The sequence below is a fragment of the Leucopleurus acutus genome (assembly GCF_964270905.1).
Source record: "Leucopleurus acutus genome assembly, chromosome: 1".
In the NCBI taxonomy this organism is placed as follows: domain Eukaryota; kingdom Metazoa; phylum Chordata; class Mammalia; order Artiodactyla; family Delphinidae; genus Leucopleurus; species Leucopleurus acutus.
Genome location: NC_139142.1, coordinates 202,762,299 through 202,906,477, shown reverse-complemented (window position 1 = coordinate 202,906,477; position 144,179 = coordinate 202,762,299). Strand labels below are relative to the sequence as shown.

The window sequence follows — 144,179 nt, the reverse complement described above, 5'->3', positions numbered from 1 at the left end:
AGATTTTTAACCGCTGCGCCACCAGGGAAGTCCCACCCCAGAAGCATTTTAATGGTTACATAGCATCCCAGCCCCATGGATAAAGCCAAATGTTCGTAACTAATTTCCAACTGGCAAACAGGTGATTTCCAATTGTTTATCATTATAAAAATGTAGCAAAAATGATGTGCGTAATATGTGCACACATCTCTGGTGATTTCTTTAGTGAGTGATCAATCACATTTTCAATAATGGTAAGTTCAACTGTACTTTGCCCCTTCTTGGCGTTGTCTTAGTTCTGCAGTTTAGTGGTTCTAAATAAAACCATCATAAAAATCCTTTGCCATATTGTGGAACAGTCTCGGCACCTTCTCTTTCCGCCAGACCATATGTTGACCCAGATACACTAATCCCTCCATGGAGCGACATGATTGGTCCACCAGGGATGTGCATTATCCTCGTTTCCTCTCTTCCTTTATACCCCCTCATGGTCCATGCATCCTCCACAGCTTCTCACAATGCACTTTCTACTTATTCTCTTTCATTTTGGGCTGTTTTTTTTTCCACACACTTCTGAAGTTTGGGGATCCATTTCTACCAAGGCTTTTGTCTCGTAGAGATCAAAGATAAGTAATAGCCACCTGCTTCCTAGTGTTCTAATCCTCAGAATCTCTGTCTGTCTCTCTCTCTCATGCCTGCTGAAACCCTGATGTATCAATGTCAGAAGGCAGAAACCAATCATCTTGTATTCATCAAACTATGAAGACCACCTGCAGAAAAACACTCAGGGGTGCTTTTGTTAAAATCCAAATTCCTGGACTGCACCTCAGGTTTGCTGGATCACAAATCTCTAGGGATAGGGACGAAGAATCTCTGTTTTATTGAGCTGTCTAATGATTCTGGTACTTGTTAAAATGTATATCATTTTAAATGCTATATCAAAGCTCAACTCCGTGTAAACTAACACAGTAACTCCCTTCCTATCATGCCTTTTAAATAAAGATTGTATTAATCGTGTTTCCAGATTGCTGGTAACACGGACACACTCTGCACAGATCCGAAAACCACAGCATGGTAGAGATGACAAGAGCACCGCTTCTGGCCCTCCTCTCCTTCCTAGTTGCTTACTGTTAGGTTGGGGCCACGTGACCAGTTCTGGGCTGTGAGTAGGGTTTAGCTGAGTCCTCCACGGCGTGCCTTTGCTGTGGTGCCCTTGAAGCCACGTGCAGTGTGATGAGCATGGAGCCAATGTCAGCTTGAGTCTCTGATGGTCTGTGGAGCGAAACTCCTGTCACCCTTCACTGGAGGTGCCATGTAGGCTAGGACTATAAGTCATGGAGATTTTAAGGTTACTTGTCACTGCAGCAAGACCTAGTGTTGTTCTGAATAATAAAACTAAAACCTCGATTTCTTGTTCATGCACCAATGTATCTGAGTGTCTTCTGTTCATTTTAAGTTATAAAAAGAATTCTCCAGTTCTACAAATCTGAGCTTTAGTAGAATATTGACTTCCTAAAATTGACTCCTGTCTTCGTAACTAATTTTACCACATTTTAATCTGTGCAAATGGGAGGAAAAAAATTCTGTGGGTGAAAAAAGGAAACTAAATGCCCTGGGAAAAGTAAATGAGGTAAAATGAGTCAGTCAGTGGTTGACCTAGAGAAAGAACCCAGAACTTGCTCTGCTACCTGGTTGACAAATCTCTACCACTAAACCATGACGGGAAACCAAATTTCTCTTAAATCCAAAATGCACAAGTACTATAAACAATATCTACAGCTGGCCCTCCATATCAATCAGTTCAGTATCAATTCTATTCAAACAGGATCCGAGGTTGGTTGAAGCCGCTGACGTGGACCCGCGGATACAGAGGACAGACCGTGTACCACGCCATCTATACAAAGCACTTGAGCGTCCAGAGGACTGTGGTTTCCACAGGAGTCACAGATACCGAGGGAGGACTGTATTTAACCTGCCACATCATTTTTTGTTGAGTCCGAATGTCTTTTTAACTTCTGATTATTTTACTCAACTCTAGTTGTGGTTCAGTTCAGTCATATCTGCCATTTAAACTTAGGCCCAGCCTTAAAAGCAGTGCCAACCCTTCCTAACCTCCTACCCCTACCCCCAGCTGTAGAGGACAGAGGAATGCGGACTGTGTACACATAAAGCTGTATTTGATTCTAGCCAGACTAAAATGGCAGGAGTATATTATTATTCAGTACCCCAAACCCAGAATTTCAAATAACATATAAAGTAAAATGCTATTCTGTAAATATCAACACGTCACAGAACCTCTAATGTATTCTGATATACGTCTTTACCAAGCTCAACTCCAAAGGAAAACTTTGAAGGGAAATGGGAATGCACGCTCTTTCTGTAAAAGAGTGATTTCTCATGGTTTTGAAGAGGTTCTGCCTTGTTCTTCCACTTATGTGTGTGAGTTTAACACAAGCGACTCCAGAGGGTCAGAGAGCGGTGGGTACTTTCCGTCACCCCTCCCCCATGACAGCACCGGGGGCGTCCGCAAGGGCCCTGCTGGGCGGGGACCAGAAGCCTGAGCGCCCCAGCCCGCGGGGAGGGCGTCCAGCACGGGGCTAACTGCACACAGCAGAGAAGGGAAGAGCACAGCAGGGGACGTGTCGTTCCAGAAAGAGCACCCCTTCCTCACCCTGTGCCATGTTTTCAGGTTTTCACAAAAGGACAGCAGATGGGACTTCGGTCCAGGAAAGGCGAAGGATTTGTGTGGCTGGAACTTCGGCGGGTGTGAGGATCCAGGCACAAGGCCGGGTGTGCCCTAGTCCAGCTGGAAAGCCAGTCCTGCCCTGCCGTGGGCGGGCGGCAGCCGAGGGTCACCGAGTCGCCATGGGAGACACCGGAAGGATGGAGAAGACGCGGGGGAGGGGGAGGGGAGCGCGGCTTCCTTCGCTGCCCTTCTCTCCCTGCCGCCCGTGCCACAGCTCGCCTGGCAGCGGGGGACCAGCCCCGCGGCACGGCGGCCCCTGCGTGCAGCACAGAGAGCACCCCAGGACGGGGCCAGGTGAACCCACCTTCAGGCTCGTGGTGTGGCGCGCGCTTCTAGCCCCTGCGGGAGTGAAGACCTCTGTTCCCCGGCGGCCGGTGGGAAGCAGCCTCGCCCAAGGTGACACACCGTTCCCTGCGTGGCCCACATCCAGCGACAGGCTGACCAAGCCTCCCTGTGAGACGGGGCAGCTCCGAGGGCACCCTGGCCTCAGGGCCCGACTTCCACCCAGTCCTATTTCCTTCCCCGGGTGCGGTGCTGGGAGCACCCCGCACGAATGCACGCTCGTCTCCAGCTCGGAGTTGGCTTCCTGGGGACCCAAGTCTCAGCACTGGCGTTTGTTTCACCGTCCAGAAAACAATAGCACACACTTTCAGAATTTTGTACAAAACTCTCTCTTAGGCATGGTACAGCTTCTGATTGTTGACGGTTCATATTGAGCTCATGTTAGAAGACAAACGATGAAACTGGAAATTATTGTTTAGTTTTGTTTCGAAAATGACAGCTTTTAAGAATTGAAGGCTTCGTAATCTGGGGACACGACCTTGGAGTCTGAGGGGTTCAGCTGACTAGGACAAGACGCTCACATGCAGAGCAAGATGTGATGTCGGGGAACAAACAACCCTGGTCAAATGAGCCCCAGTTCATGGCCAGTAACTTTTAAAATTTTCAGTTGCTTAGTTGAACCCCTGTCTTCTCCTCCACTAGCTAGGGGGTGCAGAATACGCGTCAGCAAATCTCCCCCAAATGAAGCCCCCCAGCAAAGACAGAAGGAAGAGGCCTCCTGACCCAAGGCGCCTGCGCTTGTATAGAAATTGGGTAGTTACTGAGCAGCGGGGGTGGCCTTTAGGGGCAGACTGGGTGAGCGCCAGAAATGGAAATAGTAGGATGGACCCCTTTACCTCCAGGAGAGAAAGGGAGGGAGAGAGAGGGAGGGGGGAGAAATGGGGAGAAAGGGAGGGGAGGGATTCGGAGAAAAAAAAAAGGATCTGGGGAAAGGCCATAGCAGGAAGCCCCTGGCACATCAAAATCCCCGTTTTGGTTAAAAATGGCCATAATGTATGTGTAACTCTTTTGATGAAGATCTGTGGTCTCCTGAAGGAGCTGTAACCACAGGCATGTCAAGTGACAAATAAAATAATAAGCGAGAGAGAGGGGCTGATTTTTTTTTTAAGTTTATTCTCTTCCTGATTTTTTTCCCCAGAAAGCAACTGTTTAAAATTAAGAAATAGCTGCAACCCTTCTGTAATACGCTCTGGGGAAAGAAAAGAGAAGAGGAAGGAAGGCAGCTACAATATCGCAAAAGCGCCTGTGCGGTGTCAGCTTAAGTTGGAAACGGTTTGGAAGCTCATCAGAAGGGAGAAAGAAACGTAGGAAGAAAAAGATGAATAATCAGAAACAAAAACAATAAAATTCTCATTATATACAGAAAAAATTAAGCTACTTGACAGGACTTATTAAAAGCACATTTGTTAGCATATTCCTTTGGGAAGAAGTGGGAAATGCTGCCTTGTGAGTGTTCTCCATCTGATTTCTACCATGAGAAGAATTTTAAAGGCCTTAATACAGGAATCAGCAGAGGCATGTGTTTCTCTCCAGCCACGCCCCATCCTGTGACCACCCCCACCTTGACCTATGATCACCCCCATTCCATTCTATGACTGAGAGGCCCAGGGTGATCATGGGGGAATCTATTAAGAAGCCTCTAGAATATGTTTTTATATACTCCTAACAATTCAACAAAATCGCAGATTGCAAATTTTGAATGTTGTCCTTGCAAATATTGTACCACTTCAAATGCAGTCCTTTAGGTAATTACATTTGATTTGAAATCATAAAAGGTAGAATTTTCTTTCTTTTTATTTTTAAAAGGTTGCTTTTTAAAAAAAATTTAATTGAAATATAGTTGATTTACAATGTTGTGTTAGTTTCAGGTGTACAGCAAAGGGATTCAGTTATATATATAAAGTTTTTATATACTGAATGAAGTCAAACAGAAAGAAATATTGTATGATATCATTTATATGCGGAATCTAAAAACATGATACAAATGAACTCATTTACAAAACAGAAACAGACTCACAGACTTAAGAGAACAAACTTATGGTTACCAGGGTGGGGAGGGAGAGTTTGGAACTAACATGTACACACTACTATATATAAAATAGATAACCAACAAGGACCCACTGTATAGCACAGGGAACTCTACTCAATATTGTGTAACAACCTAATTGGAAAAAGAATTTGAAAAAGAATAGATACATGTTTATGTATAACTGAATCACTTTGTTGTACACCTGAAACTAACACAACATTGTTAATCAACTATACTCCAGTATAAAATAAAAAGTTTAAAAAAAGTTCCTATGTATATAAATCTTTATGTAAAACTTTATATATATATAGTTTATATAAATCTAAAATATATATATAGATTCTCTTCCATTATAGATAATTACAAGATACTGAGTATAGTTCCCTGTGTTAAAGGTTTCTTTTCTTAGTGTTAACATTACATCAGCCAGAATAGGCCTTTAGCCTGTTTGCCTGACAGTCTCGGGAGGTAGGGGTGGCACGTAATAGAGAAGAAAATGATTTCTAGAGTTTTCTTTCTAAAAGAATCTTAACGCACTGAGTTTGGATACTAATCTACTAATCAGTATTTTCTTCTCAGTTTAGATGTCAAGTCCCACACGTGTGAAGAGATAATCTTAAGTACGAGCCAAGGATGAACACTTATCCTTGACTTCCAGACCAGTCTGTGCATGAAGCCCACCCCCTGAAGTAGTTTGTGAGGCAGGCTTTACGGAGCTGGTGTGTCTTTCTGCTTTCCTACCAGTTACGCCTGTTTGGGAATGGAAGCTTTTCCTAAGTGTGGGCTTTTAAATATACACCCACAAATCCTTTCTTTTTCGCTTCTCCCTCAGGAGGTGACACTTAATTCCTCTCTCCTTGAGTGTCGGCCAGATCTAGTCTTTCACTTCTAGCCAGTAGAATTTGGGAGAAATGATGAGATGTCACTCCTTTCTTCTTATTTATTTATTTAAATGGTGGTAAAATATACGTAAAATTGACCATTTTAACCATTTTCATACAGCTCAGTGTACAGTCCAGCCTGTGAGAGGCCCTGACCAGGAACTGCCTAGCTAAGCTGTTCCCAGATTCCTGACCCGAAGGAGCTGTGAGTGGTTGTCTTCAGTGCAAGGTTCGGTCCAGTGATATTCACATTGTTGTACAACCATCATCTCCCTCCAGAACAGTTTCTTCATCCCATACTGACACTCAGCACCCATTAAACAGCTCCCTGTTCCCCCGCCCCACCCTCTGGCAGCCACCATTCTTCTTTCTCTATTGAGTTTGGTTATCCTAGGTACTTCCTGTAAGAGGAACCGTACGGTATCTGTCTTTTGTGACTGACTCGTTTCACTTAGCATAATATCCTCAAGGTTCGTCCATGTTGTAGTGTGTGTCCGAATTTCCTTCCTTTTTAAGGCTGAATAATATTCCATTGTGTGTATATACCATATCTTGTTTATCCACTCATCTGTGGATGAACACTTGGGCTGCTTCCACTTTAGGCTATTATGAATAATGCAGCTATGAGCATGGGTGTACAAGTCCCACTTTCAGTTCTTTGGGGTTTATATACTTGTGAGTGGAATCGCTCAATCATATGGTAATGCAAAGCTTAATTTTTTGGATGAATTGTCAAACAGTCTTATGTGGCAGCTGAACCATTTTACATTCCCACCAGCAGTGCACGAGGGTTCCAATTTCTCTACATCCTCGCCCATGCCTGTTGCTTACTGTTTGTTATATAGTCACCTTAATAGGTGTGAGATGAGATGTCATCTCTAAGACTAGGTTCTTCAAAGATTGTGGCTTTGGTCTCTGATGTGTGTCGTTCTCCTTCTCTGTCTCTCCCCCCCTTCAATCACTCACACTGGGGAAAACCAGCTGCCCTCTTGCAGGGAAGATATGGGGGAGAATCAGGCTGCCTGGCTGTGAGTACACTGTGGCAGCTGGAGCCACCTGCCCAGTGAAGAATGAGGACTCCTGCCAACAGCCTGGGGGGCGGGGGGCTTGCAGGAGACCCTCCTCCAGGCCTTGAGATGGCCGCAGCCTGTGGGAGACCCCAGCCCAGAAGCATCCAGCCACACCGATCCCAGAGTCCTGACCCATAGAAACTGCGAGGCAACAAACGTTTGTTGTTTTCTGCCATTAAATGTGGGGTAGGGCTTCCCTGGTGGCGCAGTGGTTGAGAGTCCGCCTGCCGATGCAGGGGACATGGGTTCGTGCCCCGGTCCAGGAAGATCCCACATGCCGCGGAGCGGCTGGGCCCGTGAGCCATGGCCGCTGAGCCTGCGCGTCCAGAGCCTGTGCTCCGCAGCGGGAGAGGCCACAACAGTGAGAGGCCCGTGTATCGCAAAAAAAATAAATAAATAAAAGAGACTGAAAGAGACATGACAACTAAATTAAATTGTGTACTGGAGGGAAAAAAATTTCTATAAGGGACATTGATTTAAATGACAAAACTGGAATACTGTTACCGATGATAGATTAGATTAGGTAAAAGCATTGCATGGTGTTAAATTTACTGAAGTTAGTAACTGTGCAATTGTTAGGAAATAAACAGTGAAGTATATGGAGATAAAGAGCCTTAATGTATGTAACTTACTCTCATCTCATTCAGGAAAAAATATTTGGAAGAGATAGAGCAAATGATGAAGTGAATGAGGTAGTGTTAATAATAGGGGAACAATGTGGATGTTCTTAGTACTATATATACTTTTCCTTTTTTAATAGATCTTTATTGGAGTATAATTGCTTCACAATACTGTGTTACTTTCTGTTGTACAACAACGTGCATCAGCCATATGCATACACATGTCCCCATATCCCCTCCCTCTTTAGCCTCCCTCCCACCCTCCCTATCCCACCCCTCTAGGTGGTCGAAAAGCACCGAGCCGATCTCCCTGTGCTATGCGGCTGCTTCCCACTAGCTATCTATTTTACATTTGGTAGTATATATATGTCCATGCCACTCTCTCACTTCGTCCCAGCTTACCCTTCCCCCTCCCTGTGTCCTCAAGTCCATTCTCTACATCTGCATCTTTATTCCTGTCCTGCCCCTAGGTTCATCAGAACCATTTTTATTTTTAGATTCCATATATATGTGTTAGCATACAGTATTTGTTTTTCTCTTTCTGACTTACTTCACTCTGTATGACAGACTCTAGGTCCATCCACCTCACTACAAATAACTCAAATTCGCTTCTTTTTATGGCTGAGTAATATTCCATTGTATATATGTGCCACATCTTCTTTATCCATTCATCTGTCGACGGACACTTAGGTTGTTTCCACGTCCTGGCTATTCTAAATAGAGCTGCAATGAACATTGTGGTACACGACTTTTTGAATTATGGTTTTCTCAGGGTATATGCCTAGGAGTGGGATTGCTGGGTCATATGGTAGTTCTAGTTTTAGTTTTTTAAGGAACCACCATACTGTTCTCAATTGTGGCTGTATCAATTTACATTCCTACCAACAGTGCAAGAAGGTTCCCTTTTCTCCACATCCTCTCCAGAATTTATTGTTTCTAGATTTTTTGATAATGGCCATTCTGACCAGCGTGAGGTGATACCTCATTGTAGTTTTGATGTGCATTTCTCTAATAATTAGTGATGTTGAGCATCTTTTCATGTGCCTCTTGGCCATCTGTATGTCTTCCTTGGTGAAATGTCTATTTAGGTCTTCTGCTCATTTTTTAACTGGATTGTTTGTGTTTTTGATATTGAGCTCCATGAGCTTTTGTATATTTTGGAGATTAATCCTTTGTCTTTTGTTTCATTTGCAAATATTTTCTCCCATTCTGAGGGTTGTCTTTTTGTCTTGTTTATGGTTTTCTTTGCTGTGCAAAAGCTTTTAAGTTTAATTAAGTCCCATTTGTTTATTTTTGTTTTTATTTCCATTGCTCTAGGAGGTGGGTCAAAAAGATCTTGCTGTGGTGTATGTCATAGAATGTTCTGCCTATGTTTTTCTCTAAGAGTTTTATAGTGTCTGGCCTTACATTTAGGTCTTTAATCCATTTTGAGTTTATTTTTGTGTATGGTGTTAGGGAGTGCTCTAATTTCATTCTTTTACATGTAGCTGTCCAGTTTTCCCAGCACCACTTATTGAAGAGGCTGTCTTTTCTCCATTGTACTTTCTTGCCTCCTTTATCAAAGATAAGGTGACCATATGTGTGTGGGTTTATCTCTGGGCTTTCTATCCTGTACCATTGATCAATATTTCTGTTTTTGTGCGAGTACCATACCATCTTGATTACTGTAGCTTTGTGGTATAGTTTGGAGTTGGGGAACCTGATTCCTCCAACTCCATTTTTCTTTCTCAAGATTGCTTTGGCTGTGCCACTAAGATCAGGAACAAGACAAGGATGTCCACTCTCACCACTCTTATTCAACACAGTTTTGGAAGTCCTAGCCATGGCAATCAGAGAAGAGAAAGAAATAAAAGGAATACAAATTTTAAAAGAAGAAGTAAAACTGTCACTGTTTGAAGATGACATGATACTATACATAGAAAATCCTAAAGATGCCACCAGGAAACTACTAGACCTAATCAAAAAATCTGGTAAAGTAGCAGGATACAAAATTAATGCACAGAAATCTCTTGCATTCCTATACACTAACAACAAAAGATCAGAAAGTATTATTCTTTCAACTTTTCTGTAAGTGTGAAATTATTTCCACATTAAAAAAGGGAAAACATTTTTTCAGTCTATGAGATCACTTTTCACTTTTACCTAATTTTAATATGACAAATTTCAAACAAACAGAAAAATATAAAGCAAACTATAACTGAATCCCATATACTTACTTTTTACAAAGAAACTTTAACAACAGATAAAGGTCAAGTAGATTCCTGGATACTGTCTGAAAACCCAGGCATTCAGAAGGTAGACACATGGATGGACACCTGTGTTCCTAGTATTGACCACATATTTCTCCCGCAAAGATGGGTTTATTTGAGATCAGCAGAGAATTGCAATTCGAGATCTGTAACCATGGGGAACCACATGCAAGGCCCTGCACAGCAAGGGGAGGAGACCACTTTTATAGAGGGGAAGGGAAGATTTACTAGGGCCGAAGTAAACAGAGTCCAGGGCTTGTTGTTGGCTGAGTCCTCGCCAGGAAAGAGGGGGAGTTTGTCTTCTTCCTGCTGGCTTCTGCTGCCATCACAGTGCGTGAGAGTGCCCCCTGCTGGTCTCCTAACTCTGTTTAATTGAGGTTTCTGATTATTGATTTTTTTTACACCAGCAAAAGGGAAATGGCAAAGTGATGAGTTGGAAAGGCCTGGCTCTATCATCCTTGAAGGCAAGCTCGTTGTGGAGCGGGTGCTGAGTGGACTTTGTCGTGTGGATGAGTGACTAGGTGATGAGGGACAGTGTGTCCCTCAGAGCCCAAGCCCAAGCCTTGAGGCAGTCTGTGCTTTCTCAGTTGTTACAGCATCTCCTCTACAAGTTCATTCCAGTGCACGTAGGACGGGGAGACTGCCTGGCCTCACCTCTTTCCTTGCGGCTCCTATGATAGCTCTTCAAGTCTAGAGCGCCTTGCTCTAGACATTTTAAGTTACTCAGAACTGAAATGCTTTCTACGTGTTTAGGTCAACAGAGTTAATTGGTCAATATATGTAATTCACATTCTTTCATTACTAAGAATTCAGAAAGTATGTTTGGTTCCAAATTGCACATGCAAAACAAAATAGCTAAGTAGTGATTTAGCTGTTTAGGTCCTCTGAGAAGCAGAGCCAAGAAGGGATTAGATGTATTCGTAAGAGGTGCACTGGCGCACACACCTGTGAGGGAGGGTGGGGAGGCAGCAAGGGGGTGGGAGGAGCCAGCAGACTTGATGCAGGTCTGACACCCCTGAAGGGGGGCGGGGAGGAGGGATGGAGGGGAAGCGGACGGCGTGGGAGGAAAGGACAGGGAGTAAAGGTGTGGAGAAGAGCTGTAGACTGCTGTGTGGTTCGAAGAAAATCCCGCAAGGTTGAAAGGGTCTTTGAGCCGGAGTCACCCATGGGAGGAGGCCCTGCCTCCCAATTGTGGGCCCCCTTGGCATCCCTGCCGTGCCCGGGCACCGCCCAGAGCAGCCCTTGGGAAGCTTGGCCTGGCTGCCAGCATGCCAGGGGCCGGGGCTGGAGGCCGGTTATACCTCCTGCACTAGGCGGTCTGAGAGGCTCATCCTAATGGCCGCCACACACAGCACTTTGCTTAATTTAGGCAGGGCAACCCCCGATTTTACCTGGAACAGCGGCTCGACCCAAGGCAAGTTGGGGGCTTAGTTTCTGCACCCTGGTCTCAGTTCCCCTTCACTGTGAACAGGACTTGCAGTCAGAGCATCGTTGAGTGGAGAGCAAATAAAGGATCCACGTCTTGCTGAAAACGTTAAGCTCTAGCCCGGCCGCAGAGTAACTTCTGCTTTCATTTCAAAATGCAGTAGATGCGTCACTTCCCTTCTGCCTCGGAGAGACACCGATTCAGGATGTTGGGTGTTGGACGCCTGTTTGGCTCTCCAGAGCTAATGGCTGTTGCTCTGAAGGCTTATTTAATTATTTTTATAGACTGGTTTATAGGCTGAGAGAGCTTCAAGTTGGCCTTTGCTGCTGCATGAGAAGGTCACCTTCTGATGGGCCATCCTTGCCCCCATGCCCCACGCGTCTCGGGACCTCTGCCACCACTGGACTAGGGAGCTGGCTTTTGCCCATATGGTGACGGTTCGGAAGCCTGTGTTCTTAGGAGGGCTTCTCTGCAGAGGCCCCGCTGCCAGATCTCTCATTTGGGGAACGCTGTAAAGATGTCAGGATAGATAGTGGTCGGATCCAGTGCAGACAAGCACAGTCCTTGGAGGTGATGAACCTTAGCTCTGCCAGGCTGCGGTCAGTGAGGCAGGTGGGTGTCCAAATCCCAAGCCGTTGGAAGAGCTCCAAAAGAAAGAGGAGGTCTAGGGATACTAGTCACTGAACAGTGATGTTCAGAGGCGCAAACCATTCACTCGGCTGGATGCGATGGGGATGGGGGAGTACCCAGTGTGCAGGGGGTGAGGCAGTGAAGCACAGGGAGAAAAGCAGCAATGAAGTTTCCCACCTTCAAAGAAGAGGGCGAGCTGTAAATGAGGAAGCGATCTCCTGGAAATACTGGGGTAAATGGTCAGACACTATCAGTAGTTAGAGTCTGATCCGATGTTGGGCTGGTGATGTGTGGACTTAGGGTCCTTTGTCTACCACTTACAGAGGATCTGAATTATTCCAGAGTCTGAGCTGGAACTTTCCTGCTTTGCAGAAAGGGGCTAAGCTGCCCTGGAAGCAAACCCCTAAGGTTCAGAAGACCATACCCTCAAGAAGCTAGAGGTACAATGTTACGTGTTCACACTCTCAGATGATAATTTCTTTAATAACACTACATCTAGAAATAGACATAGCACACATCGAATGTCAACTTACTCAAAAGTATGAGATTTTTAAAGGAAACAACACAGCGGGGACTCCATTATCAACAGGAGACTAAAATAGGATCATGGAATAACTGTAAATTGGCCTGTGCTCACGTGCCATGAAAACCACTGAGAAATTCTGTTTTCATTACCTTTCGACAATGTGATGAGAGTAAACAGTCCTTCCATATCGCTGACGTGTCAGTTGCCACCGCCGGCACAGTCCAAGCGCTAAGTGAATGCTCCATCAAGGCAGAACATTACATATTTAGAGGAAAGTACGTGTTAGAAGAAGAAGAAAGAATTAGAGAGTGGGCTTCTGCTCTCTTCCTCTTCCTTTACAGGAGCTGGCTTTTATCCGCCGTCTGATAAATTTCACAGTAGACGCACTTCTTTAAAGATTATTTCTTTAAAGGTACTTAATCCTCTAATTAGCAAGATTCATAGAAAGAGGTACTTCCAGTCTTATAAATGTATGGTAAGTTTAATAATCTTTATTTTTCTTCAAAATTCTTTCCCAAAATATGGATCACGCGGTGCATAATGCAGCAACCTTATAATTCTTTTAAAGGGAAAAAATACAGCTTTATTTTTAAAGCTTTAAACTTTACCCTTAAATTAAATCTATAGGGAAAATGACTAAATTGCATAGCTAAGATCAAGTTTAAGGAATTCAGGACTTGGGGGAAATTACGCTGCCTATGTGTTGTATGCTTTTTATCCTCTCCCCTGCCACGTAAAAAAAAGATACTGATGGAAATATAATCTAGTTAAAATTAGATTTTGAGGGACTTCCCTGGTGGCACAGTGGATAAGACTCCGTGCTCCTAATGCAGGAGGCCGGGTTCCATGCCCGGTCAGGGAACTAGATCCCACATGCATGCTGCAACTAAGAGCCTGCATGCCTCAGCAAAGGTCTTGCACGCGGCAACGAAGATCCCACCTGCTGCAACTAAGGCCCAGGTGCAGCCAAATAAATAAATAAATATTTTAAAAAATTAGATTTTGAGGGAGTGGTGATGGGGGAAAGGAGACAGAGAAGAGAAAGAGGCCTTGAGAGAGAAGTGAGTAAGAGAAAAGTAGGTGTGGGCTTGGCACGGAGATTGTAGGGCCACATTATAGATTGATTTTATTTACGTGTGTCTGAGAGTGCCTAGAGTCCGTTTTAGTAACAGCTCACTATGTTACATCCCTTTCTCTGATTTACTACCTTCACGAGTTTGGTGCCTGGCGTCTCTAATAGCCTGGGCTCTGCAGAGTTCCGATGATTATTTTGGTGTGGTTTACCCAGAAGCAGCTCTGTGCACAGCATTTTCTTTTCTGATAAGTCTGGCTTGTTCCCAAGGCACATCTCACTGTCACCAAGACCAGTCAGGCTGATGGTTAAGACAATGGATTGTTTATGAATGAGGTAGGAATCAAGAAACCGTGTTTCTCACTGTTATCTTAGACAAATCATTTAATCCTTGTGATTCAGATTCCTCACTGTTAAAACGAGAGGGGGCGTCCCTGGTGGCACAGTGGTTAAGAATCCACCTGCTAATCAAGGGGACACGGGTTCGAGCCCTGGTCTGGGAAGATCCCACATGCCTCGGAGCAACTAAGCCCGTGCACCACAGCTAGTGAGCCTGTGCTCTAGAGCCCGCGAGCCACAACTTCTGAGCCCGTGAGCCACAACTGCTGAAGCCCGTGCACCTAGAGCCCATGCTCCGCAACAAGGGAAGCCACCACAGTGAGAAGCCTGTGCACTGCAACGAAGAGTAGCCCCCGCTCACCGCATCTAGAGAAAGCCTGCGCACAGCAACGAAGACCCAACGCGGCCAAAAACAAAAATAAATAAAAAATTTAAAATATAAATAAATAAAAATATCCAAAAAAAATGAAGAGGTTGGACTAGGTATCTTTCAGTTTTAAGTGTCTGCCTATATATTTAAGTTACCCTTTATTAGTAAGACAGGTATTTGTTAAAAGTTGATATTTCCATTGGGAGCTGGGCTGATGAGAATAATGTATAAGTGTAATTAAAAGATTCATTAACTGCTACTATTGTAAAGGGACGTAAGACATATTTGTTAGAAGTGGATATTTTCACTTTGGAGTAGGCTGATACGACTACTTACCCACTGTGGACTCATTTAGACCCAATTCAGAGCCAATATATGTTAACCCTACTCTGCCACTGGTTACTTTTGTTATTTACTAGTCATTTATGAAATGAGTATCCATTATTAGCCAACCTCTTTAGATCATTGGGTTTTTTGATAAGTAAACTTTTTATAAAATTTAGGAAAATTATTAAACATTTATTAATGATTCTCTATTTCAGGTACTATATCTTAACTGTGACAAGAGAAATAGAAAACATTCAGTGAGAATTTAGATATATCTGAAGCTGATTTCTTTTTATTTAGATCATATTCATGAATTAAGAAGCCAAGTCAACATAAACTTCCAGACAGATAAAAAAGTGAAAGAAAATATGAATGACAGATTGAGAGAGATGTAGGATCCATCCATGAGGATGAATACAATTCCAGGAAGAGAACAGAGATAGTAATGAAAGCAATAACAGAGAAAATCTCCCCATCTAATATTGATACATTTTAACAGACTGATACTTAGCCATATCCTCCTGAAATTTTACAAGAATGACAAAGAACTCTTAGAAGCTTTCTGACATAAAGAAAAACAAAACCAAACGAACAATGGGTTATAAGGCACAGGACCCATGTTTCCATATTTTAACTTTTTCCAATTTTTATCATACTCCTCGTCACACATATTTTAGTTCTTGGGTCTATCTTCTCAAATCTTGTCACCCATAAAACCACCTGTATTTTCTCATATGTATATTCTCTCAACTGAAAAATTGGAATGACTTTTAAACTTATTAACTTTCTGGCCAAGAACATTCTTTAAACATAGAAACATACACATTAAAACAAGGAGCTTGGTATTGAATATTGTAAAATCATGCATTTTTCTTCATTTCCAAAAACTTTGATTGAATGGAATTTGGATATATTGCTTTAAAATTTATTCTTTATATTGGTATAAACCATTCCAAACTGGCAAGATAAAGAAGACCTACAGGCTCACTTTGTGATAATTATGGACTTTTCCCCTAGGCTTTACTGAACACACAAAGCTCAGGATACAACAGTGGCAAGCATATGATGTCTTAAGTAACTTTTCTCCTACTAATATTTAAAGCAAAGCTCAATAACAGTAAAGCAAAAGAAATCCTCAGGGAGAAAGAAGGAAGGAGGGGAGAGAAGGAAGGAAGAAAAATGGAAAACAAAAGAAAAAAAGGATAAGAAAGCATGAATCCAGAAAAGCATATACTATGGCAGAAGCTATCCTGAAGGCCTTTGCTGATTTCTCTAGACTGGAGGGGTACATCAGCTATAGTCTAAGGGCCCATGCAAGGTGGAAAGTCAGGGTAGAGACCACCACATAAAGTGAATACCCTGAAAGGAAGCACTATGCTGGATGAATTACAAAATGATCCATTTCTTGAAAAAGGATATACTTACACTAAAAAATTTGTTGTTTTTCTGAAATTCACTTTTAACCAGCATCCTGTATTTTTTTTTTTTTTTTTTTTTGCAGTACGCAGGCCTCTCACTGTTGTGGCCTCTCCCGTTGCGGAGCACAGGCTCCGGACGCACAGGCTTAGCGGCCATGGCTCACTGGCCCAGCTGCTCCGCAGCATGTGGGATCTTCCTGGACCGGGGCACGAACCCGCATCCCCTGCATCGGCAGGCGGACTCTCAACCACTGCGCCACCAGGGAAGCCCCGAAGCATCCTGTATTTTTATTGGCTAAATCTGGTAACCCAACCCCTCACGTAAGATACTAATGGAACTTACCTATCAGCCTTGGCTCTGGCTGGAAGCAGGTGGTTAGGTAAAGTTTTACTGAAAATTTCCAACAACAAGCAGGTCCTCTTACAGTTTTAAGGCACAAATTCATGCTACCTGTGTGTCCCTAGGTACCTGGAAGAAGCAAATATAAGTCCATTCTGAAGGAACCCAACTTAAAACACAGATTTCAAAGAATTACAGGAGATAAATTTACAACAAATATTAATGCACAATCAAAAGACACAAAACATATGAGGAAATAAGCCACCATGAGTGAGAGTCGGCAGAAATAATAAATAATAGAATCAGACTTGAAAGACTAACAGTGTTTAACTTTTTGGATTTGGAATGTAAACTAAGTAAGCTTAATTTGCAGAAATAAATCAAAAAGGTAATCAGATCAATGACTAAAAAATAACCTGGCATTAAAAACGTTATTATACACAGCTTCTAAAAATTAAAATTTTAATAAAATTAGAGATACAGTGGATTGGCTATTCAATAGACACTGTTCAAGAGAGAGAATGGGAATGGAAACTGTGAAAGGGAGTTAAAAGACATAGACATGGAGTATTGCACCTATAATCCCAGTCCCAGAAGGAAGTAAGAAAGAGAATGGGGCAAGGAAATCCTTAAGGATATAATGGTTAAGAATTTCTCAGAATTCAAGAAAGACTCAAATCATCATATCCAAGAAAGTCAAGAAGAAATTAAAATGAAAGGAGGCAAAAACAGACACCTTCCTTTCTTGGATTATCCTTTTTTTCTGAGGACCCCAGAATACTGTACTCCTCTGTAGAAATACAGATTTAAGCTTTTTAGTAACAGCTAATATGATTCCTAAACACCACTAACAATTAATTTCACATAATAAATCGAGCCTAATTTTTGTTTTTTGTCCATATTTTATTTTAAGCTGATTTTGGTTAATGGTTATCTAAAAAGATTTTTAAATGTATCATATCTTTGCAATTATGTAAAATTATACGTGTGAACTTGGATGGCAAATAAATGCATTCTAATACAAGGCAAGTGTCTCTGTTAGTATTGATACTTACTCAGATAAGGAGAAGAGTATATGTTTCTCTTCACCTGCCAATGACAGTGTTCATGTAAAGATTAGGAATAGTAATTTTATAGGTTTAGGTGTCTGCTCTTTTATCAAGGGAAAATTACTTTCCACTTGCATCCCGTTGGCGACAAGAATAGGGATGATGACAGTGTATGATAACAATGATGATGATAGCTAACATTTATTGAATTACAAGCACTAGGAGTCAGCAAGCTTTTTCTGTAAAGCGCCAGATAGTACATATTTTAGACTTTGTAAGCCACATGGTCTTTGTCTCAATCACTCAATTCTGCAGTCATAGTATTGAAGAAGCTATGGACAATACGTAATTGAATGAGCATAGCTGTGTGCCAATAAAACTTTATTTACAAAAGAGTTCAGGGTCCAGATTTGGCCTGAAGGCTGTAGTTTGCTAGCCCCTGGATTAAATGATTGCAGATATTTGAATTCCAGTGAATTACTTTATTGTAGCTGTGTTGTACTTCTTTAACTTCTGCTTTAAATTCTATTATTCTTTAAAATACATAATAAATTAGTATACAAATAAAGATATATTAGATTTATTTTAGTCTTAAAAAATTATCCCCATATCATGTATGTTTGCTGAAGCCTTGTAACAACATCTTCTGTTTGAAAAATAATAATTGGTATTGACTTATTAGTAATGGTGTTAACTTTTACTGTATAGCCAGCCATCCCCCAAATGTAGTAACTTAAAGCAGAGTCCCATTATTTGCTCACAGTTCTGTGGGTCAGCAATTGGGGCCTGTTTTTGCTCCATGCAGGGGCAGTTCCCTGTCTGTGTATAGGTCTCACCTGGAGAGGCTGAGTTGGCTGGCAAGGCCGGGTCCTCTCTCCACACACTCTTTCATCCTCTATGAGACTAGCCTGGACTTTTTCTGAAGAGGAGCAGGCAGGTAATAGGGAAGAACAAATCTGACTCCATATTGGATCTGTTTCTTGTCCTTTAACCTTTGTATTCTATTGCTTTTTTTTACAAGTTAATCATTAAAAGGATGTTGCCCATTTCCAGAAACCCTGCCTCCCCTGCCTGAGTGTTAAGTTAAAAATACCTTTGTTCGGCTCCCAGGAAACATCCTGACAAGGTCCACCTATGAATGGCTGCAGGAAAGAAGAAATTAACATCTCCCTCTGGAGGCTGGCTGGAACCAGGAAATATTTGCAACAACCTACTGCCTTTTTTTACTTTACCTCCTCACCTTCCCCTCTTTGTTCCATAAAAGAAACTAGCATCCAAACCTGGGCAAGATGGGTCTTTGGGACATGAGTCCACCATCTTTTCAGTCGGCTGGCTTCCGGAATAAAATCTCTAACCTTGCCCCAACAACTTGTCTCTTGACTGATTGGCCTGTCGTGCGTCGAACAGTATAAGCATAGACTCGGTAACAGGCAGAGTCCCCAACAGCAAGAGAGGGCAAGGCCTTGCACACAGGAGTCCCATGGTCAAGGCCAGATTTAAGGACTGTCTCCTGATGGGAGGTACAGCAAAGTCACGTTGCAAAGAGACATACAGTTACGCCAGATAGAAGTGAGAGTCCACGAGATGGTCTGGGATGTCCTTGGGGTCGTGTTGCATGTGCTCTCGCTCCAGACCCACTTCGCCATCAGCCATTTAGGGTGTATAAACTAGTTTACTCTAGTCCGGGCACATCGTTAGTCACAAATTACGTACAAAAGAGGTGAATAAGCATAGGTGTTGCTTAAAGCCATTTAACTCATGTTCCCATGCAGAGTTGCCACTTAAACTGTTTCCAGTTTTCATTCTAGTCCACGTCTTTCCATGACCAGGCCAAGACCAGAGCCATTTATTTAGTTAGTTAGTTGAGATACATACCCTGACTGCTGCTAAGAGGATTTAAAGCAGCTGCTCAGTTTCTTTTTTCTCAGTTCCCCTGGGTATTAGGGAAGCACACTCCTTTTCATCTGAGCCTGAGGCCTGGCCTCCAGCCCAAGTAAAAAAAATGCACTCTTGATAGCCAAATTCACCCCTACCCCGTTTAACACTGAATCGTACAAAATGTTCTTAACTCCAGTTCCATTTTTCTGGGAATACAGAGCCAGGTTTACCTCTCCTAAATGATTCTTCTCTATGTTCACCAGCCCATCTCAGTGACACAAGGCTAATATTCTGGTTTTCTTAGAAACCGTTGTCTTCTGCATTCAATATTGTCATGTGCCTACCACCCAATTATCAGGATATATTGCCAAATCTATATTCATTTTCCAATAGAATTTGCAGTCTACAGCTCTCCTTTTTAAGATTTTGACTCTTCCTAATAAATGCCAAAATGTTTATCAAACAATTTTCCAAATATAGAACCTCCTCTACATTTTTGCTGTTCTGTAACAAAAATATATGCTAAATTTAAGAAACATACATATTATAAAAAGCATATACAGTAAAGTGAAGCCTAAGTTGACCTATTTTTATTCTTCCTCAAGTCTTAGTCCTGATACAGTCATTCCTCTTTAAAAGTTTCTGTGCTTGCTATTTTTGATAGGCAAAAAAAAGTTGATTTACAAAATATAGCAAAACTTGGCTGCAGTTGAGACACACTGTTAATATGGAAAGGGAGTTTATAGGGTAACTCCCAAAGAGAGGAACAAGAAAAATCCTCTTTTGAGAAAACAGAGTGGAAAGATTTTATCACAATCTATTTTTTTCTCTCTACCTCTTCCTACTTTGGACAAACATCTAGGAGTATCCCACTCTTAGACTTTTTGTATTTGTCTAATACAGCTATTCATTTTCAAAGTAGATTATAATTTAGGGGCTGTGAGGACTTTCCAGGACTTCTGTAACCAGTGATCATGTCGCTGAAAGTTTCTGGTCAAGAGCAGTCCTGGAACCCCACCCCACCCCATGTCCTCCGCCTGCCTCTTGTTTATGAAAAGCGTTAGCCTCCTAGGCCTTCCCCGAGTTCCAAAGAAGACATTTAATCAGAGAAGTGAGAAAATGCAGAAACAAGGAAAACAGTCAAGCAAGACAAGATAATAATAGTTTAGCCATTAAACAAAGTCAAGGACCTTTAGTTCCTCCTCAAGGGCTGTAGATACTATTCTGAGCCATGGCCTTGAGCCACTGTGTGTTACCTGCATGCTGCCCACCCGCACGGAGACCCCAGACCGGTTGGAACCAGAAGGCTGATGATGTTGACTCCCAATTACCTCACCACCAACCAATCAGAAGAGTGTCCGTGAGATGGCCACACACCCCAAAGCCCTCTCCTTCACTCTGTCCTTAAAAACCTTTCCCTGAAAGCCATTGGGGAGTTTGGGCCCTTTGAGCATGAGCTTCCCGGGCTCCTTGCTTGGCCCAACACTGGGCGCCTTGCGAAAAGTGCCGCGCTCTCCTTTCCCACGACCTGGCGTCAGTAGATTGCTGCGCTTTCCTTCACCACGACCCGGCGTCAGTAGATTGTCTTTACTGCCTGTGGGTGAGTGGGCCCAAGTTGGGTTCTGTAACAGTCCCTTTTACTTAAGCTCGTGGAAGAAAAACTTGAAAACCAAAGAGGTAAACCTAAGATTCTTTTTTAGCTGACTTTGAGGGAGAATGTGAAGGCTAGCGCTTGGGTGAATTTCCTTTTGGGTGAAGGCCAGAGGGGTGGGTTAGCCCTGGTTTGCATCACTGGGCTCCCCAATGAACGGTTCTCCCTTCTTTTGGAAGAGCTTTGTTCGGAAGGGCTCTAAAGAAGAAAAAGGAGGAACGGGTTCTGATGGCTGTTGTCATCTCTGTCTGCCAGGCTTCTGCCAGAGACCCCAGGGCTGCTGTGGCCAGCACTGCGGCTTTCTGAGCTCCTGTTCTGATAGTGCAAGGAAGCTGCTCTTGGTAGGAATCTGAATGAGCTCTAAATCTCTGTAGGGCGTATGTTTGTCTCTAGGTGCAGGGAACTCACCGGGACTGATGCAAGTAATGGTGACAGGAAGGGAAGGGTGATGAGGAATACACGTTAGCGGAAGGAGCGAGCTGCAGGAAGAGGTTGCTAAAGACTTACACCCATGTTTCTCTCTACAGCCTCCCTCTCTTTTCCTCTGCAGGGTCTGTCTCTTCATCCCTTATTTCTTTTTTCCATCTACCTCTTACTTTTGTTATTAACTATTCACAAGTTCTTTTCCTTATTGTACTCCCTTTGGTATAATCAATCCTATTCTTTTTTTTTTGGCCATGCTGCATGGCTTGCAGGGTCTTAATCCCCAGACCAGGGCCACAGCAGTGGAAGCACCGAGTCCTAACCACTGGACCACCAGGGAATTCCTATACTATTCTTTTAAAAGACCTATCTGTACTCAGCTTTTGTTCCTCTGATAAGTATTGGGAAAGAAACAGCAGTGATTAAGAGATGAGTGGTATTTCCAAATTAATATATTATTTTATAGAATACATTTATTATGTTTTCATTTAGCATAGGTAACTAAGAAATTTGACTATGACATTTCACTTTTTAATTTCCTTTTCTAAAATTTGTACACAAAGAGCCTTGTGTCAGTGAGCTGGGGATGGCTGGCTGTAGTGGGGGCAGTTAGTTACTGTCTGGCTGTCCTATTTGGCACCCCAATCTCTTTTTTGAGAATCCTTTATCGTGTGTCATTTTTGGAGGAAGTGGCTTCTTTCCCCTATAGGAACAAAAGGCTGCAGGGGTGGGGAAATAGCACGGAGAGGGGTATTGAGCCTGTGATGGAGGATTGGATATTTAGACCTCTTTGAGACTTTGAATCAGTGAAGCATGGGTATGAGAACAGTTACAAGTTGACAAAATGTTACTGCTGCAAGACCTTCGCAGCAGTAACAACGTGCTTCCCGACCATGGAGAGCAACTTGCTTCCTGACCCTGGAGATCAACTTGGTTCCTATTCTTTGTCCAAGTTGGGGGACCCAGCTTTCCAGGAATTCTCTAAGCTCTTCCAATAAATTCCATTTTGCCAGAGTTGGTTTTTGTTGTTTGCAAGAAAAAAAAAATCCAGATTCTATTGCCCAAAATGCTCCAGGGTACCAACTCCATAGTGCTCTCTGAAGTGGCTCAGTGGATCATGAGTCACTCTGGACACTTCAGGGACATGTTTACTATTTCTAAATGACTTTCTATATTTAAAGTGAAAATTTAGAAAATTCAGAAAAAAATTTAGAAAGAATAAAAAAAGTTCTCACCAGCTAAATGAAACTACTGAAAATTATATGCAAAGTTATCTCAAAATCAGGGACTTCCTTGGTGGTCCAGTGGCTAAGACTCTGCGCTCCCAGTGCAGGGGGCCAGGGTTTGATCCCTGGTCAGGAAACTAGATTCCACATGCCGCAACTAAGGGTTTGAATGCCACAACTAAAAGATTCCGCGTGCTGCCACTAAGACCCAACACAGCTAAATAAATAAATAAATTTTAAAAAATAATAAAAGTTATCTAAAAATCAGAAAAGCATTAAGCACATACTTCTATTTATCTATCCATCTATTTAAATATGAATCAGGCAGAAATTCTTTCACTTTTCTTCTTTGCTATTTGGCCTTTCTCTATCTGTAGTCAGTTGTGTACACAACAGATCTTCATCAATGTTGGAGTCTTGTCATTCAACCACAGAAATTTCTATGACATTTCTGCTAAAGACTGGTATTTTGTCTGGTTTGTTCAGTTTGCAGGAAAATAAAGTTATGAATATGTTCAGGCCATATTGTCTTTTACGTCTCATTCACAATGGATAATAAACACCTAAATGGCCCAGTGTGATATGAGGACTTTGAAGCTAAACAGTCCTGGGTTCACACACATGCCTTGCATTTACTAGCTGTGTGATCTGAGGCATATTATGTGATCTTTATGCTTCTTAGTTTTGCTACTGAAAGCTCAGCCTCTCTGCGCACGGGTGCAGAATCAAATCTCGGAGACAGGGTTTGGGGTGAAGCAGAAAAGGGCAGCTTTATTACTTTGCCAGGATTTGATGAGGGTCTTTGTAACCATGACTCAGGGTGGGAGGTGTGCAGGGCGTGCACTCCCTTGACCTCATCTCAGGTGGACGAGCTTCTCTGGCCCCTTCAGTCTTGCCTCAGGTGGTTTCCTGGCTGCTCCCCCCTGATTAGCAACTGTTCCATAATCTGCCCTTTGGAACTCAGGGGAGGTCATGGAGGCTGGAGTCTTGCCTACAAGAAACGGGGGGCATAGGGTCTCGGTGTCTGGGAACCTCACAGGGCCCCGCTCAGCTTCAGTTTCCCTATTTGCACAAAGGGGATGAGAATATCTGCCTTCGAGGTGAATGTGAAGATTAAAGGTAGCATATGAAAAATGCCTGGTGTAACAACTAGCCATCCACTGTGCGTGGAACCTCTACTGTCCATGCGTCTTCTACACTAAGTAGGCAGTAAACTGTAGGCAGTATTAAATTTAAAAGAAAGGATAGCAGCCAATTCCACAGTTTTCTCCCCTTACCTATTGCCTTAAATCAGTAATTCTTTACTTTTTTTTGAGCACCCCTTTGAGACCAAAGAAAGTGATGGATCCTCTTCCTAGGAAAATAAACATCACAACACAAGTCCAGATTTTTGTGTAAAATCTAATGGGACTCTCAGACCCCTTAAAGCCATTCCACGGACTTGATATTAAGAATCCTGGCTTTAAATCAAGTAGCTTCCTTGTAAGTTGCTTGTTGTGAGAGAGAGTTGTAAGTACCTGTGCTCCCCTGCAGCTGGGATGGGGCTACAGAAACAGTTCTGGCCGAGGACTCTGGGGGGAAGACACATGACTCTTTCAGTCCAGAACCATTATGGGCAGGTGTGAGTTCTCCATCTTCTCTTTCCCATCAGTAGAGCTGGAAGTAAAGGACTTTAAGACGGCAGAGTTGTGAAATGTAAGCACCCCACGTCCCAGAATTGTAGGAGAGCCGCCAAAGAGGCCCTCCTGACTCACACTGGATTAGGATGATGGAGGAGTACATCTGTGTTGTGCTAATTCCCTGAGAGGTCACAGTGCCTGCAAAGGCAGCTAGTATGGCTTAACTCAACTGATACATCCCCTCTGCTGGCACATGAAGCCTCAGAGAACTTGGATCAATCTGGACCATAACCATGTTAAATCAAATCTGTATGTTAATAGTAACAGGCTTATAAAACGCTTGTTCAACAGTCTTTCACACATCTAGGAGGGCAGGGATTATCATATCTCTTTTATAGATAGAGCGAACTAAAACTCAAAAACTTAAGTGCCTTGTCCAAACACACTAGTGGAGACCAATGCTCTTTTACTCTGCTATCTATTTTTACAGAAATATGTCTTAGAATGCTCCTGGAACTTTAAAAAATCTAATCTAGCCATTCATTCATTCTAGGTTTGTTCTACTAAAGACGTGAGGTGGTTATCTTTCAACTACATCCTATTTATTAAAGGCTTTGGCTAAAGTGGATGTTATATAGGGAAAGTCTGATAATTTTCTGGAATTATCCTTAGTTAAACTAGTGGATGGTTTCAATGAAGATACCACACATATTTGATAATAATTGTTAATCAAAGCAATACATTTTTATTGGGAAATTTGCTGACAATAGTATGAATTTTATATTTTACATTTTTTCATCAAAAACAAAGTATTTGTGGGACTTCCCTGGTGGCCCAGTGGCTAAGACTCTGCACTTCCAATGCAGGGGCCCCAGGTTCAATCCCTGGTCAGGGAACTAGATCCCACATGCAGGCTGCAACCAAGAGTTCTTATGCGACAACTAAAAAGATCCCGTGTGCCACAACTAAGACCCGGTGTGGCCAAAACAAATATTAAACAAAACATTTGCTTCAAAACAAGTGAAAGGTGCATTTTTAAAAGGAATCACAAAATTCACGTCTTTAATCCTTTATTATTACGAAATATATAACACAGAACAGTACATAAACGTAGGTACAGTTTGATGGACAAATATAAAGCAGATATGTAAGCAGCCACCATCTAGGTCGAGAAGTAAATTAGCAGCACTCTAGAAGCAACCATCCTCAGTGCAAAATGCACTTACTATTAATTTAACATTAATCTTTTGAATTCATTGGAACATAAATTTTCCACAATTGCTTTAGACACAGGAACTGAAAACGAATACAGTTTGTTTTTTAGCAGATTTAAAGTAGCAAGGTATTTGCTTTAGATAACCAACTTCCACTTGTCAGAACATGTTATTCTTTCAAAGGAAGTGAACATCACAGTGAAGGTACTGACACCCTCAGAGAGAGAAATCAAAGTGAGCTTGTATTGTTATTAATTTTTTTACTACGGGGACATCATTCAGATTTGAATTCCTTCATCAAATGGAGACGCCACCATCAGCCTCAATTAAACAACTTAGAGCACATGATGCTATATTCTCAAAAGAAGATCATTTCTTTCCATATTCGAGAGTTGAGTTAGACGTAGCTATGAGCAACAAGGAACCCAAAATTACAGTGGCTTACCAAAATAGCAGAGTACGTTCTCTCACGTGTAAGAATCCGGCGGTAGTCTCTTCTGGGCTGACATGCCTGTCCACGGTGCCAGAAAACCAGGCTGCTGCTTTTTGCTCTGTCGTCCTTAGCACGTGGCTTCCACTTCGTAGTTCAGGAGGGCTATTCAAGCTCCGGCCACCACACTCATGTTGTGCCAGAGGAAGGAGAGAGGGAGAAGAGACCCCTCTGTTTAAGGACTTCCGGTAAGTTCCTTGCACGGCTTCTGCTTATTTCCTATTGGACAGACGTTGGTCACATGACCACATCAAGCTACAGGGAAGTGAGGAAATACAGTCTCCTGGACAGAGATGGGTCCCACTACAAACCAAGGGTTCTACTAAGAAAGAAAAGGAGAAAAGATACTGGCAGAAAGCCTCTTTGCCACAGAGGGCTATTCTATTTGTAGAGTTCCATAGGTAAGTCTATTCACTATAGAAACAGGTCAATATTCCTTCGAACAGGAAAGTAGCTTTATGTAAAAAACATCCAAAATCTGTTTTAGAATTTTGCAAACAAAATTTAATCTTTTTAGATGTTGATTTAAGGTGGCCTGTCTTTTTTGATATAGCTGATGAATATTCCTTTTTCTAGAAGTATACTTTTGTGATGCAAGAAAGGATGAAAGCCAGATGGGAAAACAACACTTTAAAAGGAGAGAATTTGGTGCCATACCACCTGGCAAGCAGTTAACACTGATACAAGTTTGGAGCCGTGCTGATGGAGTCATATGTCCCTCCTGGGCTGGGCTGCAAGGACAGAGACCCGCTCATGTGTGCCAAGGGTCCTCCCTGCTGCCGTGTGTTTACTGCGGTGGCCTAAATGCACATAACACAGGTCCACGGTGAGCTTAAAAGGATATTCCTACAGAAGTCATACAGCCTTGAAATGAAGCTTGATTCGTTAGGAAATACTGGACATTGACATGAGTGATATCATCATAACATTTCCTTAAACACTGCATGAAAAGCTGGGTACCATGTTAACTCTATCCTAAATTGGATTACACTGTATGCCTGTGACTCCCTTAATCTAGCAATATCCCAGGAATTCAAATTCTGAACAAAATACCTGTATATGCATATTTGGAAGGTTTTGCAGAAGTGATGTCCTGTCGCGAGAGTGTTGACGGGGTGGTGCTTGCTAGCTGCAGGATCTGGAGAAACCCTACTTTAACAAGAAATCATTGCAAAATCTATCAGAGGCCTCTAGAGTTCACCAGTCTTATAAGCAAATCTTGCTTTACTGAAGACCCCGAAATGGTGTAATCGCTCTAAAATTTAAGAGACTAAAAGGGCCCCAAGAAACCACTTTTAGACTTGCCCTCTGCTTTGTTTCAAAGGCAGATAATAACTGAAGGGCAAAACAGAAGCCTTAGGGGCAGTGATAAGCTCTCTTTTTTTGGAGAAATGTTGCTAGTTTATGTAGTTCCTAACATTTAAAAAAATTAAAAATAAATACCATTTGTTCATAAGAAAAGAGTAATTGGTAAAAAGTAGATAAAATGATGAACATTTTTCAAAATATGAATCAGCTCTCTCTTAAGGTTTTATACTGTTTTGCAAAAAGAAGCTGGCAAAGTTTGCACTGCAAGACGATCTGGATAAACCAGGGATCTGAACACGTAAGGCCTGAGCACTGTCACCACCGTACTTTCACTCCCTCACCAAGAGGTGTTGCCGCATATACTGGTTGGATAACTAACTGTTTGCTTCCGTGTTGGGGTAACTCCCCGGTAAGGAGTGCTTCCTTTTTGGACCCAGCCTGCTTTACTGTAATCTTACCAGGGCTGCGGAAGAAAAGTAAAGTCTAAAATGTGAACCCAGAAGCAATGTTCCGTCAGACTACAACTTTAGTCTGTGAGTAAATGGGCTTACATATGAGTAGACGATGCCATGCAAATTACATTGAATATTGTGGTTTTGTGAGCAGGGATTGGTTGGTATCTTGGGGGTCACCTGTGCCATATGTCTGATTATCCATTTCACGTGAGATGTATAGTATTATGATTCAGATTGTACTTTAAGTTCTGTGGGTAATAATTCCTCACATTGTGTTTTTTAAAGATTGTGGTGAAATAAGCATAGCATAAATTTTATCGTTCAAACCATTTTAAAGTGTACAATTCTGTGGCATTAAGTAAATTCACGTTGTTGCACAAGCAGCACCACCATCCACCTCCAGAAGTTTTTCATCGTCCCCTACTGAAAGTCGGTACCCATAAAAACACAGCTCTCCCTTACCCCCTCTCCTCAGCCACTGGTATCCTCTATTCTACTTTCTGTCACTATGAATTTGACTACAATAGCTGTCTCATCTAACTGGAATCATACAACATTTGTCCTTTTGTGACTGCCTTATTTCTCTTAGCATGATGTCTTCAAGGTCCATCCATGTTGTAGTGTGTGTCAGAAGTGCCTTCCTTTTTAAGTGCCTTCCTGTGTGTGTGTGTGTATAGTTTTTAAAAATCCATATATATGAATAGACACTGGGTTGCTTCCATCTTTTGCCTTTGCAGACATTGTTTCTGTGAATATTGGTGAACAAATATCTGTCTGAGTTCCTGCTTTCGTTGGGGCATAAACCCAGAAGTGGAACTGCTGGATCATATGGTAATTCTATTTTTAATTTTTTGCAGAATCTCCATAGTGGCTGTACGATTTTACATTCCCACAAGCAGGGCATAAGGGCTCCAGTTTCTCCATATCCTCATCAATGCTTTTTATTTTCTGCTTTTTTGTTTTTTTATAATTTTTTAATAATAGACATCCTGCAGGGTGTGAGATAGTATCTTGCTGTTGTTTTGACTTGCATTTCCTAATGCTTAGTCATGCTGCGTACCTTTTCATGTGCTTATTGGCAGAGTGTGTATTTCCTTCAAGTCCTTAATCCATTTTAAAATCAGATTTCTTTGCTGTTGAGTTGTAGAAAACTCCCTATATATTCTGGATATCAATCCTTATCAGATATGATATCACGTGGTGCCTTAAGGGGTAATTAAGTCTGCACCAGGGCTGAGTAGCGTAGACTCAGGGGAGGAACACAAGCTTTGTGTAAGTGAAAGAAACATACTGATAAGCAGGTGTCGTTGGGGGAAGGAATAACTAGAGGCTAGAAATCCCCCACAAACGCCAAAGTAAAGGGCTTTGATCTTTCATTCTTAGCGCAGAGCTCTCCTCCTTCTGTATCTCCCCTGGAGTGCAGGTGTGAAGGTACCTCAGGTCTTGCCCTATTTTTCTCAGATCCCAACAACCATCTAAAGACCCACTCCAGACAGATCAGTGATTCGTTTTAGAGCAGCGTTTCTCAAACTTCCCTCACTTAACAAATTTTGCCATATTCACAGAATATCTAATTTTTCTTTACTGTCATATTCACATAATATATAACATTTTTTCCTAACACTTTTCTTTAAATCAACTCAGTTTTTAAACTTAAATTGATCTCAAAAGGAAACTTTAAAAATCAGTATTGTAAATGGAAAACCAGAATCAGGTGCCCTTCTGGCCACAGCAGATTACAAACATCAGTTACTCCCTTGTCATCCTGGACTTGCCCTGATGGCGCACGGGCCCTAGAGAAGCATGCGCTCTGCCTACAGGGAGCCCCTTCACATCTGCTGGCACCCTGGGGGGCTATTTATTGAATAGAGGGGGCTGTACACAGATTCGTGCCCAGGGAGTAGAAATGGGCTGACGGTGGGATAGTAGCATCTCAAGTAACTTTCTATGCGTACATGTCGGAAAACACTGCTCTAGTCTAGAAAAGAGTTCTCAAGATTTTGGTCTTGAGGGAGAAGCCACAGATTCCCCCATGGAATCTCTTCTGTTTAAGTGAGGAACACAGAAACGGGGATGGAGGCCCAAGTGACATGACTGTCTCTTGTCTGAAAGTAATTCTTTTTAATTAATTAATTTTTATTTATCTATTTAATTTTTGGCTGTGTTGGGTCTTTGTTGCTGCACGTGGGCTTTCTCTAGTTGCGGCGAGCGGGGGCTACTCTTCGTTGCAGTGTGCAGGCTTCTCATTGTGGTGGCTTCTCTTGCTGTGGAGCACGAGCTCTAGGCATGCGGGTTTCAGTAGCTGTGGCAGGTGGGCTCAGTAGTTGTGGCTCGTGGGCTTAGTTGCTCTGTGGCATGTGGGATCTTCCCGGACCAGGGCTTGAACCTGTGTCCCCTGCATTGGCAGGCGGGTTCTTAACCACTGCGCCACCAGGGAAGTCCCTGAAAGTAATTCTTTAATTTGGTAGTTCTCAAACTTTGTGGTCTCAGGACTCCTTTACATCCTTAAAAATTATTGAGGACTCCAAAGAACTTTTGTTTATGTGGGTTTTATCTACTGATATTTACCAGGTTAGAAATTAAAACTAAGAACATTCTAAAATGTTTATTAATTCATTTAAAATAATAAACTACATGTTAACATAAATATTTTTAGGAAAATAACTGTATTTTTCAAAACACAGAGTGGCTTTGTCTACATCTTTGTGAGTCTCATTAATATCTGCCTTTGTGGAACTCAGCTGTACTCTCACATCTGCTTTGCACTCAGTCTTTTGCAATAACACTTGTCATGCAGCCTCAGGAAAACTGTACTGTACACTCAGAAAAGAGAGTGAAAAAGTCAAATAATGCTTTATTAGTATGAAAAGTTTTGACTTCAGAGATCTTTTGAAAGGGTCTTGACTACTCCCAGCTCACACTTGAAAATTCTGCTTTAATTCATTTAGAGGTGGCATGGTGTAGTGGATGAGAGGGTATTTTCTAGGGCCCAAATGCCACAGTCCTCCTGCTTTTATTATCTCTGTGACTTTAGCCAACTATTTGCCCTAGATTTCTTTCTTTCTTTTTTTTAAATAAATTTATTTATTTTATTTATTTTTGGTCGCGTTGGGTCTTCATTGCTGCACATGGGCTTTCTCTAGTTGCAGTGAATGGGGGCTACTCTTCGTTGCAGTGTGCAGGCTTCTCACTGTGGTGGCTTCTCTTGTTGTGGAGCACGGGCTCTAGGCATGCGGGCTTCAGTAGTTGTGGCTCACGGGCTCAGTAGTTGTGGCTCACGGGCTCTAGAGCGCAGGCTCAGTAGTTGTGGCGCACGGACTTAGTTGCTCCGAGGCATGTGGGATCTCCCTGGACCAGGGCTCGAACTCGTGTCCCCTGCATTGGCAGGCGGATTCTTAACCACTGTGCCACCAGGGAAGTCCCTGTACTTTAATTTTTAATATTTAGAGATGTAATACACTAAGAATTCATTTTGGAGCATGATACCAAGAGAGGAGCTAATTTTCTTTCTTTCAGAATGGGTAACTAATCGTCTCAACATTTCTTGAATATTCCATCACTTTACAACTGACTTCCAATTTCTCCTTTATAATACAGTGATTTGTTATAACCACATGGATCTGTTTTTGGCCATTTCATTCCGTTTGTATTTGTCTCTTCCAGTATCCATAACATGCAATCTAAATTACTTTAGCTTTATAGTCAATTTTAATGTATGGTATGAAAAGCTCCCCCTCGTCATTCTCCTTTCTCCTAATTTTGAATTTTTAATGAGTTCATTTCTCAAGATAAATTTTGGTATGAATTTGCCAAAACAACATTCACTTGCCCCAAGTTGTGATTGTGATTGGAGCTGCATTACATCTATGCATTTATTTGGAAGCACTGTCCACCTATGCAATACTAAGTTATCCCACCTAGGAAATTAAATGGCTTTCAATTTACTCAAATTGTTTTACATCCTTCTGTAAATCCTTAAGATGTTCTCAATATAGGTCTTGGTACTTCCTTTAAACTTATTCTTAGGTACTAAATAAACAGGATATTCTATGAGGATCTGACTGTGATTACCAACCTCAATCAGGATAATAACCTCTAAGACAGATGTAAGCCTATGATTGTGAATCTTCTTCTGTACAATATTTTTATCTTGCCTCATCTTAACAAACAGAAGGTACTCAAAGTTTACATGCATGAAGAATTGAAGATATTTTGTATTGGTTAACATAGATGATAAACTTAGCTGATCCATTAAATTTGTCTCCCTACGCAAGACAAAGTATTTGAGTCAAAAGTAGACTCTATTCCTCTTCCTGGATCTGGGAAGGAGAAAAGCCAGTACGAAATAAATTCCCTGATTCTAATATATTGAACCTCAGTCATGTGCATCAGAATCACCTGGAGGCTTATTAAAGCAGAATCTGCCTTCTAACAAGTTCCCAGTGGTGCTGATGCTTTAGCCCAATGATTGCGCTTTGAGAACCACTGTTCTAATGCAGTAACCTTGGGAGAGAAAGTCCAGTAGCTAGGCTGAGATGGATATAACAGGTGATGGTAGACAGCCCAAGTCGGATCTCTGATCACAGTAAGAATTTGTATGTTTGGCATTATATTCCTTTAAAGCTACGATTTTTTCCTCTGCGTTTAAGTTTTATTCATATCTCATGTATTTTCATATAAACCGTTCTAGTTTTTCCATTTGTATAAGATTTGTAATCGCAGCTATGATTTAATAATTGTGTAGTAGATTGTTTGGAAAGTTAGTAAGTTAAGTTTTTTTTTCTTTTCCCCTTTGCGGTACGCGGGCCTCTCACTGCTGTGGCCTCTCCCGTTGCAGAGCACAGGCTCTGGACGCGCAGGCTCAGCGGCCATGACTCACGGGCCCAGCCGCTCCGCAGCATGTGGGATCTTCCCAGACCGGGGCACGAACCCGTGTCCCCTGCATCAGCAGGCGGACTCTCAACCACTGCGCCACCAGGGAAGCCCAGTTAAGTTTTTTTAAAACTTTGTTTGTTCATTTATTCATCGAATGTTTATTGAGCATCAACTATGAGCTATGTGCTTGGGACACATCAGTGAGCAACAGAGACAAAGACTCCGGAGGTTACATTAGTGGGCGGGAGGTAGGCAATAAACAATAAACATAGTAAGTAAATTGTACAGCATGCTAGGGCATGGTAGACGCTACAGGTGAAAAAAACAGAGGAGAGCAAGGTGAATCATAAGGGCTGCAATTTCCAATATGTTGATCAAATTAGGCCTCTTTGAGAAGGCAAAATTAGAGCAAGAACTTAAAGGAGGCAAAGGAGTTACCCAAGCGCACATACCGCAGAAGAATGCAAGCAGCTTGTGCAAAAGCCCCTGCGCAGTAGGACTCCAGAGCACTTGAAGACTAAGGAGGCCACTGGAGCAGGTAAGGGCAGAGAACTGGGGATGAGGTCAGAGAGGCAAGAGGGGCCAGTTTACGTAGGGCCTTTGGAGGCCATTGTTACGACTTTAGGTTTCAGTATTCATGAAATGAGGAACTATGGAAGAATTCTGAGCAGATGAGTGACACAATGAGATTTATATTTTTAAAGCATCGCTGGCTGTTATATGGTGCATGAACTATGCGGAGCAAGGGTAGAAACAGAGAGACCATGGAGTAGGCAGCTGAACAGTGACCCAGCGAGGGACGACAGCAGCTTGGATCAGGGTGGTGGCAGTGGAGGAACAGAGAAGGAATTAGACTCTGGTTCTAGCCCAAAGGCAAAGCCAACAGAATTTCCTGATGGAATGGATGTGTGGTGTAAAACAGGGAAATCAAGAATGACTCTAAAGTTTTTAGCCTCAAAAACATGAAGGATAGAATTTAGCATCAGTGAAACGAGGATGACTACTAAATAGGTTTAGGGTTGAAGATCAGGCCATTGGTTCTGCATGTTAAGTTTTAGATGTTCATTTGACTTGCAAATGGAGATGTTGAGTAGGCAGTTAGATACAGGAAACTAGATTTCAGAAGTCAAGGCTAGTTTTAAATTTGGGAGTTGCCAGCAAATAGGTGGTTTTGAAAGCCATGAAACAAGATGTACAGATGGAGAATGGACTGAGCCCTCAGTCCCTCTAATGTGAGACCAGGGAGAAGCACCAGACCAGTAAAGGAGACACCAGTACTGTAGGGAGAAAGCAGAGCATGGTGTTCTGGGAATCAAGCAAAGAAAGTGTATCAAGCAGGAGGGAGTGAACCACTTAGTCAGATGTTGCTGTTAGGTCAACTAATATTAGGATTGAAGATTAACCATTGGAATTAGCATATGGCGGGTATTAGTGACCTTGACAGGAGCAGTTTTGGTGACAGTGAAAGCCTAGTTGGGAGTAGATCCGAGTAAGAATTAGAAGGGAGAAATGTGACAAGTTACAGACTGTTATTGCAAGAAGCTGTGTTGCAGAGGGGAGCAAGGAAATGGGACAGTAACAAGTGAGGGAAGGGAGATCAAGTTTTGTACTTTTTTTAAATGAGAGGAATAACAGAATGCTTGAACGATGGTGGAAATAATCCAGTATGGAGGCAAACACTTGTTAATGTAAGGGAGAAAAGGGAGAATTGTTGAATCAAGATCATTGGGTAGGTGAGTGAGGATGGGATTTAGTATAGGAACCAGAAAACTTTTTCTGTAAAGAGCTAGACAGTAAATAATTTAGGGCCACTCATGGTCTCTGTTGTATAGTCTTTTTTCCCCCCAACCATTAAAAAATGTAAAAACCATTCTTGCTTCATGGGCTGTATAAAACCAAAGACCAGTGTTTGGCCTACAGGCTGCAGTTTGCTGATCCCCGATCTGGTACCCAAGCAGAGATGCTGATTTTAGATAAGAACATGGAGAACATGGATGGTTTTCATACGGTAACGGGCCGGAACGCAGAGTCCATGAGTTCAAACGCTGATAGGCAGATAGATATAGTGGCAGGAGCCCTCTTCTGATTGTTTCATTTTTCTCCAGGAAGTATGAAAAGTTATCACTGAGGGTAAGACTGGGAGTAGAAAGTAGTAAATATTTGAAGAACTGTATCAAATAGTTGTGTAAGAAAAGGGGAGAGGGATTGCCTGGCAGCATTTTGAGATCAGTTGAGGTTTGTGTTCATAAATTTAAAGTGAGACCTCTTACCATCCTTTAATTTTTCTTCCAGTCATGTTCAGTTACCTGGGAGCCAGGTATGAGTTATGGTTTTGCCAGGAGAGTATGAGGAATCAAGAGAAGAAATCAAGGGCATATCTAAGGGAGTGATCAATGATTGACCATGGAATTTAAACAGGGTAAAGAGGGAACTGAGGGTAAGGGGCAGTGAAACACTGATAGGATCGATAACTGGAATTCTCAGTGACTTTGAAGAATTGTCGAGACCAGATACCTAGAGGGGTGAGCTGGAAAACAGGAGGCTGGTCAGAGAAGGGGATGCATGAAATGGAGAACATGGAGGGCTTGCAGTTACTGCTATAAGAAGCTCCAACTAGAGAGCGATCAAGGGAATGACTCAGGCAGAGTGAAAAGGAGAGCTGTTCAAGCAGATGGGAGCCAAGGTATCAGAGCATTGATATGCATACTAAAATCACCAACAAGGAAGGCGGGAGTGTTGGAGATACTGACGATGAACCAGAAGTTAAAATCAAGAAATAGGGGACTTCCCTTGCGGTCCAGTGGTTAAGACTTTGCCTTCCAGTGCAGGGGGTGAGGGTTCGATCCCTGGTCGGGGAACTAAGATCCCACATACCTTGTGGCCAAAAAACCAAAACCAAAACATAAAACAGAAGCAATGTTGTAACAAATTCAATAAAGGCTTAAAAAAAACGAAGGTCCATGTCAAAAAAAAAAAAAATCTAAAAAAAAAATCAAGAAATAAAGGTAAACTTTGTTGACTTCAAGTTTTACTGCACTGAGATCTTAAGAGTAGCTTTTAAGATTACTAGCTTTTGAAATTCAGTAAGGATTTCTATGTGGCCAAATTTGATTAATATTTGTAAATGCTCCATGGGCATAAGACAATATGAATTCCCTACTTGGAAGATACAAAATTGTAATTATTTTTCATTAGGTTGTTCTCACTAGACATGGAGTGGTCAGTTAGGAAGCCACTGTATAGACAAAAGATAGTGGTTTGGATGAGGCTGGTGGTAGTAGAGATAAAAGGAACTGGATAGAGTGAGAGATATTTAGGCAATCAAGTCAATAGGACCTAATGATGAATTGGCTATGGCGTGTAAAGGAGAGAAATGACAAGGATGACTTTTAGGTTTCTATAAAAAGGTAGATGATGGTCCAGCAATATTAAGAACATAGACTTTGAGAAGCCAGGATGGGACTTCCCTGGTGGAGCAGTGGTTAAGAATCCGCCTGCCAATGCAGGGGACACAGGTTCAATCCCTGGTCCTGGAAGATCCCACATGCCACAGAGCAACTAAGCTTGTGCGCCACAGCTACTGAGCCTATGCTCTAGAGCCTGCGAGCCACAACTACTGAGCCCGTGTGCCACAACTACTGAAGCCTGAGTGCCTAGAGCCCGAGCTCCATGACGAGAAGCCACCGCAATGAGAAGCCCGTGCACCACAACGAAAAATAGCCCCCGCTCGCCACAACTAGAGAAAGGCCGCATGCAGCAGTGAAGACCCAACACAGCAACAACAACAACAACAACAAAATCAGTTAATTAAAAAAAGAAAAAGAGAAGTCAGGATGCCTTTGCTCAAAGTTAGCTTTACTTGCATGGTGTGTTATATCCGCAAGTTATTTGACCTCTCAATTTTCTCTGTGCGAAAAGCAGATAATATATGAGGTTCTTATGAGGACTGAATGAACTGATGGATGTAAAGCACTTATTTCAGCCCTAACACGAGGTGAACCCTCAATGAGTGTGAGCTATTTTTAACCTTTACTGATAGGGAACATTCAAAGATGACCCAGTTTGAAAGGCCAGGGAATGATCTCGGTTTTCTACATTTCAAAGATGCATTTGAAGCTTTCATGTGGCGGTGTTAGGTAAGTAAGTAGTTGGATATTCAGGCCTGGAACTTAGAAAAAAGGTCTGAGCTAGAGATACAAATTAGTGAGCCATCTGTGTATAGGTGGTAACTATACACAGAGGCCATGGGAGTAGACAGAGTGCTTGGAAAGCAAATAGAGAGGGGAGGCACTGATTCTTTGCTTTTTTCTTGTAAATTTAGGTAAAATTTACAACACAAAATTCACCATTGTAACGTACAATTCAGTGACTTCCAGTACATTCACATCTGAAACCATCAGCACTAAATTTGGACATTTCATCACTCAACAAAGAAACTCCACATCAAGCAATCACTCCCCAATCCTATGTCTCCCTAGTCCCTGGTGACTACTCATCTATCTCCATGGATTTGCTTATTCTAGACATTTCACACCAATGGAATCAGAATCTTATGTGTTTTTTTGTGTGTGTCTGGCTTCTTTCACTTGGCAGGTTTTTCAGGGTTGATCCATGTTGTACCCTGTATCAGTACATCACTCCTACTTATGGCTGAATAATATTCCATTGTGTGTATATACCACAATGTATCCATTCATATGTTGTGGACACTTTGGATGTTTCCACTTTTGGTCATTATTTGGCTACATTCAGGTACAAGCTTTTGTTTGAATACCTGTTTTCATTTCTCTGGAGTATATATTTACGAGTAGAAACTGCTGAGTCATAAAGTAATCCTATGTTTAAACTTCTGAAGAACCACCAAACAGTTTTCCATAGTGGCTGCACCATTTTACTTTCCCACTAGCAATTTATGAGGGTTCCAATTTCTCCACATCCTTGTCAACACTGGTTTGATTTTTAATTACAGTCATTCTAGTGGGCATGATGTGGTATCTCATTGTGGTTTTTTTTAAAATTAATTATTTATTTAGGGCTGTGTTGGGTCTTCGTTTCTGTGCGAGGGCTTTCTCTAGTTGTGGCAAGTGGGGGCCACTCTTCATCGCGGTGCGCGGGCCTCTCACTATCGCGGCCTCTCTTGTTGCGGAGCACAGGCTCCAGACGTGCAGGCTCAGTAGTTGTGGCTCATGGGCCTAGTTGCTCCGTGGCATGTGGGATCTTCCCAGACCAGGGCTCGAACCCGTGTCCCCTGCATTAGCAGGCAGATTCTCAACCACTGCGCCACCAGGGAAGGCCTCATTGTGGTTTTGATTTGTATTAATATTTCCTTAATGGCATATTGAGCATCTTTTCATGTACTGTTGGCCATTAACATATCTTCCTTGGAGAAATATCTATTCAAGTGCTTTGACCACTTTAAAGTTGGGTTGTTTTTTATTGATGAATTTATGAGAGTTATTTATATATTTAGGATAATAGACTCTCATCACGTATATGACTTGCAAATATTTCTCCCACTCAGTGGGCTTTTTCTTGATAGTGTCATTTGATGCACAGAAGTTTTAAATTTTGATGAAATCCATTTATCTACTTTTCATTTTGTTATTCGTGCTTCTGATGTCATATCTAAGAATAACATTGCCAAATCCAAAGTCATGTAGATTTACCCCCAATATATTAAGACTTGTATAGTTGCCCTCTTACATTTTGAGTTAGTGTTTTTATATGGTGTGCGGTAAGGGTTCAAACGAATTAATTTGCATGTGGATATACAATTTTCTTCGCAGCATTTACTGAAAATACTAGTCTTCCACCAGTGATGTTTTGATATCTTTGTCAAATATCAATTTAACACACATGTATGGGTTTAGTTCTGGGCTCTCAATTCTATTATACTGACTTATCAATCTAACCTTCCGCCAATACCACACTGTGCTGATGACTGTAGCTTTGTAGTAAGCTTTGAAATCAGAAAGTATGAGTCCTCCAACTTTCTTCTTTTTGAAGATTGTTTTGGGGTCCCTTGTAACTCTATACAAATTTTAGGATCAACTTGTCAATTTCTGCAAAAAAACATAGTTGGAATTTTGATAGGGACTGCAATGAATCTATAGATCAGTTTGCCATCCAAACAATATTAAGTCTTCCAAAATATGAACAGGGAATGTCTTTCCATTAATTAGGTCTTTAGTATTTTGTAAATAGTTTTCAATGTTATGTAGCTTTCAATGTAGTTTATGTCTCATTTAAACTTATTTCATAGTATTTTATTTGATGCTATTGTAAATGGAATTGTGTTCTTATTTTTTGGAATCTTCATTGCAAGCGTATAGAAAGAAAACTGGTTTTTGTTGATCCTGTACCTTGTGACTTTGCTAAATTTATTAGCACTAATAATTTTGTGGATTCCAGTCGGTCATGGTATGTAATCATTTAAACATGCTGCTGGGTTACTTTTGTTGAGGATTTTTGTATTTATATTTATTAGGGACACTTTGTATCTATATTCATTAGGGACTATGTTGGTAGTTTTATTTTCTTGTGATGTCTTCGTCTGGCTTTGTTATCAGGGTAATGCTGGCCTAGAGGAAGAGGTTCTCTCTTCCTCTATTTTTTGTAAGAGTTTGAGGACTGGTGGTGTTTTTTCAAATGTTTGATAGAAGTCAGCAGTGAAGCCGTATGATTCTGGGCTTTTCTTTGTTGGAAGTTTTTTGATTACTCAATCAATATTCTTACTTGTAACGTTAAGTCTATTCTGTTTCTTCTTGAGTCAGTTTTGGTACTTTGTTTCTGGGAATCTGTACACTTCATCTAGGTCATCAAATTGGTTGGCATACAAATGTTAATAGTATTTTCTTGTAATTCTTTTTATTTCTATATGGTTGGTAATAATATCCCCATTTTTCCCTAATTTTAGTAATTTGGATCTTTTTTTCTTGGTCATTCTATTTAAAGGTTTGTTAACTTTATTGATCTTTTCAAAGAACCAACTTCTGGTTTCATTGATTATACTATTTTCTATTGTCTATATCATTTCTCTCTCCTCTAACCTTCATTGTTTCCTTCCTTCTGCTATCACTGGATTTACTTTTCTCTTCTTGTTCTAGTTCCTTAAAGTGGAAGGCTGGAAAGCATATGTGAAGGAAGTGGCCTTAGAGATGAGGCTTAACTCCTGTTTTGAAACAGTGTCATTTGGACAATGCAGTAGCATCCAAACTAGTTTCTCTGCATACTTCCTTGTCATAAAGACTATTCTCAACACAGTAGCCAGTGTCACTCCTCTGCTCAACTCCCCAATGGCTTCTCGTCTATCTCAGAATGAAAGCCAGCCTTCTTATAATGGCTTATTTGATCCTTCATCACCTACTCCCCCATCCCTTCCTTTAAACTATTTGACCTCATTTCCTCATACTTTCCCCCTCCGTCAATACGTTTTACCTACACAGCTTTCCTTATTGCTCTCGAACACGCCAGACACACTCCTGCCTCAGGACATTTGCTCTCACCGTTCCCTTTTCCAGGAACACTCCTCTCTCTCATCACCTTTAAGTCTTGCTTAAATGTCACCTCAATGACCACTCTGTTTAAAATATTATTCCTAATCTAGTTCTCCCTATCATTCTCCACTCTTCTCCATAGCACTTATGATTATCCAAATTACCGTATCAGTTATTTATGTTTGTTTTTTCCCACTCGACTATAAGCCCCAGGAGAGTAGAGATTTTTGTCTGTATTGTTCATCAATGTGTTCCCAGCACTAGTGGGTTCTCAGTAAATTGCTGAGTAAGTAGAAGGAAGGATCAGTTGCGTGTAGGTAAATCTGGCTATTTTGAGGCAGGAAGAAATTTCCATTTGGGGGCTTCGGTTTAGGAGGAAGGAGGTGCTATCTTCTGAAAGTGAAGGGGAGGCAGCACAGTGAGAGGAGAGTGGAAGTTAGAGAAACTTTTTGGAGTAGATGAGGGGGTTGAAGAGAGAAATGTCTAAGACTGCCTGGCTGTACTGAGGGTCCGTCTATTTGGTGATCGTGAGATTTTAGAGGAATCAGTCTATTCAGAAGTTCACTCAACAGCCTTCGGCAGCATGCAACTGCTTTCAGGTACTGAGAAAGGGAACAGTTGGGTTAATCGAGGCTGAAGTTTTCCCAGAGGCAAAGGGTGTAGGTATAGTTCTCAATCTTGGCTGCACTTTGTTATCTATCACTGGGAGAAACTTTAAAAAACCAAAAACGGGCCAGTTGTAAATCCAGAACTTAGCTCAACTGTGAATACATGAGTCAACAAGGATCCTGGGGGTGTGTGGGGAGGGTGGGAATCCCAGGACCTGCTGATTCCATTATTTACACTATTACCCCAGCTTAGAAGGATATACCATATACTGATATGATGCTGTCCTGGAAGTTTTTACTCCCCTTTTCTAAATCATAATTTTTGTTGCGTTTTTGCTAATTTTCAACATAGTTGAATGAAAGCCTCACATTACAAACCTGAGAACACAAAGGGCCTCCTTTTAGTTATGTACTGCACTTAGTTAAAACATAAACTCCATAGGAGCAGAGACCAAGTGAATTTGCTTAATACTATGTTCCCAAGACGTGATACACAGAAACTCAGTAACGCTTTTTTTTGAATGAATGAATGATATCCACCAGCAGTGGAGTTATGTATGTGCCACGTGCTGCTAAATTATTTACGGAAGTTCATTAACTTTTTACAAACAGCCCTATACCCTATCAAGTCAATTTTAGGGATAAGGAAGCATAACCTCTGGGACTCTGGCAATTTGCCCAAGGTTACACTGCTCGTCTGTCAATAATGTAGCCAGAGCTCCACATTATGTCACTCTGATTCCAAAACCCATGTTCTTAAACACTAAACTGTGCCAAGTTGAGAGAAGGGCAAGGACAGAGAAAAAAGATAGAAAGGAAAAGTGCTTGGTAAAAATTTCAGAGGATGTATTCTTATTTTGTGACCCTTTAAAAATTTGAGCAAACCTTTTCAAGTCTCTTTTACAACTAGAGGCCTGATGACGTGACTTTCTGATTCTTCCTCCACCAATAGGGCCACACTAACGTCAGGGTCACCTATGGCCTTTTGGCTGATAGATCTCCCCCATAATGGTTGATATGTGTTCATGTATTGGCTGAAATATGGATCTCTGCTCATTCACAAACTTGAGATCTCTCATTCACAAATTTGAGATCTCTCATTTAATAGAAATGCAAGTGGTCTGCATAAGATGTGCTACATATGCAAATTTATATAAATTTTCAAATGTTACCTTTTACAATATTTTATGAGTATTAGGAATAATCCAGCTTTACTCCCATTTAATTTGTGACAGCAGGACTCAATTTATAATTCTGTTCTTTAAGAAAGCAAGCAGAAATAAACCCATGTTATCTTTTTCTTCGTGAGAATTATAATATTTTGCTGTTTTCTTTGTATATATTTTTGTAGGTAAATATTCTTTCACTCACCAAATATTTATCTGATTATGTCACACAGAACCTTCATTCTAGTGGGAGACAACCAATAAACAAAATACACAACATATTATGTGGCAAGAGGTACAGGAAAAACAGAGCAAGGTAAGGGAGAGAGATGGTGGTGGGGTGCTGCTTACATAGTTCTCAGAGTTCAGCCCTTTCTGATGAGAGATTTGAGCAGAGACCTGAAGAAGTGACAGTGTGAGCAAGTGGGTACCAAGGAGAAGAGCATTCAGGCAGGAGGATACTAGTGCAGAGGCCCTGAGACAGAGACATGCTCGGTATAGGGGAGGAAAGCGGAGGATAGAGCGGTGGGAAAAGACTGAGCACGCAGAAATGTCATATTGGATGTGAAACCAGAGGTAATGTGGGCGGGAGCGGTTTACGCAGGGGCCTGCAGACCACGGTAAGAATGGAAGACCACGGCTTTTGTTCTGAGTGAGATGGGAAGCCATCAGTGGGCTTTAAGATAGGAATGATGTTGACTTTCAAAGGGATCACACTGACAGCTGCCGTGAGTGAGTAGATGACATGGAAGCAAGTGTAGAAGTGGGAGACCAGCCCGGTGGCCTTTGCTATTGTCCAGGTATAAGAAGACGGCGGCCTGGATCAGAGTGGCTGTGATGGAGGTGGTGAGCTGAGATCAGATTCTGGGTATATTTTTAAGATAGCGCTGGTGGGATTTGCTGATGGAGTGGATGTGAGGTGTGGAAGAATCAAGGATGACTCCGAAGTTTTTAGTCTGGAAGAATGGAGTTGCCATTTCATGAAATAGGGAACACTAAATCACAGTTCTTTGGTGGGGTGGGAGGGGGGTTAACAGTCTGGTTTAGACTATATTAAGTCTACCACGCCTATTAGACATTCAAGCAGTGCTGTAAAGTAGGCAGTTAAGTGCGAGTCTAGTGTTTAGGGGAAAGGCGTGGGCTGGAGATTCAAACGTGGGTTTCATTTGGCCAGAGATCTGGATGGGGCTGCTGAGGGAGAAAGAACAGAGAGGAGAAGCAGTCCAAGTTGTGAGATCTGAATCCTGGGCTACTCCAGCATTTAGAGGCTGGAAAAAGAGGGCAACCAGCAAGGGGACTAAGTAACAGTCATTTAGGAAGCAAGAGAGAAATACAGAATGGAATTCTGGCAGGCAAGCAAAGGGGCTTCAGGAGGAAGAGAGTAAGTCATCAGCTGTGTCAAATGCTGCTGACAGGTGGAGTGACATGAAGACTGAGAAACAAAAGTGGGATTTGAGAGCGTGGAGGCTCCCAGGATCCGGAGCCTTAGTTTCAGTGGAGTCTGGGGGTCAAGTCTGACTTGTGGGTTCGAGAGAGAGTAGCAGATGCGCAAATGAAGTCCTTCTGTATAGGAGACCAGGTCAGAGCAATGGGGTAGTATTTGGAGGAAGATATGATCAAGATTTTAGCTATTAAAATCTTTACAAGTTAACAAAAACAATCAAGTTGAGCGGGGAAAATCTGCTAAGGAAAGAGGACAATTCCAAGAGTAAAATGGAACTCAATGCAAAAGTGGCAGTTTGGGTCTTGGACAGGAATTTGGACCATCCATCCAGTTATGGAGGCTAGCAGTGTATTCAGATGGAGGAAGGCTGGTAGATGCAAGGTGGGCGTGGGCCAAAGCTGTTACAGATTTCTGATTCCATCTATCATCTCAAGAAGCAACACAGCAAGGACTGGGGATGTACCGTCAGGTTTAGAAGAGGTGAAACAGCTGTTGAAAAGGGCAGGGTAGACAGATCAGGGAAGTTAGTGGGAGGGGGGTGAGGAACCCAGGGAGCTCTTTTGAGTTAGTAAGGTGTTATGTTTTCCTCACGCATGCAGGGAATTGAGCAGGGCTGTGGGTTAGATATGTAAAGTGGAGGGAGAAGGCAAGGATGGAAGGTATTTCCAAAGGAGGACTCACAACAACAGATAATGGAATCTAAAGTAGGCGACGAGATGAGATTTTTAAAAATGCGGGTAACATTTGGACGTGTCCTTTAGTAACAGCCGATTCTCGTTATCTGAGAGAGCTGTGTTCTATAAAGTCACCGGGAACGCTAAACTTCTCCTGGAGGAGCAAAGGGTTAGGTTCCTAAGATCCTGCGGTCACATCTTCGTCAACTGACCGATACCTAACTTTGTTTATGTGAGTTCCTGTTTAGACATCTTATTTAATGTACTGTTGATTTACCAGCACTGACCTCATCACGGCCAAGAGCACTAATGGTAACCCTAAACGAACACGATGCAGGACACACGTTTTCTCCACAAAGAACACAGCCTTCTTCTGCTTAGGAATACTAGATAGCAGCTCAGCACTACGCCTGGGGTGGGGGTGTGGAGGCACTTAAAACACGAAAGCCACCAGTAAAAAGCACAAAAAATTTGCTAAAAACATGACACCGTATGTACTGTGAAAAGCACATCTGTTTACAGCACAAGAGCTGATGTAACAAGGCTGAGTGTCGTCTCCTTTAACCTCAGTAGTGCCTGTCAGGCAAGTCACATTTTTCACTGTGCACGTGCACGAACCCTTGGATACTGATTCGGGGATTACAAATACATTGCAGTGAGCAGGTGAATTCGCAGACATGGAATGTGCGAATAACGAGAACCGACTGTACACTGCCTAGAGCTGTTTGCTGCGTGTCTCAGCCCGGTTTGCTACTTTTGATCAAACGGTATATAACAAGTTCAGCAGACGTCTAATCATCAAACAAGAAATTAGTAATAAATTTTGCTGCCAGCTTTCAAAAAGTTTCTGCATGAGATTTATGTATTACTTTCTGTACTCTTCCAATCTGACGTCTTTCGTCTTCAGAGCAGTTGTCACAAAAGTGTTTAGAAACCACACTTAAAAAACTCCGTTTTTTCTTTTCTTTTTTTCCTCATTTCAGTCACTGGCAGTTTTGTTCTTAGTTACTGACACCTTCGGTGGGCCTTAAGTGGACTTTACTAGTCCTCCCAAACAGCAATAATCTTGGCTTTTGGCAGGTAGATGTGACAAATAAGGCTACGTAATTATTTTTTTTTTCTTTTTCCATCAGCTGTGATTTCTGGGCCTTCTTCCCCGCATCATTCCACCTCTTCATTAGGTCAGCCATAATTAACTGGTTGGATACCAATTAAATCAGTTCTTCGGAAAGACCTTTGTTTCTTCTGATTTGTTTCCTACCTCGCCTCTTTCTTCCATGTAATCTGTTGTATGTTTAGTGTATGTTTATTACACTTCATTCAGTGTTGCCTTACAAGATGTTTAGAACAGGAGAAATAAAACCACCTGGATACCACCGCCGTCCAGGAAAGCCTAGCTGGGGGGACAGAGTTGATCTTCTCTCTCCCAACGTGCCAACGCCGCTACTGTGCCTGGAGCGCGCTAACAAATTCCCTTGACAGCAATTTCCTTAGCACTCCCCAGGCCTCCATTCACATGCAGAACCTCCAAGCGACCGCACGTGAGCAAAGAGGAACCAGAAGAGAGAAAAATGGGAAACGAAAAAAGGAGACGGAGGGGAGGGCGCGGCTAGGGGTGGAAAACAGTAAACAACACTTTTTCCAAGGTCCCCCCCTCCCCCACGCGTGCAGGCGCATCGCGCGTTTCCAATCAGCGGCCCAGGCGGCGCTCGCTCTTCCTCCACGGACCCCCCCCCCACCCGGGGGGCGCAGGCCCACGCGCTCCGGGCGCTCCGCGCAGTGACCCGGAACGCTTGCCGCCCTCGCCCCGCGCTTCCGGCGGTGACTTACTTCTAAGACGCCGACGGCCCAGGGGCGCGCCCTGCCCACCCCAGGCCGCCGCGCGGGCCTCCGGGGCAGCTCGCGTCCCCGCGCGCGGAGCGGGCGCCTGGGCCAGCGTCCGCCCGCCGCCCAACCAGGGGCTTCCCGGCCGGAGCCCGCAGGGGCGGGGGCGGCGGCCCGCGCGCTCCTGCGGGACGCCTCCCCGCCCCGCGCCGCCGGGCGCACGCGCAGCAGCGCAGCCGCCCTTATTAAGTCCGCGATGGCTCGTCGCGCGCCCCACCGACCTCCTCCCGAAGGCGCCGCCCGCCCCGCGCGCCCCGGGGCCCCCGGGACCAGCCTCGGGCGGCTCCCCGAGCCGGACTACCCCTAAAGTGGAAGGGCGGCGGCCGGACGCGCGTGTGCGAGCCCGCAGCGGCGACCGGAAAGAGCGGACGGGTCGCGAGGAGGCGAGCCAGGCCGCGGAGGAAGAGGAGGGCCGCGGCGAGCCGAGGTTTGCCGAAGGCGGCGTTCCGGAGCGCGCGAGGGTGGGAGAGGAGGAGCGCGGCGGAAAGTGCCGAGGGTTTCCGAAGGCCGCAGCGGCCGAGTTGCCCGGATGTAGTTGGTGGAGCGGCAGCGGCGGCACCAGCGGCGGCGGCGGCAGGAGGAGGAGGCGGCGGCGGCGGAGGAGGACCCGGCGGCGGCGGCGGCGGCGGGGGGAGGAGGGGTAGCGGCGGCGGAGCGGGAGGAGGCAAAGGCGGAGGAGGCAGTCGCTGCGCGCGGGGCCGAGCCGGACGCATCTTGGTGCCCCCTCCCCCGGTTCGCCGCTGCCCGGCCTGAGCCGATCCGAGCTGAGCGTGAGCGTGGTGCGCACGGAGGGGATGGCCCGGGAGCGCCGGCGCCAGTGACGGGGAGGTGCTGAGCGTCGCCGAGGGCGCGCCGGGCCCTGCGCCGCCCGCCGCCTGCGCGCCCGCCCGCCGCCCGGTCCGCGGCCGCTCCCCGTCCCCGACACACGCTCACAGGCCGGGCATTGATGGTAATGTATGCGAGGAAACAGCAGAGACTCAGTGATGGGTAAATCGTCTTTTCGTTTCGGGGCAGCGGGGCGGGCGGCGGGGGGGCGGCTGCTCCTTATCTGGGCCGGCCTCGCCGCCATTTTTGTTGTTAACCCTGATCCGGAGCAGCCGGGAGGGGGAGCGGCCGCGCGGGCGGCGGGCGGCGGCGGGCGCGAGTGTGCGTGTGCGCGCGGGCGGGCTCCGGGGGCTCCGCGGGGGGGGCGCCGGGGCCCCCGGCCTCAGGCCGCTTCTCTTCCTGTTTTCCAGCTGTCACGACCGGCGGGGGGACGCGCAGCCTTACCAGGTACCCGCGGGCCGGGCGCGGGCCGGAGGGGCCGGCGGGGCCGGCGGGGCGGCGGGGCCGGCGGGGAGGGAGGAGCCGCTACTCGAGCGCAGGCTTCGCGAGCCGCTGCAGGCCCTTCGGGGCCACGGCTCCGCGGCGCCCGCAGCCTGCGCTCGGCCCCCGCGGCGCTCGCCGGCGAGGTGTGGGCGCTCATCTTGACAGGTGACTGGAGGAAGCGCAGCTCCGCGTGGCGAGCGGAGCCCTTCTCGGCCGGGCGGGGCCGGACTCGGGCCTCTGGGCGGGAGGGACTCGGTGGGGCGAGGCGCGGGGGCCTCTGGAGCCACGCTCCTTTGTAGCGGGGCGACGAGAAGTTGCCGGAAAGGTGTCCAGAGTAGACGCGAGACTGGGGCGAGGCTGCCGACGGGTTTGCGACTCCTGGGCGCGCGGTGGAGCGCTCTCCCTTCGCAGTTTGTTTTCGGGGCGGCTAAGTGCATTGCTAGTGGAAGATGGCGCTTTTGTTCCTGCCGGAGTTGAGGTCTTTGGGTGCTGGGGCAGCCGCTCTAAGTAAGGAAGGTGCTTCTACTGTGTGCCTGCGGCGGCTGCACGTAAACCTGTAATTTAAAAAAAAAAAAAAAAAGTCCTGGTAGAAGTGGCCCCTGGTTCCGGCGGTGGGGCGGGTCTCAGACATGGTTGGCAGCGCTCAGATGACACTAGAAGGAAATACTTTCTGCGTCTGATCCCTTACCGGGTAGGAGAGCAGGTTTCTAAGCTGACGGTAGTGTTACTGGCCAGCATGATTTGTTAAAAGCCCAAGTTAAAAACCCTAGGCCCCCTGATGTGCAAAACAGTGTTCATTAGTTTGCATAAGTCAGAGGTCAAACCCTGTTGAGCCGGGCCCTCCAAAGCATAATTGATGCGGTTTGAAAGACTGCCATGTCGTGGTTGTCTCAGATACGTTATTGCGAGGGAGTTCCATTAAGTTCCGCCGTGATAGGTCAGAAGTATCAGCCAGCGTTTCTTTCTGCCTCTTAAAGTTATTTCCCGCACCTGCAAGAGCAGTGAAGTCAGGTCCCAAATGCTTTACATGGGTGAGTCCAAGCATTGGAGAAAGTGACGCTTTTGTGTTGTTGGATTGCAGAAACCTGTGCATGCTTGCTTATATCTTGTGTCTAGCGTAGCAGTTGCAGAGCAAAAACGGGATGACGGTAGTACTCTCCTTTAGATTAAACTTTCTAATTCCCAGAAAAATTTATTGAGGAGTTAACTTACCAAAGTGTCTGATTTCTTGTATTTACAAGATAATTAGTGGAGTGGATCTTTTTTTTTTTTGAATGTGGTATTTTGATTTGTATGAGGAGCCTTTCCGTAACTCTTAGTCATTTAGGTCTTGTTTGAATAACTTAAGGACAGACTTGGAAAAGGAAATTTTAATTTTCTTGATACAAATTCATAAAACTGAATGAAGTTAATATGCCAAGTTTTACAGTAGAACTAACCCAGAAAGTTGAGTTCAATGTTTTAATTCTCTTATTTTTTGGGGGGTGATGTTTTACAGGCACTTAAGTATTCATCGAAGAGTCACCCCAGTAGCGGTGACCACAGACATGAAAAAATGCGAGACGCCGCAGATCCTTCACCACCAAATAAAATGTTGCGGAGATCTGATAGTCCTGAAAACAAATATAGTGACAGCACAGGTCACAGTAAGGCCAAAAATGTGCATATTCACAGAGTTAGAGAGAGGGATGGTGGTGAGTAGCTTTTTGGTTGAAACTTTCATATGTTGGTTTTTCATGATAATTCTGTATAAAACAAAAGGTGTCAGTCATGTTTCCAGCTTGCAGACGTTACTGTATGGTTATGTCATCAGAATATTTTATTTTTATTTATGTGATTCCCAAACAAGTGATGTAGAGATAACAGATGCTGACCTGAGGATGCAAAACTGGACTCCAGTAGCTGATAGAGAATGCATTTATGAATGTAGCCTACCAGTACTTTATTAATGGTGAGGGAAAAATGCAGGACGTTTTTCCAAGAAAGGAACTTTCACCTCTTCAAGTAAAGATTTCAGTTTATTTGGCTTGGTTTATTTTGAGATCCTTGTTTCTGCTTGAATTTTTTTTTTTTTAAGGAGTTCAGCCGTGTCTCCTAATGGTGAAGTGCGAATTTAAAAATTTAGTAGGTATTTTGAGACAGTTCACAGGTTAAAAAAATCATTTGTGATTCAGAAAATTTTTCTTAACTTGTGGCTGTGAACATTTAATTGAGATTTTTCCTGTTCCCTAGGATCTTGTTAATGTAACTTGTATATTTCTTCACATATTCACCTTGTTAAAAGCCTCAGTGGTATACGGGTAACTTCAGCTGTTCCTTTGCCTCAGGTTCTTTGTGGTAGGTGGAAGGCCAAGAAAAAAAGTTAAACTCTTAACTGTTTTCAGACTTAATGTGGCCAAAATTTACCAAAATAATCAGATTTCATGTCTAAAGAATGCATTGAGGGATAAACCAATTTCCCTGAGGCAATTAATCTCTATTTTTCCCTGTTATAAGATCTTAAATTGCTTAATAGCTAACGTGTTCGAAATAAATATACCCTATTGATTGTGCCTTTATAAACTTCTAAGGAAACTCGGTAGTCTCACATGGCTTTCTGTCTGATTTTCAACTAGCTTCTCAATATTTTGCTTTTACTTCAAAAAAAAAAAAAATCCTGCATCTTCTGGTTCTCTTTTTTGCCTCCTAGGGTAGAAGTCAGCTATATTCAGTATGATGAGATATTGAGAAACATCGGTCTCCTCTGTATATAATTACTGGGTTGAGGAAATTAATAATGATCAGAAGATTGCATTGAGATGGAACATTTGGATGGTTATTGAATGGGAGGGGAATATAGTTCTCCATTAAATATAGTATAGTTTTGTGCTACTTACACAGATAATCTGTATATTTGCTTGTAAGTAACAGCAGATGGGTTTGGTTATTTAGCGTTACAAGTTCTTGGACAGAATTACTTAAACTATTAACATTTTTAATTTTGTAGGTAAGTTTTCATAGTGTATGTGTAGTCAAGATGATTCTATTACCAACCACTCTTCTGTAGTGGATTTCATTTCAAATGTTAGCTCTTAGAAGGCAGTATTGTTTGCACTGTATTTTGCTTTATCTTTAAAATTTTGGTGACTGTGACTAAATAGGATGTAGCACCTCATCTCCTTATGGATAAGTATCCCAGGTTCTCTTTTAGTGATTCTGATCTGGTTAATCTATCATGTATCCCCAAATCCAGGAAGGAGGTCATTTTAAGTACTCTAGGAAACTTCTGTAAATGCTTTCATACATTTACAGTGAATCACGCCTGGTAAATTCTTTTACAGGTGAAATAATCCCAAGAACATTTTGTTGCTCATTCATTCAGCAAACATTGGGCATCTGCTGTGTGTCAGCAGTTGTGTGGTATTCCTGGAAGTAATGCTAAGATGTGATCCTGGCCTTGAAGCTATTCTTAAAGGCGCTGACTCTGGAGAGCTGGTGATGGTGGTCGAGCTGCTTGCTTTTTCTGTACTTTTTCTTTCTTCATTTTGATTTTAGTTTTCCTTCCTATGTGTAGTCCAGATATTTCTTGTTTGCTTTTAGTTTCCTTTTTATTTGCATCTGCTTGCTGATGGTTCTTTAGCTCCATTTGTAAAGAAACTTATTTTTCTGATCTAGTCCCTTGCTCAGTTAAAACCCCACTTTCTGATTTGCTTTTTTAGCTGTTTGCTTTTCTTTCTCTGGAGCCTTTTAACTAATACTAACTTCATCCCTGACTGTATCGTCTCTCATATACCTGGCTACCATATTACTTTACACTAGGTAGGAATAATAATGAATACCATAAAATCAAATCTACATTCTTGAGCTCAGAGTGCATCTTTGATGTTAATTCTGTGTTTTAAAGATGTGAAGTGGTGATTCTTCCCTCAGTTAATACTGATATATTTAGTCATTATACTTTGACTCCAGGTGTTTTTTTGTTTTTTCCTTGCTAATGAGAGTTTGAAACAGATTTAAAGGGAATATGTAATTTTATTACAGGCATTTTTATTCCCTGAGATTTTTATCTTTAAATAAATATGAATTCAGGGCTTCCCTGGTGGCGCAGTGGTTGAGAGTCCGCCTGCCGATGCAGGGGACGCGGGTTCGTGCCCCGGTCCAGGAGGATCTCACGTGCCGCGGAGCGGCTGGGCCGTGAGCCATGGCCACTGAGCCTGCGCGTCCGGAGCCTGTGCTCCGCAGCGGGAGAGGCCACAACAGTGAGAGGCCCCCGTACCGCAAAAAAAAAAAAAAGAAAAAATACATATATACATATTTTAGATAAATGTCCACATAACAGTCAAAACCATTATCCAAAGTGAAGTGCAAGTGAGTTGGATTATCTGTGCACTCAGCATTTGTAAGTAACAATTTAATGTAAGAACAGCTTACTATATTTATTGAACTAATTTCAAATTGATATTTATTTTAGGATTTAAAAAAAATCTCATAATTTTAATAAGTACCTAATTTAAGGATGTGTGTACCCCCCCCCCCCGCCCCCCGCCAAATGGGGCTTTACTGGCATCTGTCCACATCACAGCGTATTTTTTTTCAGTAATTCACTAGATTTCTTCCATGGCACCTTGGATTTCCTTGAAAAGTGCCAATTCAGAGTAATATATAAAATGACTTTAAGGTATATCGTAAGTCAGAAAGCAGGGATTGAGGAGGATCGTCACTCTCAGAAATCTGCAGCTAAAAAGGATTTATTCCAGCTTTGTATGTGCAGTTAAAAGAATTGGAGGTTTTTATCGTGTAGGATTTATGAAAGGGAATGTAGATTATCTGTCGTAATTAAGGGAAATTATGTGACATTACAGCTTACCTAGAAGGTTGTTTAACTTGGTGGAATAAGTTATTTTTATATATTCCCTGATCTATCTGCAAAATATCTTTTGTTTAAAAATAACCAAAAACAAGAATCTTAAGGTACACTGGATTTGGTTTTGTAGCTTAGACATGTTTTTAAAGGTGCAGCTTACATCCCCCCACTTCAGAAGTATGACAGTACAATACTGGTTGAACTTGTACTTCTGTGGAATTTTAAAACTCTTTCCATTTCGTTAAAGTATGTTTTTCTTTAACGAAACTAGTCCTGAGGATAATGTTACCAAGTAACTTTAAGAATGTTGATAGTACAAATGAGTTGAGGAACGAGGGATGTCTTTACAAGGGTTCTGTGAAGCTGTCCCACAGAACTTCAGCCTCTTGGGGGTTGTCCCATTTTTCTCATCATCCTTCTAAGAACTAACTGTCAGAAACATACTTGTTAGAAACATCTTTTTGGGGGAGATAGCTCCATTGGTTAATTGAAAAATATTCTGTATCGGCTCCCTGATTGGTGGGACTTAACAGTGATTTTGCATAGCTTTTGAGTTAGCATTCATATACCTTTGAGTACAAAGGAAAAATTGCCCTTAGTGGTTACATTTCTAAAGATGTTAAAGTTTTTAGCTGCATAATGAAAGCTTTTATTTTTTTTTTGTCATTTAGCTATATCTGGAGAAATTTGGAAATGTATTTAATAGAGTTGTCAAATGACAGTTACTGTAACATTTGAAGGAATTGTTCAGTAGGGAGTATTTGGGGATAATTGGTGTTTTTACAGTTTTTAAAGTATGATTTAGTAATGTTTTAGTATTTTCACATTAAATAATAGACTGATAATTGCACAGTATGGTCTTACGGTTATTCATATAACTTTACATTTGGAATAAAACGAAATATGCTGTGCATTTGTAATGTTAGAAAGTACTATAAAAATGAACAGTCTCATTTGATCCTCACTGACCTTGGAAGGTAGATAGTACGCATGGTATCCCTGTATTACAGTTTATAGATGAGGGAAGATTTACTTTTATGAAAGGAACCCATAGTGACAGATTAGTCTAGAAATTAGTCCTCTCTACTCTGGTAACTTGTGTACACTGTTGGAGATGAAACATTCAGGCATATTTGAACTTTATTTGGTGGGTGTTTACTATATTACAAATTAGTATAAAGATGACCTGACTTGTATCTTAATGCTCCGGATACATCTTAACGAATTATAGTAGGTGTGCGTGCGTGTGTGTGTGTGTGTGTGTGTGTGTGTGGGGGGTTGTGGTTGTGTGGTGTGTGTGTGTAGTTCTAGACCAGATGATCATGTTAGTGTACTTTTAAAAATAAGTTTTAATGGGAAAGCTTGCCAATTTTACTAGGAAGAAGCCATTTTTCTCAAGTTAAGCCCTCGTATACAGAGGCTTGTTTTCAAAGCAACTTGGAAATTTCATACAGAATCTAAAATTCACTGATACTTGAATTAAGTGTTTTCTTGTCTAGTGAAAATAGATAAGTATTACCTATTTTTATTGGTCCAGTGTATATATAGTAAGGTAATAAGCTAGGCAGATAGGTTTGCATTGGGTTTCCATAGGAAATAGGTATTCCATTTCAAGAGGAACAGAGTAAGGTTGGTGGATAAACAGTTTTAATATTTCAACTCTTCAGTATTCCTTAATTTTAGGAAATACTTGCTCTAAAGATTTGTGCGTGTGTTTGAACACATACCATGTCATTTGTCTTGTAGTCATCACATTTTAACCTATTTGTTATTCTTAAAAAGGTGGTTATTATGTATTTATGATACAATGGATTTCAATTTCACAATCAAAAATATTTTGGAATGGTTTACTTTGATCTTTTAAGGCAGTCTCAGTTGAACTGTTTTAGTTGTGCAAGATGTATTTAAAGTTCTTGGTGTAACATACTTAGGATTTCTGGTCCATAATTCACAGAAAATTTATATATTCTAGGTTGTCTTCCTGGTGAGGCTCTGTTTGTCTTATTTTGTTGTGCAGAATGGTTTTGATTTATGTAGGGAACCATTCTGTTGATGCTGGAAAGAGTGGAGCTAGCAGTGAGCTGGGGTATCTTGGTAGAGATTCTGTACCTGGGACCACACCTGTACCTGGACTCTGCTTCTGCGACCCTGTGCTAAGAACTGGAGATACTGTTCGTCAGTCATTTCAAAGCCAGTTATTTAGGGCTTGAAAATATATCCTATGAAGACTCTCCTTTTTATGATTTAGATGGTGCTTCATAATCTCGAAAGCCCTTTTACGTTGTTTTTCACCTGGTCCCATAACCCATTGAATTAGGCTGATCAGGATTATTCCTGTTTTACTGATGAACATATAATCTAATTATTTAGCCTACTATTGTTGAAAGTAGAAAGCAAGTCTTTTTGCTACACATAAAACCTTATCTCTACCTTAAAGTTGTATTCCAGCTGTAACCACTTAGTACACATCTTCCCGGACTTACAGTGGGGTTACTTCTCGATAAACCCATCAAAAGTTGAAAATATCGTAAGTTGGAAATGCATTTAATACATGTAACCTACCTTAAATGTGCTCAGAACACTTACACGAGCAAAAGCATTTTGGGTAAAATCGTCTAACACAAAGCCTGCTTTACAGTAAAGTGTTGAACGTCGCGTGTAACTTACTGACTGCTGTACTGAGGGTGAAAAGCAGAATGGCTGTAAGTGTAGGGGTGGTTTGCCTTCTGGTCACGTGGCTGACTGGGAGCTCCAATCCTGAGGGCGTATCCTACCGCATATCGCTCGCCTGGGAGAAGAGCAGAATTCAAAATTACAAGTATGGTTCCCACCGCCTGCCTGTTGGCTTCCACATCATTGTAAGGTCAACAAATCCTAAGTCGAACCGTGGTAAGTCTGGGACCGTGTGTACTTAAAGTAAAACTGTTGTCCCCTCCTCCTCTTGCCTGGACTCTGCAGGAGCCTCTTGAATGGTGTCCCACGTCTTTTATGCTTCACACAGCACGTAGCCAGAGTAGTCCAGTTAAAATGACAGCTTACATCGCTGTCATGCTTGAGACCCTCCCTTGACTGTGTTACTTACCGAGGCCTGTAATGAGCCCTGTGTAACCTGCTGTCTGGGTACTTCTGTGGCCTATTCCCCTTGTTGGTGCCGCTCTGTCCGCACTGGCCCCGCAGCAGGTTTGTTCATCTTTCTGTATGTCCCCCTGGTGCCGTCTCTCCAGTAGGGTGTCCGCTGAAGTACCACCCTCTCCCAGAGGCCTTACCTGCCGTTGCAGGCACTCAGCCATCCTGTCATCGCCTGTCCTTCCCACTGCTTTGTTCCTTCTTTGTACTTAGGTGACCTGATGTTACCGCTTTCTTGTCATTGTGTTACAGCACGTGTTCCTGGAAGTTGCCGTGCACAGTGCACCCCAGGGTTTATGGGGGGGACGTGGGTGGGGCACAGGACTCCAAGAACACTGTTGGCGGCATGTTAGGAAGGGGGCGGCCTTGCGAAGAGCTTGCACAACTTTGTTAAACGGTCAAGGAGTACACTAACGACGCAGTAGATGCGGCATTTTACCTTGACGAAGGCCTGAAGTTAGTAGCTTGTGGAAGGGCTGCAGTTTGTGAGTTACTGTCAAGTGATGGAAGGAGGGTTATCTGAAATAACCCTTTGAAAATTGTCACCGACTGTGGATGGATGTGACCCGTAACTCGGACGCTGAGCTGGGGTAGCTGGCAGGTGTTAGAGGCGTATGTCTCTGTGCCATGAATCCCCGTGTAGCTTGGTCCAGCTGGGTGCAGCTCGTGTTTCTCCCGGGTGAAATTGCTTGTAGGTAAGTGGGGAAATCTGTGTCATGCTCAGGTAGTTTCCTGGTAAATCAGTAGTGCTCAAACAAATTTGCATTTTTCGCAAAGTGTTATAGCGGGACTGACAGTTTTGCTTGTCCTCTGGAATATACTCCACCAGAACAGGGAGTAAATTTGTTGATGATTTTATCCCCTTGTATCCCTGTTGCCTAGAACAGTGCCTAACACCTTGGCAGATTTTAGTAAATGGGTAGATGAAAGACTATTGGGATTGTCAGGATTGAAAGGGAAATGAAACTGGTTTTCTGGAATAGTGTTTCTCAGACATGCGTGTGTATGCTGAACATCTGGGGATCTTGCTAAAATGCATTTTCTAGCTCAGCAGTTCTGGGGTAGGGCCCAAGGGTCTGCCTTTTTAACAAGATCCCAGGTGTTGCCATGTTGTTGGCTGCACGTGAGTGACAAGGTCTTAGAGCAGCACTGCCCAGCAGAAGCAAAGTGAGCCACAAAGGCGAGTTTTCTAGTGGCGCCGTTGAAGTAGAAGTGAGCTTTAGTGTATTTTATATAACCTGGCGTATCCAAAATATTCTCACTTCGGCATGCACTGAATGTTTTAAAACTGTTAAGATTTTTTTTGTAATCCTTTTTTTGTGCAAAGTCTTTGAAATCTGGTATTTTACGCTTACAGCATATTTCAGTTGGGACTGGCCACATTTCCTGTGCCTACTTGCCACATGTGGTTAGTGGCTACTGAATTGGACAGCACAGTTCTGGAGAATATGATCACCCTGTTGACCTATTTAGCTTAACACATTTTCCTATTTTTCTAAAGAAATTTTTTATCCGCTTGATTTCTGAAACAGCATCTTTATGCCAGGCAGGGTTGGAGTTAATGAGCCCTTGAACTGTATAGTGCTGCTTGTACTACAATTTCTGTTTGTTAGTATGAATTTATTATAGAAAAACTAGAAAATGCAGAGAAGGGGGAAAATGAAATCGCTTCAGATCCTGTCGGTAGTTTTCATAGGACTCATTCTTGTGCCATAACATGAGAAGGATCCTATACATAGCCTTTGCAGATTTTATTAAAAATGGTTTCATATTATGGGGTTATTTGGCTCGTCTTCAGTGTATTTTCACAGTGATTCAGTAGACATTTGGTGTCAGCAGTATCAGTGTGAGAGGACTGACCACACATACTTCTAGTTAGTGCTCAGAGAATGTGAGCGCTTCTCTCTTACCCTTAGCCAATGGGTGGAGCCATCTTTCAGTTAGATTTGTGTTTTAGTCCAGTCGCTGATAACGTGTAGCTGGGCGACTTCAGGCATGTCACTTGCTCTGTGTTTTTGTGTCCACTCCCTAGGATTGCGGTGGGGTTGAATGAAAATGACAAACCTTGGAACACTTGTGAAGCATCTAGCCAAGTGCTCAGACTGTGACATAGTACATTGTGATGTTTGTTCTTATTCCTGTGACTGAGGAGGAGTTGGTGTCAGACCAGCAGCCCCAGTCTCAAGCTACCGCTTCTTTCTTCCTTCTTCCTTAGGAAGGACCATCCTGGGTATTATTTTCACTTGCCAGGTGAGGGGTCTGATCGGTGAGAGTTACGTACGTGAAGGGGCTACAGGGCCATGCTAGCTTGTTACCTGCTCATCCAGAGCTCTGCAGTTGAGAGATGTTTAGGATTGTTGGAAGGGTAAACCAAAACACACATTTAGGGTAATTACCCCAAATTTGGCTGTCTATTCAAATCACCTAGGAAGCTTTTAGAGCTACAAGTTCCTGACTCCATCTGAATTATCATCAATCAGAGCATTGGGGGGCGGGTGGGGAGGGGAGACTAGAAAACTGAATTTTTAAATAAACACTGGTTTAATTTAGATACATGCAGACTGTAGACCTAGGCAGAGTGCGCACAAGAGGAGGAACGCTGAGATGGACATGAAGGAATGTGAATTTTCTCGTTAGGAGTCTAGAAGTCAGAGTGGTTGTTTGCCAGATCATACTGTGTGCTTTCTTGAGTTTCAGAGAACTTTGTTCTCTGTCACCTTCTTTTCTGATGCACAGATAATAGTATAATTTGTATACAGTTACGCATTAAATAGCTCAGTTAGCATCCTCTGGCATTTAATGTAATGGCCATTGCTCCGGAGTAGAACTAATGCTGGGAAGCAGAGGAGTTTTTAACCAGTATTAGCAGCTGGCCAGGCCTGCAGGATATGTTTGGGTTGTATCTGAAGCTGCCGCTCTGACTTAGATCAAGTGTTTCTGGCACACACACCCCCGTGCAGTCAGGCTTTCCTGAGACAGCCCAGTGCTAAGCTTCATCTGGTTTTTGTTTCTCTGGAACACAGAGCCTTGACCCGAGTTGGCGTGCTCAGGCCGACCTCAGGTGCTAGCAGACCGTCTTCCTGCAGTTGGTCCTGAGGAGTAGAGCGGGCCGTCGAACGATGTGGGGTTAGGGTGCCAGCCAGCCCCCTCCCCCGTAGCCGTTCTATGTATGACTTTACAGTCGAGCGTCCTTACCCGCCGTTCTGCGCTTCAGATTCAACTAACTGCAGCTCGTGTAGTGCTGTGAAATGTGTATATTGGGGAAGAAATCTGCCTGTAAGTGGACCAATGCAATTCAAACCTGTGTTGGTCAAGGGTCAACTGTAATTGCATTTTGAAGGAAACTTAGGATGAGCGTGTTTGATGTATTTAGATAGTGCTAGTCTTTTGGTTTAATCTCTGATTACTTCCGAATTGTATGACGGTGCGCCCGAAGAGCATGGCATCGTGTTGGCATCTTCTGAAGGGTTTTGACCTGTACTGTGCCCATAGACCTAGGCCTTTGTGGTAGCTAAAAAGCAATACGAGTAAAAGATGTTATTTTGGAATATTTTGGCTCAGATGAGAAGATCATGGTAAGTATTTCTGCATTTAATAATGCATTTGTGAAGAGTAAGTTTCCAGACTCTTCCAACTTCATAAAAGTATGTGCTGGTGGTTTATGAAAATTGAAGCCCTGGGGAAAACATGGGAGTTGGAACACAGTAAGATAGGCTGTTAGAAGGGGTGGTGTCTACTGTCCCACAGCCTTTTCTGTGACGATGTGTTCCTGCTGCCTGTTGGCTCCTTATCAGGGTTTTAAAGTATTCGTATTTAATACTCTATGCATAGAGATGAGTCTCGTTTATCATGGGACATTTAAGTTATAAAGAATATTCTTAAGGGTTAAGTCACAAGGCTGTACTGTCTAAAGCTGTAGACCATCCTCAGTTTTGTATTTTCGTGTAATTATGGTAGTTCCTTTGTAATGTAACTTATATGTCAGTGTTGATTATTTTGCAAAAGTCGACCCAAGGCACTTGGGCCCTCCAGATTTCCTTGTCAATTTGATTTGGGCTAGATTTATTTATTATTACCTTGACAAGGAGTTGGGTGAGTCCCTGATGCTGACTCTCATAATTTAGGGGTGTTCTTGATTCTTGGGAAGAACAGGTTTTAAAATGTAGCACTCATTTTAGTATTTAAATGTCAAACTTATTTTTAGTGCAGAGATAGGGAATTACCGTTTAGTGTAAGTGTCAGTTGATTTTCGCGTTCACTAAGTAAGGTCTCCTTAGAGCAGAACTACCGGTGGGCTTCCTGCTCGCTGTTGAGCCGGACTTTTGTCAGCACCATGTTGTGATTAGCCCAGGGGATGACACGCTCTTCAGGACTTCCCCTTGGGTCCTTGCACATGGGCACGCTGTACAGTTAGGCTTTCAGGTTGTCCTTTTGTGTGCTGATGCAGGGCACGTTAGCCAGCCTTTGATTATATAAAGCCGTGTATTGTTAGCGCTGCTTGTTGTGCTGTAGATTTGAGGTGGTGAGGGTTTGGATTCAGATGGTAGAAGTAGAATTTAAAGAGGATTGCAGTTGATATGCGTATTTTGAGGGAAAAACTGATTTCTGGTGTCAAGTCTAGATAGATAGGTTTGGACATGTATTTGTCATTAGGTGACCTCTTTGTTGCTCTTACAATCTTGTTTGGGAACCGTATCAAAATTTCACTAATAGAGAAACTTCTGGTTCCTACTTTGATAATGTAGAACGGGTTGACATGTAAATTTTCTGAACTTTGCTGCTTTGTTCATATTACATAGATTTTAATGTAGAGTTATAGAGTGATTTCATTTTGGTTCAGGCCTAAAGGTGATTTCAGTTTTGATTTTTCCTTTTTTTTTTTTGTAAGTCCAGGGGTATTTAGAAGTGTGCCTTCAAATTTCTAAATGAATGTTGTAAACTGGTATTTTAAAAATTATTATTTGGCTTTTAGTTATTCTCATTTTATTGGCCTTTTGGAGTTAAGATTTTTTTCTCGTTATCTCAGAATACTTTAATTACAGCAGATATTTTTGAGGTGTTTGAAAATAATGTATTTTTCTCTTTGATACAAAGAACTGTTTAGATCAAGTTCTTTAATTCTGTCGTACATTACTGTGTAATAGAAATCCTTTTATTCTTAATGTTTACTTGATCTGTTTTCTGACAGGTGAGAAAGTTTTCCAGTATGATAGTTGATTTCACTTCTTATTTTTTAAAAGCATTTTTTCCTTTATGTGTTCTACTTTTATGTTTACATAAAGATTCATAACTATTATTTTTTAATGGGTGGTAATCTGAGGCTTTGCTATGCCCAAACATGTCTTCATTTTGTTTCTGTACATGGAGAATGATCTTTTGGTTAGATTAAAATCATTTTTCCTTGAATCTTTTAAAATTTTATTTAATTTTTTTGAAGCTACTTCTAAATTGATTACTATTCGTAGTTGCAAATGAGAAGTCCACATCAAACCTAATTCTTTTTTATAGGTAGCTTAACCCACTACGATGCGTATGTCTCACTTTCCTCTACTCTCCCACCCCCAGCTTGAGAGTCTTTAGGATTTCTCCTTCACCAGTCTCTCCTTAAGCGTGGTCCTTTTTTTTTTTTGTACTTCTGCTTAGGGCTGTTTTAGCCGGAGGATAACCCTTAGAAAGGGTCATTCGCTCTCTCCTCCTCCTGCCACCCTCCCCCCCTCTTTTTTTTTTTTTTTTTTTTGGCGGTACGCGGGCCTCTCACTGTTGTGGCCTCTCCCATTGCGGCTCTGGATGCGCAGGCTCAGCGGCCATGGCTCACGGGCCCAGCCGCTCCGCGGCATGTGGGATCTTCCCGGACCGGGGCACGAACCCGTGTCCCCTGCATCGGCAGGCGGACTCTCAACCACTGCGCCACCAGGGAAGCCCTCCCCCTCTTTTTTAAAAATTGTTTCTGACTCTTCTCCTTTTGGGGTTTGTGTTAGATGTGTTTTGGTTCTGTTCTTATTTCTTGCTTAGTAAAAAGGTGTTTGGATACTTTTTGAATGTGTGTACATTGTACTCTGGGGAGAGGAATCCCATGGCAGGTTCTCCTGGTGCCAGAATTATAGTGAAAGCTGTGTTCATTTTGTCCACCTGTTGAAAGTTTTATTTTGGATGATTTAATTTTTAAATAACTTATTGTAATTTGATGACTGATTCAGTAGAAGTACACTTGAGATTTTATATTCTAGTTTTTCCCATGTCAAATATGTGTCCTCAGAAAGTTTTCTGTCTGGGTTTGGTTTATCTCTTCCATGTTACTGGTTTCCTCATACGTTTGCTGTTTGAAGTTGTCTGTTCATATTTGGGAAAGAGAGTAGGTTAGTTAGCCACTGTCCAAAAGAACGTTTGTGTAGTTGAAAATGTTCAGTATCTGAGCTCTCCAGTATGGTAGCCACTAGCCACATGTGCCTATTGAATACTTGAAATGTGGCTAATGCAACTAAGAAGTTTTAGTGTTTTAAAATTTAAATTTAGGGCTTCCCTGGTGGCTCAGTGGTTAAGAGTCTGCCTTCCGAGGCAGGGGACGTGGGTTCGTGCCCTGGTCCGGGAAGATCCCACATGCCGCGGAGCAGCTGGACCCGTGAGCCATGGCTGCTGAGCCTGCGCGTCCGGAGCCTGTGCTCCGCAACGGGAGAGGCCACAGCAGTGAGAGGCCCACGTACTGCAAAAAAAACCCAAAAAACTAAAAACTTAAATTTAGCCCATTGCTGTTATGGCGTCTTCTTTCTGTAATATTGAGATTTCTCTTTTCGCGGTTGCTAATAATCTCTTGGGTGCCAAGTCCACTGAAAACCTTCCAGTCATTCTTTTACTTGAGTCCTTTGAAGTGATTTCTCCTTCCTTATTGGTAGTTCTTTGATTTTTTCATTATGCTGTCTTTCCTTTCCATGCTGCTGTTACAAACTCTTCCTGAGCTCTGAGTCTCATTTATCTGTACTGACATGTTAGTGTTTTCTGCGTTGTTCTGTCCTTGCTGCGCACCCTCTCCTTGGATTTCTAGGTTTGCATACCTTTTTGCTCATTAGGCATGTTTCATGTGACGTTCCTAACTTGAGTATTCTCTGTCTTGGTTAATACTTGGGCAGTTATCCTTGATTCCTTTTCCTTTCCTTTCCTCCTGTGTTTAGGAGGAATCCTAGACCTTGTGGAGGCTCTAAATCTACGCACATCACATACAAGCAACATGACTGTGCAGATGTGGGAGTTTTCCTCCCTGCTTCCTCATATGCCTACCTGGGTGGTCTTCCTGCCTGGTATACGTAGGGGACACTGAGGTGAAAAGAAAGTGCTGTTATGTTCACGGTGGAAAGTTGGCATCTCAGAACATAGCTAGAAGGCTTCCCTGGTGGCACAGTGGTTGAGAGTCTGCCTGCTGATGCAGGGTACACGGGTTCGTGCCCCGGTCCGGGAGGATCCCACATGCCGCGGAGCGGCTGGGCCCGTGAGCCATGGCCGCTGAGCCTGCGCGTCCGGAGCCTGTGCTCCGCAACGGGAGAGGCCACAGCAGTGAGAGGCCCGCGTACCGCAAAAACAAACCAAAGAAAACACCAAAGCTAGAAAATTTGAAGAATTGAAAATCTTCTGAGTCACCGTGGCCAAGAGTCCAAGCTTTCCTCAGCCCCCCTCCTTTCTCTCTACACAGTCACGTGGAAACTACTTGCCCGGTCCTAGAACATCAGATACTTTTGTCCCCCTTGTATGTGTTTTTCACAACCAAAACTGTCTTCTCACTACCCCTACCCCACCTTGCTTTTCTTGGCAAACCTCTTAATCCTTCAGGATCCCAGTTCTTTTATTGTATGAAGCCTTCCTTGAACCTATTTCTCTTACAGTTCCTGTCCAGTGAATTGTAATTGTTCACATATGTGGTTTGCCTACTCTAAGCTCCTAGAAGGCAGAGGCTGTGTTTTAATTTTAATTGTATCAGGGCCTGGCATATAAATGTAGGTGCTCAATACTGTTAAACTTAATGCCATTTTACATATCTAGTACATGTGAGAAACGGGTGAGTGGTAGTAAACCTCAGAGAGTTTGTTTTCATGTGATTTACTATTCTAGAATTCTTAGGTTGGATTGAAGTTGCTTTTTTACTGTTTGTGAAGGAAGCAAGCAGTTATTCACATTTTCAGGAAACTATCTAAATAAACTTTTTAAAAAAATTGTGGGGGGCTTCCCTGGTGGCGCAGTGGTTGGGAGTCCGCCTGCTGATGCAGGGGACATGGGTTCGTGCCCCGCTCCGGGAAGATCCCACATGCCACGGAGCGGCTGGGCCCGTGAGCCATGGCCGCTGAGCCTGCGCGTCCGGAGCCTGTGCTCCGCAACGGGAGGGGCCATACAGTGAGAGGCCCCCGTACCGCAAAAAAAAAAAATTGTGTATAGTAATTGGTATGTTAATTCCAACACATTATTACCAGTTCTTTTTTTTTTGCGGTACGTGGGCCTCTCACTGTTGTGGCCTCTCCCGTTGCGGAGCACAGGCTCTGGATGCGCCGGCTTAGTGGCCATGGCTCACGGGCCCAGCCGCTCCGCGGCATGTGGGATCTTCCCGGACCGGGGCACGAACCCGCGTCCCCTGCATTGGCAGGCGGACTCTCAACCACTGCGCCACCAGGGAAGCCCTACCAGTTCTTTTAAGTCACCTTGATAGTTAGACTGCTATCAGTTGCCATATGATAAACTATAATATACTATATTTAATTTGAATAATGACATTTAAAACTTCAGACTCTTTACTAATTTTTTTACTGTTCCTTTTGTAAATTGTTTCTCAAATCCTTTTAAATTCATGCACCACCCACTATTTAAGGAGATCTTACAGTTGTACTTTCTATGATATATTTAGGCAGGACAATAAGGTGAGTTTTTGTTGTTTTGTAGGGCTTTTTTTTTTTTGGTTGTTGGTTTTTTTTCCCCCAAATTTCCTTATATTTGAATATTCAATAAGGTTTTTCAAGCTTACTGAAATTAAGAATTTCCCAGAAATTCTCACATGTGGTGCTCCATTTCTTTCACCCTTGAGAATTACTGCTCTAATTATTTTTAATTAGTGATTCATTGTGTTGTGATTTTATTCCTAAAAGTGACTAAAACGTTAACTGAAGATCATTTTTCATCAGCAAAAAAAAGAATACAACTATAACGTGGCATACTTTGGCTCTTGACAGTAAAATTTTGACAGTAAAATTATGACTTTTAAAAGTAAACTCATTTAAAAAAAAAAAAGAGCTACTTAGGGCTTCCCTGGTGGCGCAGTGGTTGAGAGTCCGCCTGCCGATGCAGGGGACACGGGTTCGTGCCCCGGTCTGGGAAGACCCCACATGCCGCGGAGCAGCTGGGCCCGTGAGTCATGGCCGCTGAGCCTGCATGTCCGGAGCCTGTGCTCCGCAACGGAAGAGGCCACAGCAGTGAGAGGCCCGCGTACCGCCAAAAAAAAAAAAAAGTAAACTCATTTAAAGAACATAGACTATTTCAGTCCAGCAGTGGCTCAGTTGAAATCTTTTGGGGTTGAATTCACATCTTGTTGAAAATCAAGAGCCATAGTAACAGATCGATCTTAATTTCTCTTAAGTCCCATTTTGTTTTTGATCTGAAACAATATTAACCAGACAATATTAGCCAACTTTTCTCCTACCTTAGTTACCAGTATTTTCACTGAATTATTAGTTATTTTTAATAGTCAAACACATCTTCAATGATTAAAGAATTGGCCTCAGATATTTGAGTGAATATACTCTAGGCTCTCAATGGAGGAGTACTTAAGTGTGTGTAAGAGTTTTCATCATTGGAGACTCCTTAAGGTGAATGCTTTAAAGGTTCCTATCTACTTTTCTGTATGTGTGTATTCTAATGTTATCTTTTTAAAGATCATCACGTAATTTATCACCTTTCCAATTTTTCTCTCAATGTTTATTCTTAAGGATATGTGTGGTTTTTAAAAAGCTGTCTTCTGGCTTAAAAGCACTAATTTATTTTTGTGATGTTGGAATAGTGTATCATCATGCTTTCTCCTCTGTCAGGTGGAGAAAATCAGGCTTGTTGGTCAGAGTGGTGCCTAAGTTGGGTTTGTTAGCCGTCTCTTCTTGGACATACTAGATATTCCCTCTCTGTAACCTTTCAGTATCACTAAGACTGCTGTCAGTGGAGGAAGGCCAGGAAGCATATGGGGACCTTCTGTGTTGTGTTCTGCAGTGTTATATCAGAAGACGCTTATTGGGTGGCATTTGGGTTTTTAATACACATGTCAAAGCATCGTGTTAAAGAACTACTACCAAGTAAAATTTGAAACCTAAAAAAAAGAAAATGTTGAATCATAGAAGCCAGAGCTCTCTGAATATTGACTGGATTCTAGTTGTAAGAAGTTCCTTTTTTGTGTTTGGATATACGTATCTTTTAGGATGGCACGCTGTTAAGAGAGAGAGAGCATTGCTAGCTTGGTGCTTTCAGATATTTCTGTGTGTCTGTCTACCATTGCATGGTAACCAAAACTCTGTCCCTGCCAGAAATGTAGTATGTATGGCTTCTTTTGTTTGTGTGGGGACCTTTGGAATATTTCTCTCCAGTGTTCATGTAGTATTTTCATCACTGTATATAGAGAAGGATAGAACAGCATGGTAGTTTCCTCTGCCTTCATTAAGTTTAAGTTGAGAAATAAGGCTGAGACTTTTCAAGACTATGATAAACAGAAGCCCTGAAGTTTTCACTGTATGGTATATACTTTGAAAATCATTTTTGTTTATGTAAAAAAGTGATTTAGTTTGTGACCGTGTCAATACAGCTTCCAATTTAAGTCGTAAGTTGCCAACTAAATATAGTATTCATTTTTTTTGCTTTGTCGGGAAGTAATCATTTTGACTCAAGATGCCGAGTGTTAAATATTTTAAACTTACTCTGTTGGTCAAATACCATTTTCTGGTGGATTTACTTTTAAAAAGGGAAGAAATCCTAATTTCATATTTCAGAAATTCTTGTGTATTCTTTATATTTTTTGTTCTGTGTATTCTAGTGTAGGTTCTTTTGAACATACAGCCTTTTCTGGTTTTTACTTAACAGATGAGATACTTACAAAATTATAAAACAAAGATGTCATGAAATTATATAGAGGGCCATTTAAGGTTAAGGGAAGAGTCATTACTGGTCTTTTAAGTTTAAAGTATGTAGGTAGAGTGTACACGTTAATACCTAAATTTGGCGATTTGTGTTTGGTGAAAATGAATTTTTCAAAATGAAAATAATCTAGCACGGGTAAGTATGTTTTTGTAATGCTGTGTTAGGTTAACTGTGTAATGCAATAAGCATTGGGGTGTGGGTGCAATATCCTGCTTGTCCATTTAACTGCATCTTGGTTTCCTTTCCTTTGCTTCGCTCTTGACTTTCTTACTGCTGTTATCCTCCCTTTCTTACTCATTTTTTTCTAGCTGGGGTCGTGATCCCCTCTTGCCTAAATCAGAGCAGTGGTCTACTGTCCCCTCCTCTCCCCAGTTCATTATCCACACTGCAGCCAGAATCGCCTTCTAAGAAAAGCACATTTGCTCATTCTTTATGAAAAAATCTTTTGTCTCCCCAGTGCCCTCCAGGTAAAGCACAAATGTTTCAGTGAACACCTTGCTGCATCTCTCTGTGTCTAGCCCTCCTGTAGTTCTCTGAAGCTAATTGAGCACTGTCACACATGGGTAACTTACACGTGCTGTTTCTTTCTAGAATACTGTCTCTCCTCCACTCCCCTTTGCCTCATTAATTCCTTCCTGTTTTTCAGGCTTCAATTTAGAGGTCGCTTCTCTAACCTCCCAATCTCCAGTCTAGGTTAGTTAGCACATCTGTTATCCCAGGAAGCACTTTATTTATGATGGTTATATTGTAGTGTCCAACACTGAGCTGCTCATTTTCCCCCCTCAAACCTGCTTTTCCCAGTCGTCCGCATTTTGATAAGCAGAAACTATAGCCTCTCAGTTGCTCAGACCAATAATCTTGAGCCTCCGAACCGGTTTTTCTGCTTTCCTACCTTCTGACTCCAGTTTATTCTCAGGGCAGCAGACCCTCTCGAATGTCCTTGACAATGGCCCGCAGGTCCCGTGTGTGATTTGTGACTGCAGCATTGTTACCTTTCTGACATTCTGTCTCTAGATCCTCCTCTCGACTTGCTGAGCTTACAGCACTGACTTCCTTGACTCTCCGCGAGCATGTTAGGTACCTTCCTGCCTCACGGTCTGTCTGCCTTCCTACTGGGTGTCTCGGATAGCTTCACTCAACCACTTAGCTAGTTTGAAAATGATATCTAAAAATGTGCCGTTCAGAATAATTGCTAAGGAGTAATAACATTGAGTGAATTGAAATGGGATAGTCGAAAGGATGACAGTGACATCTGTGGTTCTCACCCAGGGCAGCAACAGACTGTGCAAATGCTTGATTTCTCAGGAATCTTCTCCCCTCAGAGGACTAAATATCTAATCTTAGACTAAATCCAGTGCATTTGTTTAGGTCTACAGAGGGTTTTTTGGACAAAAAGTGAACATATACTATGAAATATACTGCCAGTAATTTTAAGTCTTGTCAGTTTTTCTGTGTTCTTCAGAATATACTTCAGTATGTTTCAGAGAAATTTATGTTTATCATATTTTAGAGAAGCGTTTTTGTTTTTTCTTTTTTTTCTTCCATGGTCAGAAACATGTACCATTGTTTTTCAGAGTGTGGTCCAGGGACCATTTGTCCCAGAATCACTTGGGGTGTTTAAAATGCCACTCAGTTCCACCTGAGTCAGAACCTCTGGGTGCTGAGACCTGAATGTCAGCAAATTTAACCTGCAGGTTGGTGCACATAGAAGTTGGACAGCCACTGCTCTGTGCTGTGTGAATGATGAAGCCCCATGGTCAATCCCACGGCATGCTAGTGGCAGAAGTCTGGGAGAAGCCTTAACGTGAAATCTTTGAATACTTAAAAATGTTTTAATTTAAATATATTTAAAACTTTAAAGAACTATAAGTTGAAACTCTGATACTAAGCGAACATGAGCACTTTAAGTCTGCGGAAGTATCTTTCATTTTCTCCTGGAAGCAAGTGTGACACACTTTGGGGCTGAATAGGATCCAGTTGGAGTCGTCAGCACTCACACGCCTTCTAATTCTTAATGACATTTTGTCTCTAGTGCTCACACTAGAGAACTTTGGAAAAACCTGTGATTCAAACAGTGTGTTTGAGTCATATGTACAGTGTGTAAAGATTTTTATAAACCTCTGCTTTTTAGGCAAATGTCTCTTCTATCTTAGTGCTTTCGTTGCATCAGAAAATTTCAGGTATTTGTTACAGTACTTGTGGGCTGTTTGACACTAGCACTCAGCTTCGGCCTGGATGTGAGTGGGTTATTTCGGGTTGTAGAAGACTGTGTTTCCTGCATGCCAGCAGTAGATTCCTTGAATGAAAACTTTGCATTTTTGTCATTAAATGTGTAACAGTTTTAAGATGGAGATTGTCCTAAACATATGAGACTGGTAATTGCATAAGTCAAGATTATTTAACTTGAAACAGTCTATTTCTAATAAAAACAGGTGGTTATCTATACCCTGAGGTGTTCAGAAATTAACTTGAGTATCTGTGTTATCAGTTAATAAACTGTTGGGTAGCGGTCCTCAACCTTTGTGGCACAGGGACTGGTTTCACGGAAGACAGGTTTTCCACGGGGCAGGGGAGTGGGGTGATGGGGGGGCAGATGAGGCTGCGCTCCCTCACCAGCCTCCCACCTCCTGCTGTGTGGCCTGGTTCCTAACAGCAGCCCACAGACCGGTACCGGTCCATGGCCTGGGGGTTGGGGACCCCGCTCTGAGGCATAATTTAATGCATTTTCAGTGCCAGTAAAAATCACATATTGAGGCAATGTAACAACAGTATTATAAAACTGTATTAATGTTATACATTATCATTACCTATATTAAGGATATGAGATTTAGCAAGCTCAGGTTTTTAGAGATGAAACTTTACTTCTGTGAAATTATTTTTCCTGCTGCCGCTTACTTTGTTCTCCAGTGTTATGCACAACAAACTACCTTGATAAATATTTATTTGGCTGTGTCGGATCTTAGTTGCGGCACGTGGGATCTTCATTGCTGCACATGGGGTCTTTAGTTGTGGCATGCAGACTCTTAGTTGCAGCATGCATGTGGGATCTAGTTCCCTGACGAGGGTTCAAACCCGGGCCCCCTGCATTGGGAGTGCAGAGCCTTAGCCACTGGACCACCAGGGAAGTCCCTATAAATATAAATTGTAAGAAGTTTTATGTAAGTGAACCAGCCTAGGTAAGTTCACAGTTTTTCATTTTTCTTGGCTCATGTTACTGCACTTTACTGTGTCAAGGACTGCAGTTGCTGATAATTAGTGAAGGCAAGTAAATGAGCTTGCTTCAGAATCAGTAAAGTCTGGTGCACTCAGGGAGTTCAGGGAATCCCACGGTGGGGCTGTCCTGGGGAATAAAGACACTCTTTAAAGAGTAGAACATAATTTTCATACACTGTAGGCTTTTTAGTTGATATAATAGGCAGGCACCTAGAAGTCAAAGGTTGATTACAAGTGAAAGGTGAGAAGATAACAGAAAACTGTAGAGTGAAGAATGTGTAGTAGTACAAATCCACCAAGGTGAATTTATTGATATAACAGGTGGAATGTGTAAGGTAGAAAACCGTTGGGGGAGCATGGTATTTCCCTGAGACACTGGTAGAGTACACGGAAATTATATGAGCGCCTCCTGTGTGCCAGGCACTGTGCATATTGCAGGTAGCTAAATCTGCCCTCATGAAGCTCACGCTCTCTTGGGAGAGAGAGATAATAAACTGATAGTATATGAGTTAGAGAAAAGCGCTGCCTTGCAGAAAAATAGAGCTGAATAAGAGGAAATAAGATAATCTTGGGAAGTTGGGGCTGCTCGATGGAAATGTTGGAAGTAGGGGAGGTGGGCATATGAATATAGGATGAAGGAAGTACATTCTAGAAGGGTAAGTGTCAAGGCCTTGTGGTGAGAGCATGTTTGATGTGTTGGAGAAACAAGAGAACTGCCAGCCGATGAGAGTGGGAGGTGGCAGGAGATGGGGATGGAGGGGGCATGTCGGCTTGTGCCCTGAATAAGGTGAAGAGCCATTGGAGGACATGGAGTCGCGTAGTCCGTGCGAATAAGAGAAGCAGGATTACTTGGAGTGCAAGGTAGAGGGTGGCCTTAGGTTGGGCATTAACAGTCCATTGGTAGTGAGTAGGGGTGTATGTATACATACTACTCTAATGTATACAGATTATTATTTACCATTTACTTAATTATAGCTGGAGAGAGCACTGCGGTACCATTTTTTAAGTTAAACATGGGAAGGATTAGTTTCATATAATTGTCCTCATTTTGATGTTTGTTAGTCCCATGAATTTGACTGTTTTGCTTTGATTTTAATTTAATTTTTATTTGAATAAATAAAATTTAATTTTTTTTGGATTTTTATTTATTTTTATACAGGTTCTTATTAGTGATCTATTTTATACATATTAGTGTCTACATGTCAATCCCAATTGCCCAATTCATCATCCCCCACCACACCCCCCTGCACCCTGCTTTCCCCCCGCTGGTGTCCATACGTTTGTTCTCTACATCTTTGTCTCTGTTTCTGCCTTGTAAACCAGTTCATCTGTACCATTTTTCTAGATTCCACATATATGCGTTAATATACGATATTTGCTTTTCTCTTTCTGACTGACTTCACTCTGTATGACAGTCTTTAGGTCCATCCATGTCTGTACAAATGACCCAATTTCGTTCCTTTTATGGCTGATATTCCATTGTAGATATGTGCCACATCTTCTGTATCCATTCCTCTGTGGATGGACATTTAGGTTGCTTCCATGTCCTGGCTGTTGTAAATAGAGCTGCAATGAACATTGGGGTGCATGTGTTTTTTTGAACTATGGTTTTCTCTGGGTATATGCCCAGGAGTGGGATTGCTGGGTCATATGGTAGTTCTTAAAGTCACCTTTGTAGATTTTCCTTTGACAGAAACTACCAGAGAAGTTCACTTTTAACTGGTGTTTTTAAAAAGAATAGTTTAAAACAGTTTACATTAGGGTATGTGGATGTGTGTGTGTTTTAATGGGCTTTGACCCTAAGGGGGGGAACAGGGATCACAGAACTTTTAAAGGTTTTTCATTAGGCGGGTTGGTGGGTGAGATATTATTGTTTCAGTGGAGTAAGGGTGGGCGTTAAGGGTGAGAGGGTAGGAGGGCAGAAAACCGGGAGCTGGGAACTGACTGCGATGCATGATACGCTGCAGACATTTCAGATGAATTGTTTTCTCATAGGTTTTCTAAATGTTTTTTCCCCCAGTTCCTTAAGGGCAGTGACATTAATTGAAAATCTGATGCAAATAGAGTGATCTGACCATTTCCAGCGTGCTTTTTGGTCTGTTACATGTTCTCCTTGAACACAGTAGTTGCTGAATGATATTGGTGATTTAATGAGCAGATAGTTATGGTTAATAGTTGTTTCTGAATTTGAATATAATTTAAGAATATACTTTTAGGAGATCAGAAAGGTGAGAAAAATTAATAAAATTAACAGCATTTGGACATTTCATTCTATCCCTTATTTGAAGTGGTTAAACTAATTCAGTATCGGCTCTCCTGTACCAGCTGTCACTTCTGTAGATAGTGGAGCATGGGCAGCACTGCGAAGAAAATACTGTAAAAGGAGCACCAGGGCCAGGGGTCCGTTTGTCTTCCATGCAGTAACTCTGTAGCCTGGGGCTCATTGTTTAAAACTTCTCTCTTTTTTGAATTGTAACACAGGCATTTTTACTATCCTCTCAAAGATTTGCTTGAGGATTAAATAGAATAATATGCTTGAAATCTGTAACAATTCCTACAAAAAATGGTAATCAAAAAATGTTACTTTGTTTTTTGTTTTTCTGTTTTATGATACTGTCTAGGCACAAAGAACCATATTCTTTCAGCATTACTCTTTTCAAGTAATCCGATTCTTCTGCCCTATATAGGATGTTTAGTAATGCCTAATATTTCTGACGTTCCTTCATTTTGGCTTATAGCCAAACCATAGTGATTGTGCTCTAGGAGATAGGACAAGTGAGATTTTGGAGTTGAAGGAAGGGCGAAGGGTGACACTTCTTCTTTTATTGAAAGTGTTTCTTAAAGTGCTGTATTTTATAGCACTAAACAGGTTTGGGAATTTTTCAGACCTATGGCAATTTAATGATAGCAACACAAGACTTGTTTTGTTTTGTTTTGCGGTATGTGGGCCTCTCGCTGTTGTGGCCTCTCCTGCTGCAGAGCACAGGCTCCGGATGCGCAGGCTCAGTGACCATGGCTCACGGGCCCAGCCGCTCCGCGGCATGTGGGATCTTCCCGGACCGGGGCACGAACCCGCGTCCTCTGCATCAGCAGGCAGATTCTCAATCACTGCGCCACCAGGGAAGCCCAAGACTTGTATTTTTAAGGAAAATTATAGTAAAACATTATTTGAATAGAGATTTTCTTTCTGAAATGGCATCAAATCTAGAAGTGTTTAAAAAGAAAAAACTTGACAGAAAAATTAAGGAACAAGAACAGTGGGAAAGTGTTGTGTGGAGTTCATTGACATGATTGGCTGAAACTGGGGCTTCTCTAGAAGGCGAGTGATGTATCCGGAGGATGTTTTAATGCGCATGGATTCCATGGCAGTGAAATGAGAGAAAAGCCATGGAGGTTAGATGAGCGAACGGGAGTGATTAAACACGCGTCGGTGGAGGTTAGGGAGTCCAGTGGGGAGAGTGCAGAGCAGTGATGGAAGAGCACCTCCAGCAAGAATGACTCTTGGGCTTCCCTGGTGGTGCAGTGGTTGAGAGTCCGCCTGCCGATGCAGGGGACACGGGTTCGTGCCCCGGTCCGGGAAGATCCCACATGCCGCGGAGCGGCTGGGCCTGTGAGCCGTGGCCGCTAGGCCTGCGCGTCCGGAGCCTGTGCTCCGCAATGGGAGAGGCCGCAACAGTGAGAGGCCTGCGTACTGCAAAAACAAAAAATAAATAAAATAAAAAAAAAAAACAAGAATGACTCTTATTCCGGGCAGTGAGAGCAGAACCACAGCACCTGTACTTGTTAGCAGGCAGGAGAATAGGAGCCTTCACACTTGGGTTCGCACCCCAGCTGTTTGGCTTTGGCTACTAAAAAAAAACAAAACTTTGCATAACTATAGTATACTGTCATAGCCAGGAAACTGATATTGACACCATCACTAACTGTTCAGATTTTACCAGTTTCACATGCGCTGTTTGTGTGTGTGCGCGTGCGCGCATGCATGTGTGTGCATATTCCATGCAGTTGGATCACATGAGTAGATTAACGTGACTCCCGCCCAGGTCTGGATATAGAACAGTTCAGCACCGTTTCTTGTGCTATTCTTTTTGTAGCCACAGTTACCTCCTTCCTTCCATGCTTCCCTAAGCCCCAGCAACCACTAATCTGTTCTCAATCTGTATAGTTTTGTCATTTTAAGAATGTTATATAAATGGAATCACAGTAGGTAACTCTTTGGGATTGAGTTCTTTTTCACTCGGCATGATTCCCTTTGAGAACCAAGGGACTGTGTGTCAATGGCGTGTTTCTCTTTTATTACTGAGTAGTGTTTCGTGGTATAATGTACTTCAGTTTGTTTAACCACTCACTGTTGAAGGACATTTAGGTTGTTGCCAGTTTTTGGCTATTACCGATATAGCTGTGCATTCATGTACAGATTTTTGTGTGAAATAACTTTTCATCTCTCTGTTACGAATGCCGGAGTATAATTGCTGCTTAACTCTTTAGTCACAGTTGCAAGTAGGAAAATCTTCATTCATTGTCATCAATTAGCAAACTGTTACTGTTGCCAGAATTTAATTTTCATCTGTTGTCGTCTCTAATCACATTCTTCTGTAAGTCATTACACAAATAGCCGATTTTTTTTAAAGCAAAGGTGCTAATTAATGTTTAATATTTGTATCTAACACGGAGTGATAGTATATGTACCAGATTTGCTTTTCATTTTGCTCAGGTCATACTATAGGCGACTCTTCTGGATAACCTGTACTTTGATATTTGGTCAGTGTATTCTGTGAAACAAATATACTTTGTTCACATTTAATTTGTTTATATTGTGTTTATACTTAAGTATGTATTTAAGGTAATTTATTTTTAACTTATCAAATTCTTGAGCTGTTACATATTTTCACAGAATTCAGTTTTGCTGTCACTGTTTTTAAGACATTTAAAAACTGTTCAAGAAGCAGTGACACAATCTAGACTCTGACATTTATAGCAAAGTATATCACGACTGTACTGCTGTTGTCAAAAAACTTAGAATAAAATACTGTCAACAGTAAGATTACCCGATGTTATTTAATCTGCCTTTGAAGATTCAGGAGACCTGGAGAGATCGCAGTACATTTGATCCTTGAACAGCACAGGGGTTAAGTGTGACTTAGAGGTGTCCCTCCGTAGCCTCGGTTCCTCCAAGTCCTTGGACTCAACCGACCACAGACCCTGTAGGACCGTAGTATTGACTACTGAAAAATACCTGAGCATAAGTGGACCTGTACAGTTCAAACCCACCTTGTTCAAGGGTCAACTGTATATGTTGTAACTGTGGCAGACCTGTAGCTCCTCAACCTGGCTATCAGAGTCACCCGAGAAGTTCAAACAAACCTAAAAATCCTCAAATTATGAAAAGTGGTGAAGGGGACGAGGAATTTTAAGTGTTTAAAGAGCACCTCAGTTTCTTTCAATACATAGTTAAGTTTGGGAAGCCATGCTAAGCTTCAGGGAGGAATGGCTTCGGTCCTATTCTCTTAGTGTCTTGCACTGTCTTTGGCATATAGTAAAATATTCAGTAAATGAAACATTTGTTAAATGAGTGTGCTGTGTGTGTGTGTGTGTGTGTGTAATGTCATTGACGGCTTTTATAAAATTGTAACAAAGGAAAAGTTTAAAGAGTATATTTTGACAATGATTTGCTGTATAATGTCAGTCGTTTGGCACAAGGCAGGTATCAGAACACATGCTTGGTAATAATGCGTGGCTGTTGAACCCAGCTGTTAAGGAGATGCGTTTAGCTTCATTCAGTGCATGCTGCCTGTCCTGAAAGCACAGCTTCTCCACTGGCGAATGGCTGGTTTGATTTTTCTTAGGATTATCTACTAACCCCATCACCTCCCAAAATATGAGTACTTTAAGTTTTGAGTTCTTGAATATTTGAGAATGTCCTCTTTCTGTTGTTACTCATGAATGACATCCTAGTTGGAAAAATAATTCTCTGGGTCACATCCATTTTTTTTCTCTTAGCAGAAGACATTACTTCATTGTCTTTTGGCATTTAGTGTTTTCTGTGGAGAGGTCTGCGGTGAACCCTTCTTTGTTTCATAAGTGACATGCTTCTGCTGCCTGGATGCTTTAAGAATTCTGTCTTTATGCTTACAATTCAGCAGCTTCACCAGAATGTGAGGATATGTGTCAGTTTTTATTGGTTCTTTGTTACTTTTCCCTGCTACATGGTGAGCCCCTTCAGTCTCCAGATGGAGATCTTCCTTTATTTCAGGGAAGCTTTCCTTTCTCTTGGGTGCCCTCCCTGTTTTCTCTCCTCCTTTTCAGGACCTCCAGTTCTACATATGTTGGCTTCATCCTTCACATCTGGCATCTTACCTCTAAATGCTGTCATCTCTGTCTTTCTGTCCCATGTATTTTGTGATATTTCTCAGGTCTATGTTCCTTGTGGTTGACATTGCTTGCAGCAGTATTGATTCTTTCATTACTTCTAAGGTGGTTTTTGTTTCTTGGATTTCATCTTTTCACTGAGTTCCTCCTCTTATTTATTCCACCCCCCTCCTTTGTATCCTTTTATCTCTTGCTTTGTTTCGTAGAATTCATGTTCTCTTTATTTCTTGAGATAAAAGAGAATTTGTTTTAAGAAGTTACTGGTTTCCTGAGATTTCTTTTGAAGTATTCTTCTGTTTAGGTTATTATATACTGCCACTTTGGTCTCTGCACAGGCTCTGTGTGGAATGGTTTCTGTGTACTTGAGTGAAGTCATTCTGTTGGGTTTTAAGTATATAGAGGTAAAGTGTGATTAGATTCTCTTTGTTTCTTACTCTTCTGGACACTGTCTTAATTGTAGCCTTAGAAGTTGGTGGTTCCTAAAATGAGTCCAGATAAAGGGAAGAAGGTGAGGGAGGTGTCTTTTAGGAGGAGAGTGATCATGTGGGAAAGTAGCAGTTCATACTGTTTTCTCCGAACTTCTGCTGCCTTTTTAAAAAAATAAATAAATAATTTTATTGGTTGATGGATTTGATTTTTGGCTGTGTTGGGTCTTCGTTGCTGTGCGTGGGCTTTCTCTAGTTGCGGCGAGCAGGGGCTACTCTTCGTTACGGTGCGTGGGCTTCTCGTTGTGGTGGCTTCTCTTGTTGTGGAGCACAGGCTCTAGGCATGTGGGCTTCAGTAGTTGTGGCACGCGGGCTCAGTAGTTGTGGCACGTGGGCTCAGTAGTTGTGGCACATGGGCTCAGTAGTTGTGGCACGCGAGCTCTAGAGTGCAGGCTCGGTAGTTGTGGCGCACGGGCTTAGTTGCTCTGCGGCCTTGGGATCTTCCCGGACCAGGGCTCAGTGGATTCTTAACCACTGCGCCACCAGGGAAGCCCTGAACTTGCACTGTCTTTAATTCTCTTTCTAAGAGTCAACGTCTGTGGATCCAGGCAGGGTTTTAGAGTGGCAGGGCTCTCCTCTGATTCAGGTAGTTCTCTACTCAGTTGGGCCGAGTGACCGACCCTCTCTCCGCCCTCTTCTGTCTGCCATTTAAGTAGAAAAATACACATGTAAAGTAGTGTGATTCTGTCTTTGGGTATTAGATGTATGTGCAGAAAAAAAGCCTGTGAGGATACAGTTATCCTTCCTCATGTTTTTCTGTAGCTTCCAATTATAATATTAATACCTGTTCTTTATTTTAGAAAATCAAATAATAGTTATTGCAATTAAAAAAACAATAAAAGACTCAATCGCGGGTGTGGTTCTTGGTATTAAAAAGGTATTGCCTGGTGATAAGATGATCATTATGTAAAGATCATTCCTCATTAGACACTTTTTCATATTAAGGAGACATCCAGCTATTTCTACAGTTAGTTGTTTAATGCTTTGAAATTTATCAGATGCTCTTCATTATCTGTTGACAGCATATTTTAAGAAGTTAACATTCAATGTGTATATTCATGCAAGACTTTGAATATTCAACTGTTGCTCTGCTATTGCTCTGCAATTCTTGTTAATGTTTGCCAGGATTTTCCAGTTGGTTAATTTTATGATTGAGTCTGATTCTGGAACAGATTATATACTTTTTCCTTGAAAGTTTGAAACAGCTCCTCAATAAATCTATATAATCTAAGTCTGGCTAGAGCTGTGATTGGACAGGGAAGGGGGGTGAGGAACCGGAAGATTGGGACTGAAGGGAGAGCGAAGAGATAATGAAATAATATTCTTTGTGCAAAGCGTGTTGTCATCAAATCAGTATGTAGGTTAAACATTATCAGTAAATGTCATCTATCTGTTGCAGCTTCTCTTCCCCCTTATTCTGAGCTTCTGTTTTTATTTTTAAAATAGTGTTTTGCATATGTCACTTAAATGTTTATAAAACTGGTTTAGGTGGTATGGCAGTGTTGACTCTCCCCTTTAACAGACACCATTTCACAGTTGGAGCACACCTAGGTACACAGTGTCCAGTGTTCGTTCACCAGTACCTTATCCCAAACTGCAGGCCTGTCTTGATCCAAAGCAGGATGACTACCCAGCAAAAACAGATGGGAGTAAATGCTGTTTGTTTGCATATGTCTCTGTTAAGGGACACACAAGAGCAGTATTCAGTGTCTTATCTGTAAGAGGAAACTTACTGTTTTCCTTGAGGTAACTCTGCTGGAATATGCTGCCTTTTTTCTTTCATATACCTTAAAATTTTGGGAAAAGCGCTTTTCCAGTTTATATTATGTTGTACAGGTAATAGAATGGAGGGTAAGTTTTTTTTTTTTTAAAGCCTAAGGCTCTGTTTCAGTGATCTTAGTTTATTTTTTTGGCTGCATTGAGTCTTCGTTGCTGTGCTTTCTCTAGTTGCGGTGAGCGGGGGCTACTCCTCGTTGCGGGGCGCGGGCTTCTCGTTGCGGTGGCTCCTCTTGTTGCGGAACATGGGCTCTAGGCGCGTGGGCTTCAGTAGTTGTGGCTCACGGGCTCAGTAGTTGTGGCTCGTGGGCTCTAGAGCGCAGGCTCAGTAGCTGTGGCACACGGGCTTAGCTGCTCCGTGGCATGTGGGATCTTCCCAGACCAGGGCTCGAACTGGTGTCCCCTGCATTGGCAGGCGGGTTCTTAACCACTGTGCCACCAGGGAAGTCGAGAGTAATTTTCAATTTCAGTGGGTGTTTCAGGTCATGAGTGTCTTGTTAGAACTCTTTGCTGTGTCATGTTATTTATATTTAACAGGTGAAGTTTATATACCTGCTTATGATACATAGAACTTGTTACTACTACCTAGCCTTTCGACAGCTAATCTCTGGAGATTATCTATGTCATTTCTTTTTTTCTTTTCATTTTTTTTTTTTTTGTGGTACGCGGGCCCCTTACTGTTGTGGCCTCTCCTGATGCAGAGCACAGGCTCCGGACGCGCAGGCTCAGCGGCCATGGCTCACGGGCCCAGCCGCTCCGCGGCATGTGGGATCTTCCCGGACCGGGGCACGAACCCGTGTCCCCTGCATCGGCAGGCGGACTCTCAACCCCTGCGCCACCAGGGAAGCCCTGTCATTTCTTTTTAAATGATACTGTATGGAGCCCAGAGGTTCCAAGAATGTGACTGGGCTAATTATTGTCCTTAATCCCCCACTACCACCATTGCAGGAAGAGCGGCTCCTGTTGTGGTATTGGGCTTCCATTCATGTGTCTATTTTAGAGTCTGTTGAGAAACTCAAGCACCGTTGTAACTACATGCAGGGTTTATAGCGTGGCATGACAGGCAAGGCTCCCTGTGCTCAGGGAGCTTCCCTCCTAGGGGAAGAGACGTGATCTAAGGTAGATGAACAGGATGATCTCATACTGAGATGTGTGCTGTAAAGGAAATGAATTATGATTTGAAAATGGTAATGTCAGGAGAGAGGGAGGCAGGTGTAGGAGGTGGTCAGGGAAGGGCTTTTTTAGGGGCAGCTTGTGAATTGACACCTGAAGGATGAGCAGCCAGCCATGTAAGCAAGGAATTTTGTGGCTTGAAGTTGGGGGAGTGTTAGGCCACCATTTCTCTGGAAAGAATCCTCTTAAACCTCTTCTTTAGTCTTTTATGTTACCCTTAGAGATGCCTACGTTTAATCTGCCTTTTTCATGATGCACCCAGTACTGTTCAAAAGCACCAAAAAAAAAGAACCTCAACAGCAAAAAATAGGTTTTTAATTATTTATTTTGACAGTCCTTTGTCCAGAAGATAAAAATCTGTTTGTTTTCTTTTTTGTCCCTTAGTTTGATTTCCAAGGCCCTTGATGTCTTTAGCTCAAGTTAGCTTTATTCCCTTTTATCTCATTTGGGATCCGCATGTCCTGTCAGACTAGTTTCACTCATTGCCCTCTGAACCCTTGCCATTCTGTGTTTACCTCTCTTTATGCCAGTTGCTCCTATTGTTTTCCGTGACTGAAGTTTATTCTCCATTTCATTGTACCCAGTTAAATCTCTTAGATCTGTATAGTTTCTCGCTATCTTAGTGTAACTGAGAGTTTTAAGTGTATGAAACATTCAGGACATGGCACATACTTGAAGAGTCCTTTGGTCATTTTTCATCCTCTCATAGATGGAGTGAGGGGCCACCATGACCTTGCGGCTGCCAAGGTCGAGCTCTGCCACTTCTTGCTCAGTTGATTAGTCAGGAGGTGAAAATACTTGGAGAGAGACCTTGAGGCATGCCAGCACCTGCGCCTCTTCCTCTGTCTCTAAAGGCATCAACTTGGGAGGATGCTTAGTTTTGCAGTTGCAGCTTCCTACTCTCCCTTTTAGAATCTTACGATAATTTCATAAATTAACTAAAAGTGCTCGTTGTTTTCCATACTAACTTATGTTTTTCTCTCAGAGGAATGCATTCTGTCCTTAGGCTAGCCAGTCAGCGAATTAGAAAACAAGAAAACATAGGGAGCGATGTGAGGTGTAGTCTTAATTACACTGCATAAAAATAGCTGTTAAGGACAGTGTGTGCTGTGATGGGGGCTGTTTTTAGATTGAGGGATCAGGGAGGGCTTTTCTAAGGATTTGGCATTTAAGATGAAACCTAAGGATGACCTGAAGAAATAGGCAGACAAAGAGTGGGAGGTGAGCGGTGAGGGGGTAGAATGTATGAAGGATCTAGGGTAGGAAAGGACTGGGCACATATTCAGAGAACTGAAGGAGGCCAGTGTAGCCAAAGTGTAGTGAATGGCTTCCTTCTGTACTCATTAAAATTCAAAACACATGTCATGATCTGAGGTACATGTTTAAAAGATTACTTTGACTATTCTGTAGAGAGTGTTTTGAAATGGAGATAAGAATGATAGTGGGAGAGCAGTTAGAATATTATGGTGAGCCCAGCGAATTTCTGCTGGAGTCAGTAAAGAGGAGGAGATCGCTAGTCCAGGATTAAGTCTGCATAGCCCTGTGGTGCTCACTGCCTGTGTGCTGTGTGTGTTAGCAAACCAAGTGCCTGAGATCGCTGAAGAGTTGAGAGTGGATAATGTTTTTAGGCAAGTAGAAGTATAAGGCGCTGAATCTTAAGGGCATAGGCAGTTTGAAGGCTGTAGACTTTTATTGTTACTTTGTTAATACAGCCCTCATGAAGAGCTAACAGAAAGGAGCATAAAAATCTTACTCTAAAATCTTCATTAATCCCATAGTGAAAAGTCAGATGGCAGAGGTCAAAAGAGGTTGTTAACGTTGCTAAGTATGGCATTTCAGATTTAGTTGTGACTTTTTTGCAGCCCTGCACACTGTAAACCAGTACCTTATTTGACAAGTGGAGGTAACTGTAGAAGTTCGATGATCTCTTCAGTTTTTAGTAAAGTAGAGGCAAAATCTTGACTGAAGCCCAGGTTGCCTGATTGCGGCCTGATTGAGTACCCTTCACTAAATGAGTGGTTCTCAACTTGGTTAGACCCAACCTCCCCATCCTGTAAAAAAGCAAAATATTTTAAACGTTATTTTTAAAAATTAAGATATAATTCACATACCATGCAATTAATCCCTGCCACCCCTCCCCACCCAGAAAAAACCTCCTGTACCTGTTAGCGGACATTCTCCATTTTCTTCCCCTCCCTGCCCGCGCCCAGACCACTCGTCTACTTTCTGTCTTGATAGATTGTCCTGTTATGGACATTTCATAGAAATGGATTCTATGCGGTCTTCTGTGATTGGCTTTTTTCACCCAGCATGGTGTTTTTGAGGTTTGTTCACGTTGTATCATGTACTTAATTCCCTCCCCCCTCCCCCAGGTTAAAGTTTATTCACTAACGATAATTCTCAGAGCCTTTAAAGCACATTTAAGTTTTCCGTAAGACAGTACCATATACAGCTTTTTCCAGGTTCGCGTGACCATGCAAGATTGTTTATTGAAAACATCTCATAGGATTAGAATTTGAGAAATGATGACGGACTTCTGTATAAGCTAGACAAGTAAAAGTCACATGTAAGATATGGTAGACTTTTTTTTTTTGGTAACATTTTTATTGGTGTGTAATTCACGTCCCGTACAGTTGGCCCATTTACAGTGAACTGTACGGGAGTTCAGTTGTGCAGCCACCACCACAGCCAGTTTTAGAATGTTTTTGTCATCCAAACAGAAACCCTGTGGCTCTTACTGTTCCCCATCTCCCACGTGCCCGCGGCCCTAGGCAACCATTCATCTCCCTTCTGTCTCTGTAGTTGGCCTATTTTTTTTTTTTTTTGGCGGTATGTGGGCCTCTCACTGTTGTGGCCTCTCCTGTTGCGGAGCACAGGCTCTGGGCGCTCAGGCGTCTTGTTGTACTCTTGTTACTGGCTTATTTCACTTAGCATACTATTTTCAAGGTTCATCATGTTATAACATGCAGCAGTACTTGTTCCTTTTTGTTGAATAATACTCCATAGTATAGATATACCATGTTTTATTCATTTGTTAATCATTTGTGGGACACTTGGTTTGTTTCCGTGTCTTGGCTGTTCCGAATAGTGTGCAATGAACATTTGTGAACACATGCTTTCATTTCTGTTAGACATGTACCTAGAGGTAGAATTGATGGGTCATATGATAACCCTATGTATAACCTTTTCAGGAACTGCCAGACTGTTTTCCAAAGCAGCTGAGTGCTTAGATTCACAGCAGCAGTGTGTAGGAGGGTTCCAGTTTCTCTACATCCTCATCAACACTTGTTAAGCCTGTCTGTTTTTTTTTTTTTTTTTGGGATGCGGGCCTCTCACTGCTGTGGCCTCTCCCGTTGCGGAGCACCGGCTCTGGACGCTCAGGCTCAGCGGCCACGGCTCACGGGCCCAGCTGCTCCGCGGCACGTGGGATTCTCCTGGACCAGGGCATGAACCCGCGTCCCCTGCATCGGCAGGCGGACTCTCAACCACTGCGTCACCAGGGAAGCCCAAGTCTGTCTTTTTGATGGTAGCTATCCTGATGGATGTGAAGTTGTATCTCATTGCAGGTTTAATTTGCATTTCCCCAACGGCTAATGTTGTTGAGCATTTTTTCACGTGCCTTTTGGCCATTTGTGTGTCTTTGGGGAAAGTTGGGATGTTTCACTCTTTTTTTTTGGCTGCACCATGTGGCATGTGGAACTCCCCTGACCAGGGATCGAACCTGCGCCACCTGCGTGTGGAAGCGCGAGGTCTTACCCACTGGACCACCAAGAAAGCCTGTTTCACTCTTCTGAAGTCTGCTTTTTCTTTTTTATTGAGTTGTGAGAGTTCCTACTGGTAGAACCAGATAAAAGCCCTTTGCATAAGATTTGCAAGTGTGTTCTCCCATTCTGTGGATTGTCTTCTTATTGACACAGAGTTTGAAGCACAGAGTTGTTAATTTTGACAAAGTCTGATTTGTTTTTCTTTTCGCTTGTTTTTTGGGCAGTATTTTACACCTGTATTTTAAGAGTTTTACAGTTTTTGCTCTTGCATTAATTTCTGTGATTCATTTTGAATATTTGTGTATGATGTGAGGAAGGGAGCCAATTCAGTGTTCTTTGTTGCATGTGCACCTTCTCAAGTATTTTGTAAATGTCCCGTTTCTAGCCTGTAGACAAGCATGAATAATACATGCTACCTGCACATGTAAGAATAGGGAAGATATGGGCAGCTTCAAAGGAAATAATGTTAAATGTCATTTTCACAAAGTAGTTTGTATCACCTTGCTGAAAATATTTAGCATGTTCATTTGGGATAAACATACAGGATAGCAGTACTATTTTTTTAAATAAATTTATTTATTTTATTTATCTTTGGCTGCGTTGGGTCTTCGTTGCTGCGCGCGGGCTTTCTCTAGCTGCGGTGAGCGGGGGCTACTCCTCGTTGCAGTGCGTGGGCTTCTCATTGAGGCGGCTTCTCTTGTTGTGGAGCACAGGCTCTAGGCAGGTGGGCTCAGTAGTTGTGGCGCACGGGCTTAGTTGCTCCACGGCATGTGGGATCTTCCTGGACCACGGCTCGAACCCGTGTCCCCTGCGTTGGCAGGTGGATTCTTAACCACTGCGCCACCAGGGAAGCCCAGCAGTACTATTTTTAAAATAGTCTTTATTAATGAAAGTCATTGAGAGCTGTTATCTTTCATTTATCTCTACTAGTTTAATTATTTTTGGTCCTAACGCTCTTAACAAGGGTGTCTTCTTGATACCATTTCTTTGTAATAAATACAAGTGCAGGTGTATTGTATGGCATTATTGGTGATGAAATTTTTCTGAGTGGTGAACATTTTGGTAAAAGTTCAAAACAAAACTAAGTATAATACAATTTGTGCAACAGTTACATTCCTACAAAATTCAGCAGGTTGTATTAAGCAGAATCAGGCTCTGGGCTCAGCTGATTAGAAACTGATTTTTCAGATATGCAACAGTTCTTTGAGAAATGTCCTGTGCACAGTAGTCATCCCTGGCCGCCTCTCACTAAGTGTCAGTGGGCATCTTCGTCTGGAGCAGTGCTGTCCAGCAAGCCACGCATGCAATTTTAAATTTTCTAGTAGCCAATGTCTGGAATTAATTTTACTAATACACTATTTAACCCAATATATTACGTAATATAAAAGTATTAATGTGCTATTTTACACTTTTTTGGTACTAAGTCTCTGAATCCATTGTGTATTTACACATAACGGCAAATCTCAGTTTAGAGGAGCTGCACGTCATGTGCTCACTAGCTGTGTGTCGGCCAGTGGCTGTCATTTGGATGGTGCAGGTCTGTAGGGAGTAACTCACCTACCGGGGACTGTCAGGTTGCCAGCCCATTGTTGACACGTCACCTTATATGTTTCCCCTCTCCCCAGGAGAAAGTCTGGTTAGCTACAACTTTTGCTTTTCACCACCAGTTAGCTCATGTGCAGTTGGTGAATGGCATCAGTGTAAACTGAAGTTGTGTGTTGGTTCATACATGAAATTTTTTTTTTCTAGGCAGTGCAAATCAAAATAGTAGGAGTTAAGGTTATAACCTTCAAATAGAAAGAAAAGCCCTCAGCTAGCTGTACAGGCAGGACCCCTAAAGAACATTTCAAGTCTGCTCCCCTCGTCTTGCATGGCTCCCTCTCTGTGGCAAGTTGCACTTTTCTTCTCTATTTGGATTCTAGCCTCAGTGCTCAGAATTTCATTTCCACGTTCTCAACCCCAGCAATTTAATATCCCCTGGAGCAGTCTGCAGCCATGCTGAGCTGCTTGCCTGTGCTGTTCAGGTTTTTGTTAGTGCTCTGGCTGTGGTAAAGTTGCATAGTTTCGAGTGATTTGCTTCTACCCTATTTTTCCCATAAAACTTTTAGTGTGCAATTTTGCAGAGTTTAAGGTTTTTCAGGAAAACATTTATTATGTTATGGCAGAAATACCCATTACAGATACATGACATCCTTTGTGAAATCCCTTTATTTTTAAATATTTGTGGTCTCTGGTTTGAAGTGATGAGAGGAGGACACTTGGAATAAAGTGCAGTCTGCATACGGACCACCAAAACCATTTTGACAGAGGGAGTGCCTATTAATAATTCAGGTCTTGAGGTCCCGTCTCATATAGTGTGAATCACAATCTCTGTGAAATTCAACTTTGAATTCGACATTTAATAGACTGAAGTTCGAGGTCCACTACTGAACCTTAGTCATGCCTGCTACCTGCTTGTGTTAGTTTGAATAGCAGTTCGGGGTGGTGGATGTACTTGAAATCTTTCATTATCATTATAGGTGTACCTTACCTGTTCTTTCCAGTTTCTTGGAGAAGGCATTAAGACTTAATTTCTAAGTCTGAGGATGTAGTAGGGAATTCCAGTGGTTGTCTTGTTCTGAATAAGGACACAAATGCCACAGTATTTTGCCCCTGAGTAGAGTGGAAGCTAGTTTCACCTTTAAAAAAGCTGCTTGCATTTCCCAGCCTTGTTTGTTTATATAGAATTGTATATACTTCCCACTTGCCACCTCATATCCAAGTTCCCTTTTTCTAAATGCGAGGGCAATCTAATTGCTTAACACCCATTTCTTGCTGAGTTAGGTGAGTTTTGCTACATTTTTTGGGTCCATTTCCCATAGTACTCTCTTAGGGCTCCATCTTTCTCAGACTGTAGGTTATATCCTTCTCACCCTTAAGATCTACCTTCTGAAGTTTAGAGAGTGACAAGTAGGAGGGATTATTCTTCCTTTTAAATAGTGAAAATTCTGTCAGGGAAGAAGTCAGCATCTTACATTGTTATGTTAACTATCTGTCTTAGATGAATATTGTCCAGTCCAGGAGTCAGCAAACTTTTTTTATTTTTATTTATTTATTTATTTATTGTTAGTTTCTGCTTTATAACAAAGTGAATCAGTTATACATATACATATGTTCCCATATCTCTTCCCTCTTGCGTCTCCCTCCCTCCCACCCTCCCTATCCCACCCCTCCAGGTGGTCACAAAGCCCCGAGCTGATCTCCCTGTGCTATGCGGCTGCTTCCCACTAGCTATCTACCTTACGTTTGGTAGTGTATATATGTCCATGCCACTCTCTCACTTTGTCCCAGCTTACCCTTCCCCCTCCCCATATCCTCAAATCCATTCTCTAGTAGGTCTGTGTCTTTATTCCTGTCTTACCCCTAGGTTCTTCATGACATTTTTTTCCCTTAAATTCCATATATATGTGTTAGCATACGGTATTTGTCTTTCTCTTTCTGACCTACTTCACTCTGTATGACGGACTCTAGGTCTATCCACCTCATTACAAATAGCTCAATTTCGTTTCTTTTTATGGCTGAGTAATATTCCATTGTATATATGTGCCACATCTTCTTTATCCATTCATCCGATGATGGGCACTTAGGTTGTTTCCATCTCCAGGCTATTGTAAATAGAGCTGCAATGAACATTTTGGTACATGACTCTTTTTGAATTATGGTTTTCTCAGGGTATATGCCCAGTAGTGGGATGCTGGGTCATATGGTAGTTCTATTTGTAGTTTTTTAAGGAACCTCCCTACTGTTCTCCATAGTGGCTGTACCAATTCACATTCCCACCAGCAGTGCAAGAGGGTTCCCTTTTCTCCACACCCTCTCCAGCATTTATTGTTTCTAGATTTTTTGATGATGGCCATTCTGATTGGTGTGAGATGATATCTCATTATAGTTTTGATTTTCATTTCTCTGATGATTAGTGAAGTGAGTGTTCTTTCACGTGAGCAAACTCTTTCTTAAAGGGCTGGATAGTAAAAATTCTAGTCTTCCAGTCCGCATAGTCATTGCCACAGTGAAAAGAGCAAAAGTAGCCGTGGACAGTACTTAAGTGGCTGTGGCTGCACCACACACCCAGCAGGTTGGATCCTTGTGTTCTCGTGTGATACTAGCATCCAGTCATGTTGCCACATCTCCTTTTCATGTCTGCCTTGGGTTGGAGCTCGGGACAGGAGAACGTTGCCCACTCCTGTAGGTCGATCAAGTTGCAAGGATAAACATAAACCGCCCCCCCGCCCCGCCTTCTGCCCCCTCCCAAAAGCAAGACCTCAAGTAATTCTCAGTAGTATCCCTTTCTTAGAAGTCTTGAATACTTGCTTTATCAGTCTTAACTTTAATTTTTTAAGGTTGGTTTAAATGTGTATTGCTTAAAACCAATTTTATTCCACTTAGCCACAATTTCTACTTTTCTCAAGGAGATAATTTCTGTTTCTTTCAAGTAGCAAGCCTTTTTCTTGGTAATGTAAAGAAAGCATAATTTTTTTTAGGGCACCAGACATACAGACAGTTTTTGCTTCCATTACTTTGTTGGGCCAAACAGCATCTATGAGATGATCTCTCACCAGCATACAGGTATGTAAATCTCTGGATTTAGCATTGAAAATCTGAGTTCAGGTTTTATGCATGGCTCTGCTTTTCTTTGGATATGTTACCATCCTCAAATCACTTATTCTTTCTCTCAGCTTTAGACTCCACATTATACTACTACTACTACTACTACTTAAAAAAAAAAAACCCTTCTCTTCTTATCCTGAAACATACAAATCCATCCATCATGGGATAGGATATAACAGTTTATGTGAGTTTTTAAGATAAAATAGGAGTTTTCAAAGAAACACTGTTCTGTAGCACTTTAAGGTACGGCTGTAGAAAATCATAACCGTAATCATTGCTCTGACCTTGTTTTCCTGCTTGCATGTTACTTCATGTTGGGAAGGACTACATGGAGAAATTAGAAGCCTCAGTGCTTTTAATGCCTCCCCCCCCCCCCCCAGTGCTTTGGAAGATAATATAAACTGTAGCTTTTTAAATGGAGAGTTACCTTTGTTCAGCTTATCCTGGTCCTGATCCTCAGAGGCAGAGCTGCCCTGCCATCAGTTCTAAGTGCATGCTTCTGGCGCTGATCCACAGCTCTGTTGCCGGCTCTATCATGCTTCCTGTAACACCTTTCACTTAGTTTGGTTCCTTAGGAATGTGAGTTTATCCCTAGTCTTGCAGTAAAATATCTGTATCTCACTCTTGCCCCTCACTTCTTTTTTCTTTTCTTTTTTTCCTTTTGTTTTGGCCACACCTCGTGGCTTCTGGGATCTCAGTTCCCCGACCAGGGATAGAACCCGCGCCTTCAGCAGTGAAGGCACCGAGTCCTAACGACTGGACCTCCAGGGAAGGAAGTCCTCCTCACTTCTTTCTTAAGTTAACAGTTGTTAGTTCTGCGAAGTGTTCTAGATAAATCTGTTTCGTAGAATGTGGAGTCTAGTCCCCATTCAGAAAGCTCCTGTTTCTGCAAATGACTTTCCTCTTAACAGCTGATGCCGTTTTTCTCTCGATTATGAAGTCTTATGCTGGTGTGCCTTGGTGCTTATGGTTTCTACTTGTTACGTCACGCCCTCTGAAAGCACTGAGAGTAGACCTGAGAACTGTCCCATAACGTCTATCAGGCTGGTGGAAGACACGTCACTTCTTCAGAGGTTAAGAGCTTAATTGGGTGCTTGTCAATTTTTTGAATTTCCATGGATATGAAGACTAACACTAAAGTGAATTCCTGTATCTTAACCTCATGAGACATCAATAGATTTCATTTCTAATCAATCTTAGGCTTATAGAGTACTCTCCCTATCATGTCTTCTAAGAAACTTTTGTGTGGCACTTTAATCTCATAGACTTACATCTTGCTTAAGAACGTATGCAAATAAATGTCAGGGCATCTAACTCAGGCTTCTCAGTGAACTACTCTGGGGATCATTTCAGTCAGTAATATCGGCCTTTTCTTCAACATTGCCAACATATTTATGGAAATTTCCGTGGAAATCTCAACTCGTCGTGTATATAAGTATGGTGTTGTAGTAGTCCATATTACTGTTTTTTTTTTTATTTGCATGCAGCTGTAAAGCTTGATTTAAAAAAAAAAAGAAATTCATGAGTTACATCTGAAAAGTGCAAATTTTGCCATAGAGCAGAGATTTTCTTTAAAGTCTAATTTGGAGTATTGATTTTTCTTTGTAACTGAATGCGATGGGGTTCTCATACCACCCCCAGGTTTGGTGATCCTCTTAAGAGGAGTCATAGGACCTTGATTAACATGGCCATGGCTTACGAACCATGAAAGAATACGAAACGTAGTCGGCAAAGGGAAAAGGCATCTGGGGCAAAACCTGGAAGACACCAGGTGCAAAAAGCTTCTAAGAATCTTGCCCCAGTGGAGTCACACAAGCAGACGCTTCATTCCTCCAGCAACGAATTGTGACAACACTGGTGAAATGTTGTCCACCAGGAAAGCTTATTAGAGATTTAGTACCCAAGGTTTCTATTGGATTTGGGTTCTTAGGTAGGCATCTCTGCCTAGTTTTCACCAGAAGTCTGGAGTCTCAGTAGGAAAGCAGGTGTTCAGCATAAACCATATCGTCTGCACAACAGCTTAGCCACAGTCAGCCACTCTCGGCAGTTACTGTTGTGGCAGCTCTTCCTCCTGAAGAGTCACTGTGCCAGCCAGGGACCAACTCTGCAAGCAGGCTTTTCTGAGGACCGCAGTCTTAGTTTCCGTGCTAACCTTCCTGTATGCGTGAGCTTATTCTTGACTGATTTCTTCTTTCAGTCGTGTTCATTCTTACAGTGTTTATTGAAGAATTCATTGACTGCTGTATTAAAAAAAAGTTTAGGGTGTTTTACATAAATCATACGATCCAGCAAGACAAATTTAAAAGTAAGTAGATGATGAAGAAACTGTCAGGCATCTCAAGCAGCGGTCTTGCTGGGAAAGTTCCTCTCTTGTATCAGCTACATGTTGCTGGGCACTTAACCCCCTTCTGTCTTTAGTCATATCACTCGCTTTTTTGGATCTGAAGCTGCTTCTAGTTTCCCCAGTAACTTGGGTCCTATCCAAGATTAAATCCTGGTCATTGCCTTTTCTCTCGCCATGCCGTTACTTCATTCTGAGCTCATAGTGCTTGTTTATTATATTCTATGTGCGTCCCCTAACTTTCATCTTTTTAAAAAAAATTTAATTTATTTATTTTTGGCTGTGTTGGATCTTTGTCACTGCGCGCAGGCTTTCTCTAGTTGGCGGAGAGCAGGGGCTACTCTTTGTTGCCGTGCGTGGGCTTCTCATTGCGGAGCACGGGCTCTAGGTGCATAGGCTTCGGTAGCTGTGGCACGCGGGCTCAGTAGTTGTGGCATATGGGCTTAGTTGCTCCGCAGCATGTGGGATCCTCCCGGAGCAGGGATCGAACCCGTGTCCCCTGCATTGGCAGGCGGATTCTTAACCACGGCGCCACCAGGGAAGTCCCCATCTTTTTAATGGAAGAGACTTCTTGATCCACTTCTAAATTCCTTTTCCTCCTCATTTCTTTTTTTTAAGTTACAGTTGTTAGTTTTGCTAAGTGTTCTAGATAAATCTGTTTCATAGAATGTGAAATCTAGTCCCTATTCAAAAAGCCCCTGGCAGAAGACCTAAATAGACATTTCTCCAAAGAAGATATACAGATTGCCCACAAACACATGAAAGAATGCTCAGCGTCACTAATCATTAGAGAAATGCAAATCAAAACTACAGTGAGGTATCACCTCACACCTGTCAGAATGGCCATCATCAAAAAGTCTACAAACAGTAATTGCTGGAGAGGGTGTCGAGAAAAGGGAACCCTCGCACTGTTGGTGGGAATGTAAACTAACTGATACAGCCACTGTGGAGAACAGTATGGAGGTTCCTTAAGAAACTAAAAATAGAACTACCATGTGACCCAGCAATCCCACTCCTGGCCATATACCCTGAGAAAACCATAATTCAAAAAGAGTCATGTACCACAATGTTCATTGCAGCTCTATTTACAATAGCCAGGACATGGAAGCAACCTAAGTGTCCATCGACAGATGAATGGATAAGGAAGATGTGGCGCATATATACAGTGGAATATTACTCAGCCATGAAAAGAAATGAAATTGAGTTGTTTGTAGTGAGGTGGGTGGACCTAGGGTCTGTCATACAGAGTGAAGTAAGAAAGAGAAAAACAAATACTGTATGCTAACACATATATATGGAATCTTAAAAAAAAAAAAAAAGCATGGTTCTGAAGGACCTAGGGGCAGGACAGGAATAAAGATGCAGACGTAGAGAATGGACTTGAGGACACAGGGAGCGGGAAGGGTAAGCTGGGACGAAGTGAGAGAGTGGCATGGACATACATACACTACCAAATGTAAAATAGATAGCTAGTGGGAAGCAGCCACATAGCACAGCGAGATCAGCTCGGTGCTTTGTGACCACCTAGAGGGGTGGGATAGGGAGGGTGGGAGGGAGACGCAAGAGGGAAGAGATATGGGAACATATGTATATGTATAACTGATTCACTTTGTTATAAAGCAGAAACTAACACACCATTGTAGAGCAGTTATACTCCCATAAAGATGTTAAAACAAAAAAAAAACCCTGTTTCTGAAAATTGGAATCCATGATCTCAAACCCTGCTGCTGCTTTATCAACTAAGTTTACTGAGTATTCTAAATCCTTTGTTGTCATTTCAAACAGTCTTCACAGCATCTTCACGAGGAGTAGATTCCATCTCAAGAAACCACTTTTTTCGCTTATCCATGAGAAGCAGTTCCTCATCCATTCAGGTTTTATCATGAGATTACAGTAATTCAGTCACATCTTCAGCTCCACTTCTAGTTCTCTTGCTGTTTCCTCCATGTCTGCAGTTCCTTCCTCCACCGAAGTCTTGAACCCCTCAAAGTCATCCGTGAGGGTTGGAATCAGCTTCTTCCAAACTTCTGTGAATGTTGATATTTTGACCTCTTACCGTGAATCATGAATGTTCTTAACGGCATCTACAATGGTGAATCCTTTCCAGAGGGTTTTCAATTCACTTTACCTAGATCAGTCAGAAGGCTCACTGTCTGTGGCAACTATAGCCTTATGAAATGTATTTCTCAAAAAAGAACAGGAAGTTGAAGTGAGCCTTGATCCATGGGCTGCAGAATAGATGTTGTGTTAACAGGCATGGAAACAACACGAATCTTGTCCATCTCCATCAGAGTTCTTGGGTGACCAGATGCCTAGTCAGTGAGCTGTAATATTTTGAAAGGAATCTTTTTTTCTTAGCAGTAGGTCTCAGCAGTGGGCTGAACATATTCAGTAAACCATGTTATAAACTGATGGGCTGTCATCCAGGCTTTGCTGTTCCTTTTACAGAGCACAGGCAGAGTAGATAGATTTAGCACAGAGTTCTTGAGGGCCCTGGGATTTTCAGATGGTAGATGAGCATTGGCTTCAACTTCAAGTCACCAGCTGCCTTAGCCCTTGAGAGAGTCAGCCTGTCCTTTGAAGCTTTGATGCCAGCCATTGACTTCTCTCTATGAAACAGAAGGCTCTTTCAGTCTACATTGGAGATCTGTTGAGTGTAGGTACCTTCATGAATGATCTTAGCTAGATCTCCTGGGTGACTTGCTGCAGCTTCTACGTCAGCACTTGTGGCTTCACCTTGCACTTCGATGTTATGGAGACCGTTTCTTTCCTTCAGCCTCATGAGCCAACCTCTGCTAGCTTCAGACTTTTCTCTGCAGCTTCCTCACCTCTCTCAGCCTTCGTAGAATTGAAGAGAGTTGGGGCCTTGCTCTGGACTAGGCTCTGGCCTAGGGGAATGTTGTGGCTGGTTTGATCTTCTGTCCAGCTCAGTAAAACTTTCCCCACATGAGCAGTTAAGGCTGTTGCTCTTTCTTCCTTGTGTTCACTGGAGCAGCACTTCTAATTCTCCTTCTAGAACTTTTCTCTCGCATTCACAGCTTGGCTAACTGTTTGGTGCAAGAGGCCCAGCTTGCTTCCCGTCTTGGCTTTCGACCAGCCTTCCTCACTGAGCTTCACCATGTCTGGCTTTTCACTCGGAGTGAGAGACGTGTGACTCTTTGTGTCACTGAGCACTGAGAGGCCATTGTAGGGTTATTAACTGGCCTCATTTCAGCATTGCTGTGTCTCAGGGAAGAGCGTGGCCCGAGGCGGGGCAGTGGAGGTGGTTGGTGGTGCTTCAGAACAGTTACAGTGCAACTCAAAGGTCACTCACCACGGATCGCTATAACAAATAGAGTAACACGAACAAGTTTGAAATACCGCGAGAATTACCAAACTGCGACACAGAGACGCGGGGTGAGCCAGTGCTGTTGGAAAAATGGCGCTGATAGATCTAAGATTGCCGCAGACCTTCGATTTGTAAGAAACCCAGTAACTGAAGCGCAATAAAGCAAAGCCCAGTAGAACAGAGGTAGGCCTGTAGTTGTTCCTGTTGATTGAAATGGTTAATTCTTATTCATTTCTTCTCATAACAGCTCTGGTTCTGACTGCTAATTAATTTCCAGGACCACTGGACCATCTAAATTGCTCTTCCCACTTCCAGTTTTTGTTCATTGTCTTGTAGCCTCCATACCACTTGCTAGCTCATTTTTGGGTGTGGGGAGTTGAATTATGTTACCTTGATGCTGAAAAATAAATACATGGAATGAAATTGAAGTACTAACAATTAGATTTTTGTAGTGGACCTTTTTGTATCATTAATCAAGTGTGGGTATTTATATCTTGGTTTTTCTTAAGACAATAGAAACCGTCATCCCTGATGGTCTCTGAGATGTGTAGATTATTCATAAAACTCATGAATTACTTTTAAGCAGTTTTTAGGAAGAGTTGGTCCTGTAGTGAGGAGATACGATGCCATCTTCATCATCTTGAAAGCAGGCACCTTTCCTGAAACTTAACTTTTTGAAAACTTCATACTGTTTTAGTTGAAATTTGGCAAAAGTTAAAAGAGCAAGTGTGGAAACTGTTTAAGAAGTTGAAAAATAATTGCAAAAACGTACTGGATAATTGTGACTTCTAGTTCTCTGTCAGTTGAACTTTTTTCTTTTTCTCTATGTACGTTGTGTCTTTATTAGAACTTTTATTTTATAAAAAGCTACAAGTTGCTAGAAATGATAAAAATGAGGTTTTGCAATGATGAGTTAGTGATATACAGTGATCTGTAGTATGATAGAAAGCAGTGCAAACATCAAATATGACTTATAATTCACTTTGCTTTTTATTTTTTAAGGGACCAGTTACTCTCCCCAAGAAAATTCACACAACCACAGTGCTCTTCATAGTTCAAATTCACATTCTTCTAATCCAAGCAGTAATCCAAGCAAAACTTCAGATGCAGTAAGTATATAAACATGCCCAATTTTGTGTTTTTGGAATTCATTGCAAAAAAATTGTTTTTAAATCAAAGTTGATCTTTTCTTAACGCACTTGAACTAATGAGCTGGCCTTATTATTCGAACTGAGCGTGGTCCAAATATGCCATCTTGGTATTGTTTCACCAAGAAATAATATTGTTTGCATTCCTCTGTGGAGCAGAATTTACCATTGTGATATTTGAGATACACAGAACTCTAGACTGTGAAACTTGTGGCTTAACTGGAGCTGCTTCTTCTCATAATCTATAAACTTCTGTTAAAAAAAATTCTATAAATTTATTGAGTGTCTACTTGTATTACATACTCTACAAGACACTAGTGACATAGAGGTCCCTCTCCTGAAAGGCATGAAACCCAGTGAGGAATTGTAGGTATTTCTAAAAATGAAGTAATTGTTAATGAAGTTAACTATTACTCAGGTTGAACTTTTTAGAGTCAAGGTTCAAACAAAAGTTTTAATACATTCATTCAAAAATAAGGTTTCAATTTCCCAGGCATATGCTAGGTTGTTGATGTATAGAACTGAGAAAATGTAGCCCATCTTAAAGGAACTTTTGGACCTATGGTGGAGACTGAAAAGTAAACCATTAAAATGATGCATGTTAATGTTGCTGGGGAGCCCTCGAGGGGGGCTGCAGCCTGGAAGAGGAAGATGTGCTGGCCAACAGACTGACTGTAACCCACGCAGTGGAAGAGGTTGGAATTCGTGTAGCATGAAAAGGAACAGCACCTACAAAGACGTAGAAGTATGAAATAACACCACATGTTTGCAGAACACAGATTTCGATGGTGTGGAGGAATGGCAGGGGCTCAGGTTACAGAGAGAAATGGGGCCGGATTACAAAGCATTCTCTGCCTTTCCAGGGAATATGAACTATATGTAAAGGCAGTGGAGAGCTACTAAAGGGTAAAATCAGTGAAGTACCATGTTTGCAATTTTAAAAACATGATAGGAAAATACATTATAGGAAGGAAGAGCAACTAGAAGGCTGTAGAAGTGTAGGCTGAATCCGGCAGACATTGCCTTTGTGACTCAGGTGATCATCATACCTGAATCGGTACTGAAAACCCTTGGGGTTTATTATTATTTGTCTCTTGTTGAATCAGTGTAGATAGTACATTTCCATAGAAAATTGAGACATCAGCGATTTTCATAAAAATTTTAGAGTAGTTTTTAGGGTCCAATTAGGAAAACAGGACTCATACCGGTTATTTTAGCATAGAGAATTTCAAATACAGGAAAGGAAAAGAAACATATAGTGATTACCCCTGACGGCTGGGAGCAAAAGGAAGAGGTTGGGGTTATCAGAACCCAGTTGCTCAGAGGAAGAGCCTTGCACGGTTGGTGATGGTACCTCTGCGAGGTACAACGAAGCTGGTTCTGATTCTGGGTTGAGAGCTGGAAAATGGAACCCGCTGCACTGCAAGGCTTCTTCCTCCTGCCTTTCATCCCTCCTCTAATGCCTGGTATTGGCAGAATCTAAGAGGAAGCCAGCTGGCTAAACAGAATGTAATTGGCGTTATCCCAGCCTTAGCATCACAGAATAGAGAAAGGGTGGTATCGAGACTGAGACGACAGCTTGATGAACCTTCACAGGTGTTGTCATCACACTGCTTGTGCTGAATCACTTTCACTAAGACATATACTCAGCATTTTGCAATGTGTGTCTCTATTTTTGTGAGAAATGGCCCCATTAAATTAACAGGCTAGCACTAACCTAATGTTTCCTTTATTACTGACAGTTTAGATTTGGTATTTGCTATTAGGACAGAGGCGGGCCATGTGGACATCGTTTTGGTGGCAAAAATTCCTTATTCAGGGAAAACAGTTTCTGATTATTTTGATTTTCAAGAAATGGATTGACATAATGAAATCAGAAAGAATAAATAATGGGCATCAGATAAGTTTGAAAGATCCAAATTCTAAAGGGTGTCAGGGGACTGCGCTGTGTGAGTGGAAACTGAAGACGGATTAAATGTCATGTGTTTTCAGAATCAGGGTTCCCCTTTCTGTAGATTTCAACTCTGGGTATATAATTAACCTCAAGTAGTGGTCTTTTTCACCATAATGTACCCAGGGGGAATGACATTTTTGCAAACTATAATTTAATGTTACCTGAGAGCCTGGGTTTTGAACATCTCTGAAGGTTACTTGTAAACTGACTTTGTCCTAAAATCACTTCCAGTGGAAGGTTTTTGAGTAGTAAGGTAAAACATAAGGTCACCTTTCATTAATACTTTCATAATGAAAGAAGAGATGAACAGAAGAATATCAGGTAACCCAGGTCAACACATTATTTTAACCCAGGTTAAAATACGGAATAGCTTTTTTTTAAAGTGGGTTTTTATTTTGTGCTTTCTGAGCTTTAAATATGTCTTTGAAAATCAGTAGCAGTATTATTTGGAGTTAGGCACACAGATATGTGTTTGTATGGGTGATTTATATTTATCAAGTTAACTGTTGGAAGTCGAGTTGCAGTTACCTTGTTTTTTTTAGTATGAAGATATTCACAGGTAGGCCTCGTTGAATTTAAATATGTAGCCTGTTGAACGCCTCCTGCTTCCTAATGTAAATCATGGTAGGATTTACAGACATGTAGGCTGCCTTAGATTATGTTATGCATATTCCTGATTTTTTTAAAGAGATCTCTTTATTCAGAAAATCTGTTTATTTAGGAAGAGAAATTTATTTCCCTTTAAAGACATTATAATTGGAATCTTCCCTTAAGTATCGTTTACCAATTTTGATTTGCTGGAAGTGCTTTAAATTCAGTCCTAGGTTACTTTGCATTTATACTCCAGCTCCCCTTGTTATGAATTAAATATCTTCTGTTATCAATTAAATATCTTCTGGAGGTTTTAAGTTGGAGGTTCTTCTTCAGATCTATTCTCTGTAACCAGTCTTGACTGAAGATATTCTACTTAACCATAGAACTCTTAGGACTCCATGAAATTCTTTGTTACAGTGAGTGCCATCTTTGATGTTATTTAATGAACTGTTCTTCATTAACAGTGCATAATTAAATTCCGAGATTAACACTTTATTTTCCATAGTTTAACTTTGAGAAGAAGTGGTGGAACTCTGTATTTTGGAGAGAGTAAATAGGGAGATGCTTTTTTATTTAAGAAGAGAAAAGCAGCATTGATATAAGTTCTAAAAGTCATTTTGAACTGAAGAGTAGATGGGTGCTACAGGAACTATTGAGTGCCATTCTTAGAGAGCAGCCATTCATGCTTCGTAGTCTCAGGGCCTCTATATTCATGAAATTGAGAGCTTCTGTTTATGTGGACTCCGTCGTGAGTAACCATATTAAAAATTAAAATTGATAAATTTGAAAGATAATTTAAAAATTGTAAAGCTGTTACATGTCAACACATTTAATATTTTTTTTGAAAAATAACTTTATATTTTTTTGAAAAATAGACATTGAGCATCTCTTTAAATGCCTGAGTAGGGAGAAGAAACATAGAATTTCATAGTTGTTCTACCTTCAGTCTTTTGTGATATCAGATCTCCCATAAAGCCTCTGAGAAAACTCCCCTGTGTTCTTGTGATAGAATGAGGAGGAAAAAGACAAAATTATCTGAGTATTATTTATGAAACTATTTATGAAAATAGTTGTGATTTTGTGAATGATCTCAGGGTCCCTCAAGGGTTCCTGGGCAGCACTTGGCAACTACAGCAAGCCTAATTTAGAAAACTTGAAATGTTTGCAAAACTTTTGTTTAATTCTTAATTTTAGATACCTTTTTTTAATCAAGGAACTTGAGAATCTAATATATAACGTGATGACTATAGTTGGTGACGCTGTATTGTGTCATGGAAATTTGCTAAGAGAGTAGAGCGTCAGTGTTCTAACCAGAAGAAGCGCCTGTGAGTGAGGTGACGAGACAGACATGGTAGTTAACTAGACGAGCAAACCCTTCCCAGTGAACGTGGGCGTCCAGTCGTTACTGTGTGCGCTTTAAATGTCTTACAATTTTATTTGTCAGTTATACCTTAGTAAGGCTGAAAAAAATACAACGGGGGGGGGGGGAATTTAATACCTCCTGTTGCATATCAGCATTTAAAAACATTACCCTGTTACTTAAAGGTTTTTTCCTTAACGTTTTTTTGAGGATAGAAGTAGGGTGGAGAAGATGAGCTGAAGTTACTAGTACGTGATTGCAGTGCTGTACCTGGAGCACATTCTGTTAAGTAAGACATTAACTCGTACCAGCCTAGGGTTTGGTGAACCCATCCATGCTCTTCAGGGTTCTGGTCTGTGAACTTTGAACCGTCCTGGAGGCTGTGCCAGAGTGCAGATTGACTGCCGTCAAACGCACTGCCTAGTTGAGCGGTGGCAGCGTCTGTCCCGGAAGCGGGCCTTTGGCTCGGGAAGCAGTGTGTCAGCATGCGCTGTGCCGCGGGCTCCTCTTCTCTCCAGACAGGCCACAGCCGGCACAGGCACCGCTGTGAGGGGCGCGGGCTTAGACCCTCTGCTCCACTCTGGTGGCCTCTGTTCCCCTGCCTCAAATCTCCTTCTGCCTCTCCAGACCAAACTAGTAACCCCACGTGGCCACTTGCCCAGCAAACCAAATCTTGCAGATACCTCCGTAGAGGGGCTCAGCTGGCATATACTAATGTAGGTGTAGGGAGTGGTAGGTGGTGGAAAAGAGCCTTTTGAATTCCGCCTTCTGTGGTTGGGTTTCCTGCAGCCTGGCAAAGCCTCCTGGGAGCTAGAGGGCTTGAGAGTTCACTCTCCACTGGTCTTTAGAGGTTTGGAAGCACAGGGCTGATTTCCAGCAGCTTCATGATTTTGAACACCAGCCTGAGAGCATAATCTGCATCGTTTCTTCAACTGTCCTCAGAATTCTTAAGACATTTCCAAAATTGGTATTGACTTAGTGGAAGTAATAGATGTCCAGAAACCTGAGTTTTGATCCTTTCTTCTGCCACTGATTACTTTTGTGACCTGTGGACAACTTGTAAGTTCTTTCAGCTTGTTCCTGTGTGGTAGATTAAAGAAAGCTGGGTAGGCAGTACATAAGAGTCCCTTTCCTTACGCTTTAAAATTGTGTTCCTCTGCACTGTGGTGAGCCCAGAAGAAGGATGGGCTGCCAGAGTATAACCTTATTTCATTTTAGCCTCAAAGCTCCTTTGAAAACAGTTAAATTCATGTACAAGTGTACTTGGGGTTCTACCAGATTTCCTGGAGCTGCTGCAGGCACTTAAACATTACTTTTGTTGAGATTCATTGCATGAGAACTGGGCCTTTCAGATATTTCTAACGTCATTATAATTTTACAGTGCCTGTGAAATTACTAGCAAGAGACTGTATCTGAGAACTTTCGGAAGACAGACCAGTTGTAGTTATGGGAAAATGAGCAGCGCTGCCGACCCTGTATACTGTGTGAGACAAGGTTTAGTTAACACTTGACCCATCTCATGGATTTTGAAGTTGAAACAAATCCGTAGCTTTTAATTAGCTTTGTGTTTACATTAAAGTTTTTTTGTGTGTGCTTTTTTCCCACTGAGTAACAGTGAATACAGGCAGGCTGTTCTCTGTCACACTATTTGTGATTACTTTGTGCCTTAGAGTGTTTAGAACTGATGTACTCTCATGCCATCAGATCAGTCAGTTGAGAGTGGCTTCTCCATGTGACTAGATTTCAGCAATTAAAACTGTGGTAATGGGGGGCTTTGTAATGCTTTTCTGAAGTCACTATGATGTTAGTTTCGTGCCATTCTTCCTGTGCCTAATGAACCTGCTGATCTGTTTAATTTGATATTTTATAGAGTTTTCCATTGTTCCCTTGAAGGTTTTCATAGACTAGGGTCTAATTACATCTTAGACGTCTTAGAGCTGGGGACTTTTATCTCGTCTTTTTCCATATGTATGCCTTGAAAACCATTGACATTCTTGATATTTCATACCAAGTGATTAAATTGTATTAACGTGTTCTAATTTTCTAAAATGTGTTTTTAAGCCTTATGATTCTGCCGATGACTGGTCTGAGCATATTAGCTCCTCTGGGAAAAAATACTACTACAATTGTCGAACAGAAGTTTCACAGTGGGAGAAACCAAAGGAGTGGCTTGAAAGGTATTTGCTCATTTAAGTGAACAGTATCTCTCACTGTTGATCCTGCCGGCGAACGTCTTAGGTGCTAATCGTTCTGAGCTTAGGTTTCTTAGTGTGATGCTCGTCACTCCTTAACTGCAGTGGTTGGCCCATCGTCTGTGTCTTCCATAATTTCTCTTTACCTTAAAAAGCAAAACCAAAAAAACTAGGACAGACGAGCAGCTGTCCACAAGGGCCTTGTGAACAGTGTATTTATGTAATTTAAAAATTTATATTAATCTGTTATCTGTCATACATCTTCCCTATAATTTGTATTAGAAAACTTTATCATTCTTGTAGGACAATAATATGTTTCCTTCATATATGGAGAATGATCATTACAGAGTTTTGGTTGTAGGGTTAATGGCATGTGAATAATTGGTATAATATTGCCATCAGTGAGAAACATTAATGTTGTTTGCTATATCCCATGTCCGACACCAGTTGAATGATATTACTGCCTTGTTCTTTTACGTTCCACGTACAGTTTCGTTGAGCATTTGACCAGAAGTGTTAAATGTAGATTCATTGTATGTCTTGTAATTTTGTGGGTGTGTCTTTTATTTTTAGAGAACAGAGACAAAAGGAAGCAAACAAGATGGCAGTTAATAGCTTCCCAAAAGATAGGGATTACAGAAGAGAGGTGATGCAAGCAACAGCCACTAGTGGGTTTGCCGGTGGAAGTAAGTATTGAGTTCTTTCTTGGAACCAGTAGAATGTTTGATTCATTCCTGTAGTTTGTTTACTTTACAGATCTATGTGCATAGCTGTTTATATAGGTAAACTAGAAGAAATAGAAACATGAAAGGTTTTCTGTGTTGGGTCTGTCCTCGTAACGTGCATCATTTTGTTCTTGAAACGGTGCACGTGGAGGTGTCCATCACTACCCGTGATGGCTCTAATGCCGTTGAGTTGGTGAAGAAGTAAGATTTCATGCTGTGGATTGACAAGAGACCCCACCCCCGTTTACACTGGTCACTGAGAGACCCGCTGGGTTTCAGTCCCGTAACTGAACGATAGCTGCACACAGAGGGTGACGTGGTGACTGTCTTCGTCTGTGTTAGCGAGACGCTTGCTCATCCTTGTATATGGAAATGGGTTTCACCACGACTGTAGATCTGTGTGCCGTCTCCATACTATGGGCACCTTCAGGTGCTTTGAGGTCAGATTTTGTCCGAGTTGGACAATATGGGTAACATACATTTATTTTTAAGTTCAAGTAAAATTTGAATTTGAAGATTTCACTAAATGTATCCTATTCCCAGTGGCTTGTCTTGCCCAGAATAAAATTTAAATGCCACATAGAATTCTTAGGCTCTTCATCGAATTTTGAAGTTCTGAGAATGTTTAGATGTGTTTTGGGAATTCTTAGACTTAAGCGTTTGCATTCTCCTTCTGTAACTCAAGACAAAAAGTAGGGTTATATTTGGTCCCAGTGGGGGATATTGAATTTTGGTGGGAGAAATTACTTAAGATGAAACAGATAATACAGTTCTGTAGGGCTGAATGTTGAAAGTATGTTCCCTGGAACATTTAACTTTTTATATTAGTGAAATTGTACTTAATTCTTAGAAAATAACAATGGTTTAAAGCACTGAAGTTAGGGAATTTAAGAATATTGTATATTGAGACAGAAGACCTGGGTTGTAATCCCATTTCACTTAATATCTTAAGTAACTGTGACTTTCCGGCAAATAACTAAAAATGAGAGGTTTTCCTTTTTTCCAGGCTAAAAAAAATATAGTGCCCAGCTTGTGGTCCTCCTGAACAAATTGTGGGCGTCCAGGAAGACTCGCTAGATGAGTGTAAAAATAACGTTTTTTAGTTACTGGGCCAGGCCTCTCCACGTAGTGGCTGATGGTTCCCAGAGAAGAAAAGATCACAGCCTAGTATGTTTGTTCTTTCCAAAATTACCTAGTCACTCGTCCTCTCTTGGGGTAATTAGAGGTCTGATAGAAAAGTTGGTGGAAGTGAAAATAGTACTTTTGGCTGCTTAATAAAAATCTTTAAGGAAATAAAATCAGAATTGTGGTTTCAAATTATCTGTGTGCATCTTTTTCTTTCAAAAGGGAAATCAGTTTTTTCTTCTTTAAGATTTCAGAAGTTAGGCATGTTTGTTATTAAAAGTAGAGAGAGGGAAAGTATTTTAATCTCACGACTCAGGAACGCTTGGAGACATACACTTTTTTCTAGCTGCATGTGAAAGTATATAAAAACTACATATGCATGTATTTTACACCAAAAATAGGATTGTATGTTACTGTTCTTAACCTGTTTCTTCTGTTCAATAATGTTTCAAGGATATGGAACTTCCCTGGCGATCCAGTGGTTAAGACTCTTGTGCTTCTACTGCACGGAGCGCGGGTTCGATCCCTGGTTGAGGAACTAAGATCCCGCGTGCCGCGCGGCGCGGCCAAAAAAAAATTAAGAAAAAAATGTTTTCCAAGGATTTGTTTCCTTTTGCCATTTTATAGTTCAACGTATGTTATTTCATGGTGTTCCGGTTTTGGACGTGCCCCCATTCATAAATAATCCTCTCTCCGTGGATACCTGCATGGTTTTCAGCTTCTTCCTGCAGTAAACAATGCTGTTGTTCGTATTTCTGCCCACTTCCCTGATTACTTCCTTAGCTAAATTCCTAGAAGTGCAGATGAGGAGTCGGTGGGTCTTTGTGCTGAAATGGACTCCTTTATCACACTTCTTGAGTTTTAAGTAATGTTTGAGAAAGGGCTGCAGCTGTATTGCTGCTACTTTTTTTTTTAATTGGTCAACTGACTGTACTTGGCGTGATGGTAATAATGGTCCCTAGGCACTGAAGTGCTTAACTTTGTCTATCCAAAAAATGCTGGCAGAGTGTCCCATATGTCTGGTACGTTGGTGTTCATGTAGGGTAGGGCCTAAAGCTCTGTTGTCCCCAACAGCCAGCTAAAGAGGTGTGCGTGTGGTGGAGGGGACAGGGAGGGTTGGGAACATTTCTTACGTAAAGAGGTAAAGGTAGGAAAAAAGATTCTTCAAGAGTGTTTTTGTGTTTCGGGAGTTTTGGCAATGTAGCAAATAATACCCACAGTTTGACAGTGAAGTTGTGGGGGTAAAATTTTAAATTTGGTATTACTGCTGCTGTAATTGTACTGGTGTAGTTGTGTTGTTAATTATTTTGATTACCTTTAATCGGTGCCTCACAGACTGATTGCTCTGTGGTTAGAGAAACTTTAACTTGGGTTCTTCAGCAGTGGCACGGATGGCGCTTGGGGTCAGGGAATGCGTATGGATTCTGTCCTGTGTTGTAGGATGTAGAGCATTACACCTGGCCTCTCCGTGCCAGCCCCAGTAGCACACCTCTCCTCGCCCAGTGGTGGCACCCAGAAGTGTCTGCAGATGTTTGCTGAGTGTTCTTGTCGTGAGGCTGTGCGGATGGATGGAGTCTCTGCTGAACGGCGTCACGTCTCGAGCCGTGAGCAGGAGAAAGCTGTTGGCGCCATAGCGCCCACGTGTGCTGTAATGCTCTGCAGTGTCTCTGCTGCAGGTGTGCGTTGACAACTTGAAAACTGCTTTGCGGTTTAAGCCTACTTCCTTCTTTGTGCTGTCATGCTCTCTAGACTTGGAGGAACCATGAACTGGAAAAAACGACACAGTATTCAACAGGGAGGGCATCCTTTGGTAATATCATTACATATCATGTGCTTGAGTCTTAAGGTGTTTTTCTCCTTGGAAGTTGCTTTAATCCTTCAGTTACTGATGAGACTTGTAATTTAGGCTGGAGGTTTTTTTGACAAATACAAATTTTGTTGCCGTGATTGTTGAAATTTTCCTTCTTTTGTACTCTTTTTGCGGAAGCAGAAGTACTTCTGAGTTTAAAATATTTTTGTGGCTTTAAATTGGAAGAGGATCTGCTCTCAACATGACTGATAATACCAAGTATATTTTTCTGACTTCGCTGCAGATGTAGGGCTCCTGTTGTCAGATAGCATTATCTATAACTTGACTTTATAACTCACTCTGGTATTTGTTAGCATCATTAAAAATATGAATTGATTTACTTACCGAATGCAGAGTTCTTTATAAAATTCAGCCATCCCAAAATGAGGTCATCTAAGCCCTAGTACCAGCTACTTTAGAGCCCACTAATCAGCCACTTCAGTATTCAGAAAAATCAGGCTAACAACCAAGTAGTATTCCTTTGTAGTTGAACCCCTGTGGATAATTCAGTCAGTTATTAGAACCAAGGTCCGTATTTTAAAAGAATGGACCGTTTACCTTTTCTATTTTAAAAATATATTTTTTTATTTGAGTAAAAAATGTTATACCTCTCCATACATTTTGATCTTTTAAAACATCAATGTTTTGATGTTTTAAACAAAACAGCTCATGTTTTGTTTGAGCTTATGGTGTGGCTCTAAAGAGTCCCCAAACTAGCAGCCCGCCTGAAATCTCAGCGTAGGTGAAGCACTTACAGTTGAGCTAAAATTCCTCTTCCAGCATTTGAATATCTGTATGCTAGTGGTAAAACTGCAGACGCTAACTGGGCTCGCAGTTTTATAGAAAGATGTTAAATACAGGTATGTTGCTAAATTAGCTGATGTTGAAGACAGGATTCTAACGTAATCTTTTTTCTTCCCCTTCCGTCATTTCCAACATCTCTTTTTCCGAACTCTGAACTAAAGTGGAAGACAAGCATTCCAGTGATGCCAGTAGTTTGCTCCCACAGAATATTTTGTCTCAGACAAGCAGACACAATGACAGAGACTACAGACTGCCAAGAGCAGAGACTCACAGTAGTTCTACGCCAGTACAGCACCCCATCAAACCAGTGGTTCATCCAACTGCTGCCCCAAGCACTGTTCCTTCTAGTCCATTTACGCTACAGTCCGATCACCAGCCAAAGAAACCATTTGATGCTAATGGAGCATCCACTTTATCAAAACTGCCTACACCCACATCTTCTGTCCCTGCACAGAAAGCAGAGAGAAAAGGTATGCCATTACTACTAGATGCTGCACGTTGAACTGGAGTTTCTGGAGTTTCTGATTATATTACATTATTTCCGTTAGCTAAATAAGACGCTTAATTATGAATTCTTTTAAAAAGTCTTCTAGAATGTTACTGCATAGATTTAGTCTAGAGTTAGCCATATTTAGCTTTTTTCTTTTTCTTTTTAATTATGAAGCCTCAGAACTGTTTTTTGCCTTTGACACTTTGAAGTCAAGTGCTTAATTTATAACAGTTAGTAATGGATAAAATAACTTTTCACAGCTAAAATGACTGTCCCATCATACTTGTATAAAGTAATTTTTGGTTTTTGTGATAATTGTCTTCATGATATAGTTTAGAAATTGTCTCAATTTTCTATTCAAATTTAATATGAATAGAGACATTTAAAAACTTGTCATTTCCACATACATGCAACTATTGGTTTCAGTTTGTGAATTAGAAAACTGAGTTGTGGGCCATAAGATAAGGAGTCTTAATGTCTGAATTATGAGTTAAGTCTGAAGAGTAGAAGTTGAACTTTACAACCCAAACTGTGTTTATCTGACTCGGTGCTAGTAACCATAGAAGGTTCAGAAAAACTGTGGCAACCACCACTTGGGGGGCGATGCATAATGGAAGAAGCAGGGTGATGGGATGAGCCTATTTCGTAGACCAGCCACAGTCCCAGACTTAACCCAGGTTTAAGGAACTAAGGAAATCTGAAAAGCATTAAGTAAATAAATCACCTTGGGTAGAGCCCTTAGCAGATGAATTAGCAGACTAGCATCAGTAACCGTTGAGGAATTTTTATGTCCTTTGGGTTTAGAAGATGCTGTGTGGACCTAATGAGTCTTTAAGCTTTTACTCTGTTGTCAGACTCATTGTTTCACACTGATTTGATGTGTTGACAAAGGATTTAAGTAATTGGGTTTCTTTTGCTTCTAGTTTGCTCTCCTTTTATGTATGTAGTTTCAATTTCCCCTGTAGCAGTTGTTACACATTATGAAACATACTTTCATCATAGAGTGCATCATACATAAACAGGTTATTCCAAATGTTGTCAGATTCCCCAAAGATGGCTTGTACCAAAATTCATATGTACAAATCATATTTGCCCTGATGCAGAATTAAACTTACAAGAGAATTCCTGAGAGAGAAAGTCTGAATTAACGCATTAATTGTTAGTGTGGTAATACTTTCTAAAGGGTGTTTGGATTTTTCAGTTTTGCTGCTTTTAGTTTGGTTACAGAAAAAGTTTATTTAAAAAACATTTCTCAGTTTGAAAAAACGACCTTTGGCCTTCAGAAAGGTCTTTGGTCTTTCTCCCACTTTACCTGTTGTTAGCTCTCACCTCCTCTTTGGAGAGTTTTTCTTCCCTGATTTCTGGGACGCTGCGCTCCTCAGCTTCCTGCCCTCTCCTCTTCTTGCTCCTGAAATAGCATCAGAGCCCAGTCTTCACTGTGGTTTGTTCTTTTTTTTTTTTTTTTTTTTTTTTTTGCGGTACGCAGACCTCTCACTGTGTGGCCTCTCCCGTTGCGGAGCACAGGCTCCGGACGCACAGGCTCAGCGGCCATGGCTCACGGGCCCAGCCGCTCCTCAGCATGTGGGATCTTCCCGGACCTGGGCACAAACCCGCGTCCCCTGCATCGGCAGGCGGACTCCCAACCACTGCGCCACCAGGGAAGCCCTTGTTCTTTTTTCCTGCCCAACATGTCCTCTTTTGCTGGGTAGCAATTCTCGTGACTACCTTGTCTACACAAGTGACTCCCAAATCTTTATTTCTGACTCACACACGTCTGCTTCCTTCTCCAAGCAGTTGGTATTTGTTAACATCTCCCCAGAATATAGTGTGTCCTAAATTCCTCCCTTTTCCCACAGTTTCTAGGTTCTCAGTGACAACACTGTCCTCCCAACCATTCCATGTTCTTCAGCATTCCTGCGCATTCATCCATCAGCAAATCTTGGATTCTTCCTCCTGTGTCTTACTGGTGTGCATTGTCTCTCTCGTTACTGCCACTGCCGTTACTGAGCCTCAGGTCATTGCTCTTGAAGTAACCTTCTGATAACTGCTGTGCTTCCTTCTACGCACTCTATCCACTTACAGTGACATCATTATAAAATTTAGATTGGATTGTGTTATTTCCTTGCTTAAAATTTTCTAATGGTTTTATCCAAAGGAGAAGTCCATACTTCTCAGTAAGATGATAGCAAGTCCCTGACAGTCTGGTTGCAGCCTGTCTTACTAGCTTGATCTCCAGTATTTCACTCTTAAACATTCCCTGTATAATTCATCTGCTGCAAACTTGTACAGTTTTTTAGATCGTGTTATGCTCTTTCATGTTTTGATCCTTTGCTGAAAAGGACGTATTCTTCCCTCCATTTCCGTTCTGTTGGACTCAGTTCCTTCTCTAAGGGCCAGCGGTGGTGTCCTTGGGTTCTCAGTGTCAGTTAACCTCTCAAACACTTTCTTTTTCTATTACTGCACTCACCACTTTACGATTTTAGTTCCTTCAATTAGACTATCCTGTGTAGGGTCAGACGTTATGATTTATTGCATTTTGTACTTTTTTCACTCCCTAACCTCTCCCTCGAAGCTTCAAGCACCATTCCTGACAAACTTAACGTAATTAAAGATTAACTGTGTACCAGGTTTGGTGCTAAATGTTTTGTACATATTTTAGGTTATTCCTTAAAACAACATTGTGAGGGAAAGAATTGTCTTCTTAGATATGAAGAGCCTGCACATTGCTGAAGTTGAAACATACGGTGTAAGAGGTGCTTCTCCAAAGTCCATGTTCTTTCCATAAAACTCTGCGTAATGAAAGACATCACCAGTCTATATTAGTTTGGACTCCAGTAATTGAAAACTCCTCACAAATCTTGGGTGATTCATGTTTAAATTCTACAAAGTGTGTTTGCTGATCACGAACTTATTTTAAACTTACAGGAAGAAACTTGATTATCTTGGAATTGCCTAGGTGTGGTGTATAGGGAAGTTAGTACAGTCTTACCAAGTATTTCCCCTTGCATGTGAATTGAAGACAGTACTGTTTCCTTAAGTAAATTGTATAACAATTTGGATCTTTTCAGATTGTTTTCCAGTTAGTCTAAGTTTGTGAAAGGTCCATTAATTTGCGGTATATTTTTTTCCTCAGTGGAGACATCTATGTTATTTAAGTTAAGCTTCCTATTGACTGTTGTCATCAACATAGTGATTTCCTTGTTTGGATTTTCCTTAACAAATAATTTATATTAAGAGGTTGATGGTTCAAATAAGATAGGTCTCTTGGTCTTAAGTGCTACTAGTATAGCTAAACTGTATTTAAGGATGACAGCAATAGAATGCTCTAATAAATAACAGAAGAGCAGGAACTTTGTCCTAACCACTGCTGTATCCTTAGTACTTGACAGGTAATAGGCAGTCAGTTCAGTATTTGTGGTATATGGATAAATAACTGAAAGAATGGTAATGCATGTGTTGAGAGTTGGGGAAGCACCTACATTGGTCATGGTTTAAAAAATGTATTTGGAGAAAAAGAAGAATGTTATATGTGTTGTGCGTCTAATTAAAGAAATAGATTTAGATCTGTTTAATGCCGGTGTGTCTTTCGATAAAAAGAACCTTAGATAAATCAGTCTGTTCTTGCTTGAGGGACAGAAGTGTGGAGGAGCTGTGAAGCTCTTCAGTTCTGCAGAGAATAATCCTAGTGTTAGGTAGGGTAAAACAAGGGCATCAGGTACCTCCTTTTAGATTTATATCTGTTTCTTATGGTAACATTTGAACATCTCTTGGCAAGACTCCTTTATTGGACAGCCATATAACAAAGTACAGAGAAACTCTGATGTGCTTAAAAAAAAAAAAAAGTCTAAAACCGAATTTTATAGGCTTGCAACCCATTGACCATTCTAAACTGGTCCTGACCCCAGCCTCTTTTGCAGATTTGTGAAATGACAAAATAGGCAGGAGACGTGGGTCCTTGTTTTTTGATTTCGCCAAATAAGTGCCAGGGTCAGAAGAGTTTAATGACTTTTAAGTTTCTTATTTAATAATCTAGAGTTACAGTTTATTAACAGAGATAAGTTTGAAAAGTAAACAGAACAGCCACAGAAGCAGACCTATGCAGTGACCTCAAGGCAGCTCTCAGAAAATTAGCCTGTCCAAAGGGTCACATAGTTACATGCTGTTCTGTAGTCGGAATCTAATGGAAGGGGATTAGTCGTTCTTTAATGTGAGATGTGAGTTAGTCACTTGGAATAAACTTCCTTTTTGTGTTTTGATGATATTTGTAGACTGGGTGAAGTTAAAATGAACCTGAAGACTTTTCCCAGTGTGTTAACAGCAGTAATCTTTTATAGCCCACATAGGAGGTCATAGCTGGCTGAAAGTGGGACACATTTAGCTCTTCCTTGCTTTGCTTTAAACTACTTTTCAAACTACTTTTAGGATTACTAAATGTTCATGTAAAATTAGACCAATTGGCCATAGAAGTACTTAAGTATTTGTTGAATAACTGAGGACGTTAACCGGGGGCGGGGGGGGGGGTTGGTGTTAGTCTGATTTAGTCAGTAAGTTTCACTAAAATTACATTATGTAATAAAGATGGCATTTTGAGCAGTGGGGCAGGGGAATACCTGTGATGAAAGAATGTTAGAAAATACTGTTTTTAACTTGAGGGGCAAGGAAGACCTTTTAAATGAGGACCCAAAACACATTTGCCTTAAAAAGTTGGTAAATTTGGCTACATAAGACATTTAAAACTTCTCTGTGACAGAGATACAATAAACAAAGTTTGAAAAAAAATACAAAATTGGGAGACAATATTTGCAACAAATATGAATAACGGTACATTAAGGCTACATTAAGAATTCATCAAAGCAGTATGAAAACCAACAATCCAATGGAAAGATGAGCAAAGTATCTGAACAGGCAGTTACAGGAGAGGAAGTTTAAATGGCCAGTCTTGCTCTACAACAGTTAGAAAAATTAGCTCAAAACGGAACAAGGACCTTAACTTAGGAGCTAAAAACTATAAAACTGTAAGAAAGCGAGGGAAAACCTTTATGACACAGGATTGGGTAGTGATTTCTTGGATATGACACCAAAAGCATTGGCAACAGAAGAAAAAAATAGATACATTGGACCTCATCAAAATGAAAAACTTTTGTGCATCAAAGGACACTCTAGAGTGAAAAGACTGAACCCATGGAATGGGAGGAAATATTTATAAGTCATGTCTGATAAGGGATTAATAGCCAGAATATATGAATACAAAGTCCTGGAACTCAACAGTAAAATGAAACAGCTCAGTCCAAAAATGGGCAACGGAGTTGATGCGACATTTTTCCAAAGAACATAGTCTAATGGCCAGTAAGCACATAAAAAGGTGTTCGGCATCATTGGTCAACAGGGACAGAAAATCAAACCACAGTGAAATATCACTTCACACCCATTAGGATGACTACTGTATATATATGAAAAAAACAGTAGAAGACAGCAAGTGTTTTTGAGGCCGTGGAGATCGAAACCCTTGTGTATTGCTGGTTGGAACGTAAAATAACACAGCTGCTGTGGAATACAGTTTGGCGGTTCCTCAAAAAGTGAAACATAAAATTACCATAGGATCCAGTGATTCCATGCCTAAGTATGTAATCAAAAGAATTGAAAACCAAGGAATCAAACGGGTATTTATACACGAGTGTTCTCAGTAGCACTATTCACAACAGCCAAATGGTGGAAACAACCCTAGTGTCCACCAGCAGATAAAGGATAAACAAAATGTGATATATGTGTGTGTGTGTGTGTGTGTGTGTGTGTGTATATACACACACACACACACATATATATATACACACACATGCAGTATTACTCAGCCTTAGAAAGGAGTGAAATTACGATAAACGCTGCAACATGGATGAACTGTGAAAACCTTATGCTCAGTGACACAAAAGGACAAGTATTGTGTGATTCCACTTCTGGGGTACCTCGAATGGGCAAATTCATAGAGAGACAAACTAGAGTAGTGCTCAACTTTGGTCTTGTGAGATGGGGAGCTATGGTTTAATTGGGTAGAAACTTTCTGTTTGGAAAGATGAAAAAGTTCTGGAGGTGAATTGTGATGGTTGCATGACAGTGTGAATGTACTTAATGCTAATGAATTGTAAACCAGAAATGGTTAGAATGGTAAATTGTATGTTGTATATTTTACCAGCATAAAAGAATTCAAGAGAAAGATTACCAATACAATATTGGAAATTAAAATGAGATTTTTCACTCTTAAAGTTGGTGACAATTAACAGTTGAATGTAGGGAAACAAAGCTCGTAGGAGTGTGGAAGATGGTTATTATGGAGGTCACTTAAGTAAAATCTGTTAAAAGTTTTAAAATAGGCTTATCCTTTGTATGTATTAGCATAAAGGTTTCCTCGGTTGAATAAAAGAGCAAGTTGCAAAAACATAATTGTTATAAAACATCAATTAATGCCGTACTTATTTTTATGTACATTTTAAATGCATAGAAAAGTTCTGGACAGACACATTTAAAATTATGAATTATAGAGTAAAAAATAAATTAAAATGGAAGTCACAGATTATATACCCGGTGTTGTCACCTAGTTATTTTGCGGTTTTTTCTACTACACTTGTATACTTTGTTTTCCCTTATGATTCCTCCATGTTGTAACACCATTACTACACAATGGAACAAGCAGGCTGCCCTTGTTGCATCAGTAGTTTGAGCTTTACAACCATATCCTGTTTAGTATTATGACGGCAGCTGTCAGAACATTGTGGGAAATTAATGTTTAGAAATGCAGTCGGTACCTTTTACTCTTTACGTGCAGTATCTCGTTAGACCTTACTGCAGATTGAGGAGGAGTTATTTAGCATACCAGAAAAATGTAGGTCAGAAAATTTTGACTTTGGTCTGTGTTGTCTTGGGTATTTTGAAAGGGTGCCTATAATTAGAAGAGGTGAGTGGTTATTACCTTAAGCCTTAAAAAGTTAGGTTATAGTACATTTCTCTGTGAAGTCTAGTCTTTGGTAGGTTACTCCCCCTACTGGTAAAAATTGGAAGTATAAATGAATAATTCATAATTACAAGCATAAAGGGAGAGAAAAAGGTTTTATCAAAGTTTATATACACAATTTAAATTAAAATCAAAGAGTAACATTTATTTCATGGCTTATGATAAAAATTGGTTAGAGATCTACAAACGATAGAAAAACATCAGGTAGGAAAGTGACCTTAAAGCTCATTTTAAGTTTAAAATACCATAGGACAACATCACCACATATCCTTAAAAAAATCATAGGCACGCGCGTGCGCGCACACACACACACACACACACACACACACACACAAAATAAAAAAGTAAACATGGTAGAGCTAAAATTGGATACCGTTGTTTTGCCAAAAGCTGAAAAAATAGGCTTAAAGCAACCTAGGTTTCTTTAATGCTTGGAAAAGTTTGCATTTAAAGAATGAGACTAGAGGCTGATGTTAAAAAGCAGAAGAGCCTTTTGGAATGGCTTTGTAACGTAAAACACTACATTAATTTTCTTAAGTTCATTATTTGTCTTTATTTTCAAAGATCCAGATTTTTAATTTTTGTTTGATACAAAACTGTTTAAACATGAAGTATGTTAACATTGTAACAGATTCCGGATTAAAAAGACAAATAGAAATGTTAATTAAAATTAAATATCTGTGTAGAAGAAGCACACTTAATGACTGTGTATTTGTTCTGAATAGTTGCTTGTTGCCTTTGAGTGTTTAAAAAAAGAAGAAGGGGGTTGAGGATTTTATGATTATTAAAATAAATCTAAATCAGTTGTTTGTCTCTAAGACTGCGTAGTATTACTTAGCTTTATGAAAAAATAGCATAAAGTGAGCTGTTCATTGCCTGCTCAATGAATTATTTTTGGTGACATTAGGCTTTTCCTCCCCATTATAAGTTTTGAACGTAGAGCTTAAGAAGAACAGCACAGACACAGGCACCTGAGCCTTTCTTGCCTAATCAGGCGTCCAGTCAACAAGTACGTGCTGATGCCATTTTGGTGCTGGATCCCATTTTGCACCAGAGCTACAGAGATAAATACAACAAAATTCTTCTCCTGAAAGAGTTCATTTTCTGATACAAGAGAGAGAGATCATAAGCTGTATAATAGGAGATGCTGGGTAATGTCTGTGGTAGGGCGCTCTGAACACAGAGGAGTGGCACCCAACCAATAGCTTTCGTGTATATATATATATATATATATATTTTTTTTTTTTTTTTTTTTTTTTTTTTTTTTTGCGGTACACAGGCCTCTCACTGTTGTGGCCTCTCGAGACTGTTGCGGAGCACAGGCTCAGCAGCCATGTATTACAGGCCCAGCCGCTCCGCGGCATGTGGGATCTTCCCAGACCGGGGCACGAACCCACGTCCCCTGCATCGGCAGGCGGACTCTCAAGCACTGCGCCACCAGGGAAACGCCTTTCGTTTATATTTTCATGATGAAACCAAGACTGCCTTTCAGGGTAGCATTTTATATTTTTATCACAATTATTTTTCTCAATTATACTTCTAGATGGAGGCAAGTAGTATTAAAAATGTTTAAGGTGTAACACACTTCCGGAGGGCATTTGTGTGGGTGTGTCCTTTAGGAAGAAGGGGGTGAGTGGAGCTGTCTTTAAAAATAAATAACTGGTGTGCAAATAGCATGCTGAAGACCTACCTGGAAAAGCAGTTTCGCTTTGCTGTCTTTGATCTTGACCTTTCTCCACTAGTTCTCTGTGTTTGTGCTAGATTTTTAAAAATTTTGTTTTGGTTTTGTTTCCTTCTGTTTTTTAAAGTTAAAAGGAATCTGGGAAGTTCTCTCTTTTTTCATAACCAACAAGGTGTGCCAGAATCACCCATGGAACTGGAAGTTCACCATATGCTCGGACACCTCAGCCCCGCCCCGTTCGTTAGAGCTGGGGTGGAGCCCTGGTGTCTGTTTTTTGTTTTTAAACTTGGATAAGTCCTATCAAAGTCAGACCTTCTAAAAAGAGGAATTCTGGCCTTCAGAGATGTTGCTTGCTCAAGGTTCCCGTAAGTATTGAGAGTAGTAACTGGTTTCCATACTGTTCATTAATAATCTCTCACAAAACTGCAAACGAAATTCCTCCTCAGGATACATATACGTATTTACATTGTTACCTTATTTCTTTGTGGTGATATGTATCTTCTGTTTTGGAGTGTTTTCCTTTTCCTGGATTGAATGGCAACACTGAAGAATTTTCAAGCCTTTGTTAATTTTTCAAATCTGTGGATAGATTCAGCAGCATTGGAACCAATTTGGAAACAACTTACACCGTCTCCAACTCCTGTCATTAAAGGCAGAGGAAAACCATAGGAAACGCAACAAAAGGGTCCTTTCAGAGGGATATAAGTACTAATTTAATTGTTCATGCAGGAAGTAAAAACAGAGAACTTGTTTCATTCTAAACATCATTAAGATGCCCCTAAACTGTTTATTCCTTAAGCTGAACCTTAAGGTATATGATCTGGAGAGAACTGCTGCTATAGTCTATAATTGCCTAATAAAATGTAATAACTGACACAAGGAAGGAATAAACTTTTCACAAGGAAGATCTTATTTCCTTCGTTTCTTTTTCTTTCTTTCTTTCTTTTTTTTTTGGCGGTACCCGGGCCTCTCACTGTTGTGGCCTCTCCCACTGCGGAGCACAGGCTCCGGACGCGCAGGCTCAGCGGCCATGGCTCACGGGCCCAGCCGCTCCGCGGCATGTGGGATCTTCCCGGACCGGGGCACGAACCTGTGTCCCCTGCATCGGCAGGCGGACTCTCAACCACTGCACCACCAGGGAAACCCACCTTCAAGTTTCTTTATACTTGTTTATGATTCCAAAACAGCAAAGCTGAACACGGTAGGCAATCTGCTAGACTTAGAGACTACCTCATTTAAAATGTGTGCCTTTTAAAATGAAAATATCTGCCTTACAAAAATGAATATGTCTTAGACCTTCTGAGTGGATCATGCGAGATCAACACATCTGTGAAATCTACTGAAAGCAGCTATTGTCCCTATAGGTGTTTTGACCATTATAGTAGTGTAAAAAGGCCGTAGAGGAGGTTGTTTTTTTTTTTTTTGGGCAGTAAACTTGCTATTCAGTAGTAATTCCTGGCTTCTTTGGGGCCATGATGATTAATGAATGTTTAGTTCCTAGAATTGGGAGTGAAGATTTATACTTATTAGGTAGCAATGTAATATTCAAATGTAGTGTTCCTGAAACTTTTATACATCATAGTAGCAGTCTTAATTCAGTTATATAATGTATATATGAGCTTGAAAATCTCCAAGAAATGGGTATATATGGGAAATTCAAGAGCCTTTCAGCCAAGATTTTAAGAGACTGAATATCTTGAATACTCTAGTCTTAATGTCGTTACCCATGGGATCTTGGTTTCTAATTATTTCCTCCATTACAGTGACTGTATTAGTAAAATTTCATGGTATAAAAATACCAGTTTATGTTCTTTTTCCTGTTGGTGGACATGTGTTTTGTTTCTAGTTTTGTGCTAAAATAAAAAGAGAAGCATAACACTGTTATGAGAATTGTTGAATATTTCTCCAAATTGATGTACGTTAGAGTTTCTCTAAGGGTGTATACCTAAGGGGAATTACTGGGTCATGAAGTGCATGTAGCTCCAGTTTTTCTAGATAATGTCAAGTTGTTTTCCAGTGTGGTTATATGAGTTTAGTCTCCACCTGAGATGTTAGGTGTTTCCATTACTACTTGAGAACATTCGGTATTGTTAGACTTTGGACATTTTTGTCAGTCTGATGAACGTAAAAGAATATTCTGTTGCTTTTTAATTTGCGTTTTTCTGATTATCAATGAAGTTGAGCATCCTTTGTGTTTTTCACGATTCTTCTGTGAATTGTCTCCTTGTCTTCTGTTCACCTTTCTGTTGTTTAGTCTGTCTGTTTTGATTTATAGGAGTTCCTTAAAGTAGTTTGGTCACCAGTACTTTGGGTGTAATTGTTTTGCTCTTTGTTATTTTCTGCATCCTCACATCAAAGTTATTTTCCTGTGTTTTCATCTACTAGTTCTAAAGACTTAAATATATATACAGAAGTCTAACCTGCCTTAAATTGGTTTTGTTTTAAATGTTAAAGTTTTTATGTCTGGCAAGGCATGTTAGTAACTGTGTTCTTTTTTTTTTTTTGCGGTACGCGGGCCTCTCACTGCTGTGGCCTCTCCCGTTGCAGAGCACAGGCTCTGGACGCGCAGGCTCAGCGGCCATGGCTCACGGGCCCAGCCGCTTCGTAGCATGTGGGATCTTCCCAGACCGGGGCACGAACCCACGTCCCCTCGTTGGCAGGCGGACTCTCAACCAGTGCGCCACCAGGGAAGCCTGCTGTGTTGTTTCTTTAAAGAATTTTGTGGCTCTTACTAGCCCATATGTCTTCAAAATACGTTATAGAATTGGCTTGTCAAATGCTACCAAAATGCTGTTGGGCTTTTAATTTCAGTTACGTTGAATCTATGTAAGTAATTTGCAAGGATGGCTTTCGAAGGATAATTTTTTATGCATGTTTAATACTTTTTAAACACTGAGGTTGGGGTCTTGTGGGAGTTTCTTGCTTTTAAAAGTATCTTTTTTAGTGCTAATAATCATTAAGTGATACAAATAGAGGTAGTTCATTACTTTATATTTTTAAATCCGAAAGATTTAAAAGTATGTAATTCTAAAACTCAGTTGTAAGGACGAAAGTTCAAAGTAGGAGTCTCCTCTTAGGCATCACATCCTTAGTCCATTCTGGGGTTGCTCACCACTGTGACTATCCTGATTGATATTAAGGCTGTTGTCACGTTTAAGTAGACTGTTTTTGTGCTCATAAGCATTTTCACCTTACTTTATGATGCATAGAAATTAAGTCTTGGAGAATTGTATTGTCCCTTTATATCCTAATGGAAGCTTATTTGGAAGTGTAGTTAATACAGGACAATACTATGGAGATATTGTGGGTTCAGTTCCAGACCACCACAGTGAAGCAGGTCTCACAATAAAACAAGTCAAACAATTTTTTTGGTTTCCCAGTGTAATATAAAAGTTGTATTTACACTATACTGTAGTCTGTTAAGTGTGCCATAGCATTATATCTAAAAAACAAAGTATACCTTAATTTAAAAAGAATGCTGTTGGAAAAATGGCACGGAGAGACTTGCCCAATACAGGGTTGCTGCAGAACCTTCAATTTGTTGTCCGGGCGGGGGTGGGGGGGAAGAAAAAGGCAGCAACTGCAAAATGCAATAAAGGCAGAATGCAGTACAAGAAGGTGTGCTTGTGCATGTGTTTGAGACAGCATTACTAATAGAGTGTGGTACTGTGAGACTCAGACATGGGTATGGTAGAGTCACTGCCTTGCCAGGTTTTGTGACTTCAAGCAAGTTATGTAATCTTTTTCAGTTTTCTCGTCTATGAAATCAGGATATGAAATGTCTGCCTCATGTCTAGTAGCTAGATATTTACTGAGCCCCCTCTGTGCTACCTTGTAAATATTAAATGAGTTTACTTGAGTTAGGTGCCTGCCACGTGGGTATTGCTTGTTTGATGTTGGTTCCAGTTTCCTCTATTGAAGTAATGTTTTTCAGCTTTATTATCTCCTTTTTATTTAGAATCTACATCAGGAGACAAATCGGTGTCACACTCTTGCACAACTCCTTCCACGTCTTCTGCCTCTGGACTGAATCCCACGCCTGCCCCTCCAGCCTCTGCTTCAGCAATGCCTGTCTCTCCTGTCCCACAGTCACCAATACCTCCATTACTGCAGGACCCAAATCTGCTCAGACAGTTGCTTCCTGCTTTGCAAGCCACGCTGCAACTCAACAATTCTAATGTGGACATATCCAAGATAAATGAAGGTAAATTCTCATTGTGATAATTTCTACAAAGTTCAGCTGCCTTGTGCAAAATTATGTAATTAGTAAAATCCCCAGTATAGGAATGGTCTTTGTTTTGTTTTGAAATTCACATTTGAACTTCATGCTTTGGAGTTTATATCCCCCATAGCTTAAGGTCTTTGTTACTATAATTGAATTAGCAATACTTGGATTTTCTGTGTATTTTTCAAGACTTGCTGCGTACCTGGTAGTTACTGGAGATAACTGTTCCATCAGCTTAATATATGTGGCGAATGTTTTTTTTCTTTTTAAGTGAAAACAGAAAAAAGAATATTTGCTAAAACTGATATGGAAACACCTGGTTTCTAACATAGTTCAAGCAATCTCATGTACATCGGTAAATGATTATTTGGAATATTTAAAATATGCTAATTACTAAGAATAGGAATTCAGGTAGTTCTTAAACTACTTACACACTTTTGAGAAGGGAAGTAATGGATAACATTATGCTTTTGAGAAAGGAAGTAATGGATAACATTATGCTATTTTTCCTAGTTAATTGCATTGTTAATTCCAACTTGGCTTTTCAGTGTACCACTAAAGTATTTGGGCAGCTACCTCAAAGAAGTCTGCATAAAAGTGGATGTAGTTTTTAATCCGTAAACCATTCAGATTGAAACATTAAGCCTTATGAACATTATAAAATTTTCTGTGTGTGTACACTTCCACATAAGTGGTTAGGTTCTTCCTTTACCCTAAAAATGGAGCTATCTCAGGCTAGTTGGTCATTAATCTTCCATTCTTATTCTCTTCAGCATTTCTGTATTTGTTGTTTGATAGGTAAACATTTTACTGGGCAAAGTGGGGCTTTTAAACATTTTGAAGAAATGATAGCCTAAGCAAATGTCAATAACAAAAGATCTTATGCTTCAGAAATACATGGTATTCCAAAGTACCCAGCTTTTAATATCCATTTTGAAAGCTTGTTGTGGGTGGGTGTTGATGTAGGGTTTGAGTGCTCAGCTGGTGTAATGATGCAATCGCATGAAATAACTGCTGTTTACCTAGTTAATTCCAAGTAATGTACTAAGTACGTTGCCTGTGTACCGATAGGTTTCTGGTATAATCAGAAGTTCCGGTTAATACTCTTTGCTGTTTTAAAAGTCTAATAGAGGAGTTTCCTTTAACTGGACACCTAAACTTTACTGTAAAGGAAACTCTACTGTTTTATTATATAAACCCATTAAACGTCTTTGCCTTTGCCTCAGATCACTTCACATCTCTAGGCTCATTGTATTACTCCTATCTTCTAGACTTTTATTTTGGGAATTCTAGTATGGAAACACTCCAGATTTTTTCTGGGTTCCTTTTGAGTTTTCAAGTTGTAACTAATACCACATATGCCACTGTGTTTTTATTTGAATTTAAGATGTAATATGTTTATAGTTCTTACAGCAGCTGTGACCCAAGCCTCATTGCAGTCTATCATTCATAAGTTTCTCACTGCTGGACCATCTGCTTTCAACATGACTTCTCTGATCTCTCAAGCTGCTCAGCTCTCTACACAAGGTACTTATACTCTTAGATGCCTCTAGAATTGTATCTTGGTGGGGGCAGGTGGGATTCGTAGCAGATTTTTCTTTAGTCTTTGAAGAGAGCGTAGCTATGATATTGATTTTATTTTGATTTTTTAACACTGCTGTATACAAGTAGTATTTTTCTTTACCTTTCTAGATGAAACAAGCTTTTGACGTATATCTTGCACTGTTGCCATCATATATATCTGCAATATAATCTATATTTAATTCAGCATTTAAGTCGTTAGTGAGATATTTTACTCCAAAGCTAAAGTAAACTATGATATAGCCTCAATCTTTGCGAATCGCTGGATCTGTTTTAAGAGTTGAAGTTTGCTTCAAGTTGGTGTTAGATGGGTTTTGACCAGAGGATGCAGAAACGCGCAAGCCCTGCCTTGAGTTAGCCAGCCCTCTTCCCCGTGCAGGAGCCCAGCGGGGACGGGGCACGAAGGAGCACATGGGGAATGGAAGGGTTGCCTGGCTTGCCCCCAGCCCCGGTGCCGAAAGCCGCCGAAGCAGCAGGAGTGTCTGGCCTACTGGCGCAGCGCGCGTGAGGGCCGCCAGCCCTTGGGCGGCCTCGAGGGGCAGGGGCCTGAGGGGACGGCCAGGCCTCCTCGTAGGGTGAGGAGGAGGCAGCGAGGGCGAGGTGAGGCCTTCTGGTGAGTGCGTTCTCAGACGCAGTGGGGGCCGCACTGGGTGTGCCGGTCTCGCTCAGCAGCTCATTTGGTCAGTGTGACCCCAGCGAGTGCTTAGATGCTGACTTCTTCAGATAGCTGTTCTCTCTGGGGCTGTGGGGCGCGTGGAGAGACGTGCAGATCTCCTGCACATGCACTACAGCGGCTTTTGGTTTATTTCACCCTTCGCAGCCCAGCCGTCTAATCAGTCTCCGATGTCTTTGACGTCTGACGCGTCATCCCCGAGATCCTATGTGTCTCCGAGAATAAGCACACCTCAGACGAACGCAGTCCCTGTCAAGCCTTTGGCTAGTACTCCTCCTGTTTCATCACAGCCCAAGGTATGTCGCCCTTGAGGGAAATTGGGAAAGACACCACTTCTGGTTAAAGCAAGTTTCATAATGTTTTAGAATATTGGAGAAAAAGCTCTCTTTTGGGAATGAGGTAGTGGTGGGATGAATGACAGGTGAGTGAGAATAGGTTCAGGTTAGACTCTCAGTTGATGGCTTGGAGGAGGGAATTGCATCTGTGCCACTTCTATACACTGGTTCTCTTCATTGGCTTTGTGGATAAAGAAGGTATACTAATTGAGTCTTAATATTTGTAGAATTTTTAGACTGAGATATCAGAACATGTTTTCCAGTGATTTTCTCCATACTTTTTTTTTTTTAAACATCTTTATGGGAGTGTAATTGCTTCACAGTGGTGTGTTAGTTTCTACTTTATAACAAAGTGAATCAGCTTTATGTACACATATATCCCCATATCCCCTCCCTCTGCGTCTCCCTCCCACCCTCCCTATCCCACCCCTCTAGGGGGTCACAAAGCACCAAGCTGATCTCCCGGTGCTATGCAGCTGCTTCCCACTAGCTATCGGTTTTACATTTGGTAGTGTATATACGTCCATGCCACTCTCACTTCATCCCAGCTTACCCTTCCCCCTCCCCGTGTCCTCAAGTCCATTCTCTATGTCTGCATCTTTATTCCTGTTCTGCCCCTACGTTCTTCAGAACATTTTTTTTTTTAGATTCCATATATATGTGTTAGCATACGGTATTTGTTTTTCTCTTTCTGACTTACTTCACTCTGTAGGACAGACTCTAGGTGCATCCATCTCACTACAAATTATAGAAATGAGTCAGTTTTTGTGCTGAGAGCTTTATATATATTAATTTTCACATCAGCTACTATTTGCTTCATTTAATAGAAAATGAAATCTTCCGTTAAGTCTGATGTTTGTGGTCAAGTCAGATTTTGAGACCTAGGCCTTTCTGAGCACAGAACCCATTTCATTAACACTAAGCTACACTGCCTGGTTGTCCCAGCGAAATCGCGTATGGCTGGCTCCTCAGAGCACAGTTAGAAAGTTGCTGGTTTCTATTCTTACTGGACTGTGAACAGGACCTTACCATGCTACTGCCAATTTTATATTACATCCTTTGAGTCTTACGCACAAATTCATAAGCGGTTCCCAGTCACACTCATTCTTTGCTTTGTAGCATACCACCAGTAAAACTTGAGCTGTTTGGAAGTTGGAATGTACAGGTTTAATTTTTTTTTTTTATTAACTCTTACTGGTAACTATAGGAGGAAATTCTTTTTAGTTGTAAAACAGTGGGCTGTTTGAAACTTTCATGCCAAAGAACTCTTTATTCAAATAAAATCATAAGGGCTTCCCTGGCAGCGCAGTGGTTGAGAGTCCGCCTGCCGATGCAGGGGATACGGCTTCGTGCCCCGGTCCGGGAAGATCCCACATGCTGCGAAGCGGCTGGGCCCGTGAGCCATGGCCGCTGAGCCTGCGCGTCCGGAGCCTGTGCTCCGCAGTGGGAGAGGCCACAACAGTGAGAGGCCCGTGTACAGCAAAAAAATAAAATCATAAGCAGAAGCTTGAAAATAAAAATGTATTGAAACAGCTTGAAATCGATGGTGGGCCGGCTCTCAGGTCTTCTATTGGCTCATCTTCCCTACATTCCCTACATCAGCCATTTGTCTGTGTGTGTTTTGGAGTCAGTCTAGATTAAGTTTTTAAATTTTGAGTTACAATTGTTAGTTTTTGTGCAGTTCCTTATTGTTTGCCTGTATTTTGATGGGAGAAGAATTAAAAGGTGAGTTTTAGCAAAAGAGACCTTATTCTTAGAGCTTACAGCTCATCTTGCGGTGGTGTTCTAGGAGTATGTGGCATGAGTGGCAGTGTTGGGTTTACCGTCGGTCCTAACATTGTCACTTCAAATCCTTTTAAGCAGGTGGCTCTGAGTTTTTGCATTAAAAACTTACAAGTTGTTTTTAAAAGTAAGTGGACATTTGATCTCACAAAAATATTCTTTATAAAAGAACATGCTCTTCTATATTCAGAAGTAGCAGTGCTAACCAGAGTTGTTTGGGGCGATATTAATTATCCCCCCCCCCCCCATAACAGCCTCTGCTGCTGAACGGTGTGACTTAATCACAGGTGCCTCCGTCTGCCTTCGTGCCTTAATTTCGGGCTTCCATTTTTGACTCCTTGTTTTCTCCCTGTCGTATCGGAATGTGAATCATACTAGGTTGGCCAAAGAGTTCGTTTGGGTTTTTCATAACATCTTACAGAAAAACCCAAACGAACTTTTTGGCCACCCTAATATATGTGTCCCCACTGCAGTCATGGACCTCTTGGTCTGCCTGTATAGGGTGACATCTCTTTGAAGCCCACTCCAGTTTAATCGTGTATGGGCCGTAGCTCATTCTCTGATAGACCGGTGTATACATTCTCTTTGTATGTGGTTGAAATTTGAGCAGCTGTATTTGTATGATGTGGTAACATATTTATTTTTATTGATACAGGAATAACAGTAAATCAAAAGAGGTATTATAGTGTACTGGAAAGAAAACTGGGCTCAAAATCAGGAGAACTAGTTTCTTATGCTGGTTTGCTAAGTAATTTTTTGGCCCAGGGCTGTTTTATGAAATTAGATCTAAGTCTCAGAACTTGACTTTCTTCTAACTACATGACCTTTGGAAACTCATTTGATTCTACTTCTTTAAACCTCTAGATTATATAAAGTGTTTAAGATTACTAACTAGACTTAGAGGAGTATGTGGATTTCGGCCCTAAATGAAAATAGTTTAACACAATTGAATGTGGCTGTATCACTTATACTGATCTTATTAGGTAAGGACTTCTAATACTAATCTTATTAGGTAAGGACAGTTAGGACTACTCTTGTTACCTTAAAAATCACTGAATAGAAATAATTGGGAAGATAATAGAATAATAATAGAAACAATTTCATTGGTAGAACTTTTCGTTCTTATCTAGTTTTCATGCTTTTTGTCTCTGTGGCAAAAGCCTTGTCTCACCAGAGTTTGACGTTTCAGGTTAGTACTCCGGTAGTTAAGCAAGGACCAGTTTCCCAATCAGCCACGCAGCAGCCTGTGCCTGCTGACAAGCAGCAGGGTCATGAACCTGCCTCTCCTCGAAGTCTTCAGCGCTCACAGTAAGTTGATGCGGCGTGTTGAGGCCACGTTGTTTTTTCCTTAATGTGGCACATTGCCATACTGTTTGGATATTATTTTATATATATATATGTAGTAGAACTTGATCTTGGAAGAATCCGTGAATAGCTTAACCATAGTTTTGTGTATTACAAAATTTACAAAGGCAAATCTTACTACAATAAGTAGATTGTCTCTAGTAATGAATCCTGGGTTAATTTGAAGAAAGTGGCTCTTTCTTTAGAATTTTACTTGGTGAACTGTGATGGGGGGGTAGTAATATGGGATACTTGCAGAGGGCGTGTGATTTTATACTACTTCATTAGTTGGAAATGATACCATTTTTAACCTTCTGATAGCAGTTTTAGATTTGAATGTATTGATAAAGCCAAATATCTCACATCTAAAAGTTGGGCCAGTATTTTACAACGTGTGTGTGTGTGTGTGTGTGTGTGTGTGTGTGTGTGTGTGTGTGTGTGTGTGTGTGTGTGTGTGTGTGTGTCCGCGTGCGTGTGTCTTTCCTAATAATAGCCTCAACTCTGACCCTGTGCGGATTGCTTGTCAGATGTAGCGCTGTATTGTGTTGTCGGTTTTCTTTGTTAATTAACTTTAAATGATTTTAATTTGATTGATTTTCCTATTTTTATTTCTTGTTATGAGGTGGCAACATAATTCAACTGTTGTTTTTATTGTTGTTTTCTAAACAAGCATTTCAGAGCATATACATCCACATGAGAGTTGTTCCCTTCAAAATGATCACTTTGGGAAGCTATCTGCTGCAGCAGTGTTGCCATTGCTCAGAACATTTGGGGGAAATTCTTTTTTTAAATTGGCATTAGAGGCTGCAGTATAATTGTAGATATCCTCAGTGGTGAAAACGCTTCATCCTTTGGGAGACTTAGTTTTTGGAAATAACTGATGTGAAGCAGGTAGGAAATCAACTTGGGTGATTATTTATATCCCCGAATCCTAGCCCAAGCCATACAGTTTCAGAAGAAGATAAGCAACCTCAGAGTGTTGCTTTTTTTGGTCTTATTTTGCCACTAAACTCATTCATTGTTTTGCAATTAAAAGTTTTTTGCTTCACATTATTTCACCCTCTGATTCAGCACTTTATTCTGATATTAAACAGTCAGAGGCAGTGTACTTTTCCCCCCTCCATTATCTTCATGTACTTAAGATAGAATAATGTGCCTTATATCTACAACTGTTCAAATGTGACCATTGCTTAGTTACATTCTTGTTAGTGTTTGTAGTATACAAAGTCAACAGGTTCTGCTGTCAAATTTGGGAGAGTACTGATAACTCTGATGTTAATGTTAAAGGGGCTCTTTTAACCCCCCCAAAAGTGTATTAGGAATACACGATATAAGTATACTTCGGATTTTAAGTTCTATTTATTTGATGTTAAAATAATAAATTTTTGTTAGGAATTTGTGTACCTTTAAATTAATGAAAGGTATTGACAGTGTCTAGGATACCCAGAGACCACTTGTAAACATACTACACATTCAACAGCGTTTTCTCTTCTAGTAGCCAGAGAAGTCCGTCACCTGGTCCAAATCATACTTCTAGTAGTAACGCATCAAATGCAACAGCTGTACCACAGAATTCATCTGCCCGTCCTGCGTGTTCATTAACACCTACGCTAGCAGCACACTTCAATGAAAGTCTCATCAAACATGTTCAAGGATGGCCTGCAGATCATGCCGAGAAGCAGGTATGTCACGTGATCCAGCAGGTGTTTCACCTGTGGGTGACTGGCAGCTTAATTCTACCTGGAGAAAATCCAATCTGGACCAGTGGATTCAAGCTGTATTTAAAGCAACGAATTTCCAGTTAGATGGTCTGTGGTCCCTCTATAAAATGTTCCAGTTAGATTGTCTGTGGTCCCTCTATAAAATGTTCCAGTTAGATGGTCTGTGGTCCCTCTATAAAATGTTCCAGTTAGATGGTCTGTGGTCCCTCTATAAAATGTTCCAGTTAGATGGTCTGTGGTCCCTCTATAAAATGTTCCAGTTAGATGGTCTGTGGTCCCTCTATAAAATGTTCCAGTTAGATGGTCTGTGGTCCCTCTATAAAATGTTCCAGTTAGATGGTCTGTGGTCCCTCTATAAAATATTTGATGTGGATGTTTGTGAGGTAACTTTTTGTGCTTTCACATAAAATATTTTAATTATCAGTATAGCCCCCATTATCAAGTGCTCAGCATTTAGCTCTGTGCTAAGTGCTTTATGTTTGTTTTCTCCACTTTCTAAAACTACTAAGCAGTGCAGATAATGAGTTTTCCGTTTTACTAATGAGGCCTTTAAGACCAAGTAGATTTATACTAGGGTCACGCAGTTACTGCAGTTTTATGACTCAGAGCCGTTGTGCTTTTTCTACTCAGCCGGCTACTCTGATAGTTTTAGAACCTGTTAGTGCAGTTGACCCTTGAACAACTCAGGGGCTGGGAGGCCAACCCTCCACGTAGTCGAAAATCCGAGTATGGTTTATAGTCAGCCCTCCATATCCGGAGTCCGTCATCTGCAGGTTCAGACAAGCGTGGATTGTGTAGTGCAGTGGTGTTTATTGAAGAAAGTCCACGTGTGAGTGGACCTGCACAGTTCAGATCTGTTGTTCAGGGTTCAGCTGTACTATTCATCTTACGACTGTCCCTCCAGACTAGCTACTAGAGTTAGGAGACACTTCTGCTTTGGGATGAGGGACCTTAGGACATTGCAGTCACTGCCGTTGGCTTTTCCCTTTCATCAAATGACTAACCATCGGAAATGCTCTGTAAGTTCACGGAAATGCATTGTGTATCTCTTGATACAGGGATACAGTAGGCCCTTTTAGCAGTGTTAATACCTGAACTTCACTTTGGCTGATCCAGCATCTTTATTTAACCACAAATCATGAGTCCTTCTGTCCCAGCACTAAACTACTGTGAGATGGGAAATACTGTCCTCCCAAGGAAACCTGAAGGGGAAATCTTAAAATGAACACCTTCCACCATTAGAGACAGTTCTTTAAAAGAAAATCGTTTTCCCCCTTAGATTCATGAGCATTTTTGTGGATTTAAAGGAAAAGATTTATTTTGTAATCTTGGTATAAAGTTACACTCAAATTTAATGTTTTATTTTTTGTATGTGAATATGACTTATATTCCATGAGATTTTCATTTCTTTAATTATAGGCATCGAGATTGCGAGAGGAAGCCCATAACATGGGAAGCGTTCATATGTCGGAAATCTGTACTGAATTAAAAAATTTAAGATCTTTAGTCCGAGTATGTGAAATTCAAGCAACTTTGCGAGAGCAAAGGTAAGCCTTTCACTGAAATGAATTTTTTTCTGTTTTTTTTAGGTAATGCTAAAAATTATGTATCTTAAAATAATTAGATCTTAAATTGGACTAAAGAACGTAAGTCGAATTTCATTTCTGAAATTTAAAGTTCTTTGATATATCACATTCCATGATACTGTAAACTGTGTTTTCATAATTTAATAGTATTCCTGGCGAATGGTAGTGGCATCTAGATTTTATTTCTCTTAACCCATGGTAAATGCTTCATTATTGGACTTTTTCTCTTGCGTTATGACAGTATACGGTACCAGTAATGTTTCATTTGAAAAGCGGGGTGTTGACGCAGCGAGTTACCAGGCGCCCCCTGTTCGGCTGAGAGCAGCTCTCTTGCTGAGGGTACATACTTCAGTTGAAATTCAAACCACTTTGACATTGTCCTCGCAGCATCGATAGATCCCTTGGCAATTACATTAAGAATTTAGTTGTCCAGGAAGTTTAATGATATATATCTGCTTTCTTTAATTGTTTTCACTTAAACTCTGTCTCATATTTCTTAATCTAGTATCTTACTCAAGTAGGATTTCTATATCGTGTTAAATAGTACAGATTTTTTTTTAATGCCTATTACAAAATCGAGGACTTAACTTTCATTGGCTTCACTTCCTGTCTATATTGAGTGACTGGGTCAATAAGTAGAGTTAATCTTGTCATGAAATCACAAAAATTTAATAAATGCCAAGTTGGGATTTATAGTAAACTTGGAAAAGTGAGTTTTTATCTAACCTTTCAACTACTGAAATGTCTGGAGGTACTTGTTGAATATCAGTTGGGAATTTTCTACTCTAGGATTGCTCTGAAAGTAGTTCTAACGTACATAAAACTTAACTTTATTTTGGCTTGCTAGGCAGGCGATACTCGTTAGAGCAGCTTACTGAAACAGTCAGGTATCGTATCAGTCACGTGTCATGTATCATGTTTGACTGTACACAGATACCATGCTATATCAAAGCAGTAATCGTCATAGTTCACAGAAGAAAGGGGTCAGAGAGGAACAGTGTTAACAGAGTTCATGGAAATCGAGTTAGCTGTGGAATTTGTGTTTTAGTTTTTGTTTTAGATATGCATGTCAGTTGGACTTTGCTCCATTTTTATGAACCTACCTTTATGTTGAGAATTGTTCTTCCGAAACGATTAGCCTCTTGCCGCTCGTTAATTCTAGGCTTACTATATTGTGGTCCAGAAAACATGCAGTGTAAGTTTATCTCATGTTATCTGCTGCCTTTTGTGTCTGGTGATGATACAGTGAACAGTTACCTTTTAAGTCAGTCATTATATTCAAACTAATTATTGAGAACGGGTTTTAGAAAACTAGGAAACCTTCTAACTTTTGTCATCCTGATACTTTAATATATGTAATGTTTTCAAATGGTGATTTTGTCCTAACTAGACTAACCAGTTTTAAATTACTTCATCTTAACTAGTAGTTACTCATTTTCTTTGTAAAGCTATCTTTATAGTTGAAAGCCTGGTTTTTCTGTAGCATTTATCGTGACCACGTGGGTTCTAACGCCCTCTCTTATTTTTCAGGATACTATTTTTGAGACAACAAATTAAGGAACTCGAAAAGCTAAAAAATCAGAATTCCTTCATGGTGTGAAGATGTGAATAATTGCACATGATGTTGAGAACAGAACTGTAAATCTGTTGCCCAGTCTTAACATTTTTGAGCTGCATTTAAGTAGACTTTGGACCGTTAAGCTGGGCAAAGGAAATGACAAGGGGTGGGGGTCTGTGAGATTCAATTCAGGGGAAAGATACAAGATGGATTTGTAAAACCCTTGAAATGTAGATTTCTTGTAGATGTATTCTTCACGTTGTAAATACATTTTGTAGAGTGAAGCCATGGGAAGCCATGTGTAACAGAGCTTAGGCATCCGAAACTGATCAGTGCCGGGGCGGCTAAACACCTGGCCTCGCACATGTAAACCCGTCTGCAGAGTCAGCTTTTTAAAGAAGAATTTGGGGGGTTAATTTATCATTCAGAAATCTTGCATTTTCAAAAGATTCAGTGCAAGCGCCGGGCGATCTGTGTCTGAGGATACAATTGTGAACCATATGGGCAGAGTACAAAACACCATGAAGCAGCGGTTTCCACACTTGCCCCGATCAAGAGCAGTGCTTCGCCGTTTGTTTTGCAGAGAAATGTTTTCATTTCCCGTGTGCTCCATCTCCCTCTGGAATCCTTCACCTGATTTTATCCACTTTTTAAGGCTCCTCTTCCTCTCCTTTCTTAAGGCACTGTTGCCATGGCACTTTTCTGTACCCTTTGCATTCCTGTGTACAGTAGCGTAAAACTGCAGTGATTGAGCATAACCCACTTGTTTGTGTAAATTATTAAATCCATTTGCACCCTGTAAGAATGGACTTAAAAGTACTGCTGGGCATGTGTGCTGAAAGTACATTGATGGCTCAAATAGAAGGAAATGGCCCAATGAACATGGTCGTGGGGGAAGAGGAAACAGCTAGTCAGATGTGAATTGTATCTGTTGTAATAAACATGTTAAAACAAACACAAATGGTTATTTTTCTTTACCTTCGGTCAATGCATATTAGAATTTGAACTACCTGGGGATTCTTCGTCAGAACTATTCTTGTTGAACATTTATACTTAATTGAAGTAATTCCTTAAGGGAGGTTTTGTTTAAAGCAATTAACAGGAAATTGTGTATAAGAATATTTAATGAAATATGAAATTCAACAAGAATGATTAAGTCACTTCCCAAGTGGTTGTCATTTGTTAACCCCTGGTTTACCTGTCTTGCTGTTGATGCCGTTTCATTTGGAGGGTGTCTGTGCTGTGGCTCACTGTTCAGTCTGGTGCTGACTGCTGTTCTCAGCATCACAACACGCTACATTTGTGTAATCAGAGCTTCCTGCTGTTACCTGGGAATGGTGGGAAGGCTCAGCTTTGTATATTGTTTCCTAAAGTATATTAAAATAAAAAAAGAAACTATTGCTACTATAAAATTACCTTGGCTTTTTTTTTTCTTTGCTAAAATATTGGTCACATGGCCTTAGCAAGACACTGCCAGTATTAAATCAGATCACAAGGGTTTCTTTATGCTGAAAATCCTCCTAATTTCAAAATCTTAACTTACCCAATTTAGAGGCTTTTTTTTCCTCTTGGGCAGATGTGTTCACGTGCTCTCAGAACCGCCAGCACCAAGGGCTTCTTTTGTGATGTTAGCCATTGTCACTGCATCCTGGGATGCCGCAATTCCACGTTGCTCCTGCGCTTTAAGCATATTAAAGCATGGAAGGTAATGCTCGGCGTTCTCAGTAAATTTCAGAGCGGTAAACTCTAAGCAATAGTACGGATGATACTTTCTAAAATACAAAAACGTTCCAGTGTAATTAAGAATTAAAGTCATACTGGAAACTGATTTTTTTTTATTGTAACTTGAGGATACTTTTAAAATGTAAGAAAAAACAAATGTTATAAATTATATCGCCATAAAGTGTTAATACCTGTGAGATTGTTGATCTGCTGGACTTGATTAGTGCATGTAAATGAAACTCGGGAGAACTATGTTAAGTTAGAACCCTTACTGATGTAGGCCTGTACCTTTTCTGGAGAGATGATGTAGTAGGCAGATGTTTCCCAGTCAGATGGCAACTTGTGATTTAAGCTAACTTTGAACTTGATTTGCCAATTGTCTATTGATCTATGTCACCTTATTGTTTTGACTTTTAAAAATGTTTATATCCCTAAAGGAACTGCTCACATACACATATGTGATGCCTAATTTGAAATTTTCCTGGTGAATTTTTAAACAGAATTAAAAATTTTGTGGAAATATTTTTATAATATTTGATTCACTTATTCTGTAGTGAATTACTTTAAATACCGCACTTTAATACACACATGGTGTCCAGCTACTAACCTTCTTGAGGTAACCAGGGAATATTTATTAAAATAGGCATAGTATCCCAGAATATTCTCTATCTAGTTGTCCTGTTGCCATGGCTTTGAGCATGTATCTCATTTTGGTGGACACCTTGGTTCACATAGTTTGCGAATAGAAATACAAATAGCCCCTGGGAAACCTCAGGGTTTTTATTTTTCTGTTTTAAAAGGGACCTGAGTGGTGTTACATTCAAACCTTAAAAACTGATGTTGTAATAAAATGTATTTTGTGAAGGTGGGTCTGTTAGAGTCTTATCCCCGAGGAGCCAGCCTCCCTACCTTTTTCCCTTTGTTTTCTGTTTAACTAATTTGACTAACTTTTCATTTTAAAACTTGGGCTATATCTCCAGATTTTAAGCACACTGAAAACTCTGTCAGCCCTTTTTAAAGACATTGTGCTGCTTTTAATAGCCCAAATGAGTGGTTTTATCTTCCAGATTTTATGTATCTGCTTCACAGTTGTAAAATCTTGGAAAGGAGGTGCTTAAAAGTTTTCAAAGAATTAATTGTGAACCCATTTCAGAAACAATCTATTGTTGTCTTTAAACACAACCTTAACTTCCAGGGATTATTTCAACGGGGGGGGGGGGGGGGGGGGCAGGGTGTGAAGTAATTCACTGCAAACCAGAACTATTGTAGTTCAGGACTTAAAGCTACTGTGTTTAGATGTGGGGTTTGAATATACGGATTTCTTTTCAATACCTGTAAATATGGCTATATTCTTGTATTTGTACTGGAGTGTACAAAATGACACTGAAAAGTAATAAATATGTTTTGACTACATTGTGCAGTTATTTCAGAACAGTCTGTTTTGAAAGAGTGCATAATTTTATGCGTTTGAAGAAGAAAACTTAAGATACCAGGTTACTACAGAATTTTTAAAGAGGTGTTCCAGTCGTGTTTCATATAATGTCTTAACTGCACTGTTTTAGTGAAAAACTTGGCGTTGGGATTCTTTAGATGCTGTTATGACTTGCTGTACCCTTTTCCCCCGATGCCGAGCTTTGGGAGTGCCCCAAAAGTGCATCCTGCTGAGGTGAGCTCGTCCAGGCCCTTGGCTTTAAGAATCCCACTCTTAGGTCGGTTTCACCCAGGTTATCTGCAGCCCTGGTCTCTTCCTTGAGCTCCCCACAAGTTAGTTTAACACTTGCCTTACCACGCATGGCAAATTCTCTTAAGAAAAAGAGGAGCTCTTGTGCTTAAGACTTTTATCCTCCCCTGTTCCCCGTCTTCAGGGGCCGACACCGCGGTTCCCCCAGTTGCTCAAGACCCAGACGTTTTTGTTCTCACACGTGCTCTGCCTTCACGATGTGCTTTGGGCCTGAGAGCCCCTGCCCACGTTTGCCCCTCCAGCCCAGCCCTCGGTCCTCTTTGAAGGCCTCCTGCCTTCCTGTCCGCGCGCACGCACGTGCACAGCCTGCTCTCCGTGTTGTCACGCTCAGAACAAAACCCAGAGCTCCCCCGTGGCTTCTGTGTTCAAGCCCCGAACGTCAGCGCTGTCTCATGTCTGGTTCCTCCCTTGCTTGCTGCAGTCAGTCCCCCAGGGTCCTCCGTTCTCTTGCCTGGAAAGCCCTGTTCCCAGAGGCCTGCACAGCTATAGCTGGCCGCCCATTCAGTCTCTTCCCAGAGGCCTTCCCCGACCTCCCATCCAGATCAGAGCACCGCTCTCTACACCTGCATGCTGGTATTCTTCAGAAGATAGTTACTGAATGAATGATGAGTGTTAAAGGGCTATGGACAGAATCAATTTAAGAGGATTGATTGACAAAGATTATGGAGTTTTTTTCTTCAAGTTGTAATTTTGGTCCTCTCACCTTGGGAGATAGGAACGGAACAGCAGCTAGTTTTGTATGTTTTCCTTTTAAGAAATGACAGTTGGTTACCAAAACCGAACTCCAAACCCATTTTAATTGCTAGCATTGTGAAATGTGCTCTCTCTCTCTCTCTCTCTCTCTCTCTCTCTCTCTCTCTCAGGCAAGGTTAGTCAACTTGAACACATTTTAAGATTCAATAAGCCACTGAGAAGCAAGATGCTACTTCTGATGGGAGAAGCCTGGGCATGGCCGGGTGAGGGGGTTGGAGACTGGGTCCAGGATTCACAGGGAGGGAAGGTTTGCTAGGCCCATGTCTTCGGTTCAGGTGATGCCTTGACATCCAACCAGATGCTGCTTTCAGGACGGGTGTTTTAGGCAGAAAGCACACACTGCGCTCTGAGATGTGTCACTGGTGGAGGAGCATCTTTATTACACACACCCACCCTAGAGGAGAACAGCTGCGGTGGGAGAATTCCCTGCTTTTGCGACTGGGTGCACTGCATAAACAGGTGTCTTTTTCTTTTTTTCGTGTGCCTACTGTTTAATTGCCCAGTTTGACCAGCTTGTGCGGGTGTGTTGTGGCCTCACGTTTTCTCATCCTGTTGAGGTAGTCCCAGGGTTATTACCTCGGATGAAAAAGGCAGAATGCAAGGACAATGATGTTTGTTTCTTTACTGGATTGTGTATTCCCATCACCTAGAAAAGTCAGCACCTAGTGCATGCTCAAATATTTTTGCATGAATGAGTGAAGTAAACATTTTAGCTATGTGCTTTGTAGGATTGGTCAAATTTGTATTTAATATTTAAATGTAATACATTCAAACATTTTTATTAAAATTCATGATTAAAGAGGAGAGCTTGAACGGAGTCATTGTGAAATATCAACAGGCCACTTCCTTAAATTTCACTTTTTTTTTTTCCATTCTGATACCTTGACATTTTGTCATCTTTTTGAGCCGAAACTGTTAAAAGTGATAAGCAGAAGACAGTTCCATGGTTGGAGAAGCTCTGATTTTTAAAATGCCAATGCAGAATCTCAGGCTCCATCTCTACCTGTTTGACAAGCGCAAGGGTTGCAAAGATATTATGTAAAACACTGATGATGGAATTACAGCGTAAGGTAGCTGATGAACTACCCCCAATGCTTAACAGAACAATGGCATTTGAAGAGCCAAAATGTTCCTCCACAAACCTCAACACAGTGAAAACAGTACAAACCCGCCCTATAATCTGTGAAAGGTGGCAGCTGGCTAGAGAGAAGCGGATAGAAAATTTTGGTGGAGTTTAGCACATCCAGTCACCCCTGACTTAGGGCCCAGCCAGAAGGTAGAAGTCACCCTGGGTATTTCCAAAGGAGGGAAATTGAAGCTGGCGGAGGGAAAACCAAGGCAGGCCTGACTGGAGGGAACAGCGGGGCAGCGAGCGACCTGGAGGCAGACAGAGGGGCAGCCCCACCCGGGGAGCCGGGCCCAAGGCAAAGGCGAGCCCACTGAGGAAGATGCCAGCTGCGCAGAGAGGGAGAAGGCCCACCTCCCCACCTCTGCTTCGGCCCACTTAGGCAGAGCTTACCCAGAAGCAGGACGGCAAGAGAGCCCGGCACATGCTCTGCAGCCCTGAGACGGAAGAAACGGGAGGAAAACGGACCTGAGCGAGCAGATAGCCAGCTCGAGCAGAACAAGGGACGAGAGAAAGTGCCGGTTTCAGCAACGCTTCCTGGCAGGACGCGATGCAGCAGCGTCTGCGAAGTTCTAACAGATGTCTGAGAAACTGTATTGTGACCCGGATGTTACAGTTAGGAAGCTGTGCAAATGTAAAGACAGCAGACACTCCCAAACACAAAAGGGTCAGAGACCTTGAAGAAAGCAAAACTGACAAAATCTAACCAAGAGATGAAGGCAGAAGGTAGTGAAGCACCATTGGCGACGTGGAAGCAACCTAGCCCTGCGACCCCGGAAGACGGGGCTCGAGGCTCGTGATGTAGGAAAGCGCGGCAACGTTGGGATAAGGAAATGGGAGGAGATTCAGGTGCAGTCATTGGCTTCTCAGCAGGGAGAAGACAGGAGCTGATCAATACAAAGATCTCTGTATGGGCAGGTCAAGCGCTTGCTCCAGCCAAGGCAAAACAATCGTAATCTGAAAACATAAATGCGCAAAGAATTCAGCATTCAGTACAAAAGGCCTAATACAGAAATAGCTGCTGTGGAGAAAACAGAACACGGTAATAAATTAGAGACCCACAAGCGAGGGAGCCTGGAAAGGTCTCGCCTAAGACGTGACCTTGGGGCTGAGCCCCGAGGAGGGAGCACGAGGCAGCATGTCAAGCTCCACGTCACGCGAGGCTCAGCGGCGCGGCGCGGGAAGCTGTCCCGGACAACCGCGTGAACAGATACACGCTCTTATCACCTCTGTTACTTCCAGTACTCTTCGGGAAACACTACTGTGGTTTTCAGCGGTGCGAGGAAGCCAAGCTCAAGGGCGCTGGCTGTGCAACTGTGCGCGTGTAATTCCCAATTCTGTGTTTAATGACTGCACGTTGGCAGCTCGAAATTGGCCACGGTGGTAATATGGACACCATGGAAATGGACTAACCCTCAAACCAGGCTTTACCCCACCCCCCGGGCCTGTTGTTAAGTATTCACCAGCACACTCCTGCGTATCTGACTAGCATTATCGCCCTACCAAATCTCTAGTTAATAAAAACGTGGACAAGTCCCCAGGCTAGTCTCCCCTGCCCCAGGCGCGACTAGAAGGAAAGGCAGTGGGCAGGCCGCTGGGCCAGACCCTCTCTCGGCCAGGACCGGCCCCCTGCGCCCTGTCAGTTAGCACTTTCACGGGCTCCGTCCATGACCTCAGTTAGGGAACCGTGCGCCGCAGGCCTGGAGGGAAAGGATGGGGATCCGGGCACGAAGCTCGCTTGCAAAGGGCCTTCTCCCTGCCTCTGTGTCCCCCCTCGGCGGTGCTTCCAATTATATGAAGAAGTGGCACACTTTTTTAACGCTTTACTTCAGCTCGGGGTTTGTCCACAGCAAGAGTGTTTGGGTGATGGGTGCGGTTAACTTACCTCTGGCTCACGTGGTCCCGTTGGGAGCCTGCAGGGTTCTCCTCTCCCACACACGCTGTGTCCTCTGCCCCAAACCCCACCGGAGAAGGGTCAGCCTACCTTTCGGGGCCCTTCCCCGAGTCCCTTCAACTATTGTCACTTGCCATTTTGTTTCTGACTCCTCTCCTGCTTTGGTGTAGAAATAGGAAAGGAATGTCAGCTGATCAAGAACGGAAAGTGAGCATCTACAAGGAAAACTGTCCAGCATTGAGAGGGGATGGAGCGGCGCCTGTGTACCAACCGGGAGAGAGAGAAACTGAGCTCAAGAGACAGTCAAGCCTGAGACCTCCCTGGTGGCCCAGTGGTAAAGAATCCGCCTTCCAGTGCAGGGGAAGCGGGTTCAATCCCCGGTCAGGGAACTAGGATCCCACATGCCGCGGGTCAACTAAGCCCGCGCGCCACAACTACTGAGCTCACGCACCTCAACTAGAGAGCCTGCGTGCGGCAAACTACAGAGCCCACGCGCCACAACTAGAGGAGAGAAAACTGGCACGCCACAGCTGGAGAGAAGCCCGTGTGCCTCCACGAAGACCCTGAGCGCTGCAACTGAGACCCAGCGCAGCCAAATATAACTAAATAATAAATCTTAAAAAAAAAAGACGCGCCAACTCAAGCCAGCGCCTGTGCTGCAGGCCAGCGGGAGACCCTCTCCCTGCAACCTCTCTGCTTCCAGTCAGTCAGTCATGTCCATCATCTTCTGTCTAATGCCGTGCAGGGTTGACCATGTTTTGTTTGGTTGGCTCCACCGAGCTTATCAAGCAGGCAAAGCCACTGATCTCTAAGAAGGTGCGAGGCTGCCCTTGAGGCTGTTGGCTGGAATCCAGTCCCCCAGGGTCCGATTTGCCCATAAGCAGCACACAGGCCCCGAGGAGCCCCACGCAAGGGCACACACGGTCCCCATTCCCGAATCTGGATACTGACATTGGGAACATGCTTGGCCTCTCTCCTCGCCTGTCCCAGTGACGCTTGTGACTTTGTATTTTGCAAAATGTCAGACATATGAGGCGTGAAGAGAACTGGCCAACGGACACCTGTGTGCTACCATCCGGAATCGGTCACATTGTCATAGCCCCGTTCCCTCCCTTCCCCCGAGACCATCTGGAAGTCAGTTGTAGACATTGTAGCACTTACCCTCCACACTCCAGCGTGACTCTCCCACAGGTAAGGATAGCACTTCACATAACCAATAACACTGTATCCCGAGAACAGATACCATTTGGTGGGGTTTGGGAGTTAAGGAAAATTAGAGAAACATCCATATGGAGGTCAAATCAGGGCTGCTTTGGCTTTCCACTGTGTAACTTGGCTTTTAGAGTCATCCTCTACAAGCATACCTGAAAGTTTTGCAGTAAGCATCTTCTTTTGCAGTCAGGGAAAAAAACAAAGGGTTTGAAGCGGCATCAGGACCCGCAGATCTCAGCACGGGGCGGGCTGGGCCGTCCCGCTGGTGACACTAGGTGGCGGTGTTGGGCTGCTTTCAGGAAGGAAGGTCCCCCCGACACTTTAGGGCTGGGGCGGGAGAGGAGGATGGGGACGCTTTCAGAGAAGCTGCTAGAACTGCAAGCAGACCCTGAAGAGACAGGAAGGGGGAAATGGCGAACTTATTGTAATGAACACACTTCTTTTGCGGGGATATTGAGTCAGCACCGTCTCCGAGTCTGACCTACTGAAGTCAAGTCCACGCTCTCCCATAGACTCAAGGAGGCTCGCTGTTGCTGAGCGTGTGTAGGACCTGCTGCGCGGGACAAACGTGGCGACGCTCGGAAAGTCCCTAGCGCGTGCCCGACACAAAGCCCGAGCCGCGCCCTGCGGCCGTGGTCATTCATTGCTCCCCAATCGAGTCCCTGTTGGTTTTATCCTCCTGAAAACCTCGCTGCCTCTGCTCTAGCCCACCTGTTTTTCAGAGCTCCCTGTGTGTCGGGCGGACAGTGGACTCCTCTTCAGGTTAGGGAGGTGGACAGCAGCCTCGTGTTCAGAGCAGGACTGCACATCCTCACGAGGTTTAGTCGTTATAGATTTGTGGCTTCTCTCCCGCCACCTGAGGAGCAAACCCCACAAAGGCAGGGCCTGTATGTGTCTCGTTTGTTTCCGGCAGCGTCCCCAGCGCCTAGAATAGAATAGGGCCTGGCACGTAAGCGCTTAAAAGGTCTGTTGAATGAGTAAACCTCCTACCCCTTAACTGGAGGCAATCACACCCTCTGCTAAGTTCTCTCCCCCTTCATCCGAACTCTCACCGTCGCGTCGGACATGTTGGTTCTGGAGCTGTCGGGATGGTAAGCAGTGCCCACGAGAGTAGCTCAGGTTTGCGTCCGATGAGATGCCTGCCTTGGGCACAGCAGTTCCTTGGTTGTTTCTGGCTATTTCTTTGGCTGTAGGTTTACTGTTTGGTGTTTAAATCATAGAGTTGGAGTTTTCAGAGCTGGAAAACATCCTCGAGGGCAGTATTCTGATGTCCCTATGGACAAGACACTTAGTTGTCCATGTGGAGGTGAGCAGTCTAGGGCAGTGCCTGGGACAGAGGGAAGGAACCCAGGAAGAAGTCATCTGAGCAACACAGAACCTGCAGGAAGGACGTGCTGGGCTGTTGCAGGAAGCCGTCTGCCTACCCTCTTCTATCCACCCTGAAAAATCCAAAGGCTTTGGCTGGTGGGGTTCTACTCACCACCCACTCTCATGCGAGTGGGCTTGAGTGCCAGATGTGCCAGGACCGCCGTGCTGGCCACTGGATTGGAGGAGGAACAAACCGGGCTAGTTGGAAACAGGAGACAGGGAAGTGGGCCATTTGATGAGAGCGCCGGCAGGTGGATGGGGCAGGTCAGGAGTCCAGCCAGGGGATGATATTAGGGACAAGCTGAGAGTCAGCTGGCACCTGGGCACCTGGCTTTCCTTACCTGCTAGGTTTACAGCCCAGGGTGAGATGCGATTAATCTCCACTGGGAACACCGAATGGTCAGCCAGGACAGTCAGTGCAAAGGAATTCAGATAGACCTGAGTTCACATCTCAACCTGCGGATTTCTAGCTCCGAGACCTTGTGAAAACCAGCTCTGGGAAGTGTGATCTTCCTCGCGGGTAACACGGGGATTGTGTGACCTGCTTTGAAGGGTGATTGTGACAATTAAATGAGAGATGATGGACGTAACGGAAGGTGCTATATCGATGGTACTTATTGTCCATCTAATTTGGGGGAAAGCAGGCATTATTGTTAGTGGGGTTTGTATCTCTTAGGAGTTGGCAAGAATTTAAAAGGGGGGGGAATAAAAAAATAAAAGGGGGGGAAGTTACCTCAGTAGGCGGGTGATGGGTTAGACCGGCTTCGATCTGATCTTTGCTTTTCTGCTCAGATCCCAGGGGGAATGGAAGGAAGCAGAACCCAGCCAGGAGAAGCCAAATCTACAGAATGAGACAGATTCCTCTCTTTCCCAAAGAGAGAGGCCAGGGAGGGACGGGGTATTTGCAGACCTGTGAGCAGTACCGTGGTGGCTCTAGAAACAGAGCTTGGGACTTTCTCTACCTGAAGAGGAAGGAAGTTGAAAAATCTTCCCGAAGGGGAAGAGAATATGAGTTTGATGTAGCAGTTACCACCTGTGGATGTTTCATTTTAACCAGGAACGTGTGTATTTGCTTCACCCTCCATCGGGCCTTCAGTTATACTGCCCTGTGGTGAGAAGCCATGAAGGGGATTTTTAGCAAATTGAACTACTTGGTTGCTTTTGTGTAAGTGACTGCTCCATGCACTGCACTTCTCTGATCTTTCAGCTTTCCATTCCAGGCCAGTGCATGTACGAAGCCAGGATGTTTGTTACTTTTGTGGGGTAGCTACCAGCCGAGCCGGTGGTGCCCGGACAGCAGTGATGAGCCTCAGAGATACCGGACCAATGTGCGAGGCAAACGCAGCCACGCTGCTTGGGCTACAAAGGCAGCCACTGCGTTCAGTCATCGATCAAGTCCCTACTACAGATTGGCTTGTCGCACAAGATCATCTCCGTAGTCGCTGTAACGACCCTGCGGGGCGCTTGTCCTCTACCCGCCCAGGTAGCGGTGGAGTGGCTGGGAGTTAGGCCGGGTCTGTGAACCGGACCAAGCCACCTCCCCACCCTCTGCTTCTCTGACAGGGAGCTGCACGGGGAGGGGGGCTCTCCTGCCCTTTCTCGTGCAGTACGGCCCCTGCATACGAACCTTCAAGTCGCGAGCTCTCAAAGATGCGAACGTGCGTTCGCGTGCCCAGTCATGTGAGTTAGTTCACGTGTCTGGCGTACGTTGTCACGTGCGTGCATCCTCTGCAAGTGGTCGTGCTCTTGTGTACTGTACTGTACAGGACTGTGTAGACCACAGTAGTGCAGCATCTTTCAAGCCCAGGATGTCCGGAAGCGAGCGTGAAAGCAGTGGTATATAGCCGACTGTGTTAGTTGGATACCTAGGCTAACTTTGTTGGACTTACAAACAAATCAGACTTACAAATGCGCTCTTGGAATGGAACTCGTTAGGCTGTAGGGGACTTACTGTATTTTCTTCCGTATCTGGCTTAAACCGGTGATGCCGGTTTAATCCCAGTTGTGCAGTCACCGCCGAGGCGCAGACACACCTACGAGCTAGCAGGAAGCGGGGTTCGCACCATGGGCTCTGGGGGTCCCGGCAGCACTGGCAGGGCAGCTTCAGGGCCCAGTACGAGCTGCAACGTCTGTTGGTAAAGGGTGACATTCTTTTTGCCCATTCACGCGGCAAACATTAATTGAGCGCCTTCTCGTGCGCCAGGAAATTTCCCCAGTGCTTGGGCCACATCACTGAACAGCAACCCCCCTGCCCGCTGGAACGCGCACGCTTCCACGGGAAAACAGACAGCAAATGGTGAACATCACACTTAAGTAAATTACGTGGTGAGTTAGAAGGTGATAGGTGATATGAATACAGCACAAGAAGCGCAGGGTGAGAAAATCCAGACGCGTGAGTGGTGCGGGAACAGACCCGTTTTATTTCACTTTTTAAATTATTTTGTCTTTTGATTTTTTTGGCTGCACCCCACGGCACGCGGGATCCGAGCTCCCCGACCAGGGATCGAACCGGTGCCCCCAGCAGTGGGAGCGCAGAGTGCTAACCACTGGACTGCTGGGGAGCCCCACGTTGCCACTTTAAATAGCGTGTTGGGGGGTCAGCATGGTCGAGCGGTGACACGGAGCCAAGACTTGGGGCAAAGGCCCACGGGCTAGAGCAGGCCTGGCGTGGGGCGGGCGGAGCGATCGGCAGGGGCACCGGCAGGAGATGAGCTTGGATGGGTGGAGGGTCCAGATCACGTGGGGCCCTGGAGGCATGTGAGGAGTGAGCTGGGTCCGTTGGAAGGTTTTGGTTGGAGCAGATCACGCTTATGTCTTAGAGGGCTGTGTGCCGAGAAGAGACCGAACGGGGGTGCAGTGAGGGGAGAAGCAAGGCCCTTAGGACTACTGCAGCGGTCCAGGCGCGAGGTGCTGTGGGCTGGGCGGTGGCGGGTGCAGGATGCCGTGAGCACTGGGAAGGCGGCCGACCTCGCTGCTCGGTGCGCTAGATGCTGGGGGATGGGGGTGACCCCGCGGTTCTGGGAAGAGTGAAGGAGAGAGGTGGGAGGTGGCCCCGGTTGCTCCCAGGACACGGCTGCGGATGGCGCAGGGCCACTTGGGCACCTGCAGTGCTGGCACGGCAGGACGTGGCCTCCACGAAGGGCCCGGGATCGGGTGGAAGGACCCCATTTTCACCGCTCAGTCCCTGCGGCCCTCGAGGGGCTCAGGGGGGGCACGATGCTGGCGGGTGAGGTGGGTCCGCTGGGGAATGTGTGTGTGTGTGTGTGTGTGTGTGTGTGTGTGTGTGTGTGTGTGTGTGTGTGCGCGCGCGCGCGCGTGCGTACGTACGTGCTGTGCTGCATGTGCGCATGCGTGCGTACGTGTGCGTGCGCTGCGTGTGTGCATCTGCACGTGCGTGCGTGCGTACGTGTGTGTGCGTGCGTGTGCCAGGGAAGGGTCCTGCCTTGGGCAGGTGGGGGCAGGGGCGTGACCACGCGGCGCTGCCTCGCCAGGGCCCCAGGCCCTCGGAGCGGCAGGGACCCCGTGCGCCTGCCCACCAGGCCCAGCGCGGTTTGTTGCGCCAGAGGGAGTAGAAGCCCACCTTGGCGCTGTGGGCCCTGCTGGGCCCTGGCCGCGGGACCTCAGCGTCCGGCCGGGCTGGCGGCTCGGGGGCGGCTCGGGGCAGCAGCGGGAGCCAGCGCCCTTCCCTGCGCCGAGGACCGAGGCTCGCCCGGGGCAGCGCGGCTCAGCTCCGCCGCGGGCGCCTCCGGGGGCCGCGACCTTCCCTCTCGGAACCGCCCCCGTGTGGGTGACGGGCTGTGGGGCCGCCAGCCCGGCGCTGCCTGAGCCAGGGGCCCCGCCGGCCGAGCAGACGCCCCCGCCGCCCGCAAGGAGAGCCGAACGAAGCGGGGCTCCGGGCTCGCTGACGAGGTCGAGGCCTGTTTGTCCACGGCGTCCGCAGCCGCTTAGCAGAGTCCGAGCAGCCGAGTGCCTCCCGCCGTGAACCCAGCCCGCCCTTCCAGAAGGGTCGGGGCCCGAGGGAAAGGAAGGCCTCTTCTGGGGGGTCCTGGACGCGGGGCGTGCGCACGGAAGCCTCCAGAAGACCATCAGAAAGGCAGGAAGGGGGACTGCCCTGGGGGCCTGGTGGCTAGGGGTCCGCGCTGCCAGGGCAGGGGCCCGGGTTCCATCCGCGGCCGGGGAGCTGGATCCCACTCGCCGCAACTAAAGATCCCACACGCTGCAACTAAGACACGGCGCAGCCCAACAGACAAACAAATAAATACTAAAGTCAAATGGAATAAAATAAAAAGGCCGGAAGGTACGAGGGGAGTGAAGGAGCAAACGGAGGCGTCCCCGCCCGCGCGGCCGGGCCCCCGGCGTGAATAAGCCTCCGTCCCCGCGGAGGGGGACGTTGCCGCCGCGCACGAGGGCGAGAGACCTGACCGCACTCTCGTAACCCAGGTTTGCAGGACGTGCGGGAAACTCCTGGCCCCTCCGCGCTAGCTGTTTTGCCAGGTGCCAGGTAAGCATTTGGGAGGGACGCTTTCCCCTCCGGGGCCAGGTGGCCCTCAGGGAGGCTGGCAGAGGCGGGCCTGGTCACAGGCTCCGGCCCTCCTGCCCGGGGGTCACGAGCGCCCTGCACGCGCCACGGGGCGCCTGGGGTCGTGGCCTCCGCAGCCGGGGAGCTGCCCGCTCACCCGTCCTGCGGGCAGGACAGCGGCCGCTGGGCGGCCGGGGCCGTGCGCGGGAGTTCAGGCCTGGGCGGCGGCTCCTGGTAGAGGCACGAGGCGGCCAGCGAGGCCTCTCCCCGCCGGGGCGCCCGGGAGTGGCGGCAGCGGATTCGTGTGGTCCGTCACACGGAGACCCCCGCCGCCGCCGCCGCCGCCGCCGCCCCCTGCCACCTCTGTCCCCAGCTCTGCGACCAGGGCCGGGCCAGGCCGGGAGGGCGGACGGGCGGGGGCGGGGGGCGACGCTGCTGAGGGGGAGCGGGGCCGCGGTCTAGCTGAGGCTGCCGTGTCCCGTCCCTGCCACACCCTCTCCAGCCCGCGTGGTGCCCAGCCCTGGGCTCTGCAAGCCGGGGCCCTGCCCGGCAGGACTCAGCTGCAGAGACCTGGAACGGGTCACGTCCGGAGACGTTCGGGCCGTGACGTCCAGTGGTCCCCAGACAGGTGAAGGAGCGTCGCCGCAGGGATGGTGCCTCCGCTGAGGACGCTCCGAGGGGACGTGTGATGTTTAAAATCCTGTCAAGGTTGTAGGTCTGGCAAAGCAAGACTTTCCAGGCAGGAGGGTCTCTAAACCCCAGGAGGGCTGCA

General features: G+C 42.7%; 1 protein-coding gene across 7 annotated transcripts; it reads left to right on the top strand.

Annotated features, from left to right (window-relative positions):
• Nucleotides 1-46,028: 46,028 nt before the first annotated feature.
• WAC (WW domain containing adaptor with coiled-coil) lies at nt 46,029-129,469 on the top strand. 7 transcript variants are annotated; one of them, XM_082838495.1, is made up of 14 exons: nt 46,029-46,251; nt 47,060-47,096; nt 48,631-48,826; nt 94,345-94,451; nt 100,460-100,575; nt 101,164-101,276; nt 105,255-105,563; nt 118,226-118,471; nt 119,897-120,019; nt 120,894-121,042; nt 124,053-124,171; nt 125,688-125,889; nt 127,348-127,475; nt 129,045-129,469. In XM_082838495.1, exons 3-14 carry the CDS (start codon nt 48,688-48,690, stop codon nt 129,112-129,114), a joined length of 1,821 nt encoding a protein of 606 aa, XP_082694621.1. In that variant the 5' UTR covers nt 46,029-46,251; nt 47,060-47,096; nt 48,631-48,687; the 3' UTR covers nt 129,115-129,469. The 7 variants fall into 7 exon arrangements, with proteins under 7 accessions (XP_082694621.1, XP_082694618.1, XP_082694620.1 ...); XM_082838492.1 differs by lacking the exon at nt 46,029-46,251 and adding an exon at nt 46,395-46,811 and having other exon boundaries at nt 48,631-48,823; XM_082838494.1 differs by lacking the exon at nt 46,029-46,251 and adding an exon at nt 46,395-46,811 and having other exon boundaries at nt 125,706-125,889.
• Nucleotides 129,470-144,179: the final 14,710 nt, after the last annotated feature.

Bases quoted from the DNA above. Each gene is read 5' to 3' on its own strand.
- WAC (XM_082838491.1), top strand. From the start codon at position 46,771: ATGGTAATGTATGCGAGGAAACAGCAGAGACTCAGTGATGG. The intron at 47,097-48,630 runs GTACCCGCGGGC...GATGTTTTACAG, and splicing joins GGGACGCGCAGCCTTACCAG to GCACTTAAGTATTCATCGAA. The intron at 118,472-119,896 runs GTAAATTCTCAT...ATATGTTTATAG, and splicing joins CATATCCAAGATAAATGAAG to TTCTTACAGCAGCTGTGACC.